Here is a 144,179-nt window from a genome sequence, read left to right as displayed (position 1 = left end):
AGGAAACAAACAGCACATTGTCGAAAATTTTCCGTAAATTCCGGTACCTTATGATTCCTTTTTGGATTGGTTTTCTTCACAAGAATGTTTGGTTCTGGTATTTTGCTCCCAGTTGTGATGTTGCACATGAAAATTTTAAAAAATAATTAGTACATGTTAAAATTTTTCATACAATGCCGTAAATAATGTTGTGTAATTTACACAACTGGTTTCATGGCCTTTTCAGTGTCATGTCACCAGGTTGCCAGTTGTGCAGTTTTTTAGTAGTAAGACCTAAATAAGGAAGTTAAATTTTTTTGTAACTGGAAGTCAATTATTTTGTTTTGCAATTAATGGCCAAATTCTGTAACTTCATATCTTCTCTCCTTTGAGTCCATATTCAGTTGAACTGTTAGGTGCTTCTTCCTCCGACGCCGCAAAACTTCTCATTCTTGACCGTGTAGGTAATGTAATTTTCATTCATCGGATTTCTTCCTCATATACAGGCAGCAGGTGTGACGTGACATTTTCGTGGTGTGCGGAAGAAATTAAAAAGGCCTCATATTTTTTCACTGAGAGAAATTATTATTCAGACACCGTGAAAGCTACTACACGAATCTCATATCTAAACACGCCCTATCTCCACGAGAACTCAAGACATAAGGTGATAAAAAATGGAATGAGGTCTGTATCACTTGATCTCGCCTTCCGACGTAGCAAAATACATCTTTTGCGAGCGCTTACAGCGGTTATCCTTAGCTTTTCCTATGTAGCAATACATGTAGACACGGCGAAACCAGCATACACTTCAGTTTCGTTGTTCTGTTGGTTTCTGAGTCGTATCTGAAATAAAAGTTTTGGCAGCTGCACGTCGCACGAGTTGTGATGGAGTTAAAGCTTGTTCCGTGGAATCGCTGCATAAGAAAAAAATAAGAAATGTGTTTCGATTCGTGACTGGATGAAGGAAAGATGTCAGCTCAGTTATTCAGCATCCTTGCTGAAATAATTTATAATGGAAGACCAAGAAGTTCTTTTAATTATCTTAGAATGTCGCCATAACTGTTCACGTATCTTGTAAATAGAGTTAATTATGTGATAAGGAATAAAGATACTCTAATGCGCGAGGCACTGTTGCCAGAATTGAAATTACCTATCACATTGCGTGCATTACAATCGAGAACACTTGGCATGCTATAAGATGCCGTTTTAGTCGGCGATGACGCTTTTTCATTAACACCAACAATTATTAACAGCAGTAATTATTCGAAGCAGGCCGCATAAAGAAGAGAATGGTTTGCAAACTACACTCTTAAAGATAGGTCTTATAAGCTCCCTGCATCTTGGAGAGTATATGGGTTAATTGATGATTATGTTACAATCCTGTTGCTGTAGTTGAACGTGTATATCGAGACTTCGTTCATTGTTAAGTGCAATGATGTGGTACTAACTGATGGAGACGCATGAAGAACTGGTAAAATTTAATTTATTTCCTTTATCACACTGCACAAACATAAACACACTATTATTCTAACTGTGTGCCACTACTATTAAACAGAGATAAATCCTTCGCTACGCAACCGCCTTTGGCTCACGCAGCCTACAACTTCCACAGCCTCTCAACAACTGCCTCTGCTTGCGACTCTCTGCACCACTGGGCATTGTCGCCCTCCAAAGAACAACCACTTACAATACTACACACCAGTACCCTCACAGTCTGTACAGTGGCAACATTTCAAAATTCAAACATGCGTGAATGGGGGAGCACTGCTGCGACGTTTTAAATAGATGAATATTGAATAATCGATGCAGTAATCGATGCAGCTTCTTTGCCTTGTGTAGCCTGAACTCCTGTCAACAATATTCCTTAAAAAAAAAAAAAAAAGTCAGCCAACTCGAACGATGGGATTTTGGTCTTCTAGAAGAGAGCATTTCCACAGCTAGAATTATATTTGCTTGTATTTTTCTTAATTCAGTTGAATATGTGCTCCTAATTCAATAAAGTTTGCCCTGCTACTCAGATATTGTCAAACTATGTTCTGATCGCACGTGTCGGTCTCAGGAGCAATATGTTACTTATTTTTGTAATCAACATCACTGAAATCCCACAAACACACCTAGGCAAAGCATAGAGATCCACTTCATATTTCAGTTTGTCTACACTTTACGAACACACATAACCTAAAAAATCATGCAGTTAGTGTCGTCAAAGTGTTTAGTTTCAACGACGAGTTGCGCAAACGCGCGGTGCGCATGTGCAGTGGCCGGTAGCGCAGTTTCCTGAAACTTAATGTCGTCGTGTAAACTAGGCTTTAGTTTCCGAAGCGTTGAAATCGAGACTGCGATGTCCCTTTGTAAGCCAGTCGTATCTCATGCCACGTGATCACGCCAGCCGATGGCAGAAAATATTCAGGGCATAGGACACGTGTTCTAGTCACCCAACAGCAACATCACTGTTACATAGTGCGAACACACAGAGAGGTAAAGTTAATGGTTTACATTAATATACATACTATAGCTACAAGAAAAGCTAAGCTTTCACATACAATATTGGTTTGGAAGACTAATAAGCTTCAAGAGAAGCTAAGCTTTTACATGTAATATTGATTTTTTTGTGTGGTATACTTTGCGATACATCACACAAATGTCGTCGTGTAAACTAGGCTTTAGTTTCCGAAGCGTTGAAATCGAGACTGCGATGTCCCTTTGTAAGCCAGTCGTATCTCATGCCACGTGATCACGCCAGCCGATGGCAGCAAATATTCAGGGCATAGGACACGTGTTCTAGTTACCCAACAGCAAGATCACTGTTACATAGTGCGAACACACAGAGAGGTAAAGTTAATGGTTTACATTAATATACATACTATAGCTACAAGAAAAGCTAAGCTTTCACATACAATATTGGTTTGGAAGACTAATAAGCTTCAAGAGAAGCTAAGCTTTTACATGTAATATTGATTTTTTTGTGTGGTATACTTTACGATACATCACACAAATGTGACAGTAAATTTAAAATAATGACATAAATGACTGGTCTTCTGGGCTCGAAATTCTTGTAAGTGGCTGGTTGTCAAAGTGTTCAGTTTTAAACGCTCATCCAACTTTCTCACACGTAACATAATTCATCTTGCGTAAAAAGAAATTTACTTTGAAAGTAATGCTTTTCGAATCACTGTTCGCAAAACTATCCCGAGACTGTTAGAAATAGGTTCGATTTAGCAGTTGCCAGAGAGCGCCAGAAAGCCGGCATTATTGCGCTTGCACAGCTGCAGTGGTGTGGGAAGCTCGCATGTTCGTATGTATAAAGTACTAAGAGAAATGAAACAGTACATCAGGGGATACTCCAAGAGCATTGGAATTTCGTAAACCATACTAAAATGCATTATTCGGTTTGAAGCGCACATTGCTTTTTTCCAGATTCACAATGAAGTAGGTCCCATTTGACATTAAGCTTTTCAGTGTGGTTTTTGGGATGTAAATTTTCTTGGAGTGCCAGTACTGTACTATCTCGTATTTGGTTCTTTATTATGTCATAATGCCATACATGGCTGAAGATGAAAACGCGCACTTGAAATTCAGTGAACAGTTGGAATTAGCCAATAAGGTGGAATGCAACACTTCGTTTCAAATAAATTGACTGCCTCAGCAGAAAGATTAATAAAACCAAATCTTTTTAGCAAACTGACAAAAATAACTTCATTGTTCTACAAGGCAATTAATGCTTGACTGCTAATAACTTAGAAATAAAATAAAATCAGAAAACTGAAACTAATAAAATATTTTGCCTGCTGTAATTATGAGAAGAATTTTAATTCACTTGATAGCTCCCGGCCACAGAAATCTGTTTTGTTTTCATTCGATGTGGGAGATGTAAACAAAGAGGAAACAGTGAAATCACTTAACGCAAACACGGGTCACGAGAAGGCAAACCCCCAACCCACTACAACCCAGACAACTTGGCACATGGGCGAATCTGGCAGCTAGGGTGTGTGAGAAAAATTCTCTCTTAAGCATCTGGCTGCCTGCTGCTACTGCCGATAAAGCTAACGGCCACACTTCAAGAGGCGGGAAGCAGGAGAAGGTATTGCTCATATGGGAGGCAACTGTGCATGCGCACGAGTCCACGGCAACTGGTCAAATGAACCTCATGTAAACAGATTAAAGCTGTGTGGCGGGCCGAGACTCGAAATCGGAACCTTTGCCTTTTGCAGGCAAGTACTCTACCACTGAGCTACCCAAGCATGTCTCATGCCCCGTCCTCACAGCTTTACTTCCGCCAGTACCTTGTCTCCTACTTTCCAAACTTCACAGAAGCTCTCCTACGAACCTGCAGAACTAGCACTCCTGGAAGAAAGGATATTGCGGAGACATGGCTTAGCCACAGCGTGGGGGATGTTTCCAGAATGAGATTTGCACTCTGCAGCGGAGTGTGCACTGATATGAAACTTCCTGGCAGATTAAAACTGTGTGCCGGACTGAGACTCGAACTCGGGACCTTTGCCTTTTGCTGGCAAGTGCTCTATCATCTGAGCTACTAAAGGACGACTCATGCCCCATACTCACAGCTTTACTTCCGCCAGTACCTCATCTTCTACTTTCCAAACTTCACAGAAGCTCTCCTGTCTCCGCAATATCCTTTCTTTCAGGAGTGCTAGTTCTGCAAGGTTCGCAGGAGAGCTTCTGTGAAGTTTGGAAGGTAGGAGACGAGGTACTGGCGGAATTAAAGCTGTGAGGACGGGGTGTGAGTCGTTCTTGGGTAGCTCAGTTGGTAGAGCACTTGCCAGTGAAAGGCAATGCTCCCGAGTTCGAGTCTTGGTCCGGCACACAGTTTTAATCTGCCAGAAGTTTTATATCAGCGCACACTCCACTGTACAGTGAAAGTTTCATTCTGGTTACAGGTTTGTTTGACCCATGGGAAAGCGGTACAATGATGCTGAAGAAACTGAACTGACAGTACTCGAATCACACAGCATCTGAATGAGTACGCCGTATTTCGTAATTTTCAACAGATTGTCAACTTTAAAATTGAACCGTCCACACCACAGTATCATTCCTTCATCAATTGAGATGATTTAACTTTGATTAAACGTTTCTTTAAATTTTTTGAAAAATAATCAATTACGAATTGCACTTTGAAAAGCCAGTTGGCATCATCCAGTTTATTGTTGTTGTTGGAAAAATGTAAAAACGATAATATTAGTCTGAATCGGTTATGGGACATCGTTTTGCGAAATATCGGTATGTGTATCAACGGATTCGATGACCAATAATCATCGATCCTGGCTTTTTTTTTTTACAGTTGCCATAAGGGCAGCAAGCCCAAACAATTTTCTAAGTTTGGGTTCCGTAAAGTCGACAAATTTGGCATGTTTTTTAAACCCAGTTTCCTTCTACTGCTATTTTGACTGTAGTAGTTGTTGGTCTCGTTGCTAATATATTCAAATCGATCGTTCCCAATATATAACTCTACGATATCCTTGACGCTCTGTGTATCTTTCGGACAAGACGTCCGCACATTCATCGTAAATCATCGTATCATCTCTTTCGTCAGTCATGATGAAAGGGCACAAAACAAAAATCTTGATGACGTGTGTAACTTATTGTTACCTGAACAAAACACCAACAGAATGCAAAAGATAAGTGCTGTCGCCGGCCACTGCGCGATACTATGCTCATGACACCACTGCTGTGTCGCTGGCCACTGAGCGATACTATCTATGTACACGACACCACTGTGTTGTCGCCTGCTGTTGATCGCTATTTCGCGAACGACGCCACTGCGGTGTCGCCGGACAGCAGAGTGTCAATATCAGTATTCTTGAAATCAAAACAGTTTCTGACAAATGCGCCAACTCCTCCTTACTCCGTGTTTCCTCTACAGAAGTAAGAAGCTACCTTGAATCCTGCAACATTTAACATCTCTAAAAGTTCTTTATAGTTACCACATCAGGGATGTGGTGATTCAGACACCACCACATTTGATGCACCTAATGAAAATAAGTTTTGCGCATATCATTAAGCAACCAAACTGCTAAACCATTGCTTTTTTGCTCATTTTAGCTGTTAATGGGGGAAAAATCATTAATGTTAATGTGAATCACTTGACAGGTTGTTAGTTAACAATTTACAGGAAAGAATTTTGGGAATGGAATATGGTGATCAAATTAGTAATATGTAAACATCAGATTTTAATTTTTATTTATTGTTTTGCTTCATTCTATAAATATTGACATGTCATATATTGGCATATGTAATTAGCTTCCCCAACCTCTGCCTCATGCCAGAATAGTTACCATGTGCTTTTTTTTGTGTGCCTTTAATCTGAAAACACACAGTAGCAACACGTTGTATCACCTGTGACTCATGCACATCTTCACAGTCAATGGTAGAGACTAGTGTATGTGCTTTGCCAAATACATTGGCTTGTTCACCAAAGAAACAACAAACAGAATAATAATCCTGTCATAAAGGTGGTTTGAGTTTAAAGTAAATCTCATTGAAGCAGAACGAAAGCATTTTTCTGTATGCTGCACCGTTTTAAACACTGCTACAGATGGGCGAAGGAAACCACCTCTGTCAATCTTCATAGTTAAGGCAGCTGGATTTGCCACAGGAGTCTTACAGTAAATGTGATCATTTGGGGACAGGTAAGGACCAGTAATAAGTTGTTTTCACTCAGCACATCTTAACATTTGCATAGTGTGTATCACAACATATCCTGATATATAATAAATAATATTCTACTGGTATTCACTGAGTAGTGTTGAATCAAGAGCCTGAACATAGTGTCTTCACTATCCCAAGTGAATTTATGACACACACACACTCTCTCTCTCTCTCTCTCTTTCTTTTCATTAAGTGTTATTTGAAGATTTATCTCAGTTACAGGTCTATGAGTAAACAGAATTTCATAGACAATTGTTCAGGTTTATCGTGAATTAAGAATATTTGTTCATTGCGTTCATGGGTTGTTTTGTAGAAATGGAGTCGAACATATATTCGGCAGAAAGGCTGATTGCAGCATACCAGGGGCAATCGTCACTGTTTAATACAGAAGATCCTTTATACCATAATAAGGAAAGGCAGTAATAATGTTTCTTTAAACTATTTTTAGGCTTTTGCATCGATAGTCGCACAGTTGTTACATTTTTGTATATTTTGTTATTATATGTCTTAAAAGTGCACTGAAATTGTAAGTGCGAGCACAAAGTGAATAATCTATTTACATAAAATAACTAACTTTTCGATCAGCATGCAAGAAAAGATAAGATGACGGAAGTGGTGAAGAAAGTAGTAGTATTTCCTGGCATCACAGTGGTAGAATGCAAAACGAAGTTTTCGTCTTTAAGATCACACTGTGGCGTACTGTAGAGGAGAATTCTTGCAATCGAAAAATGAGGTGCTGGTGCAGCTCTATAAAGGCCCGTCCACACGCAACGATCTGTCTGCGCAAATGTCTGCGTACATCACATCTGCGCAGACAGATCGTTGCGTGTGGACAGAAGATTTGCACCAACCTGAGGTGTGTACAAACCTGGAAGTTGGAGTTGGAGGTTTGAGCGAAACCTCTCAAATCTGTGGGTTCAAACCACATCTGCGCAGACAAGTTGGAGCGTGTGGACAGGAGATCGCCGCAAATCTGGCGCGAAACAGCTGTTCGCTCAGTCTAGTGTTTGTATTTGTGCGCATAGGACATTAAAATGACTGATACTCTTCAGTGTTCTCCAGAGTTTGTATGTGAATTCATTGAAATATATAGAAACCACCCATGTTTGTGGAAGATTAAAAGTGAAGAATATAGTGACCCAAGACAAAAAGACAGCAGCATACAATGCTATAATTGAAAAATTGCGGGCAGTTGACGCCTCGGCAAACAGAGAAACGGTAATAAAAAAAAATAATATTCGTTGTGAACTGACGAAATTATTTGCAGATGGATGTCGAAACTTATAATTATCTCTTAAAGCTTGTAACCCCTCATATTATGAGAAAAAAATACTTGTATGAGAAGGGCAATTTCTCCTCATAAACGGCTGGCGTAACATTAAGATTCCTAGCAACAGGAAGGAGCTACAAGGATTTGGAATTTTCAACTGCAATATCGAAACAAGCGTTGAGTAAAATAATACCCAACACGTGTGAAGCTATTTACGCTGTCCTGAAGGATGGGGTCATGAAGGCAAGTCAAGTAAATTAAGTCTGTCAGCGAACTGTTTACCAAAAAGAGTTATCCAAAGTTCAGAAATCTAGAAGATCTGGTGTAGGAGTAGATCAAGTATACAAGCCAACGTTATGGTATTTTGATCTGCTTGGCTTTCTTAGTGATCAAGAAACGCCAAGACCAAGCAGGAGTACAATTGAAGATGAAATTGGAGTGTCAATGTGCCAGGAAATGGAACACGAGGTAATATAAAACAAAACAGGTTCGCCCTGCAACTCTCACAGTAAATGCACGTGAGAAAACTGCTTTCGCTTTAGCAGCCACTGTCTACACCATTTTGACCGCCTTATCTGTTTCCTGCGGTTGGTCTGAATGTTTTTGCAACACAAGTTGCGAACACAGAACACAACAGAACTTCCTCCATTTCTATATTTCAAAATAACTGAATTAAGTTTTTGACGTTTACGGGGAGCGTAGTCGCTTGCCACTGATATTTCTTTTCTACACCGACAGATGGCGGGCGAGTAGTAGATTGGGGTTTGTGTCGTGTGAACACACCACATTTGCAGCGATCTTTTGCATGTACAGACATCTGCGCCAATGTCTGCACAGACAATCGTTGTGTGTGGACCGGGCTTAAGCCAAATGTCTGGTGGTTTCCACTTCACCATTTTTTTAAAAGATCACATCGTTCGAGGTCACACCTCAACAAACACACCTGACAGTTGTTAGTATATATATAGATTTTATTTCTTACATTATCGCTCTTATATTAGCAAAATATGGCTAATATTTATACAACTAAATATGACTAATATTTATTACCAGTATGTTGATATATCCTGGTGTACTTACTGTTTATTAGTTTTCAAACCTAATATGTTTGGACTAGATATGTGCAATTTAGTGTTGCCGTGTTTACTTGTATTTGCTTATGGGCTTGAATTGACCAGGGTTCATTGGACTGGCTTGGGGAATAATTATATTATTTAAACTGACACACATTTTTCAACACATGTTTGCTGTGCAGTTGTATTTCCTGTGTGGAGTGAATACTTTTCTCATTTATTTATAATATACCTTCTGCAAGATGTCAATGAGGGGAAGATTTTTCAGGTTATTGATGTTTCATATGGCAGGTCTCATACAATACCCGCTCGATTGTAATCTTTATAAAATAACCACTTCAGATTTCTTCCACTGTAAAGTATTAGTCAGTAACCAATTTAACAAATGTAATTCTTTTAGATTTACAACTTTTTCAATTTTAATTTTTGAAAGTAAACAAATCTTAAGTTGAGAGGAAGCTTAAGAGATGAAGAGTTTATGAACTTTTACAAAAATTTAGCATATGTTTTCATCTTTTGGTACATTAATGAAGCATTCTTGTCAGTGAAAAATTGCCTAATCATTTAAAATAAAATCTGTCACTGACAGGCAACGAGAGGAGCAGATATATGATTGCTGTGCTGAAATTGGGCAGAATACAATTAGCTCATTTCATTCATCCTATTTGTGGAATACAAAACATTCCTTTTCTCTAAAACTACTCCAATTTTAAAATTATTTACTCAGTCCTTACATATGCAATGAATATTTGTAGCTTGTAGTAAATACTGTATACCAACTCAACATGAATAAATTAAAATTTGTTGTTATGCTTTACTGGATTAGTTATGAGGTTAAATGGTAACTGCACTAAATAGTGTATGCTGTTGCTAAGAATTGTCAGTTATTGGCAGCACAAATTATATGGACAACTTAGTACCACTTGAACATATGTGCACCTCAAATGTAACTGCAATTGAATATGCTGTGAAATTGATTTTCCAGGTTACTACCTCATATTGCTGTGACACTTTAGTGTGTGAGGTTGTAGACCACCTCAACCACAATTCAGTTGAAATTAACACCAAGCATAACTTTCAGGAAGATTTTTGTTGATCTGAAGTGCAGTTACAGCTATAAACATTATAATTTCAGATAGAATCCCAGTCAACAATTGCATTTCATGACAGTACCTGTTGCACAGATACATGATGAAAGACCCCCAAGATATCATAAAGTTAAAATTTATTAGAAACAAAAAATGAAACCCCAATCGACCACAAGCATTGGCAAAGACGTTAATTATGAATGCACTGTAAGGCTCAGACAAATGAAAAAACCATCATTCATTTTTTGTTTTGTTTATAATTTTGTTCCTCACTCTTGTATGTAGAAGTTCTGTTAAGCAGTGCCTTTCAGAGAATGATGAGCTAGAAGTGTTTTGTATCATACAAGTTTCAAAATAAGTAAAAAATTGGGACCAGTATCAAATGAAGTGAAACCAAGTGACGAGGATTTTCTTAATTATGACACACACTGGTGTACTTGGATTCTGCTGCCTGCATCTACAATTTGAATGTAAGAGTAGTAATCTCAAAGCCTAAAAATTCATATACACACAGAACATATCTAATAATGCTATTGTATTCTCTCTTTTTAAATGTTTCTCATATGCATACATTATTTATTTATTTATTTTACAACACAACTGTCGACCTGTGTGCCAGGACTTCAGGGCACCGGTTGTGAGTAGGGTTTGTTAACTATTGTTATACGAGGTTTGACTGAAAAGTAATGCCTCCACCTTCGTAACTCTTCAACAGTTGGCAGCATTGGTATGCAGCAGATACTGGATTGTTCCGTAGCCTCTTCTCTATAGCTCCGGTTGGTGGGAAGCCTTAGCATTGAACAATTGTGTTGTTACAGTGTAAAGTATGGAACCCTGCGCAGACGGTTGGTCAATGTAATTTAAGCAATGTGCAGTCACTGAATTCTTGACAGCAGAAGGTGTCACCCCATAGGAGATTCATCAGAGAATGAAAGCAGTTTATGGTGATTGTGTTGATGTGAGTACTGTGCGTCGTTGGGAGAGTAAGTTTGAAGATGTTGAGGGGCGAATATCTGACCTGCGTGACAAACAGAAGGTTGGCCCCCTGTGACAGCAACCACCGAGTTTCACAAGTAAAATGTTGGCGAATTGATTCAGGGCGATTGTCGTAACGCTGAGAGAGAAATTACAATCACAATCGGCATTTCACAAGAACATGTGGGTCACATTATTGTTTTGCTTGGCTATCGGAAGATCTCTGCACGATGGGTACCCTGGATGCTGACTCCTGAAATGAAAGCGCAGAGATTTGAAATTTGAATATCCTCCATATAGTCCAGATTTACCATTTTCCGACTTCCATATGTTCCCAATTATGAAAGACCATCTGTGGGGACATCATTATGCTTCTGATGAAGACATTGAGAGAACTATGAGATGGTGGTTGCGGAAACAGAGTGTCGACTTCTCCCGTGACGGCTTCATAAAACTTGCTCATCGTTGGCAGAAACATCCAATTTGCTGGTGATTATGTGGAAAAGTGAATATTGGTAATTAAAAGATCACATTGTAAGGGCTACCCAACTAATGAAGGCAGAGGCTTACTTCTCATTCAAACCTCGTAGTAAGAAATTTCTATGATATTGTTATTAGTCATAAAAACTAACTATCGGTATTTTCTGTTTACACGAATCAGAACGGGGAGCAAGTAAAGCAAAAATTGAGGAAAAATTTTGGAAAGTAATAAGAATTGGACGCAGATTATGTAAAATTTTTCATAGTAAGCTATTTTGTTCAGCGTAGCAAAGGTAGGACGGCTATGCAAGTTCTTGCATGGTTGCACTTGGTAGCGCCTCATTTGATGTAGATTCCCTTCCTTGAATTTTATTTGCGAAAAAATTACAGGAATTTTGCAGTGTAATATACATTGAGAATAAAACATAAAAAATTGCAATACAATGGTTTGCACATCATAACAGACATAAAACAGGCCTTGACATCGGGTAAATTACAATCGTCAAGTGTAATAATTAGCATATGAAACTTTAAACATTTTTGTGAAATTTTATTTTTTGCATATTCATATAACATGGCTGAAAAATATATGCCCACTGTTGACAGCGATAGCGAAAACGCAATCGGCCTAGATGGCGTAGAATTGCGTGATCGAACAATTGAAGTTCGGGCGCCATGCCCATGCATGCCTACTGCAGAAGTTTTAAATAGTTCAGAGATGAGTGTCGCAAGTGTGGCAAATGAGAGCGACGCTCTACAGCAGAATAACCTTGACGACACAATGTTTACAATTAACGAGACAATGTCACGCATCTCCCACAGCGACATGCCGCTCATGAATGAAACACTGGAAGGCGATTCCAATTGAATTTTGACATGTTAGGAACACCGCTTGGTCACATCACAAACATCAATTTGGAAAGTACAGCTGACAGCAACCACACTAGTACAACTGATGTACTGCTATGGCAGTAATTATCTAACATAAACACGAAATTAGATAGTATCAATACAAATTTCAGTTATATGAAGCGAGATATGGTAACACAGCAACAAAACACTGTTACACAAGATCTAAATACAATGAAACAAGAACAAAAACAAGTATTCAAGGATTTGCGAGACACCATCTCACAGAACTTCTTTGACATAGCCAAAAATTTTCGCACTGAAATCGACGAAATATTGAATGATATGAAAAAGCAAGTAAAGCATGAAGAAAATACGATCCGCAATCTTTTAGAAGAAAATAGCTTACCGGATCTCGAAATATGCACGTAAATAATACACAGGCTACAGTGAATAAACCGCAAAACCTATCGGTATTTATCCACAAATAGTCGCGAGTCCCACAGCAGCTACCAGTGACACTTGTATGGTGCAAAATGTAAACATACCCACAACTCGCAACACCTGAAAAAGTACCAACCAAAATACAGGTACTACAATGACAACACAAATACAACCGAAAATGCCTCATGCCATTTTTGCAGACGAAGGTTTGCTGAAACGTCGACAGTCTCCTACATTCACTACCGAAGGTAAACGAATGAGTCCAGTAGTATTTATCAGTGCTTTTTATGTATTTCCACGCAACTGGACGGAAGCACAGGAAACAGATTTGTCGTGGGATATACATAAGGTGACGTTATTTTATGAGCAACTCAAGTGGCCGAACGTCGCAGCACTTACATCGATTTTGAACGAGCTTTCCTCGACAAATACTGGCCTGAGGCATCGCAAGGAAGACTCAGACGCGAGGTTTTCAATCCCACTCCATTGAATGGCAAATACGGTACTCTACGTGGATACTTTGAAAAATACCTAAACAAGACACGCTACTGGACGAACCCAATATCACAGGTAGACGTGATTTTGAAAAGTCGTTTACCATCGCACATTAGAGGCAAATTAGTCACAATGCCAGAGGACGACACTGAGTATTTTCTGTCAGTCCTTGATTCTATCGACTTAATCTATGAGGAAAGACTTTTAGCCAATAGAGCAACAGAGAATCAGCACAACAACAAATAAATGTTATGTAAATCCTTCGACCATAGATATCTATGGTCGAAGTGTAAATCCGTCAATAAAACGTCATCCCAACACACAACAAAGATGGTACGCACAACAACAAAGTTACATGCCCGGAGGTAAGGAGTACGGTAACCACACCATGCATCTAAGTGAAATTACGCCAGATAATCAATTACGTCACACTACGCCGTCGGAAAACACCAACCGGTCGTAGTTAAACCCCAGGTAATTGACCTCTCTGGGAGTGGGGGCGAAGCAAAACTGCAAACCTCTTTTACAATATTTGACAAACAAAGTGACATCAAGGATGATTTGTATCAACATGAATCGGATGCAGTAGATAAAATCCGAGAAGAACAAATACAAGCAATCATTGCGGTGAAAATATTTAATATTGACACACAGTTAATTTTAGATACAGGATCAAGTACCAACCTAATGTCAAATGCATTTTTCTGTTAATTGAAGAAGAGAGGCAATGTCAATATTTCCTGTCCAAAACTGCAAGGTGTACATGTAGTAAGTCTAAATTGGTTGAACATAAGGCATTTATTCCATTACAAATTTAACATATTACAGTGAAGTGCAATTTTCTTATAATTGACAAATTTAAAGTTAATTCTGTTATTGCCATGGACACATTTAGAACACACAAAGCACATATTGACATAGGTAATGGTAAATGCCACTTGCATGTAAAGGATCAGATTTTTTTCTATTGATTTAGTCAAAACACCTGATGAAAGTAACAAAAGCAAACCAGAGTTAAATGTAATAGTACAATATTCATTTTCAGCTGTATAATTCCCAAACAAGTTTGATACTTAACAAGAAGCAAACACAGAGGTTAGTTACAAAATGGTAGAGCAGAAACTAAGTGAATCGCAGATACTAAATGATACGCAATGACAAGAACTTGCAAACTTGATATTTATATATGCAAATGTTTTCAGTAGGGTGCCAGGAGTAATCAAAGACTATGAATATAGATTTGAAGTTCATCCAGATGAAACATTTTATGTAATGTTATATGCCAGTCCATGGGCAACACAAGATGCAGTAAGGGAAGATATCAATCATATGATTAAATGGGGAATTATACAACCTTCATTTTCACCCTATTGTAGTCCCATAATACCAGTAAGCAAACGAAACGGTTCTGTAAGATTAGTTATCGACGCTAGAGGTATCAATAAGATTATAGTGCCAGTATGCATAAGACCAGACAATTTAGATGAACAGCTTCTAAAGGTTTACAATAGAAAAAATTTAGAAATTCTATCTATTGTCTGTAAACAAACATGGCTTTCACAAACGAATGAGTACAGAGTCAGCCATCACACAATCCATTGAAAATATTGTAACAGGGCTAGATAGGAACAACAGTACAATAGGAATATACTTGGACTTATCAAAGGCATTTGATACTGTCCAACATGATATCCTGCTGGACAAATTAGAATATGTCGGTATACGAGGAGTGGCAAAAAAGTGGTTTCAGTCATATCTCCATAATAGGAAACAGGACGTAGAGATTGCAACAACAAACAGTAAAAACCAAAGTATTGTTTACAGATTGGATATTCAGACTTTGCCAATTGGGGTACCGCAGGGGACTGTTCCAGGACCTCTCCTATTTCTTCTTTAGGTAAATGATATCAAGATTCCAGTAAATGGTAATCACATAACCCTGTTTGCGGATGACACAAACATTGTAGTAACTGACAAACCGGGTATTGCCAACATCTGCAACCAGAGCTATAGAATATCTGCAAAATTGGTTTGAAATGAACAAATTAACCATAAATATCTCTAAAACTAATTTTATCCATTACAGGGAAACAAAGTCACACCCTGATCTGGATCTCAGAATACAAAATAAAGAAATTGTGGGAGTTACTATCAAAAAATTCTTAGGTGTACATATAGACGAAAATTTAGACTGGAAATACCACATCCTGTATCTCCCTCGTAAGTTAAGCTCTGCTTGCTTTTGCATTATGTGTTATTAGCATTGTATGTAGAAGGGAATGTAGCAGAACTGTTTACTTTGCTTATATAGGACTACATTCTGCTATTACCTATGGCCTCACCTTCTGGGGTCATAGTAAGAAAAATCTCAAAACCATCTTCACTCTACAAAAACGAGCTGTTAGAATAATTACCAACAGTTCAAGGCTAACTCCTTCAAAGCAATTATTTCAGCAGCTAAATATTCTGCCCCTACCGTGCCTCTATATACAAAAAAGCGTAATTAATGTAAAAAGAAATATTGACAATTTCCAATCCAACTCTGATCTACATACTTACAACACAAGAAAGTGCAATGACATTCATATTAAAAGAGTTAACAAGGCTTTGGTGGTGAAACAAACATGCAAGGAAGTAGATTGTATAACAAACTACCTGTAAAGATAAAAGAAATGAAAAAATTGTCTTAATTTAAAGAAGCAGTATTCAAATTTTTAATGGCCAACTGCTATTATAGTGTAAACGAATACCTGGAATAACTTCATACAAAACAATTAGATTTAAATAGGAATTTTTATCTTACTGTTGCTATGATCTGAATAAATAATATGTACAAAAGTGTTAGAATTATTGTGTGTTATATCTAAATATCAACTGTGTATTCCATGTAAAGAGTCTTCCTCATACATTAATGTAATTAATCAAAGTCGTACATGCTATTTTACTGCGGTCTGATGTTGTGTATTTTAGTATGCACATTTGTATTGTGTAGAGTATTGTTCACCCTCTATATATATATATATATATATATATATATATATATATATATATATATACACAAAGATGATGTGACTTACCAAACGAAAGCGTGTGTGTATATATATATATATATATATATATATATATATATATATATATATATATATATATATATACACACACAAAGATGATGTGACTTACCAAACGAAAGCGCTGGCACGTCGATAGACACACAAACATACACACAAAATTCAAGCTTTCGCAACGAACTGTTGCCTCATCAGCAAAGAGGGAAGGAGAGGGAAAGACGAAAGGATGTGGGTTTTAAGGGAGAGGGTAAGGGGTCATTCCAATCCTGGGAGCGGAAAGACTTACCTTAGGGGGAAAAAAGGACGGGTATACACTCGCGCGCACACACACACATATCCATCCACACATATACAGACACAAGCAGACATCTCACAAGCGGAAATATTTGAAGACAAAGAGTTTGGGCAGAGATGTCAGTCAAGGCAGAAGTGAAGAGGCAAAGATGATGTTGAATGACAGGTGAGGTATGAGTGGCGGCAACTTGAAATTAGTGGAGATTGAGGCCTGGTGGGTAACGGGAAGAGAGGATATATTGAAGAGCAAGTTCCCATCTCCGGAGTTCGGATAGGTTGGTGTTGGTGGGAAGTATCCAGATAACCCGGACGGTGTAACACTGTGCCAAGATGTGCTGGCCGTGCACCAAGGCATGTTTAGCCACAGGGTGATCCTCATTACCAACAAACACTGTCTGCCTGTGTCCATTCATGCGAATGGACAGTTTGTTGCTGGTCATTCCCACATAGAATGCATCACAGTGTAGGCAGGTCAGTTGGTAAATCACGTGGGTGCTTTCACATGTGGCTCTGCCTTTGATCGTGTACACCTTCCAGGTTACAGGACTGGAGTAGGTGGTGGTGGGAGGGTGCATGGGACAGGTTTTACACCGGGGGCGGTTACAAGGATAGGAGCCAGAGGGTAGGGAAGGTGGTTAGGTGGTTTGGGGATTTCATAGGGATGAACTAACAGGTTACGAAGGTTAGGTGGACGGCGGAAAGACACTCTTGGTGGAGTGGGGAGGATTTCATGAAGGATGGATCTCATTTCAGGGCAGGATTTGAGGAAGTTGTATCCCTGCTGGAGAGCCACATTCAGAGTCTGATCCAGTCCCGGAAAGTATCCTGTCACAAGTGGGGCACTTTTGTGGTTCTTCTATGGGAGGTTCTGGGTTCGAGGGGATGGGGAAGTGGCTCTGGTTATTTGCTTCTTGCTTCTGTACCAGTTCAGGAGGGTAGTTGCAGGATGCAAAAGCTGTTTTCAGGTTGTTGGTGTAATGGTTCAGGGATTCCGGACTGGAGCAGATTCGTTTGCCACCAAGACCTAGGCTGTAGGGAAGGGATCGTTTGATGTGGAATGGGTGGCAGCTGTCATAATGGAGGTACTGTTGCTTGTTGGTGGGTTTGATGTGGACGGACGTGTGAAGCTGGCCATTGGACAGGTGGAGGTCAACGTCAAGGAAAGTGGCATGGGATTTGGAGTAGGACCAGGTGAATCTGATGGAACCAAAGGAGTTGAGGTTGGAGAGGAAATTCTGGAGTTCTTCTTCACTGTGAGTCCAGATAATGAAGATGTCATCAATAAATCTGTACCAAACTTTGGGTTGGCAGGCCTGGGTAACCAAGAAGGCTTCCTCTAAGCGACCCATGAATAGGTTGGCATACGAGGGGGCCATCCTGGTACCCATGGCTGTTCCCTTTAGTTGTTGGTATGTCTGGCCTTCAAAAATGAAGAATTTGTGGGTCAGGATGAAGCTGGCTAAGGTGATGAAATCCTCCCCACTCCACCAAGAGTGTCTTTCCGCCGTCCACCTAACCTTCGTAACCTGTTAGTTCATCCCTATGAAATCCCCAAACCACCTTCCCTACCCTCTGGCTCCTATCCTTGTAACCGCCCCTGGTGTAAAACCTGTCCCATGCACCCTCCCACCACCACCTACTCCAGTCCTGTAACCCGGAAGGTGTACACGATCAAAGGCAGAGCCACATTTGGAAGCACCCACGTGATTTACCAACTGACCTGCCTACACTGTGATGCATTCTATGTGGGAATGACCAGCAACAAACTGTCCATTCGCATGAATGGACACAGGCAGACAGTGTTTGTTGGTAATGAGGATCACCCTGTGGCTAAACATGCCTTGGTGCACGGCCAGCACATCTTGGCACAGTGTTACACCGTCCGGGTTATCTGGATACTTCCCACCAACACCAACCTATCCGAACTCCGGAGATGGGAACTTGCTCTTCAATATATCCTCTCTTCCCGTTACCCACCAGGCCTCAATCTCCGCTAATTTCAAGTTGCCGCCACTCATACCTCACCTGTCATTCAACATCATCTTTGCCTCTTCACTTCTGCCTTGACTGACATCTCTGCCCAAACTCTTTGTCTTCAAATATTTCCGCTTGTGAGATGTCTGCTTGTGTCTGTATATGTGTGGATGGATATGTGTGTGTGTGCGCGAGTGTATACCCGTCCTTTTTTCCCCCTAAGGTAAGTCTTTCCGCTCCCGGGATTGGAATGACTCCTTACCCTCTCCCTTAAAACCCACATCCTTTCGCCTTTCCCTCTCCTTCCCTCTTTCCTGATGAGGCAACAGTTTGTTGTTGCGAAAGCTTGAATTTTGTGTGTATGTTTGTGTGTCTATCGACGTGCCAGCGCTTTCCTTTGGTAAGTCACATCATCTTTGTTTTTAGATATATTTTTCCCACGTATATATATATATATATATATATATATATATATATATATATATATATATATATATATATATATATATATATATATATATATATATATATATATATATACGAAATCCATGCAATGTACATTGTCTTGTTGTGGTCTTCAGTCCTGAGACTGGTTTGATGCAGCTCTCCATGCTCCTCTATCCTGTGCAAGCTTCTTCATCTCCCAGTACCTACTGCAACCTACATCCTTCTGAATCTGCTTAGTGTATTCATCTCTTGGTCTCCCTCTATGATTTTTACCCTCCACGCTGCCCTCCAATGCTAAATTTGTGATCCCTTGATGCCTCAGGACATGTCCTACCAACCGATCCCTTCTTCTAGTCAAGTTGTGCCACAAACTTCTCTTCTCCCCAATCCTATTCAGTACCTCCTCATTAGTTACGTGATCTACCCACCTTATCTTCAGCATTCTTCTGTAGCACCACATTTTGAAAGCTTCTATTCTCTTCTTGTCCAAACTGGTTATCGTCCATTTTTCACTTCCATACATGGCTACACTCCATACAAATACTTTCAGAAACAACTTCCTGACACTTAAATCTATACTCGATGTTAACAAATTTCTCTTCTTCAGAAACGCTTTCCTTGCCATTGCCAGTCTACATTTTATATCCTCTCTACTTCGACCATCATCAGTTATTTTACTCCCTAAATAGCAAAACTCCTTTACTACTTTAAGTGTCTCATTTCCTAATCTAATTCCCTCAGCATCACCCGATTTAATTTGACTACATTCCATTATCCTCGTTTTGCTTTTGTTGATGTTCATATTATATCCTCCTTTCAAGACACTGTCCATTCCGTTCAACTGCTCTTCCAAGTCCATTGCTGTCTCTCATAGAATTACGTCATCGGCAAACCTCAAAGTTTTTATTTCTTCTCCATGAATTTTAATACCTACTCCGAACTTTTCTTTTGTATTCTTTTCTGCTTGCTCAATATACAGATTGAATAGCATCGGAGAGGGGCTACAACCCTGTCTCACTCCCTTCCCAACCACTGCTTCCCTTTCATGCCCCTCGACTCTTACAACTGCCATTTGTTTTCTGTACAAATTGTAAATAGCCTTTCGCTCCTTGTATTTTACCTCTGCCACCTTCATAATTTGAAAGAGATTATTCCAGTTAACATTGTCAAAAGCTTTCTCTAAGTCTACAAATGCTAGAAATGTAGGTTTGCCTTTTCTTAATCTAGCTTCTAAGATAAGTCGTAAGGTTAGTATTGCCTCACATGTTCCAACATTTCTACGGAATCCAAACTGATCTTCCCCGAGGTCCGCTTCTACCAGTTTTTCCATTCGTCTGTAAAGAATTCGCGTTAGTATTTTGCAACTGTGACTTATTAAACTGATAGTTCGGTAATTTTCACATCTGTCAACACCTGCTTTCTTTGGGATTGGAATTATTATATTCTTCTTGAAGTCTGAGGGTATTTCGCCTGTCTCATACATCTTGCTCACCAGATGGTAGAGTTTTGTCATGACTGGCTCTCCCAAGGCCATCAGTAGTTCTAATGGAATTTTGTCTACTCCCGGGGCCTTGTTTCGACTCAGGTCTTTCAGTGCTCTGTCAAACTCTTCACGCAGTATCTTATCTCCCATTTCATCTTCATCTACATCCTCTTCCATTTCCATAATACTGTCCTCAAGTACATCGCCTTTGTATAAACCCTCTATATACTCCTTCCACCTTTCTGCCTTCCCTTCTTTGCTTAGAACTGGGTTGCCATCTGAGCTCTTGATATTCATACAAGTGGTTCCCTTCTCTCGAAAGGTCTCTTTAATTTTCCTGTAGGCAGTATCTATCTTGCCCCTAGTGAGACAGGCCTCTACATCCTTACATTTGTCCTCTAGCCATCCCTGCTTAGCCATTTTGCACTTCCTGTCGATCTCATTTTTGAGACGTTTGTATTCCTTTTTGCCTGCTTCATTTACTGCATTTTTATATTTTCTCCTTTCATCAATTAAATTCAAACTTTTCTTCTGTTACCCAAGGATTTCTATTAGCCCTCGTCTTTTTACCTACTTGATCTTCTGCTGCCTTCACTACTTCATCCCTCAGAGCTACCCATTCTTCTTCTACTGTACTTCTTTCCCCCATTCCTGTCAATTGTTCCCTTATGCTCTCCCTGAAACTCTCTACAACTTCTGGTTCTTTCAGTTTATCCAGGTCCCATCTCCTTAAATTCTCACCTTTTTGCAGTTTCTTCAGTTTCAATCTGCAGTTCATAACCAATAGATTGTGGTCAGAATCCACATCTGCCCCTGGAAATGTCTTACAATTTAAAACCTGGTTCCTAAATCTCTGTCTTACCATTATATAATCTATCTGATACCTTTTAGTATCTCCAGGTTTCTTCCAGGTATACTACCTTCTTTTATGATTCTTGAACCAAGTGTTAACTATGATTAAGTTATGCTCTGTGCAAAATTCTACAAGGCGGCTTCCTCTTTCATTTCTTCCCCCCAATCCATATTCACCTACTATGTTTCCTTCTCTCCCTTTTCCTACTGACGAATTCCAGTCACCCATGACTATTAAATTTTCGTCTCCCTTCACTACCTGAATAATTTCTTTTATCTCGTCATACATTTCATCAATTTCTTCATCATCTGCAGAGCTAGTTGGCATATAAACTTGTAATACTGTAGTAGGCATGGGCTTTGTGTCTATCTTGGCCACAATAATGCGTTCACTATGCTGTTTGTAGTAGCTAACCCGCACTCCTATTTTTTATTCATTATTAAACCTACTCCTGCATTACCCCTATTTGATTTTGTATTTATAACCCTGTAATCACCTGACCAAAAGTCTTGTTCCTCCTGCCACCAAACTTCACTAATTCCCACTATATCTAACTTTAACCTGTTTTGTAAGCAAATGAAAATTATACAACAGCAAGATCACAGATGGAGGAACGTCATGCAAAACCTGCATGCATGGAGGATGAAGGTGGAAAGATAAGTAAATGGTATCAGGAGTACAAGGGCGTTTTGTTTAATAGGAAACATGATAAATCTGATCAATGGTGTGTGTGTATTCCTGAAGATTATGTCGATGAATTTATAAGACACACACATGAAGTATGGGGACATTATGGAGTAGGCAAATGTACTGAAAAAATTGCAACACTGCTATTTTCCAAATTTGAGAAGGCGAGTACTACAGGTATTACGAAAATGTGCAATATGTCAAGAGTCAAAACAGTCCAATATGTCAAAATAAACTGAGTGACTCCCAATACTTTCAAAAAAACCTCTAGATATACTATCCCTGGACGTAGCTGGTCCATATCCAAGAAGTAAATGAGGAGTAAGATACATAGTAGCACTGTATAATATTTTCTCGAAACATATCAAAATGTATGCCATTAAAAATGCAACAGCCACAATTATCAGAAAAAGAATTAAGGGAGACTATTTGAGAAGACTAGGTGAACCAAAGATACTACTCACTGATAATGCTTCATATTTCATTGGGCAAAAGTGGAAACAATTTATGACCTCACAGGGCATAAAGCACATATTAGTAAGCTTTTTTCACCCAGAAGCAAGCCCAGTAGAACGGGTTTTTAGAGAATTTAACTGGTTTATTAGGACATACACCCCTCACAAACACTCCCGATGAGTAGAATACGTAACTCCTTTCATGCAAGTTGTCAATAACCTTCCACATTCTTCAACAGGTTTCACACCTGATGAATTGATGTTCCCGACAAAACAAACGATTGAGTGGGAGTCGCCCATACCAAAGGTACCCACTCCAGAAATGACACTACAGAACAAAATCAAACAAGCCATGGTTACACTAGAAAACAGGGCTGAGTATAGAAAGAAATTTTATAATAAGAAACTGAAAGGTGTTACACAATTTTTTGAAGGGTGAGTCCTCTTATGGACGCACCCTAAATCGATAAAATTTGGCAAACTGATTAAGAAGTGGCAATTATTCTATTCAGGACCATATGTAATTTTCAAAATACCATACCCTGGGATGTACATATTAGTCTATGAGAAAACAGGGAGACAAGGGTCTCCTTGCCCTGTTAAAGCCATGCAGCCACTTACCCTTGGTGCCGGCCGTACAAGGGTCTCCACCCTCAGAAAGATATAAAAACTTTTATAGAATGATGAAGCTAGGTAGCATTTTTTCTTTCTATCACAAAGATAATTGTATGTAATGTACATAACTCTACATGTAATTTTTCTTCTGGTGTGTATTTTAAGGTAATGTAATGTGTGTAGTCATAAGTATTTCTTTTGATCAGTGTATGTAAGTGGCATAAAATTTAACAGCAATGAGAAGTAATACATCACTTAATGTGATGCGAAGGTATAAACAAAATTAGCTTATGGCTCATTTATCTGTGTTCAACACTATGTGCTGACGTCAGTAGTAGGAGAGGAGCAATTGACCTGTGCACATGCGCTACAGACTGGCAGAAGGCGCAACCAAATAAGAATGCAATATGTACATGTACTTAACTTAAATGCAAAGTAAATGGAAATACTACACAAATACATCTACTGCCTAAGAACTAAGGGACCTATTGATATATGTACACAGAGATTTAATTAAATACTAAGTTATATACAACATATTTACAAGCAAAAGGATGCATTATGAAAAATTATACGAGACGTGTAAGCTAAGGAGTAACGACAAAATACTGTAAGAAATGTCAAATAATTTTCTTTGCAGAGTAAATGATCATAATGGGTAACAGAATAAACGAATGTCTCTGAATTAAGAGAAAGTATGGAAATATTTGCTGATTGATGTAATGGCCAAATGTATCAGTGGCCACCAAGCTACGTAATGCAATTAGTTTTAAGTTAGTGTTAAGTTTTTTTGTTTCAGCGACCAGTGTATCATCACGGCGCAGAAGAAGAGAATTACGTCAAGAGTAGCAGGAACCAAATGAAGAAATGGGCTGCACCTCGAGTAAACAATTTAGTTATAAAGATATTTATACAGAGGTCATAAGGCAATGAAAAATAAAATAGGCATCTTCACAGTATATCTCCATGACATTTATCAGTACCTATTTGCTGCAGAGTACACAAATATTTAAGCTTGTGATATTACAAAAGCCAATTAATTTTTAGCATGTCACATGAAAGCTTGAATAATGACATTTCCAGGTTTTTGAGAAAGATAAGTCTATGATAGTTAAAACGTCCTATTTCACACTAAGCTACACGTGAATTGAAGTAAATGGCACTAGCACATGAAGAAACAACATGATAATATGTGAATGATTAGTCAATACACATTATTTCCATGAAACAAGTTCCTTGGCAACTAGTTCATGACTGTACGAGTAACATTTCTTCAAAAATCCTTGAACCAGTAGATGAGTATTTTCTTTCTTCCATTCCAACCAAAGGAGGCAGCGCCAAGCGTAGTTGGGCCAGCAATGCCTAATGTTTTAGTCCTCTTTCTGATGTTTTTCTCCCTCCTCTACCCATGGAAGAAATGAGCTCCCACAAGTGATAAAAGCCTATCTATAAAAGGAAACATAAATGTATCATACGCTTGTATTGTAACATGATAATATGTATGTAATTAATTTTTATATGCGATGAGAATGAAGATAAGTTAAAGCTAACAAACAAACTGCAGGAACAGAACCCGGTTAATGAAAATTTTATGACATTTTAAAACTTAAGAAAGCTATGTTCATAGTATAAGTGATGGCTGGAATGTCAGTCATAAGTATAAACTATCATGTTATGTATATTGTTGTAACTCAATGCTTGTTTGAATTTTAATTGGAAACCAAACTCCATATGAAGAAATTAACTTTAAAGACAAGCAATCTATACTACGTTTTGGATGGTTATATGTGTCTTTCAACAAGTGGATGGTCAAGTGGTGTGACATGAACATGTGCGTGCAACGAAATAATTTTTGAGTATCGTGGTTCACAACGCTTGACACATTAACGAGTGAACTATACTTGTTCGAGCCGATAAATACCTCATCGACGAGGTATGATGGTAGAGCACTTGCCCGCAAAAGGCGAAGGTCCCGAGTTCGAGTCTCGGCCGGGCACACAGTTTTAATCTGCCAGGAAGTTTCATATCAGTGCACACTCCGCTGCAGAGTGAAAATCTCATTCTGAACATTACTGTTAGCACACTAAATTCAAATACATACCGAACTATCATGTTATGTATACAATCTTTTAATTTCTTGTAGAACCCTAACATACATAGGATAAACTGACATATCCATTCAATTAAATAAAAGAGAAGTCAACCAACAAAGGGTATCGACCCCTATCGGCAAATGTAAACATGTACAAGCAATAAACACTATATGTCTCCATACCATGTCAATGTACAGTGTGGGGACAGTTGTGTGGGTACATGATGAAAGACCCCCAGGATATCGTAAAGTTAAAACTTATTAAAAACAAAAAATGAAATACCGATCAACCATAAGCATCTGCAAAGACGTTAATTATGAATATGCAGTAAGGCTCAGATAAATGAAAAAAACATCATTCATTTTTTTTACACTACTTTATTTTGTTTCTCACTCTCTTGCATGTAAAAGTTCTGTTAAGAAGTGCTGTTCGGAGGATGATGGGCTACGAATGTTTTGTATCATACATGTTTTGAAATAAGAAAAAAATTTGATACCGATATTAAATATTTTTGATTGAAGTAAACAGAAACCAAGTAAGGAGGATTTTCTTAATTATGATGTGCACTGGTGTACTTTGAGTCCGCTGCCTATATCTACAATTGAAATGTAGGAGAAGAAGTCCAATAGCCTAAAAATTCGTACAAGTACAGAACATTTCTAATAACTCAATTGTATTATCCCTTTTGAATGTATCTCATATGAATTTTTTTTTTTTTTTTTTTACAACACACTGTGAAAATTATTCACTCTACAATTACTCTATAAGTTGTTGCCCATTCATACTGCTCCTGCCCTGGTGTTAAAATGTAGTAGATTTAAATGCGATGTCTTACTTTCAAGAATCCCTATCACTTCAGACACAAGTGACCATAGTGAAAGACAGCCCTCACCGATTTTATGTCAAGTATAGCTTGCCTATTTTTACAATGACCAGACTAAACAAACACACAAACGAAAAAGCATGACTATTTCTAACTAAGCTCCAGTGAAAGTTTCTTTTTTTTTATTTTAGTCACTTACACCAATACAGTAATAGTAATACCATTTGTACATAAACTGCCCAACAGAGTAAATGATGTGTTAGTAATTTAATTTCTATACTTTTATTTGCAGGGCGGCCCTGTTGTGGTTGATTTTCCTTGTGGAGCTGGCCAAAATGCTAGTTCTGAACACACTACTCAACACAAGGGGGGGGGGGGGGCGGAGTGAATACCAGAGTTGAAATAGCTGCCGAAGAAACTGTTGCAAAATTTATCGCTAGTGGATTAAAAAAAATAGAATGCAAACCAATTATTCACTTAAGCACAAAAAATAAAATCCTTAAAGCATTAATGGGAGGGCAGACGATATGTCTGCTTGTGTCTGTATATGTGTGGATGGATAGGTGTGTGTGCGAGTGTATACCTGTCCTTTTTTCCCCCTAAGGTAAGTCTTTCCGCTCCCGGGATTGGAATGACTCCTTACCCTCTCCCTTAAAACCCACATCCTTTCATCTTTCCCTCTCCTTCCCCCTTTCCTGACGAAGCAACCGGGGGTTGCGAAAGCTCGAAATTTTGCGTGTGTGTTTGTGTGTTTTTTATTGTGCCTATCTACCAGCACTTTCCCGTTTGGTAAGTCATGGAATCTCTGTTTTTAATACATTACATAGAAAGTTACACAAAAAGCATTAAAAGTATATTATTAATGGAAAGGGAACATACTGAACAGGGACAGTACAGAACTGTAGTAAAACTAACTGGAAGCCAGTGACATGAAATTTATGTATAAACCGTAAAACAGAATGAAAATTTTTCCCTTTCCATGAGTGCCATGCAAGTTTTTAATTTAATTTAGGGGGATACATATGGCAACGCGGAATAACATGCCAAAGTCACGCGTTAAAAGAACGTACACATGTGCCACTCCTATTAAAAAGCAGCTCACTATTGAACAAAATGGAAGGTAGCAAAACCTCACAATCCACACTGTCAAGAACTACTATGCCAATTAATAGCTAGCAGCAATAGCACTAAAGGGACACATTAAAAGTAGGGGCAATTCAAAACCTGCTAACTAAAAGCCGATTATTCAATGAGGCTTATACGAGAAGACCTCAGACAATTTTGTAATCATGAAAGACAGGCAAATTTTAATTTAGTGAGTACACAAATAATGACACTATAATGCACTGTGGTCACAGGATAAAAATTGATAGTATACAAACATCTAGTAAAAGAGGACATATTACAGCTATGTAAAATAAACTGGGTGGACCATGCAGTTCTCACTATAGGAGATGGGTATATGCTGTATAGTGGCTAAGCCTAATTAAGGGCCACCAAAGCAATGGCGAAAACACTGGTGCAGTTAAAAAGTATACATGCGTAACATACAATAATCAGAAACCAGAAGGAGAAGGAAAGGAGGCTGGATGCTGCTTCAAAACAGAAAAGTTATTAGCAGGAATGCGTGCTTAAGCAAAGTTTGCTCATTCAAAATTCACAGCAGATCATAGTTAATGCTGTGGATAATTTCTATTTCTTCTAAAATATTTAAAATAGGGCCCTTACGTTGAATATGTAGAATGTTGCGATTCATGTTTATATCTGAAGTGGAATGATTACGACCCTTCAGGTGGTTAGTGAGGGCAAATTTAGAATGCTAAGGTCCTGATACTCTCTGAACCATATGCTAAAGGAGCGGGCAGTTTGGCCTATGTAGATGGAAGGACACACACTACACTGGTTGTGATAGATGCCCGACTGTGTGTAGCGATTGTCTTCTCTGGTTTCATGCTGCTTCAATAGATGTCTGACCTTATGGGAGGTATAAAAGGTGGGTATAATCTGCTCTTTTCTAAGCCACTTGCTGGTTCTATTGATAAAACACCTATGTATGTAATCCTGCAAATTTTTTTTTTTAGAGTTATCATTACTAGTAGATTTTAGGATAGTCTGGTACCAATTGTAAGAAAAAAGTGAGCTTTACTGTCATGTAATGTAATTTTCAATTCCAAAAATGGGAGTGTAAAGCCAGAGTGGTATTCCGTTGTACACTGAATCATGTTGAAAAAGTTGCATCTGGGCATCACTCCCATTACACAAAAGTATGGTGTCATCGATTATCTTTTGTGACATACTACTCTTTGAAGGTATTGTGGGTGGGTTGAAAAAAACTGATGTTCAATGTGATTAATGTTAGCTGTTACACTGGCAATGGGGGTCCAATGTCTAAACCATCAGTTTGTCCGTATAAGGTGTCTCTGAAGGCAAAGTAGTTATGGTCTAGAACAATTCTGAGTGAACGAAGGAATTCATTAATATTTTGTGAATCTAGACAAGAGTACAGTTATATCAGGCAAAGGTCCCGAGTTCGAGTCTTGGTCGGGCACACAGTTTTAATCTGCCAGGAAGTTTCAGTACAGTTATATGTTGGATTCAATAATAGGAATCATTTCTTTAATGGGGATATTCATATACATGCCTACGAAGTCCAGACTTGCTAGATTTGTATCACTGGTTACAGTCACATGTTTGAGGTATGTAATTAACTCCTCCCTATTCTTAATGGCATGCTTATTAGGGAAACTTTACAATTCCTTAGCCCATAAGTAATCTAGGGCATTAGTAGAATTGATAATTGGCCTTAAAGAAGTCTGTGACTTATGGAGCTTCATCACACCCCTGAAAGTGGGCGTTCTCGGATTCATCAATAATCAAAGTGTTTTTAAGAAACTGCTTAAATAAAGCATCTATTCTTTGAGAGCCACCTTAATTTCTGCCATGAACTTAGCTGTGGGGGTTAAATGTGGGTTTAAATGAGTATGTTTTAAATTTTCAGTATAACTCCTGATGACAGACATGTTAAGAGGCTGAAACCGGTCATGTTTTAATTACTGAAAAATAAAAAGAACCTTAAACTGAAGTAGTATTTTCAATCTCTGCTATAATGCTCAGTTGCAGATGTTCCTCCAGCAGTATTGTTTGAAATATAAACATGTAAAAACTAAGTGCCTCTGTTATGTATATGACTGGTTGGCATTGCAGGCACTTGATGCTGTAACAAAATTATATTAGTGAGCAGACATGGACCGGGGATCACCCTAACGAAGACATGGGCTGCAAATGGGGAAATCCATTGAGATAAGTGACTCTGACAAAGGGCAGATTATTAGAGCCTGTGAGTGAGTAACACACAAACAGCAAAGCTCGTCGAATGTTCATGTTCTACTGTTGTGCTCATATAGAGAAAGAGATAGAAGAACAGAGAAACTACCATTAGGTGCTAAATGGCTGGATGTCCGAGACTCTTCACAGAACGTGGGGTTCAGAGGTTTGTCTGCTCTGTGAAGTGGGATAGATGGTGATCTGTGGCATCTCTGCCAAAACAGCAGAATGCTGGTGCATGCACAAGTGTTTCAGAGCACACAGTTCATCGTACATTGTTGAACATGGAGCTCCACTGCAGGTCACCCCAACATGTTCACATGTTAACCCAATGACATTGTCAATTAAGATTGCAGTGGGCATGGGAGCATCAGGATTCAACCACTGATCAATGGAAACATGTCAGCTCTTCAAATGAATCACAGTTTTGTTCACTAGGTCGATTGTCATCTCCACAAATACCATCATCAAGGTGAATGATGGCTCGAAACGTGCAGCGCACCACGGACGCAGTCTGGTGGGAGCAGTATTATGCTGTGGAAGACATTATTCTGTGCTTGTGTGGGATCTGGGGTGGTGGTGGTTAGTGTTTAACGTCCCGTCGACAACGAGGTCATTAGAGACGGAGCGCAAGCTCGGGTTAGGGAAGGATTGGGAAGGAAATCGGCCGCGCCCTTTCAAAGGAACCATCCTGGCATTTGCCTGAAACGATTTAGGGAAATCACGGAAAAACTAAATCAGTATGGCCGGAGACGGGACTGAACCGTCGTCCTCCCGAATGCGAGTCCAGTGTGCTAACCACTGCGCCACCTCACTTGGTTTGTGTGGGATCTGTGGTAGTAATTGAAGATGCACTGACAGCTGCAAAGCTGCAAACCAACTGCATTCCTTCATGCTTTGTGTCTTCCCTGACAGTGATGCCATCTTTCAGCGGTATAACTTTTCATGTCTCTGAGCCGGCGGCCTGTTATTTACATGAATTAAATGACCTGTGCATAGACATCTAATGCCACAAACCTACCAACAAACTATCATCCCTGATATGCAGAATCGCTGCATTCTGTTCCAAAGCTGGACAAACAAGCTATTAAGCAGGTGGTCATTATGTTTTGTCTCATCATTGAATGTTACATGGATGTATATTAATAGTACCTGAAATTTACCCGAGTTAGATAGTTATCTTTATTTTATATTTGTTTTATGGCAGTACACAATATATGGATGTATTTACAAGTGAATGTTGTTCACCCTGAATAGTTTCTTGTGGAGGGTTTCATACTCTGCCCATGTTATGATACAGGTAGTTTCCTATATTCGGTTTTTTGACATGTCTTGGACATTCATTTTAGGTGTATAACATAAGTATGCCCATCTACAGTTTGCACCTCAGCATTTTATACTTTGACATGACATACACAGGGTGTTAGAAAAAGATACAGCCAAACTTTCAAGAAACATTCCTCACACACAAAGAAAGAAAATATGTTATGTGGACATGTGTCCGGAAACGCTTACTTTCCATGTTAGAGCTCATTTTATTACTTCTCTTCAAATCACATTAATCATGGAAAGGAAACACACAGCAACAGAACGTACCAGCGTTACTTCAAACACTTTGTTACAGGAAATGTTCAAAATGTCCTCCGTTAGCGAGGATACATGCATCCACCCTCCATCGCATGGAATCCCTGATGCGCTGATGCAGCCCTGGAGAATGGCGTATTGTATCACAGCCGTCCACAATACGAGCACGAGGAGTCTCTACATTTGGTACCGGGATTGCGTAGACAAGAGCTTTCAAATTCCCCCATAAATGAAAGTCAAGAGGGTTGACGTCAGGAGAGCGTGGAGGCCATGGAATTGGTCCGCCTCTACCAATCCATCGGTCACCGAATCTGTTGTTGAGAAGCATACGAACACTGACTGAAATGTGCAGGAGCTCCATCATGCATGAACCACATGTTGTGTCGTAGTTGTAAAGGCACATGTTCTAGCAGCACAGGTAGAGTATCCCGTATGAAATCATGATAACGTGCTCCATTGAGCGTAGGTGGAAGAACATGGGCCCCAATCAAGACATCAACAATGCCTGCCCAAACGTTCACAGAAAACCTGTGTTGACGTGATTGCACAATTGCGTGCGGATTCTCGTCAGCCCACACAAGTTGACTGAAAATTTACTATTTGATCACGTTGGAATGAAGCCTCATCCGTAAAGAGAACATTTGCACATTGACACATTGCTGGATGAACCATTCGCAGAAGTGTACCCGTGGAGGCCAATCACCTTCTAATAGTGCCTGCACACGCTGTACATGGTACGGAAACAACTGGTTCTCCCGTAGCACTCTCCATACAGTGACGGTCAACGTTACCATGTACAGCAGCAACTTCTCTGACGCTGACATTAGGGTTATCGTCAACTGCACGAAGAATTGCCTCGTGCATTGCAGGTGTCCTCGTCGTTCTAAGTCTTCCCCAGTCGTGAGTCATAGGCTGGAATGTTCCGTGCTCCCTAAGACGCCGATCAATTGCTTCGAACGTCTTCCTGTCGGGACATCATCATTCTGGAAATCTGTCTAGATACAAAATTTCCGTGCCACGGCTATTGCCCCGTGATAATCCATACATCAAATGGGCATCTGCCAACTCTGCATTTGTAAACATTGCACTGACTGCAAAACCACGTTCGTGATGAACACTAACCTGTTGATGCTACGTACTGATGTGCTTGATGCTAGTACTGTAGAGCATTGAGTCGCATGTCAACACAACCACCGAAGTCAACATTACCTTCCTTCAATTGGGCCAACTGGCGGTGAATCGAGGAAGTACAGTACATACAGATGAAACTAAAATGAGCTCTAACATGGGAATTAAGCGTTTCCGGACACAAGTCCACATAACATCTTTTCTGTATTTGTGTGTGAGGAATGTTTCCTGAAAGTTTGGCTGTACCTTTTTGTAACACCCTGTATATGTGTATTTATATTGTCATTTTGACAGTGTACTTACACAAAAACTTAAATTTTGTTGAGGCCGTCCTGCAAGGGCTACTTTCTCACAGATGCATAGATGTTGTTCATCCTGAACATTACCTTGGGTTCTGTATATTCTGTGTATCATATGACATAGGTGGTTTTCTACATTTGGTCTCTTGACATGTTCTTGGACATTCATTTCATACACATGACATAAATATGCCTATATTCAGTTTTCAGCTTAGCATTCTATAACTTTAATGTGACATAGACATATTTATAATGTCGTTCTGCTAGCTTTAAGATATTAGCTAAGATATTGTTGATGCTGTCCTTGTGCAAGGACTACTTGTGCACAGATGCATATTTCTCTGGTTTACTTATTTATGAAGTTAAATTCACAGCTTCAGTACCTCGAACATGTCATTCATGCAGAAGGGGTTAAGCAAGACCCAAGACTAATACAAGCAATTGAGAATTTTGCAGTTCCTATTAATGTTAAAAAGTTGCAATCTTTTCTTGGTCTTGCTAACTATTACCATAATTTCATGAAGAATTATGCCATGGTCACTAAAGCACAGACAAATTTATTGAAGTAAGGTTCTGTCTTCATGTGGACAGAAGAGTGTGAGGTAGCTACAAGACAAATTAAGGATGTTTTGACAAGTCTGCCTTTGCTGATTTATCCAGATTTTGAGAAGCCCTCTATTCTTTCAACGATAATTTTGGATTGTGCTACTGGAGCTGTCCTTAGTCATAAGTATAATGGTAAGGAAACAACCAAAGATTATGCTTCTGTGCAAATGAACTGAACAGGAGTTGTTAGCCCTTGTTTCTGAATAAACTATTTCAAATGCTACTTGTACAGATGAAAATTTACTAAGGTCACTGATCACACTGCCCTTGTGTGGACATTGGACATAAAGGTCCCAGCAGTTGCTTAACTCGCTTGGCATTGAAACTTTCAGAATATGACTATGATGTAAGCCAAAAGCCAGGTCGTTTAAATCAGAATGTTGATGCACTAAGCCAGAAAGTCAAGTTTATTCCACAGATGATGTTTTGATAGAAAAACTTAAAGAAGCACTGAAAAGAGATGTAGAATGTCACTGGTATGCTTTCCATTCTTTGTCACAGAGGACGGTATCTTATACTGCAAGACCCCACTGGGTAACAGAGTAATAATACTTAAAGAGCCCCAAGAGCTTATCACGGTGCAATCTAATGACAGTTTTCAGGTGTACCATAATGGGCAACATGGCGCAAATAGTAAGGTAGCTTCTCATTTCAGGTGGAAAGGTAAACAGACCAACATTCGGAAATATATACAGAATGGTCTGCCTTGTGCTCAGAGGGCACCACCACCAAGGACCAAAATCCCTTTACATACCCTCCCAGAAGTCACTAGACCATTCCAAAATGTTGCCTTTGATATTGTGGCCCGTTTCCACAAAACACACAGGATAAAAATATATCCTGTCCATCGTCCTCCTCTTCTCCTGGTATCTAATTCTGGTACCTCTTGCTGACATGACTGCAGAAACTGTCACATGTGCTTTTGTTGGTCATTTAGTTCTCCCATATGGAAGTCTGGATGTTATTTTGACTGATCAAGGAGCTGATTTTATTTCTGCCTTGTTCATACAAATATGCAAATTCCTACAGATCAAAAAATGGCACACTACACCTTTTCATTCCAAAGCTAAAGGTTGTCTCAAACATGTCCACAAGACAATGGTTCAAATGCTTTCCTGTTAAGCAAATACATCGCATTACAATTCGGACTGATATTTTGCGTATTTAGCTTCAGTATACAGTAGTCGTATACATGAATCAACTGGGTATGCACCCTATGAGGCAGTTTATGGAAGACCTATGAACTCTGTTTGAACTCGTCAAGTTACCACATGGCATTGATGTTGCTGAAGTGAAACAACTGTCCCGCTGAGGGCATCTGGAAACAGGTTAAACCAAGCAAGTCCAAACATACTCAGTTGCAACACAGCAAAAAAGGAACTACGCCTCCCCAGTACAAATCCGGAGTTCTTGTTTTGCTCCAAAATTCTGTGGTTAAGAAAGGGAAACCTAAGAAATTCACACTTCAGTATTAGGGCCTCTGTCCTATTATATGGGTAACTTCTTCTGCGAATGCAGCAATCCAACTGTCTGAGCGCACTGTGATGTAAATTTTTTTGATTGGTTAAAGCCGTACAATGTTCCAGCTGTGCCACCCCCTAAGGCACTGTGAAGTCGTCCTGCAAGTAGTTCACAGCAAAGTGAGGACACTGAAGAATGTGAGAGAAAAAAAGAGAAGTTTTTGCTAGCATTCCAGAGGTATACTTTAAGAAACAAGCATTCTTATGCCCTGAGATCAAGGGACTCATTTTGTTTGGTGTATAGAGTAGATATTTACCTTGTCAGATTTGTGGTGGTGTTGAAAGCGACTTATCTCTAAGCATGAAGAGTAAGGGTTCTGAGATTGTTACTTTGTTTTTGTGATTCAGTTAAACATTTTGAATGTGGCATTTTGTATATGCAGAAGGAGAGTGTTGGGAAGATAGAGTTGTTTTCAATTGAAGTTAACTGCTGCTTCATTCTGTGATTGTGCTCAGTAGGAAGCAGCTGCCCTATAGTAAGTGCACAGTGCCATAAAACAAACGATAGTGATACGTGTTAGTAACCAAAGCAGTGGTAATGAGTAATGTAAATGGGGAATAGAGATAACTGTTTAAGCAATGGACAGTCAAACAGCAAGGGTTATCAGAGTTTCATTATACTGATAGAGTTCAGTCGAGGAAAAGATGTGAAGGTTTTACCAGAATTACACTAACAGGACTTGAAGGAAACCAGTAAAAATACACTGGATTGGAATAAGGAGCACACTAATGCACTGTGCTGAGTACTGAGCAATTTATGTTGCACTCAGTAAAATTTTGTGCTTAGGGAAAGACAGGTTTTCAAAGACCTACTTGCACTACTACAGATCAAGTTTATCTGTTGACTGATTATAGCGTGACACAAAGAATAACTCTGAAACTCTGCAGTACTGATTATTGTACAACCTTAAGAAAAGGTCACTGTTTGAACCTGTAATAAAGTGCCTCTCAAGAGCTTACTGAAGATGAACTCTACATAAGGACATGCATAGTCTGTTAAAGTTTCACTTAAGTACTCACCTATACATGAAAACTGTGTGTTGACCACTACCAAAGGCTTTACTGGAGTTTGTTCCTCTCTTGCAGTGGTTAGAAACATGCAAGAGACTGATTTTAATTGTGTGGTAAGCTATTGAAGTGTTCATTGTTCACAAAATTATTGTAGCAAGACAGAAATCTTCATGTCTTTCATCCATAAACTGATGTACATATAGCCATCTTACAACAGAGTTGATAACTTGCTTTCAGAAAGTGCATTATAAAGTTAAGGGAAAACTCTACTGAGCAATACCAGATTGCTGGGGAGGTGGAATTGCACTATTAGGACTGCCCATTTCATTTTCGCCCAACACAAATGAACAGGCACTCATGTTTGTAACAATTAGAAAGGGACAGAACAGCTATCCAAAAAATGACCATTGAGACTAAATCAAATAAAACAACTGCACTCATATGAGCCAGTTAGGAAACAGATTATGAAACACCAATTGAAAAGAAACAAGCAACTTATGACCTGTTTATAAGTAATGAACAGTGCATAATGAACAATTTAGTATTGGCCAGCTCTTTACACAGCCAGTAAGTGGCACTTTTTGACATACTAGCTACCTGCTTTTGTGAATTAAAGAAATCGACTAAGGTAAGTTCTGAAACTTCCTGACAGATTGAAACTGTGTGCCTGACCAAGGCTCACATTGGGACCTTTGCCTTTCATGGCAAGTGCTCTTCATCAAGGTAAGTTCTGTCTTCAATGGTGCTGAGGAGTACAGCATTTAGTGGAAATATGATTGGTGCAATGCCTTGCACAGTGATATACCCTGTAAAACCTTTTGATGTCACCCAAAATGAACCAAGAGCAGAGCTACAAAATGAAAATTCTACCATGTTAGTAAAGTGACATTGTGCTGTTATGTTGTACTGAATGACAACTTGTAACATGTTGGTCTGGCTCAGCTGACCGCCACCATTACTCGAACGTATGCCCGCCATTTGGGAATCCCAACCAGAGTATGCCAGATAGTGCACACCATTGTCTGGTCCATCACCTTCCCAAATCACACGTGTACTCAGTGAAGAAATCTTTGCATAATACTATCAGTTCAACTGATTGATTTTTTTGGTATTGACCCAATTGGGGAAGGCTGTTCTAGATTCTACAATGAAGATCAATGAGTGTATAACAGGTTATAAGAATTAAAACTGTGTGCCCGACCGAGACTCGAACTCGGGACCTTTGCCTTTCGCGGGCAAGTGCTCTACCAACTGAGCTACCGAAGCACGACTCACGCCCGGCACTCACAGCTTTACTTCTGCCAGTACCTCGTCTCCTACCTTCCACTCTCCGCTGCAGAGTGAAAATCTCATTCTGGAGGTTATAAGAACTTTCAAAAATAGCATTGGTGTCTTCCTAGATATTTGCCTATGTTAACATAATGTTCAGTGCTACTACCTGCCCACTAAATAAATCTCTCTACCTTCTGTTTCTAGATTATTCAGTGCTGACTGTGGCTATAGTGTTGTACTGTTCCTAGAAATTTACTTGATGGTAATAGGCATTGCTTACTTGGGTGCACAATGGCATAATGGTACAACTGAGTTTCATTCATTCTCTTGACTCCAGATTTTATTTCAACCTGGTAATGAACCACTATGAGGAACTCTAATAAAAACACAAACATCCCGAGTAATGAACATCTTTTCAAAATGTGGATTATCCCCTTGGTTTGTTCATGGAATACAAATTGATTTCAGCCAAACTTCTGGCTACATAGCAACCTTGACAACTTTGTCAACACTTTTTTGACCATAAGCAGTCAGCAACGCTGCAAGCTTGGAATACTTTGCCTATCATCCATAGCAGGACTAATTAGTGGAGGCTTGTATGTTTACAAGATTATGCTAGGATATGCATTTCTGTGTACAGCCTGTTACGCAGGAAGAAGAGTGAACTCTTTGACCTTGCATTGAGATGCTGACACTATACGAATTTCATAGATAAAATTTGTGACTGTATCTAAAATCTGTCAGTATTTGCACTTTGTACTAACTCCGAAATCAAACTTACAATTGAATATCACCCTGTAATTCTCATCTGATTTGTTGTTTAAGAGAAGAATATGCCACACCACAGACAGGTATGTTGTTTACCCACCGTTCTCCTGTTAAACACCCAAGACTGTGGTTGACACACTTCTGATAGGAAGACATAAAAATGAATCCAGATAGCAGCTTTGTAAACACTGAATATCCGGAATGATCCCTGTACACTTTACTGATATCACACATGTCGTTAATCACTGCTTTCTGGAGTTTTATGGAAGCTTGATTGGGCTCTTATATGCACAATCGTGACTGTGAATTCGATAATCAACTTTCAAGTATTACCATCAGCCAGTATAATTTCTGATATCCCAAGACAGTGTAGCATTTTCTGACATTTATGCATTAATATATATTTTTCTCATAGTAGAGCAGCACAGCCTCACCGGTTAGCAAGGCGCAACACCTAGCGTCGCACTTGCCAGAGCATCGATTGGACATGCAGTATGCCACAGCTGCACACTGCTTATTGCTGTGTCGTCACACCCTTCATTCAGAAATTCATGCTACTCGAAACTGTGTGTGCAACATATTGAATGATCATTGCAGAACTCCTTACTGACAAGCCTACCCTCAAGCAGCATCGACCATTCCTCTCCTAGATTACTGGAAAAGTTCTGCAACTTTATAGCAGTTGCATGAAATCCACACACCAGATAGTTCAGACCATGCTTTGATGCTTCAGTCATCCTTGGTTGACCTCCCTGTAGAAAGCATTTATTTTTATCCACACGCAGCTAGGGACCATGTAGTTGCAGGGATGAAACTTGCCATATGCCTCTGCTGTTGTATCCTTTGATCAAAGCAAGCCTGCCCTAGGACCTGGTACACCATGCTGTATAAGCCCCACATTAAACTACTGAATGTTAGCAGAGCCTGAAAACTAAATGACCGTGAAGCAACTATGAGAAATTTTAGTATATGCAAGAGTAGTGAAAGAACACACTGTATCCCATATTACTGCTGGACAAATTATGCAACGGTAGGGAACACTTTGCAACCAACAACTACGTGCTAGCAGCCAAACCTATGGTGCAACAATACCCCACTACATGGAACACATCCTTTCTTTGCTTACACTCAAACCTCTAGATGTCAGACAGTCAGATTGGTACCAAATGTTTATCGACAGAGTATAACAGAAACTCCAATGCAGTTTGTGCTATGTGCTATCATCCCAGAGAACGTGTGTAAACAGTAAGTAATAGGTAACACATGACCTACGGAGCAAAGGAAAAGCAGAACAGTGAGTGTATGTCATGTGGAGCTCTGGTGCCCTTCTGCCAGCCAATCGGAGGGCCAGGAACGGTCACAAGAGAGAGACAAAGCAAGTGGGTGAGAGAGAACCTGTGCCACAGGATCCCTCTCTTGCCTACCAGCTCTCCTCCCAACCAGATGCATTCTCTAGCTCTTCTCTTAGCACACCGTGCCCTCAGTCTGGTTGTGGCAGCCTCCTGACATCACAGAATACATCACTTGTATCCCTTAACGATAAGGTCTGGAGACAATAAATCCCAATTGTCACTGTCCAATTTGGTCACCGTCTTCATTTTAAGAAACCTCCTGACAAACCTGGATGCTCACATCCTGTCTCCGTACTAAATCAACTGTACCTGCACAGCACATTGAAATACTTCTAAGTCCCGAATAACACAAGTCCAAGTGGTCTCTGGTCACACAAACCTAACCAAAACCAACCTCACTGACCAAGAGAAGATGTTGACACAGTGCGAAGTAGGGCTTGCAGCAGTGCGGTGGTGCTGCATTGTGGAATTAGTGGTGGCATTTAGGCACAGTGCCCTCGACCACAGCAGCCTGGCGGAGACAATGGTGACAGGATACTGCAGCATTGATGCCATGTGGCATGGAGAAGCAGCAACATTGAGACACTGTGGTTCAGAGTCTGCAAAGCAAATGCAAGTGTGGTATGGTGTAGGGACACTGTGGCGGAGGAATTGGTTGGTACTCAGGTACTGCAGTATGAGACTGCTACACAGAAGCACCGTGGAGACTGCGGCACAGAAGTGCTATGGCACTAAGATTGTGGCACAGAGAAGCTGAGGTGTGGAAATGCCATAGTCCTCAGACTTCTGCATGAATATGCTGTGGAGATAGCAGCACAGATGCACTGGGTTGGGATGACTATGGCAGAGAGATGCTATGGCACTGAAATACTGTGGCACTGAGATACGGTGGCGCTGAGTTGCCACAGGGCTGACACACATGGTGTGTGCACACAGTGGCATGGATACACTGCAGCATGGAGACACTGCGGCATGGAGATGCAGTAGCATCGCATAGACTGGTGCCTGCTGTCACACCAAAATTTGCTCCTACATATGACAATTGCACTGCTGCTGCTACTGCAGTATGTAAACCTCAGAGCACACACACAAATTGTGTTGCTAAGGCCTGGTAACATTTATAGGGATGCCCAATCCCAAAGTAAATCTTAGAATAAATTTTAAATACAATCCTATCCTTTGGATGAGGCAACCCAAAAGCTGCTTCACTGATAGCATTTTTTATCCTGGATGAGACCAAACAATTGCAACCTGAGTGAGGCTTGGTAACAATAACAAGAACTAAATCACCAGTCACCATAAATTCATGAATAAAATCTTCTCAATTTTCAAGCTGCATCAATTCCAATGAAATTCTTGAGCTTTCGATGGCTAGCTCCAACTTCATCGTCAGGATTAAAACTACTGACTGCTGAAACTGCTACTATTTCTCACTTATATACCTACGATCACGGCCACTGGCACCGATCAGAGAGGGCCAAAACGACGCATACCCTATGTGTATGGTGTCCCTTGCGAGAGCAGCAGCATCTACATAGGCCAGACAATCCGCACAGTTGCGGAGCGTTGTACTGAGCACAAGAGACTTATTAAGCAAAGTCAGCCATAGCTGAGCATTGCCTCGAAAACAGACACAAAATACAGTTTGAGAACACAAGAGTCTTGGTTCATGTGTCAACATACTGAGACTCAGTTATAAAAGAGGTGGCTGAGATCAGAATGAACTGCAACAATTTCAACAGAGACCAGGGCTATACACGAAGTAGTGCGTGGGGGCGGGCTCTGGATGTTGAAAGGAAGCAACAGCGGATGCTTAGCACTTGTAGAGAGGCAGAAGCGGCAGTTTCAAATGTGGTGCCGGCCCCTCGCATCACTTGACGTCATCTGTCCTGTGATGGACTGGAGCTTTATGAGCTGGTGAGCTGGCCAACTCGCCTTCCATGTACAAGTCGTTTCGGCCCTCGCTGATTGATACCATTGGCCATAATCGTAGGTATGTAAATGGAAATAGTGCCAGTTTTACTCCTGACGACAATGGTGGAGCTAGCCATCAAAAGCTTGACAATTTTATTGGAATGGGTGCGGCTTGAAAACCAAGATGATTTTATCCAGTTAAGCCGCAGCAAAAGACTCCGAGGACACAAGCATCAATTCACCAGTTGGCAAGCACACAATCTTAGATGGGAATATGGCACATCTGATCAAAAGGGGTTCTGTCATGCATTGCAGCTTTAAGCCCTGATAGAAGTATAGATCACTTAATTTAGTGGTGATAAAATAGTGGAATAGTTAAACAAATCAATAACTGGATTGTTGGTAAAAAAAAAAAAAAACATAGAATACAATTCTGTAGGATAATAACATGGGGTAAAAACAAAGGATTACACTTTGATTATTCAAATCACACCCACGTTTATTATAAAGGTGGTCTCCATTGGGTTGTCACTGAACACAATATAGATATAAGAAACCACAATGATTAATTTTGCAGTGCAAGCAGAGCATTCATAGGCAGTACCCAAAGTGAACTAAAGGCATGAAATTGGGCATCAAATCACTAAAACTGCAAGAAATTATCAAAGATCAGCTCATGTATACAAGTCTCTATAAAGTAATAAATTGACTGCAGTTAAAATATACAATCACTGTTAGCCCAACTATGAGTATGCCCACTAGCACTCAAGAGTTCCAAAATATTTCCATGTCCCAAACTGGTGCACATTGCATGATTTATAAGTCTTGAATGACAATTCCAAAAAGTCTTGAACAACATTAAAGCCCAAACAGCTCTCTGGCTGCACTAACCTTACCAAGACTGACTAAGAGATGAGGATCAAAAGACTCTGAAACCTGCTCTGCATGCATGTTTAAAACTTGGTCATGCAACCCGCTGTCTTACTGAATTCAGCATCTTACAACTTGACCACTACTAGTCAAATTATCTGTATTATAAGGTTTATACATTTTAAATATATACGACACATACTTTAGTCATGGCTGTCAATCAACAGGTTTTATAGAGATAACTAGTCGATAGCTACACAAATTTTTATTAAATTAACTTCTTGACTAGTTTCGGCAAGCTAATTTGCCATCCTCAGAAGACCATATAATTAAGCTTACGTCAGAAAGCTATCACCAAGCAAACTCTGGACAATAGAGTCCTTCATTAAAATTTTTATTTAGTGCTATCAAGCAGTTAAAAGGTAATGTAAAACATTAAAAAAACACGAAACATCATGATGATTAGCATCAAAAGACTGTGTGCCAGACTTGAAGATATAAATGCTGCAATCACAAAGAGTGGTAACATGGGTGAAAAACCTGGGGCTTAATCTAAATGTAAAAACATCACAAGTAATCTTAGTACACTGTCAGAAATTAGTAAGTTCAGAGTTCTGCAAACAATTTGTGACAGTGCAGTGGTATTAGTTTCAACTACAGGAAAATGTTGCACTCACCTTTCGGTGACCTCCTTCTTCTTCTGCAGCCTATGTCTGTCCTGTTAGAAAACGAAAAATGTTCCTCAGTTAGAGAAGCTGTAGAGAAACTATCTGCTATAAACACATCTACAAGATGCATCAAATGTTTTCCAGTTTCTAGTTTCACTAGCTGTTAAATGAGAGAAGTCACAGTACAAAAATTTTGATATGTTATTACTTCATGGATACAAATTAACTAGAGGAAAAATGACCCTGATTATCCATTATTAAAGCTGTCAGTGGTCCAGACAGGAGTTCAATATGCAGCAACAAAAATTTACACACACACACACACACACACACACACACACACACACACACACACACACACACTCTTTTAGTTGCATGAGTAGGACCAAAAAAATAATGTGTTCATTGATGTTGACACTATTTATACTGGAGTGTAATGTTGCAGTTGGTTGTGTGGTTATACTCCATGCACGATCTGTCACTCTAATACATTTGTGTTTGCTTTACCTCTTAAATAATTTCCAGTCGCTGTTTTTAAAGTTGATTGTTTCTGTGGTCCTGCTATGCAGTGCCATGAAGCTATGCTGTTGACTCCTTCACCTTGTTGTGATGTGCGGGCGCTAAAAAGAGATCTTCGATCAATGTAAGCTACTAAAGGATGAATGCACTTCATCAACTTCTCTGTGTTTACAACAAAATCTTAACCTTGATTACTATTTTTGGTGAACAGATACTTTGTAATAAATGGTTCTCAGTGAGTCATAACAAGTGTGTGAAATGCTCGTAGATAGATCGCTGAATCAGAAGTGACAGTTCTCAAACCTAATATTCAACTGTTCTGTCATTTTCATTTTTGACAGTCTTCTTTTCTCCGAGATTTCCAAGGCACTGCCAAGCTGCAGCACGAGAGCAGGTGAAGACATGCAATTACCATTGCACCTTGCTGATGTCCAGAACTTGCAGCTTTTGCACCCCATCTGTACGTGTGTATGTTACACCAAAGCACAAAAAGTGGACTGTTTCACATTTAAAATTACGTAAATTATGCTTTCTGTTACTGTGAACATATTTCATCAGCCTACGAGTGTAAAGGTGGAATATGTTATTCCGAAGATTCCCATGTTACATCACAGATCCCTCCACTGAGGCACAAGATATAGTCTAACCCAATTTTTTAATCACTTATAACTTTGCATGGCCAAATTATTCTTTAAATAATAATATGTTTCTGTTTATATCCATTTCCATTATTTCCAGTGTTTAGATTCACTTAAGACAGAATCCAATCTTATCTTTGAAAGTGAATCTCCATCATGTATTTCAGTTTGGTAAGGCAAAGTATAGAGAAAACATTGAGCATACTTCATTCCATTATTTGTGAAGATCCAACTGATCATTCTTTTCTATTGAGAAGAAAATGAGCAATAGGTAAACTGTTTAATTGGGACTATATTATGTCTACTCCAATGTAAACAATTTACTTTGAACTCAAAAGTTTTTCCAAATTGATTGAGACAGAAAAATGCCAAAATTTTAATTTACAACACTCTCTACACCTTCAAATCTGTTTTTGTAGTAAATCAAAAATGTGTGTCTGTGTGTCCATGTAAGTCTATTAGTATCTATTTTGGAAAACACTTCAACAGTGTAACTAACCATCACTGTACAGCTTCCTATCTCTGTAACAGCTGAGCTAACACCTTATTCTATGGGCAGTTACTGTGTAAATACATTTTCATCTCTTTGATGCTAGTGTCCCTCTACTCACTCCTTTATATACAGAAATGGTTCAGGTCATTCCTTCTATGGATTCACCTGATGCACGCATACACCATCTCTTCCATGGGTCCACCTGCCCTTTACTCTCCAACACCTAGCTACACCCCACCTTAAACCTTTAACAGCATGGCACAGCCTTTAACCCTTATCTTTACACCTGCAAAAGATAGTTTCCCCATAATCTACCAACTCTACCCAATTTCTCGAACCTATGTTTCCTAACTCCTTTTATAATTTCTACCTATACTTCTTGGAATGTTATACACTACCTTCCAACAAAAAACCATCCATTAATTGCTTTTCCTCCAAGATTTATTCATTACTACTTGATTATATGATTTATTTTCCTTCATTATCACAGCAGTCGCAGTCTGCCCACACTAAAAATCCTGCACAAGAGCAGTTTCAGGAGAACGTACTCTAATCTACGCTTCTTTATACAAATTTTTGCACTCTATATTAAAAGCCTCTCCTCAAGTTCTGTTGGAAGCAATTCTAAATTGGCTCTTAAATACTACTTACTTGTCTCCATAATTGTAATATAAGACACATCTACTTACGTCATGCATGTCTCAATACAAGCCACATTAAGGTGAAACCACAAATAGCTCACTAAGCCAGTTATGGTTTCTTAGATCATACCCATGATCCTTGAGTAAATGCGGTACGGTTGCCAAAAAGGGGGGTAATGTTATGGTTGACTGTGTTGTTACATGCCATGCACAGCCCGTCATCCTGATGCATGTATGTGTGTGTGCGTGCGTGCGTGCTTTACTTCAAAGTAATTTCGGGTCGCTGCTGTTGAAGTTGATTGCTCTCTTGGTCCTACTGTATAGTGTCCTGAAGCCATGCAGCCTGACTTCTTCACTCTGTTGTGATATGTGGGTGCCAAAACGAGAGCTTCGATCTATGCCAGTTACTAAATGATAAATGTACTTCTGCGATAACTGCTCTGTACTGACAAAAAAAACTCTTAACCTTGATTGAAATTTGTGGTAAACAGATCTTTCCTAATGGATAATTCTAAGTATATATAAAAACAAAGATGATGTAACGTACCACACGAAAGAGTTGGTATGTTGATAGACAGACACACACACACACACACACACACACACACACACAAAATTCAAGCTTTCACAACCAACGGTTGCTTCATCAGGAAAGAGGGAAGGAGAGGGAAAGCCGAAAGGATGTGGGTTTTAAGGGAGAGGGTAAGGAGTCATTCCAATCCTGGGAGCAGAAAGACTTACCTTAGGGGGAAAAAGGGACAGGTATACACTCGCACACACACATATCTATCCGCACATATACTGACACAAGCAGACATATGTAAAGGCAAAGAGTTTGGGCAGTGATGTCAGTCGAGGCGGAAGTACAGAGGCAAAGATGTTGTTGAATGACACATGAGGTATGAGCAGCGGCAACTTGAAATTAGCGGAGGCTGAAGCCTGGTAGGTAACGGGGAGAGGGGATATATTGAAGGGCAAGTTCCCATCTCCGGAGATCTGACAGGTTGGTGTTAGTGGGAAGTATCCAGATAACCCGGATGGTGTAACACTGTGCCAAAATGTGCTGGCCGTGCACCAAGGCATGTTTAGCCACAGGGTGATCCTCATTGCCAACAAACACTGCCTGCCTGTGTCCCACCACTACCTACTCCAGTCCTATAACCCGGAAGGTGTACATGATCAAAGGCAGAGCCACATGTGAAAGCACCCACTTGATTTACCAGCTGACCTGCCTACACTGTGAAGCTTTCTATGTGGGAACGACCAGCAACAAACTGTCCATTCGCATGAATGGACACAGGCAGACAGTGTTTGTTGGTAATGAGGAACACCCTGCGGCTAAACATGCCTTGGTGCCCGGCCAGCTCATCTTGGCACAGTGTTACACCGTCCGGGTTATCTGGATACTTCCCACTAACAACAACCTATCAGAACTCCGGAGATGGGAACTTGCCCTTCAATATATCCTCTCTTCCTGATACCCACCAGGCCTCAACCTCCACTAATTTCAAGTTGCCGCCGCTCATACCTCACCAGTCATTCAACAACATCTTTGCCTCTGTACTTCCGCCTCAACTGACATCTCTGCCCAAACTCTTTGCCTTTACATACGTCTGCTTGTGTCTGTATATGTCCAGATATGTGTGTGTGTGTGTGTGTGTGTGTGTGTGTGTGTGTGTGTGTGTGTGTGGGCGCGCGCGCATACCCGTCCTTTTTTTCCCCCCTTAGGTAAGTCTGGGATTGGAATGACTCCTTACCTTCTCCCTTAAAACTCACATCCTTTCGTCTTTCCCTCTCCTTCCCTCTTTCCTGATGAAGCAACCGTGGGTTGCGAAAGCTTGAATTTTGTGTGTGTGTTTGTTTGTGTGTCAATCAACATACCAATGCTTTCGTTTGGTAAGTTACATCATCTTTGTTTTTAGATATAATTTTCCCACGTGGAATGTTTCCCTAATCAGAGGTGACAGTTCTTAAATCGGATCTTCAACTGTTCTGTCATTAGCATTCCTGCCAGCCTCCTCCAGTGAGAGACTTCCACGGCACTGCCAAGCCATGACGCTGAAGTATAAGCGTGCCTCCAGAGCAAGTGGATATGCTCAGTCACCGTCACGCCTTGCCAATGTCCGGAACTGGTAGCTTTCACATCCCATCAGTATATATAAACCAAAGTGTGCACAGTGGCATGTTTCACACTTAAAACTAGCTAACTACATTTTCAGTTATCACAAACTTTTTCATTGGCCTAAGAGGGTAAAGGTGGATATATTATTCTCATTTAGCACCATAATACATGTCGTCTAAACTGACTCATTCCACATCATTTTGATAAATGCACAGATCTGTGCAACATGTAATTAACTAACTGCCAAATCCAGTCTGATCTGAAATAGCAATTTCGACATTCATACTAATCACAGTCAAGCTCAATAGCCAGTTTATGGTATTCACCTATCCTGTTACCTGAAGAATTACAAATAGATTATGTATGAAATAGAATATTCATTCAATGTCCCACAAATTAGTCACTTTGAAGAATCAGTTCTTGGTCTCTTCTCTCTGGTACTTTATGCCACTCAACGATCATTTTATAGTCATAATTCTACAAAATTAAAACGTATTTTCAAAGTTACATGTAAATGTGTTCGATCATCATGATGTCTAAGCCCCAAATGGCTTCTAGACTCCACAAAGCAATCCCCTATTCCATAAAATGTGTGCAAATGCCCTCACTTCTGTATGGCTAAGATTCATCATAGCCAACCAGCTATCAGTTCTATTCCTTGCTATCCCAAACAACATTAATATCTTTAAAAGTAATTCATTAAAAAAAAAAAAAAATCCCCACTTTACATAATAATTACTGAAGCACATTTCTCGTTTTCCCAATATCATAAACTGGTGAATTATACATTACACATTTCCACTGATCTATATGGCTCACTCACGTTCGATACAAATTCCCACAATATCATACATTTAGTTAACAGAAATGTAAATATTCACATACCACATTCATCTCTTCGTTCAATATAATAATCAAACACATGAAATAAGCAATAATTAACAGAAAACAAACCCATCATCAGATAAAATTTATTAAAAAAAATTGTTTTGACTGCTTAATATTTCACTGCCTGCATAATCGTGACACCTCTTGGCTGGAGCTGAACGATGAGCACTGTGTGCGCGCGCGCGTGTGTGTGTGTGTGTGTGTGTGTGTGTGTGTGTGTGTGTGTGTGTGTGTGTGTGTGTGTGTGTGTGTGTGTGTGTGTTTTATCTATACTATAATATTTTGTTATTTACAACTGTAGTACCTGTATTACATGCTTACTGTAATACAGAGTGAGTCAGAGGAAAGGTACATGTTTTTTGACAGGTGATTGTATTAGTGATTCTGAACAAAAAAAACTTCATATACATATATGCCCTATTCCGAATGATTTCTGAGACAGAACACATTTAAATTCACTTTTGTACATTTTTCTTAAATCACTTGAAAGCCGCACCCTCTGGCAAAAACAATTTGTAGACCAAAAACTACATTATATATCCTACAAAAAATGTCCTATTCATTTTTTTCTGTAGAACTAATAGTTTGCACAAAGAGAGCACGAGAATACTGAAAATCTTGTGCAATATGCATGCACTGTAGCTTAGGTAGTCTTGAAGTAGTTTCCTGACTTGATAGACCACAAGTGCCCTGTATCAAGTTCAACAACTTCGCCTACGCTACTGTGGTCTGTTGTAGACAATGAGAGAGTTTGAAAATACAGAAAGTAAATAAAAATATACATCAAATGTGCTCTATCTCAAAGCATTCAGAATAAGGCAAATGTGCCTATAAAGTTTTTTGTACAGAATCACTATCACCCAAATAACATGTGCCTTTCCTCCTTACACATCCTGTATATGTAATGTAAAATATATAGAATGCCTGGTTATATTTAAGAATCTTGCCAGGTTAACTTAATGCACTATGACTGAACAAAGAATGGCAACCTGTGGTTATGTGAGCACGTATATGAGAAGAATGCTGTTTCTTTCTGTCACTAGGCCACATAAATAAAAAGGAGAATATACTTTGTTTTCGTAATTTCAGAGAACATTCATAAGTTCACATGAATAAAGCTAATCGTAGAATATAATTCATTTGAGAATGCTTTCAGCTTGAGTAAAAGGGTGGGTGAAGGTGCCCAACATGAAGAGCATTCTCCGATTTCATAAGAATAAAACTAGAGAAGTGTCTCACAAGCAGAGAACATTCTCCATGTTTTGAAGTAAGCTCTGTAACATACATTCAACTGAGTAATGGCTGTTGAATTCAAGTGTTGCAGAGGCTTCTTCTTCTTCTTATTCTTCTTCTTCTTCTTATTATTATTATTATTAAAGTAAAAATGGCACAATTTATGTTGCTCAGAAGGCGAAAAAAAGATATACATAGACCGAAGAAATACTGAAGAAGGAAGTTATAGATGTTTATACAGATTTAGAAAAAAATTTGGTTTACAAATCATTTCTTTCCCAAAAATCATGAAACAATAAAAGACAACACCCTTTCAAATGAAGCCAAATTGAAAACATTTTTTAGTTACTTAGCAGACCAATGTTTTCAGACTGGTGTAGGAGAAGACCTAGGTTACACCAGACAAGTGTGTCGTGTTACTCAAAAAGCACCTCTGTGGATCTGATTTCCCAGAAACATAGGAAAACTAAAAACAGTTAAGTGGCAATCAAGGTATCAGTTTCACAGGCGGTGGGGATCCTCGATTGCATGCACATACCAGTTGTGAAACATTCAGTATTTGGAGATGAATATATTAACCAAAAGAGCTTTCCTAATATCAATGAGCAGACAACATGTGATTATATTGACATATTTACTAATATCAACACTTATTGACCTAGGTCTGTACATGATGCTAGGATATGGAAAAAGTCTGATGTATGTCAATACTAAAACAGAAGTGTGTAATGCTTTATTTTTAGGAGTTATGGCTACAGCATTGCACCTTGGTTAATGACACGATTCCAGAAACCACAAACACCTGATGAGCGGGCATACAATAGACATTTACATGGTAGAATCAAGCCATTTGGGAAATAGTGGATGAGATGATAATTCCATCAAGTGACTACAGTGAGAACGACACTTCAAGCATATTTCATAGTGACAAGCAATGTCACGGGAGTTTTTCCATTGTCAACACAGAAATTAAGCACAGGCAGATTTAGCTGTATGTTTAGAGTGCGTAGTTTACAAATTAGTGGTAGCTACATAATAAAATTATATTGCTGTTAAGTTTTGAAATTTTAATAACAAGGCAGAAGGATGGAAGGAAGGAAGGATGATTAGTGTTTAACCTCCTGTCAAGTGCCAAGTCATTAGAGATTGAAAACAGCCTAAAATCAGGAAAAAATAGAGAATGAAATCGGACATACCATTTTCAAAGGAACTATCCTGCTTTTGTCCTACACTATTTAGGGATATCACAGAAAACCTAAATCTGGATGGCCAGATGGGGATTTGAACCACTGACCTCCAAATGTAAGTCCTGTGTGCTAACCATTGTGCCACCTCGCTTGTTCAATACGAAGGCCGTACCAGTAACTTATCCCGAATTAAGTTCATCTCTCAGGAATTCAGTCCTTATCACACAAAATAAATACTGCTGCAATAATGAGATACTGTTTTTTGTATTGCTTTTGTTCTTTCTGCCAATACCAATTCACCTATTATGATACATTTTCTCACAGAATAATCTTATTTCTTGTTATTTAGAAACATAATGACCAGAAAAAATTATTATCTGATTCATAACAAACATAGTAATCTGTTTCTCTTGACACAACCACATGGGCGTCCATTTAGTATCTGAAGATTGAGCGGACCATTGTGCATCTTTTTTAACTGAGATTATCTCATGTTAGGAAAGTCTGACAGAGCTCCCGTCTGGAGTAGAGGAAAAATGTGATGCAGTCTTAAGATTCTGTTCACATAATATGTTCACCTAACTTCAGTAATAAGAAAGTATCCCATATATAAAAAATTCAGTAACATCATCAGGAAATGCATTTTTCGTAAACTGTTCACATGTTGTCTTAGTAATTTGTTGCCGCACATAAAACTAAAACCAAAACATAGTACAACTCTTCCAGAACACTTTGATGCCAGTTCCATATTTGCACACAGAATTGTTTGACCGTTTGTGTGAGTTGAATAAATGTAAGATTACGCATGTGGTTGGTGCCAGATGTGGCAAAATAATACACACCGAGAACCTTCTCGAAGAGGAGGAAGTAGTGAGATAGAAGTCCCTGACCAGAGAACATGCTTTGCATTTTTTATTCAGACGACATTGAGATCTTTTATCAGAGTGTGTCCAATGTTACTTATAATCCATCTTGATTGCAAAAATGTTTATTCACATGATCAGTTTCGGTTCCTCAAGAACCGTCTTCAGATCTGCAATTTCAGTTTCAGAGTAACCCGTCCACACGCAGCAACTTTCAACTGCTGCTTCTCTGTTTTTGCAGTGTGTGTGTGTGTGTGTGTGTGTGTGTGTGTGTGTGTGTGTGTGTGTGTGGAAGGGGGGGGGGGGAGGGGGGACACACACGCATCACCTCCTTCAACTCCCCCCATCACCTCATCCCCCTCTCCATGTCCATTTCCTCCACCTCCTTTGTTCTGTTACCCCCCTCTCTCTCTCTGACCTTGAGTCTTGTTAGTAGTTAATGCAAATTTAACCTTCAGTGGGAACTGAAGTTGCTTAAAATAGATGGTTAAATTTTGTTAGGACCATGGATATAAGGGGCATGAGAGAGACCTCTCCATCTGCTGGATCTGTGACATCAGTAGCTTTGATGACAGCATTTCACACAGTTTTCATCTGCGAATGGCTAATATTACAAAACTTTGTATTATTCTGATTCTGTAGTAGTATTGTAATCATAAGTCAATAAATCATACACACACATTTCCTGTTTTCTTTAAGACCAAAGCAAGGAAGAAAACAAAACAGCATGCTATTGTGATTACAATTTTTATTGGAAATTATATATAACAAGAAACAATATATGTGTGTGAGAAAAATTTCTCCAATGGTTTACCATGACTTGCTACTGTAGTTACAACTGACTGCAAGAAAGAAAATGAAACACATTTTCACAGCGTACCACAGAATTTTCATTCTCACAGTCAGTTTTAATGGAAACCCTGTACATTCTTGTTTAAAAAAAATATGTATCTTATGCCGGTTGTGACGTAGCAAGCTGGGATAATTTTAATTCCCCTCTTGTTTTGCAATCTGCCTCCTTAAATTCGTTTTGTTACTCTTGACTATTTATCGTTAGCATACGTGAACATAATCTACATTTTCATAAAAGAGAAAGATGGCCCTTAGTTTTAAAGAACATAACACCAGATCTGATTTTGTGCTTAGTTTTATGCGAGTCATAGATTTTCTAATTTATTTTGACTATCCGTAGTTAGTATCTTTTGTTATAGGGTGAAATCAGTAATTGTTTCGTAGCTTAAATTCTATTGTTGACATATAAAAACTATAAATTCTGTAATAATTGTAAACATTTGGAAGATGAAATGATAGTATTCTTAAACTATTTATTTGGTTCTAGTCTGAAACATGTTAGCAAAAACAGCCCTTCATTAATTCAAAAGTAATTAACAGTTTTGTCAAAAGTATTGTTTGCGTAACTATATTTGTTAGTTTCATGATTTAAACAAATAATTTGGTCGAAACCTTGTAGTAGAAGAAACTTAAAAAGAACCAATTTTTCGATGTATTCAGTTAATTTAATGAGTTAAGTTTTAATTGTAATTTCTGTAAATTCAACTGCGAACAATGCATAGTTTCAGTACCGATTATTGTGATGATATATAACGGCCCGATTTTTGGTTATGAGACAGTCAGTCTACGGCCCAGTTTCTGATGAGTAACCTGTGCTGGTTAGAATAACAACAAAGCTTCAAATTAACTGTGGAATAATTGTTAAACAATTAGGCCATGTGTAAAAACAGTGACAGTGTTTGCTGCATGTTGTTGTTGTTGTTGTTGTCGTCTTCAGCCCTGAGACTGGTTTGATGCAGCTCTCCATGCTACTCTATCCTGTGCAAGCTGCTTCATCTCCCAGTACCAAATGCAAACTACATCCTTCTGAATCTGCTCAGTGCATTCATCTCTTGGTCTCCCTCTACGATTTTTACCCTCCATGCTGCCCTCCAATGCTAAATTTGTGATCCCTTGATGCCTCAGAACATGTCCCACAAACCGGTCCCTTCTTCTAGTCAAGTTGTGCCACAAACTTCTCTTCACCCCAATTCTATTCAATACCTCCTCATTAGTTATGTGATCTACCCATCTAATCTTCAGCATTCTTCTGTAACACCACATTTCGAAAGCTTCTATTCTCTTCTTGTCCAAACTATTTCTCTTCCATGTTTCACTGCCGTACATGGCTACACTTCATACAAATACTTTCAGAAACGACTTCCTGACACTTAAATCTATACTCGATGTTAACAAATTTCTCTTCTTCAGAAACGCTTTCCTTCCCATTGCCAGTCTACATTTTATATCCTCTCTACTTCGACCATCGTCAGTTATTTTGCTCCCCAAATAGCAAAACTCCTTTACTACTTTAAGTGTCTCATTTCCTAATCTAATTCCCTCAGCATAACCCGACTTAATTCGGCTACATTCCATTATCCTCGTTTTGCTTTTGTTGATGTTCATCTTATATCCTCCTTTCAAGACACTGTCCATTCCGTTCAACTGCTCTTCCAAGTCCTTTGCTGTCTCTGACAAAATTAGAATGTCATCAGCGAGCCTCAAAGTTTTTATTTCTTCTCCATGGATTTTAATACCTACTCGGAACTTTTCTTTTGTATTCTTTTCTGCTTGCTCAATATACAGATTGAATAGCATCGGAGAGGGGCTACAACCCTGTCTCACTCCCTTCCCAACCACTGCTTCCCTTTCATGCCCCTCGACTCTTACAACTGCCATTTGTTTTCTGTACAAATTGTAAATAGCTTTTCGCTCCCTGTATTTTACCCCTGCCACCTTACGAATTTGAAAGAGAGTATGCCAGTAAACATTGTCAAAAGCTTTCTCTAAGTCTTCAAATGCTAGAAACGTAGGTTTGCCTTTCCTTAATCTTTCTTCTAAGATAAGGCTGTAAGGTCAGTATTGCCTCACGTGTTCCAACATTTCTACGGAATCCAAACTGATCTTCCCCAAGGTCGGCTTCTACCAATTTTTTGATTCGTCCATAAAGAATTCATGTTAGTATTTTGCAGCTGTGACTTATTAAAGTGATAGTTCAGTAATTTTCACATCTGTCAACACCTGCTTCCTTTGGGATTGGAATAATTATATTCTTCTTGAAGTCTGAGGGGACTTCGCCTGTCTCATACATATTGCTCACCAGATGGTAGAGTTTTGTCAGGACTGGCACTCCCAAGGCTGCCATATGTTCTAATGGAATGTTTTCTACTCCCGGGGCCTTGTTTCGACTTAGGTCTTTCAGTGCTCTATCAAACTCTTCACGCAGTATCATATCTCCCATTTCATCTTCATGTACATCCTCTTCCATTTCTATAACATTGCCCTCCAGTACATCGCCCTTGTATAGACCCTCTATATACTCCTTCCACCTTTCTGCTTTCCCTTCTTTGCTTAGAACTGGGTTTCCATCAACGCTCTTTATATTCATACAAGTCGTTCTCTTTTCTCCAAAGGTCTCTCTGATTTTCCTGTAGGCAGTATCTATCTTACATTTGTCCTCTAGCCATCCTTGCTTAGCCATTTTGCACTTTGTCGATCTCATTTTTGAGACGTTTGTATTCCTTTTTGCCTGCTTTCATTTACTGCATTTTTGTATTTTCTCCTTTCATCAATTAAATTCAGTATTTCTTCTGTCACTCAAGGATTTCTATTGGCCCTCGTCTTTTTACCTACTTGATCCTCTGCTGCCTTCACTACTTCATCCCTCAAAGCTACCCATTCTTCTTCTACTGTATTTCTTTCCCCCATTCCTGTCAATTGTTCCCTTATGCTCTCCCTGAAACTCTGTACAACCTCTGGTTCTTTCAGTTTATCCAGGTCCCATCTCATTAAATTCCCACCTTTTTGCAGTTTCTTCAGTTTTAATCTACAGGTCATAACCAATAGATTGTGGTCAGAGTCCACATCTGCCCCTGGAAATGTCTTACAATTTAAAACCTGGTTCCTAAATCTCTGTCTTACCATTATATAATCTATCTGATACCTTTTAGTATCTCCAGGGTTCTTCCATGTATACAACCTTCTTTCATGATTCTTAAACAAAGTGTTAGCTATGATTAAGTTAGGCTCTGTGCAAAATTCTACCAGGCGGCTTCCTCTTTCATTTCTTAGCCCTAATCCATATTCACCTACTATGTTTCCTTCTCTCCCTTTTCCTACACTCGGAATTCCAGTCACCCATGACTATTAAATTTTCGTCTCCCTTCACTATCTGAATAATTTCTTTTATTTCATCATACATTTCTTCAATCTCTTCGTCATCTGCAGAGCTAGTTGGCATATAAACTTGTACTACTGTAGTAGGTGTGGGCTTTGTATCTATCTTGGCCACAATAATGCGTTCACTATGCTGTTTGTAGTAGCTTACCCGCATTCCTATGTTCCTATTCATTATTAAACCTACTCCTGCATTACCCCTATTTGATTTTGTATTTATAACCCTGTATTCACCTGACCACAGTCTTGTTCCTCCTGCCACCGAACTTCACTAATTCCCACTATATCCAATTTTAACCTATCCATTTCCCATTTTAAATTTTCTAACCTACCTGCCTGATTAAGCGATCTGACATTCCACGGATTTTACTTCCGGAATATTTTACCCAAGAGAACGCCATCATCATTTGTCCATACAGTAAAGCTGCATGCCCTCGGGAAAAATTATGGCCATAGTTTCCCCCTTGCTTTAAGTAACAGTATAGAAGATTTTTTTGAATGTGTACGTTGAATATCTTTTTAGCTTTTAACATAAAATGCTTCTCAATTTTTGTTTGTAAATGCATTTAATCCACAGGTCTTAATATAATTTTACATCAGAATCTCTCACTCCATACAGCTTTTTATCACAAACAGACTTTGGTACGAGCAATATTCACCATAAAACTATATATTTGTAGCCTGTCTACGCAGATGGCCAACTCCATTGTTTTACAATATTAGATAATGACAGATTCCAAGAGCAAATAGTGCAGGGCATCCAATTGTGATATTCTGTAGAGACAAAAACAGCCAGAAGCATGTTAAATTCACATTTAAACATTTGCCTTAGTTACAAAATCAGCAAGCCATAAATTACGTTGGTGACAAAAATGGCCATCTCCACAAAGGCTTTACTCTGTCACACGATCTTGCAAGTTCACAACATTTATTAGAGTCGTACTGATAAGCAGTATGGTCTGCATCTATTATTGCTTAATACTAAAGAGTTTATTAACTAACAAGTATTATTAACACTGTGTTGAACTATACCAACAGAAATAAGGGAAGGAGTTGTGAAAGAATCACCTACATGTGAATGAAGGAAGAAAATTTCATATCGATCAAACTGAGAAAGAGTAAAACAAAAGACACTGAAGTTAATATTAAATGTAACCATGTACAAACAATTACCACTAAAGTTTATATTGTTTTAATGCCACTGTTTATTTTCAGGTATGGACCAAATGGATTACCTGAAGGAAAGAAAAATTGCAGCTTGTTGAAGATACAAGATATAAATAGGTTTCACATGTGTTTTATGACATTAAACACAAAACCAGGCAAGGTGCCTTCCTTCATAAGTATTGTTCAACAGTTCTACCAAAAAGAAAGAGACTTGGAGATGGAACAGGATCCACTAAAAGTGTAAAATGAAGCTGTGGCAGGAAACAGAATATAAGTATGTACGCGGATAGTTATTGGATTTCAGTTATTACAAAACATGGAGTTGAAGGGGTTCTTACACGATTTAAGAAAGACGGAGCTCTAACTCCTGTTGAAACAAGAAGTGGTTAGAGGAAGGCTGGCATTTATCAAAAGAAAATCAGTTCAGTAATACATTTTGTCAAACAGATTAAAGAGACAGAATTACACTACAGTAGAGGAAGAACTATTCATATGTATCTTGAATCAAGCTTCTCTATATCTAAAACATGGCGTATTTATCAAGTAGCAGTTTTTGGTGACTTAAAGATTCCATTGTTTTGACACTTATCTGTAATTCTATACAATGTAAGCTCTAAGTGTCCATCAACGAATGTATGCTCAACTTGTCTGCACTTTTCAGAAAAATAAAACCTGAAAGAGAATGAAGAGGCCTTGAACAAACTGAAAACAGAATTATCTATATTCAAAACACTTGCTTCAGGACTTTCTTTTTTTGTCATGAAAGAAGGAGATAATTTAGCTGTAGTGTCATATGAGTAGCAAAAAAAATGTGTTATTACCAAAGCTTCCAGATCAAAGCACATACTATTCAAAGCAGCTATACAGCTATAATATGACAGTTGTTTCTGGATGTTCTAATGGACTTAGAGATCTACGTAAACAGAATGTATCAATTTATTCTTGGACAGAACATAAAATGAAGAAGTTTTCAAAGAAAATAGCCTCTGCAGAATTTTCTATTATTTAATTATAGATTTTTGCTATTGTATTATAGACAATTTTTCAACAATACTAGTTATGTTAAAGTAACTCAAACAGTTTTTACCTCTCCTGAAACTTTTGCTAAATGGAATCTTTGTAACCAGGCTACAGATATTTAACATTCTGTGGGAGATTACTGTAGACATTGTTCCTTCGATTTGCATCTCTACTTTATTTCAGCCGGGAGAGGCTCTCCATTCAAGGCAGCTAAAATATTTCGAGCAGTGAGCATTGCCATTTCTGTCCTTGCTTGTGTTGTTGCACTACCAATGTGAGGAATCACAACTGTAAAGAACAAGACAAAATACAATGTGCTATACATCTCAGTTTATTGGTCCAGTACAATTATCTAAGGAAAAAATATTTCACATAATATATTAAAACTGTTCAAAACAAAAATAATCTACACTTGATGATTAAAATTCTGCTGATTTTTGTACCACGTCATTGTATTAAATACCTTATAAACTATTAACCCACCATTTTGATCATATTACAACAGCCTTCCCCAGGGAAACACAGGGTTTGCAGGAGGTAAAATGCCCCTATTTATTGCAGACAGTCAGTGTCAATATGTCATATTGGTGAAACTTTATTGACCCTAGTATATAATAGGCTAGTCATGATGAAACAGAGAAGATAGGAAAGAAGCAATTCGTAGACCATTTGGTTTATCAATGACTGGCAACAGTCTACAAATAATTGCTTGGCTTCTGTTGGGTATGTTTTCTTCCTTGTGGATGCATCCACGACTCTTTCACAAAATAAGAGGGGCGATCAAAATTATTAAGCAACCTGATAACATTACTAGAGAGAATGGCAAAGTTCCAGTGTGCTGTCTGCTGGGCTATCTAGCCCGAGCGGCCATGAGCAGTCACAGGGCAGAAGCATTACCACGCACAGACGCAACAGCCTAAACAAACAGCTATAGAGAAAATGTCAGTACTTATCTGCACACACCAGGAAGGAAACATCCCCACCAAAAGCCAAGCACTGATTCACGGGCTGTTGCCAACTGTCGACAAGCTGGACAGCCGACAAATAGCATCCTTCCTATGTTTTCCTTTCGTAATGAGTCATAATTGTAGGGCCAATAAAGTTTCAAAATATGACATACTGACACCAACTGTCTACAATAATTAGGGGCACCCCACCTCCTTAAGAACCAATCTTGCCCTCAGGATGGCTGCTGTAACATAGTCAAAACTTCAGTCTTATAGTTTATATTTAAACATATTTTATAAAATGACATGGTACAACACCCAGAAGAATTTTAATCATGACACCAGCCATGCAAGACAATGTAGTAATAACCTTCACTTGTTCATCAACTGTGTTGTAACCATTAGACTAGCAATTGGATTACAATAACATAACGCTCAAGAATAACTGATAAACACTGAGAAGTGCTGTTAATTCACATGAGATAGTTCCACAAACGTTCTGAGAAAATAGAATATATACTTTCATAGCTTTTCAATGTATTCCCCTTTATGTTGTGTATACTGGCATATACTTTTAAAGCACTCAGTGGAGACCTCTGTGGAAAATTTATGAGCATTTCAAAGGGAGACACAGATGCTTATGGGTAATCCACACTCAAATGTAACAATATTATGAAAAGGATAATTGCTACTCACCATATAGTGGAGATGCTGTGTTGCAGATAGGCACAACAAAAACACTTTCAGGAAGTGAACTTTTGGACAACAAGGCCTTTGTTGAAAACACATACACAAAAACAACTCACCCGCCCACATAAACACAAATGACACACACATGACCACAGTCTGGCTGCTGAGGTCAGACTGAGCAGCAGCATGTGGGAGAGGTACCCGGGGGGGGGGGGGGGGGGGGCGGTGTAAGGAGGATAAGGAGGAGACTGGGGTGGGGAGGGGGAGAGAGAGAGCATGGTAGAGGTGGGGGATGGTAAAGTGCCACTTGTGGGAGCATAAAGGGATGAGGTGGAGAGATGGTAGGGCACCTAGGTGTAGCCGGGAGATCAGATGAAGGGTGGGGTTACAGAGGGTGGGGTTAAAGAGGGTGGGGTTAAAGAGGGTGGGGTTAAAGAGGGTGGGGTTAAAGAGGGTGGGGTTAAAGAGGGTGGGGTTAAAGAGGGTGGGGTTAAAGAGGGTGGGGTTAAAGAGGGTGGGGTTAAAGAGGGTGGGGTTAAAGAGGGTGGGGTTAAAGAGGGCACAGGAAAAGGACAGAAGTAAAAAGACTGAGGCACACTGCTGGAACAGAGGGCTGTGTAGTGCTGAAATGGGAACAGATAAAGGGCTAGATGGGACAGGACAGATACATTGCAGGGAGAGTTCCCACCCGCGCAGTTCATAAAAGCTGGTGTTGGTGGAAAGAATCCAGATGGCATAGGCTGTTAAGCAGTCATTGAAATGAAGAACGCTGTGTTGCATGGATTGCTCAGCAATGTGGTGGTTCAGCTGTTTCTTGGCCACAGTTTGTCAGTGGCCATTCATGCACACAGGCAGCTTGTCTGATATCACGCCCACTCAAAATGCCGCTCAGTGCTTGCAGCTTAGCTAGCCCTGCCTCTGATGTTATAGGTGATGCTTGAGACTGGACTGGACTGGACTGGACTAAGTGGTGGTGGGAGGATATATGGGACAGGTCTAGCATCTAGATCTGTTACAGGGATATGAGCCATGAGGTAAAGGGTTGGGAACAGGGGCTGTGAAGGGATGGACAAGGATATTGTGTGGATTTGGGGGGCAGGAGAATACTGTAGGAGGGGTGAGAAGGGTAGTGGGTAGGACATTCTTCATTCCAGGGCATGATGAGTGGCAGTCAAAATCCTGTTGCTCCAGTAATAGGTGGTAATGAGCCATGAGGGGAATGCTCATCTGTGGTAGGAGGCTGGGACTTTGGGAGGTGGTGGGTGACTGGAGAATAAGGTACGCAACATCTGTTTTTGTACAAGGTTTGGAGGGTAATTACGGTGTGTGTAAGCCTCAATGACACACTCGGTACATTTTGAAAGGGACCGCTCATCACTATAGATGCGACGGCCAACGGTAGCTAGGCTGTATGGAAGAGACTTCTTTGTAGGGAACGGGTGGTGGCTGCCAAAGTGGAAGTTTGCTGGTGGTTGGTAGGTTTGATGTGGACAGAGATACTGATGTAGCCATTTTTGAAGGAAAGGTCAACCTCGAGGAAGGTGGCTTGTTGGGTTGAGTAGGACCAGGTGAAGCCAATGGGGGAAAAGATGTTGAGGCTCTGGAGGATTGTGGATAGGGTGTCCTTACCCTCAATCAAGATCACAATGGTGTCATCAATGAATTTCAACCAGTGGAGGGGTTTGGGATTCTGAGTGTTTAGGAAGGATTCCTGTAGATCACCCATGAGCAGGTTGGCATAGGATGGTACCATGCAGATGCCAATAGCCATATCCTGGATTTCTTTGAAAGAAATGCTTCCAAAGGAGAAATAATTGTGGGAGAAGATATAGTTGGTATGGCAACTACGAAGGAGGCTGTTGGTTTGAAATCTGTTGGGCACTGGGAAATGAAGTGTTCAATAGCGGTAAGGCCATGGACTTTATGGATCCTGGTGTAAAAGGAGGTGGCATCAATTGTGACGAGCAGGGTACCATGTGGTAATGGGACAGGAACAGTGGATAGGTGATGGAGAAAATAGTTGGTATCTTTTGTATAGGAGGGTAGATTGCAGTTAATGGCTGAAGGTGTTTGTCTCCGAGAGCAGAGATTCCCCTCAGTGGGGGCACAGTAACCGGCCACAATGGGCAACTTTTGGATGCATGTAGAAGGTGGGCATGCACAGAGTAGTATGGGTGAGGAAAGAGATGGAGTCCGGTAAGAGGTACTAGGATGGGCCACGTTTGATGAGAGACTGGAGACCCTGCTGGACTTCTGGAATGGGGTCCCTGTGGCAGGGTTTGTAGGTGGATGAATCTGACAGCTGGCAGATTCCTTCTGCCAGGTACTCCTTGTGGTTCAAAACAACAGTGGTGGAGCCTTTATCAGTACATAGGATTATGAAGTTGGGATCAGCTTTTAGATGGTGGACTGCGGTTTTTTCTGCAGATGTAATGTTAGTTTGCATGTTGATGGACTTGGGGAATGATGGTGAGGCAAGGTTCAACATTAAAGACATTCTGGAAAGTTTACAGGGGGTGATTTGGTGGGCACTGGGGTTGGTTCACAGTTGGATGGAGTAGTGAACTGAGACAGGGGTGTTCAACATTCCTCTTTGGTTGAGTGTGATTAGTTGGGTTGGTGATGAAAAAGTGTTTCCATAGGGCCCGGGAGAAGGAGATAAAGTCTTTAACAAGTCCTGCATGATTGAATTTGGGAGTGGAGCAAAAGGTGAGGCCTTTGGAAAGGACTGGTATTTCTGTAGGGCTAAGGCTTCTGGAGGAGTGTGTTTCGGGTCTGTTTAGGTTCTGAATTCTGTATGGTGGTGGTAGGAAGTTTTTGAGGCTGATGTGGTAGGTCTGTGAGGCAGGGTTTGTCAGCTATGAGGGGACGTGGGGAGGTTTGGATGTTGTTGTTTAGGTGGTGGATAGTGGCAGTCCAAGGCGGGAGTAGGAAGTGAACAGGGTGGAGAGTTTTCTGAGGTGGCATTGGGCAAGTGCTCTAGTTCCTGGAGGGCAAGAGTTTCAATACGTGATACGGGTTCCAGGAATTTGGGACTGAAAGGCAGGAAAATTTTGAGGATGGAGAGAAGGTATTGTAAGGAGGTGTGGGCTTGATTGATATAGCTTTCAGGACTACGATGGTGAGGGTTAAGGATTGGCAGAATCTGAACAGATGGAGTTCACTGTGAAAAGAAGGGTGGCAGCTGGAGACGGGTAACTTGATGGTAAGAGGCACTAACAGTAATTGGGACTGGGTTGTGGCTAGGGATAAGGGAACTCTTCTATACTGATGCAGATGGCAAGAGCAAGGATCCATGGTGATGGATAAAAACGCGTAAAATTTCGTAAATAACTCTGAATTATATCCAAAAAATTCACAAAAATACACGCAAACACATAGCGAAAAAAAATCAGGAAAAGAATGAAGTCAGGGGAAACAAGATGAAATCGGAAGGAGAAGGCCGATTGTGAAAGGCAAAAAACAAATGAAATGGTGTTAGGACACAAATGAGATCAAAGAAAAAATAATAAAAAATAAATAATAAAATTGTAATGTGGGTTGCAGGTCTGTGGGCAGGTAAGTGTGAAGAAGGGGAATGTCAGATGCAACTGATTCAATGAAGTTAGTAGGTGCGAACTGGAATCAATAGGAGAAGAAGTGAGGAGTGGGGAGGGGTTGATAAGATGATATACAAGTTTGTGTAGCACAAGAAAGATAAGGGAAAGAACACGCGAAAACACGTGAGAATGAGGCAGGAAGAGTGGATGAATTTGAAGGTATTGGATTAATGATATTGGCAGGAGTAATGTGGGACATGATATGCTGCACCGACAATCGGTGCGGTCTTGTAATGATCTGTTGTGCATGGCCAAGAGAGTTGATATAGTGTGACTCAAAAGTAGATCATCCAGTGTGGTTTGTAAGGTGACAAGAGGAACACAGGAAACAAGAGAAAGGACAATCACTGAGTATAGTAATGCATCAGAAAATAGTAACAAAAAAACTGTGTTACAGGGTGGAAGAAAAGCCTTCGGGGGGGGGGGGGGGGGGGGAAATTATGGAAAATCCAGGAAGGAACGTAACAGTATTATGAAAAGGATAGTTGTTACTCACCATATAGCGAAGATGCTGAGTCGCAGATAGGCACAACAAAAAGACTGTTGAAATGTTAGCTTTCAGCCAGCAAGGCTGTTGTCCAAAACAGATAACACACACACACACACACACACACACACACACACACACACACACACACAGGCGCACATGCGAGACCATTCTCTGGCTACTGAGGCTAGACTGTGAGCAGCAGCCCATGATGGGAGAGGCAACCGGATGGTGGGAATAAGGAGGCTGGGATGGGTAGGGGGTGGGATAGCAGGGAAGGGGTGGGGGACAGTAAAGTGCTGCTTGTGGGAGCGTACAGGGATGAGGGGGAAAGAGGGTAGGGCAGACACGTGCAATTGGGGGGGGGGGGGGGAGGAGTGGGGTTGGATGGATGGAGAGGGTGGGGTAATGGAAAAGAGAGAAGTAAAAAGACTAAAGGAGCTTGGTCAAACAGAGGGCTGTGTTGTGCTGGAATGGGAACAGGGAAGTTTGGTTGGTTGATTTGGGGGGGGGGGGGGGGGGGAGACCAAACAGCAAGGTCATTGGTCCCATTGGATTAGGAAAGGAAGTCAAACTGTCCCCTTTCAAAGGAACCAACCTGGCATTAGAACAGGTAAGGGGCTAGATGGGTAAGGAAAATGACTAACAAAGGTTGAGGCCAGGAGGGTCACGGGAATGGATGATACATTGCAGGCAGAGTTCCCACCTGCACAATTCAGAATTCTAATGGTGGTGGGAAGGATCTGGCGGGCACTTTCTGTGAAGCAGTCATTGAAATGAGGAATGATATGATGGGTGGATTGCTCAGAAACAGGGTGGTCCAGCTGTTTCTTGGCCACAGTTTGTCGGTGGCCATTCATGTGGAGAGACAGCTTGATGGTTGTCGTGACCATGTAGAATGCAGCACAGTGGCTGCAGCTTAGCTTGTAGATCACGACTGGTTTCACAGGTAGCCCCGCCTCTGACGGGATAGGTGATGCTTGTGACCGGACTGGAGTAGTTGGTGGTGGTGGTGGGAGAATGTATAGGACAGGTCTTGCATCTAGGTCTCTTACAGGGATATGAGCCATGAGACAAGGGATTGGGAACAGAGGATGTGTAGGAATGGACAAGGATTTTGTTTAGGTTCAGTGGGCGGCAGAATACCACTGTGGGAGGGGTGGGCAGGATAGTGGGTAGGACATTCCTCATTTCAAAGCGCTCCTCTGTGGCCGGATGGTGAGACTTTGGGGGGTGGTGGGTGCCTGCCACGCATCCTTCCACATTGACTGCCATCTGTTCAGATTCCACCAATCCTAATCCTCACCAACATGGTCCTGCAAAACCATATCAATCAGTCCCAAATCTCCTCGCATTACTTGCTCTCCATCCACAATATTCTCTTGCTATGGAGTTGCAAGTTCCTGGATCCCACATTACACACTGAAACTCTTGAACTAGAGCAACATGCAGACCACCACCTCAAAAAAACTCTCCACTCTGTTCATTCCTACTCCCACCTTGGAATGCCACTACTACCACCTGTAGAACAATCTCCAAGCAACTCCCCCCTCCCGCATGTCCCCACATGGCCGACAAATCCTGTCTTGCAGACCCACCCTCGAAAACTTCCTCCCATCACCAAATAGAATCCAGATCCGAAACATAGTCATGAACATTTCCTCCAAAAGCCTTAGCCCCACAAAAGTATCAGTCCTTTCCAAGGGCCTCACCTTTTGCTACACTCCCAAATTCAATTATGCAGGATTTGCTAAATACCTTCTCTCCTTCTCCCAGTCCTACAGTCAAAACATTTTTCTGCCACCAACCCTACCAACCAAAGTCCAATGCTGGACCCTGCCTGACTCAGTTCACTTCCCCATTCAACTGTGATCCAACCTCACTGCCCCAGATCATTCCTTGTTAAGTTTCTAGAATTTGTTAACCTTGAACCTTGCTTCACCACCATTCCCCAAATCCATCAACATGCAAACTAAACTTACATCCACAGAAATAACCGCAATCCACCATCTAAAAATTGATCCTGGCCATATAATCCTACCTACTGACAAAAGCTCCACTACTGTTGTTTTGAACCGTACGGATTACCTGGCAGAAGGACCCCGCCACTTCATCCAGCTACAAAACCTGCCACAGTTCACCCATTCCAGAAACCCAGCAAGATCCCCAGGCTCTCCTCAAATCCTTAGGTTCATCCCAGATCGGATTTTATCCCAGAACCTCTTCCCGGACTTAATTTCTCTCCTCACCCCTACCAATCCCTGTATGTCTATCTTCTATATGCTTCCTGAAGTATATAAACCCAACCACCTAGGATGGCCCATTGTGGCCGGTTACTGTGCTCCCACTGACAATCTCTGCTCTCAGAGACCAACACCTTCAGCCATTACATGCAACCTACCCTCCTGTAGAAAAGATACCAACTATTTCCTCTACTAACTCTCCATAGTTCCTGTTTCTGTATCACGTGGTGCCCTGCTCATCACTACTGATGCCATCTCCCTTTATGCTAAGGTCCCTAAAGCCCATGGCCTTACAGCTATTGAACACTACATTTCCCAATGCCTGACGGATTCCAAACCAATAAGGTCCTTCCTAGTTGCCAAGACCAACTATATCCTCACCCACAGTCACTTCTCCTTTGAAGGCATTACCTACAAACAAATCCAGGGTACAGCTATTGGCACCCACTTGTCACCACCCTATGCCAACCTATTCATGGGCAATGTACAGGAATACTTCATAAATACACAGAATCCCAAACCCCTCACCTGGTTCAATTCATTGATGCCATCTTTGTGATCTGGGTTGAGGGTGAGGACACCCTATCCACATTCCACCAGAACCTCAATACCCTCTCCCCCATCCGCTACACCAGGTCCTATTCAACCCAACAGGCCACCTTCCTTTAGGTTCGCCTCCCCTTCAAAGAAGGCTACATTAGTACCCCTGCCCATATCAAACCTACCAACCACCACTAATACCTCCACTTTGAGAGCTGCCATCTATTCCATACCGAGAAGTCCCTGCCACACAACCTAGCCACCTGTGGCTGTCGCATCTGTAGTGATAAGTGGTCCTTATCGAAATATACCAAAGGTCTCACTGAGGCTTTCACAGACTGCAATTACCCTCCAGAAACCATGTACCAAAACAGATCTTCTGTACCTTATCTCTCCATTCCCAAAATCCCACTGTCTGGCCACATATGAGCATTCCCCTCATGACTTAGCACCACCCAGTACGGAAGCAACTGAATCACATTCTCTGCCAGGATTCTGACTATCTCTCATTGTGCCCTGAAATGAGGAAGGTCCTACCCACTATCCTGCCCACCCCTCCCACAGTGGTATTCTGCCACCCACTGAACCTATACAATATTCTTGTCAATTCCCACACAACCCCTGCTCCCAACCCTTTGCCCCATGGCTCGTATCCCTGTAATAGACCTAGATGCAGGAACTGTCTCATACATTCTCCCACCATCAGCTACTCCAGTCTGGTCACAAGCATCACCTATCAAATCAAAGGTAGTCATGTAATATACAAGCTAAACTGCAGCCACTGTGCAGCACCCTACATGGGCACGACAAATCACAAGCTGTCTGTCCACATGAATGGCCACCAACAAACTATGGCCAAGAAACAGCTGGACCACCACATTGCAGAGCAATCCATGCAACAAAGCACACTTCATTTCAATGACTGCTTCACAGCCTATGCCATCTGGATCTTTCCCACCAACACAAGCTTTTGTAATTGTGCAAGTGGGACCTCTCCCAGCAATGTATCCTACACTCCTGCAACCCTCCTGGCCTCAACCTTCGTTAGTCATTGTCCTTACCCATCTAGCCCCTTCCCTGTTCTCATTTCAGCACTCTATTCCAGCAACACGCCTCAAGTCCTTTTTACTTCTCTTCTGTTCCATTACCCCTCCCCCACTCCTCCCACCGTTTTAACTGCTGAACTGCACATAGCTTCCCTACCCTTTCTCCAGCTCGTCAATGTATGCTCCCACAAGCAACACTTTACCATCCCCCACCCCTACCCTGCTATCCCTCCCCCTCCCTGCCCCAGCCTCCTCCTTACCTCCACCACCCAGTTGCCTCTTCCATCACGTGCTGCTACTCGCAGTCTTACCTCAGCAGACAGACTGTGGTCACGTGTGTGGGAGTTGCGTATGCTTAAGTGTGTGTGTGTGTGTGTGTGTTTTCTCTATTTTCAATGAAGGCCTTGTTGTCCAAAAGCTCACTTTCTGGTAGGCTTTTCGTTGTGCCTATTTGTGACTGTATCTCCGCTATATAGGCTCTAATGGAGAGTCATAATACATAATGGTAGTTCTTTTGACTTCTGGAAGGAGTATGAAATTACAATGAGATAACTAGATACCATAATGTGAATGCATAAGTGTCTGCCTTTGAGATAACTTGCTAAATGCTGTGTGAGAGCCACTCTGTGAGTGGACACCTTGAGGTGGCAAAGTAAATTTTTAGAATATTGTGAGTAAGTTACATAGAGTAAGTTTCCTGATCATGCTATTGCAACAGGGGGGGGGGGGGGGGGGGAGACTTGAGCTTGTCAGCCATGGAATGGGAGAGCCCCGTGATCAAAATTGGTGCCAGAGACAGGGATTTGTACGAGATTGCTTGAATGTATTTTCCGAAAATTACTTTGAGCAGATAGTTGGAGAACTCTTACATGAAATCATCACCTTAAACCTCCTATGAACTAATGGACACCAATGTTTTGAAGCAACTAATACAGATGAGGCCAGAGGTGATCATAAAACTGTGATAACATCAGTGACCACGGGTGTTTCAAGAAGTGTCACAAAAAGTAGGAAAGTAATTTTGTTTAGCAAGAGTGACAGGATATAAATTGCAGAGTACCCGAATAGTTAACAATTCTCAACTCAAAGGACAAATATGTTAAACACAAATGGACAAAATGCAAAAGCTTTAGACAATGTGCCTTGGAAAAGTATGTGCCAAGCAAGTTCGTGAGGTATGGAAAAGACCCACCGCGATTCGTGTTAGAAGGCTGCTATGGAATCACCAAAAATTCAAACAAAGTCAAAGCCTAGTTGACCATTGTGCTGAATGAAGCCAAAATTAACATAAGGAGTGCTATATGAGAAGCATTCAATGAATTAAAATGTAAAATTTTGACAATCAATCTGACAAATAATACTAAGTTTGGTTTTATGTTACGTCAGTAAGTGTATCAACATTATATGGCTAGGAAACTGAAGTTAACAGAGACATGACCCAAATGCTGAATTCAGTTTTCTGAGATTGTTTCCCCACAGAAGACCATAATATGGTTCTTTGTTTTAATTACTGCACAAATGCCAAAACAGTAAATATTTAGGTAAGTGACTCCAGATTTAAAATCAAATAATACTGTTAAACAGTGGAAAGACAAATAGACCAGATGAGGCACCACTGAGGTTCTACAGAGATTTTGAGAAAATAACTTGCTCACCTGCTAGCAGCAGTTTACTGCAACTTGCTAAAGCAAAAAAGGATACCTAGCAATTGGAAAATGGTAAGCACATGCTCATTTTCAAGAATGGCTGTCAGATAGATGCACATAATTATATGTCTATATAATTGGCATTACATTGTTGTAGGATTATATAGTAATGTGAAGCCCTGGTCGAATGTAAATCACGTAAGGAGTGAAGGTAACACTTCATTGGATAGCAGAGGCATTAAATTATTGAAAAACACATAAAGAGAGACAGAAAACTAACAACTGCAGTTGGTTTTTAGTTCCTGGAGATAACAATGGCCACATGAAAGTTACGAATGTGTAAATGTATTTGTGTTTTGTTTTATCTATATCCGGTGAAGGCTGATTGCTGATAGTATCAGCACTCTTTTTTCTTAATGTTCCCCTGTAGCTCAGTGCAAACTCTGTGTAGTAAGTGGCAATCTGTCATTTTCATATTGTTGTTACTCTGTCTCGGATTTTCAATTGTTTTATTCAGACTGAAAACAATCACAGAAGAGCTCACTAAGAAACAAATAGAATTATTAAAAGTCTGGCTGCGATATGAAGGGATCTCTGGAAGGAAGTTAAATATTTATCAGAGCAGAAAAAGTTAAGCAAATAGGGACAATCCATTCACAACTATTCAGTTTGAGAGTTTAACTGACATTCCTTTCTTCACATTGTATATCACCTTTCAGTCCGTGCTTTCTCATCCAACATTAAAAGTGTCAGCGTCGTGGTCTTCTGTTTGAAAGCTGATTTGGTGTAGCTCTCTGCACTAGTCTACCCTGTGCAAGCCTCTTCATTCCTGCACAACTGCAGCAACCTATATCCACTTCACCCTGCACTCTAAAGAGGAGATTTGGACTTCCTCTGCAGTTTTTGTCCCCTACACTTCCCTCCATTACCAAATTAACTATTCCTTGATGTCCCAATAATTATCCTATTCATCTATCCTTTCTTCAATCAAACTGTACCATGCAGCTCTTATCTCTAGTTCGACGCAGTACCTCTCTATAATTTGCTGCCATTTAATCTTCAGCATTCTTTTGCAATGCTACATTCAAAAGCTAATATTCTCTTCTTGCCTGTACTGTTTATCATCCACTCCATTTCCATGTAAGGATATGGGTCAGAAAAAATTTCCATATTCAATGTTAACTAATTCTTCGTTCTTGAAAACAAATGTTCTTGCTATTTCAATCTGTATGTTATGAATGGGTATCAAAACACTTTGAGGCCAGCTGTGTTTTCTTGTCACCTTTTAGTTCTGTTTACTTGTCACCTTGTACAGCAACATAACACTCACAGCATTTCTGCTACTGCTAAAACCTGTCCTCAAAGTCTTCTTTTGGAAATGGGTCAGGCACCTTCTGGAATTTGTGCTGGGTCTCTCCATTGTTGGCAAAACAGTGACCTTTGAATTGGATCTTCAGCTTCAGGAAGAGAGCGAAGTCTGCAGAAGCCAAATTTGGAAAGCAGGATGGGTGCCAAAGTTGCGATAAACTTATTTCTGGTGAGAAACTCAAGTATGAAGAGAGCGCAGTGACAAGGTGCATTGTCAACATGGAGCAGCCAGTTTTTCGCGTTCCACAGATCCAATTTTTTTCACCATATGTCCTCCCTGACGCCTTAAAACCTGGCAGTAGAACTCACTCTTTGAGAATAATTTGTGATGCGCAATGCCATGAATGTATAAAAGCACGATGAGCATGCACTTGGTAACACTGCGGACCTGCCTCACGTTTTTTGGTCATGTAGATAATGGGCTCTTTCATTGTGAAGTCTGCTGCTTTGTTTCCAGGATTATACCAATACACCCACATTTTCTCACCGGTAATGATCTTCAACATGAAAAACAGCTCATCTGTCATATGCTAACAGTTCTTGGGCGACTGGTACAGTGTTTCTTTTGCTCCTGGGTCAGCAGTCTGGGGGCAAACATTGCAGAACATGCCACATGTTGAAATCACAAGTAAGGAATACCTGCACTGGTCCGTACAACACATCAACAATGGCAACAATGTTGTGAATCATTCTCCAATGATCTTCATGTACAAGTTGCCAAATGGTTTTGACATTTTCAGGCAATTTCTTGTGGAAGGTCATCCTGATCTCTAGTTGTCTTTCAGTGATGATGATCTGTTCTTGAAGCACATGCCATTCAAAGCACTTCACATGACCCGTTACAACACAGCTGCACACTTCCAAAAACATGTCAAGTGCCTCTGTGGTGGATTTATCCAGTTTCACTAAAATTTTCATATTTACTTGTTGTTTTGACTTGCTGTCCACACTGAAATCACAGATGTGATAACAAACACGGTCAGAATGGCCCCAGCTGCCATTTTGCAGTGACTAGCCTACTGTATTTTAGCAATGTAGGATTAACATTCTGGATAACTCTCACATCGAAGGATGCAATGAAACGAATTCACAACATCTGGACGTTGCAGCCTTCTCGAACAATGGCCAAGTACCCCATGTGTGTATACTGACCAGTCTAAATATAAGTACTCTGTTGGCTGTACCGACTTAGACATTAAAAATAAAAACAGTGAATCATGTCGTCGAAACAGGCATCAATTTACGTGGCCAAACTCCTAGCCATTGAATCACCGCTACAGCATTGCCATTCTGTTTTTCCTGAATTTATCCCCCCTGTCTAATTTTGGTACTCTGTTTTTTCTTTCCCCGGAGTCCCTAATAATCCATAATGCAGGTATTAATTTTGCCACAGATAAATCAGTTTTTTGGTCACTTCTCAATAAGAATAAAATAATATAAAAGCACATTGCACTAATCACACATACTACAATGCAGTTACGAATGGGACTCATAAATTAGATATATATGTGGAAAGCACAGATCTAAAAATTTATCATCATTTCATGGTTCCTCAAAAAAGAAAAAGAGTAACTGAAATCTTTTTTTTCCAGTTAGTGGAACTGGAATGGAAAGAAATATTGATACATGTTCCCACGAGATTGCTTTCTTTGACTATAGCTATAAAACAGAATTATTGTGGACTGGGATGGCATCAAGAGCTACTTCAAAGGTACTGATGAGTTGCCGAATTTTTTGAGGCCAGTTTTTCTGAATGAAAATCTTGAGCAAGACAATATGCCTCCATTCTATGAGCAATGTTGGAAATTTGTTGGATACAGTTAACAGAAAATTAGAAGGTTGTGATTTGAGTGTCTTGGAGACATTTAAGCAAATGCATCTTCTAACTAATAACCTTACACAGAGGCAGAAGGATGGTTTTCATGGCTGTAAGGCAAAACAGCTACTGGGTGGCTTATCTCTTCAAAGTTTCGGCAGATTTCAATGCCTTTTACTGTAATTTACTTAAGTATCTGAAAAAAAAAAAGATATGGTATTACTGCTAATAATCAATATGCATGCTTAGTAGGTTTTTCCTTGGAGAATGAAATTGAATTTAAAGATTTCTAAACTGAGTGGAAATTCTTAACCTGAGAGATAACATTTGTATTGACAGCTTGCATATTGAATTCCCTGAATTCAAGACTAACTTTATTTGAAAGTGTGAACAAGGACAGTAGTGATGTGTCAATGTGGTTGAGTTTCTTTTCAGCTGTACCAGAACAGAGTGCCAAGTATTTATAAGACAGTGGGATACTTCTTCAGTATACGAGGATGTAATGCTTTTGTGGAAAAAGTGTTCCACATTAATGAATAACAAATGGAATGAGACAAGAAAAACATGTAGTACAGAGCCAACTGATACAGAGCTCCAAATTATGGTGAATTTTAATATATCATGTAAAGAATTTTTTGAACATGTAAACAAGATCTTACATTACTGAAAGATGGGAAAACACCTACAAAATATCAGTAAAAGTTAGATGAATTTGTATAAATCTTTTTCATATTCGTAAATAAATCTCATTATTATCACAGGTTGAAATTCAATCACATATATCACAAACAACACCTTTATAGTCTGCAACTTGTACCATTGCCATATTGTAAGTGTGAGGAAGGACACTCATTTGGCTGCCCTTGACACAGAAGGGAATTTGATTGGCTGATAATGGAGCTGGCTTACAAGCATCAAGCACTTCCATCTTATGTGTTAATCCACTTGTTTCCAATGAATTTAGACATTTATAAATCGCTAGTGCAATTGGTCTTAAAAGTTTGAATTGAATGGTAAAGGTTAAGTTAAAATGAACAGTTAAGATTGCAATAATATTTGTTTATTAACCAGTTTCGGCTTATGTAAAAACCATTTTCAGGATTTTTGGCCTCCTATGGTTGGTGTTGTCAGCTCCTCGGTTTTCTCTTGATACCACAATAGTGAGAATGTATAATCTTTGTCGTGCGAGAAAACTAGAAGCCGCCAGCACCAGCCACAGGGGGCCAAAAATTCTGAAGATGAAGGTTACATAAGCCAAAACCAGTTAATAAACAAATATTATTGAGATCTCAACTGCTCATTTTAACTTAAGTATAGCATCAGGTCACTGCTCTCCATGGACTATATTGTCTAAATTTATGTAACTGTTAAGTTTGAAATCAAACAACGGAAATGCCAGGTAGAGATATCAAAAGTGTAGGAAAAGATAGATTGCTACTTACTGTACAGAAGACATGTTAAATTGCAGGCAGTCACAACTAAAAGACACTTACATGAAGCTTTTGGCCACAGCCTTTGTCAGCAAAAGAGAAACACACACACCTTTCACACACACAAGCAAGCACACATGACTGCCAATTCCGGCAGCTTGGGGCGGCTGCGTTCTGGCCCGAACTGCCAGAGTTGACAGTCGTGTACACGAGAGGTGTGCTTACTTGTGTGTATGAAAGGTGTGCGTTTCTCTTTTGTTGACAAAGGCTGTAACTGAAAGCTTTATGTAATTGTCGTAACTGTCCTCCCCCTCCTGCCCCCCCCCCCCCCATTTAGTTAGGGGCTTTTATGCAACAACTATACTAGTTTTACACAACAAAATGAAATAAATTCTGACATTGCCCACAACTGAGCAATGAAATGAATTCAATTGTAACAAGTCAAAATTTGTGCCTGACTGGGACTCGAACCTGGATTTCCCATTTGTCATTTTACATGAGCAGTTGCCTTTACCACCGCTTCAGCTATCCGAGCATGCTTTCTATCTGACCCAAATTCCCATCTTGTCTCATATACCCACCTGCAGGGTACCACCCGTCATATATAAGTATACCAATTTTGCCCATTACGACTCTGAAGAGAATGATTTAAAGAAATATTAAACCTATAATTCTTCAAAGCACACATATACTTATAAATATACAGGAGTGACAACTTTGCCTAAAATAATCATGTGTGTCAGCCTCCTGTCCTAAAGCTGAAGAAGATTTGGGTGAACCATCACCAACAATGGAGCCTCATGGCATTCATACATCCTTGTCTTCACAACTGAAGCGTGACCTGTAGTAGAGTGAGGTGAGGACTGTGTCTTACCTGGTCAAAAGGTATGCTGTATGGAAAACACACTATCAACACGAGAAAGGCTACCAGCAAGTCTTCTGTCACTGTCCCGTTGTTCTCTTGCACAAGCTATGCTCTGGTGCTGTGCACATAAGAAGAGGGGTAGTGGGGTGACATACAGTGAGCTAGGGCCAATGTACCATATGTCTTACAACATATGATCCAAACAAAATGCTCACAACAGCTATGGATGCATCAGGCTACGCTACAGGTGCCTTTCTGTCGCACCACTGTCGTGGTTTTGAACAACCGTGTCGCTTCAAAGACTCTGACTGTGGTAAAAAAAACACACAGTTGGATCATGAAAATGGCTCTCTTGGTTATATTTTCAGTGAAGAAATTTCATGACTGCATTTATGGATGTAAATTTATGCTCCTCATGGACAACAAACTTTTAGTGGCTGTCTTTGGATCAGACAATACTGTTCTTCCATGGACAGGTCAAAGTTTGCAGTGCTAGGTGCTACTTCGACAAAATGTGACTACGAAATTGTATTCAGGTCCACAGCACAACACGTGAATGCATATTTGCTTTCACATGTCCCAACAGAGCAAAAGAAAAAAATTTGACTCATCAACTGATATTAGTTTTTTCAATAGATACCAGCAGTCAAGACACCAAGGAAAATTTCCCAGTAAACTCAAATTTAATTGCTGAACTTGTCCCTGAGGATCCTATTTTATCTAAGATAAAACACTATAGTCAGAGTGGCCTAATGATAAGAAGTTACTTAATCAGCCAGAGATTAAATCTTACTGGAATACAAGGCATCCACTTCCAGTGAACAAAGGTGCCATTCTGGTACATGAGCAGCTATTCCTGTGCTACTTTATCCAAGGTCCAGATGCTACATCAATGCCACAGGGAATTGTTAATAGAAAAATATTGACAAAAACATTGAAATAATGCTAGCTAAATGATAGTTACGTTAAAAATACCAGTCAGCTCTGCCATGTCAATATTTTCTGTGGCCACAGGCACCAGAACCCTGGTCATGTCTGCATACTGATTTTACCAGACCTTTTCTCAGGAACTATTGACTCATCCTCATTCTACAAATTTCCATTTCTGATACAGGTATCATAGAAATCTTCAGGCTTTGTCTAAGATCCTCTCTACTGAAGGACTGCCAAAATCTATTGCCTCTGACAAACACAATTTTCTTCTCAAGAATTTGAACTATTTTGTGAAACCAACAGCATTGCACATTTCAGAACTACACAGTTTCATCCTGACACCAATGGACTCAGTGAAAGATATAAATGAATTTTGAAGTCACTCATGCCAAAGCACATTCAACTGCGCAATAAAGACAATGCTTTATTGATTTTCCACTCTCAGTACAGAGGCGCTCCACACGATGCACAGTCTCCAACTTAGAAACTACACAGGAGACTGCATCAAACATCGTCAATTTTAAAACTATTCGTGCATTGACAAGCTGATCTTCAAAAACAGTTGTAAAGAAATTTTTTTTAAACTGAAAGATCTGGTGCCCATTTCAATGTAGAAGTACGAAAAAGACATGGGTACCAGGCAGAGTCACACAGCAGGCTGGCAACATGATGTTTAAAATAAATGGTATAGAGTTGTAACATACCATAAGAATCAAATCAGGCTGCTCTGTGCTCACATGCATGTTGGCAGAACTCCTAGGCTGGTTTCTTTTACAGAATCAGAAGACCTGTATGCAACCACTGTCTGAGGGACATTCCGAAGCAGCCAGCAGCTGTCCCCACCAGTGCCTCCAGCAGCAGGGTCCAGCTTCAGCCAGCCAGCGAGCAGCTGATAGAAGTGTACACGGCACCTCATAACTTAGAGCAACATCTGGACCTCAAAATGGCAAATGCTTAACCAGCTGTCCCCTTCACTGGTGTTTCACGGGTTTCCCATGGTGCTGTAGGTGAATACATGCCAACAAGCATGGAAGCAGGACCCTAATGAAGCCAGTTGGGTTCATCAGCTTACACCCCCCCCCCCCACCACCTCACAAGACAGATGTTGTGTATGTGGGTAAAGGGGGTAAACAACAACATGAGATACCACACCCACGTAGGCACAACCACTAACCTGGCACCTCTCAGTTCCAAGCAGCAGCCTCCAGGTGGTGCTTGTTAATGGGATCCATTTTATGTTTCCACACCATGTCTGCCAGAGAGCTATATTCTCCTGCCAATAGTGTTGCCAGCCATCAAAGTCAGTGCTGTCAGCAAGGCCTACTTTGCTTCTGTCTAGCACTGACACAGATGGAAATACATCAGCTGACAGGAAGAACAGACAACGCTCCACAGACACCCTCTCCGTTCAGTGACTGCTTCTCAGCAGCTCCTACTGTGCCAGCATTTCCTGTATTGTGCTATGGAGCACAGTTTTGTGGGTTCCGATCAGAAGAAGACAGATCCAACTTAGCAGTTGCTAATTACAGAGAACTAGGACAGACAAAGAGCGTCTGCATGTGCAATAACTTACGGGAATGCAGCTGGGTGTTGTCGTTGACCAACTGCCAATATTTTGACAGGAGCACATCCTGCCTCAGTTTTCAAAAGAAACTCTATATAAACACTAATGTGTACAGTGTGTCGCCCGGTGGCATTCCCCAAAGTTATTTGAACAATGCATATACCGGGATAAACTAAGATCTCACAAGTGTCTGAATTATTACTTATAGTCACAGTAACAATATTGCTTACTGCCAAAAGACAGCAAAGTTATTTCAATTTCATTGTAATACATTTAGGATATCAAGTGAAATGCATCCACCTGTTATTAAAGTTAAGTAAAGTTTTGTACCATAATTGTAAACAAATATTATTGGTTATTTCTTATTGTGTTGCCACATCTCTGATCTAGTGATGCCCCATCAAGCAAGTGTCTAATAGTAGCACTAGCATGCAAACTACCACCTGCTCTGCTGGAACACAGTAGGAATTAAGCTTTCTGCTACCGTGGATGTTTGGGCTGAAGTAATAGTAACATTCAGTTACAACCCAACACTACACACCAGGACCAGTTGCAGACATTATCATGATTTTGTTGATACTTATACTTGTGAGTTAGTACCTTGTTTTCAAGGTTAAACCAAAGATCAATGGACATTTCTGAATGTAAAGCCCCTGGTGGACCACGAGACTCAGTGGGCCATAGACACGGGTTCATAGGTAGATGCCTTGTTTCTTGACTTCCGCAAGGCGTTCGATACAGTTCCCCACAGTCATTTGATGAACAAAGGAAGAGCATATGGACTATCAGACCAATTGTGTGACTGGATTGAAGAGTTCCTAGATAACAGAACACAGCATGTCATTCTCAATGGAGAGAAGTCTTCGGAAGTAAGAGTGATTTCAGGTGTGCCGCAGGGGAGTGTCATGGGACCGTTGCTGTTCACAATATACATAAATGACCTTGTGGATGACATCGGAAGTTCACTGGCGCTTTTTGCGGTTGATGCTGTGGTGTATCTAGAGGTTGTAACAATGGAAAATTGTACTGAAATGTAGGAGGATCTGCAGCGAATTGACGCATGGTGCAGGGAATGGCAATTGAATCTCAATGTAGACAAGTGTAATGTGCTGCGAATACATAGAAAGATAGTTCCTTATCATTTAGCAACAAAATAGCAGGTCAGCAATTGGAAGCAGTTAATTCCATAAATTATCTGGGAGTACGCATTAGGAGTGATTTAAAATGGAATGGTCATATAAAGTTGATCTTCGGTAAAGCAGATGCCAGACTGAGATTCATTGGAAGAATCCTAGGGAAAAGCAATCCGAAAACAAAGGAAGTAGGTTACAGTACGCTTGTTCGCCCACTGCTTGAATGCTGCTCAGCAGTGTGGGATCCGTACCAGATAGGGTTGATGGAAGAGATAGAGAAGATCCAATGGAGAGCAGCGCGCTTCGTTACAGGATCATTTAGTAATCACGAAAGCGTTACGGAGATGATAGATAAACTCCAGTGGAAGACTCTGCAGGAGAGACACTCAGTAGCTCGGTACAAGCTTTTGTTGAAGTTTCGAGAACATACCTTCACTGAGGAGTCAAGCAGTATATTGCTCCCTCCTAGGTATATCTCGTGAAGAGACCATGAGGATAAAATCAGAGAGATTAGAGCCCACAGAGAAGCATACCGACAATCCTCCTTTCCACGAACAATACGAGACTGGAATAGAAGGGAGAACCGATAGAGGTACTCAGGGTACCCTCCGCCACACACCATCAGGCGGCTTGCGGAGTATGGATGTAGATGTAGAGATCATGAAAAAGCAACCCATACATGACTGAGATGTGTCCAGACGTTAACGGCAAAGTGGGCTGGAGCACCATCATGTAGCAGTTACATAACCCACGTGTATCTTGCGACGTCAACGGCTTTGTTTGCTGCGGCGGATGTTCCTCTTGACTTTATGGAGACGTTATTTGGCGTAATTTTGCGTTGCAAACACTGTTTGTTAAACCAAATGTGTTGTGTTGATTTAGCTTTTTGTCTCAGTAATCTACTATAAAAGACGGATAATTGTGCTGTTGTGGCACATTTTGTCATATTAACAGAATCTTCTGTCAGTTCTTGGTAGAACAACATTATAATAATAAATGAAAAGCACCAGTTTGCTTTTGTTCTACAATATTGTAGTTACATAACCCTTCAAATCATGAATGGCACTTCTTCCAGCAGGGAAGGCAAACTCAGCTGCAAGAAACAACAATATTTCCAGCCTGTTAGGTGACGTGGAAGGAACTTTGGTCCCAAAATAAGGTCGCCAATTATCACAGCCCACACATTCTAGCTGCACTAATGCTGATGATTTGCTGTCACTATACTGTTCTGTATACTGTCCCACAGATGACTGTTATGGAAGCTGAGATACCACTGTGCATGAAGGTGGCCTAATCTATGAATAGGATGGATGACATAAATCCCAGGATCACAGTTGCCTGGTGAAGAAACCGGTAACAAAACTGCTCCCAATGTGGGCAGTCTGTCACTAATAAGCCCTGTACATGCTGTAACTGATAAGGGTAGTAACAATCATCATGGAGATTGTTACACACGGTTATCTGGTTTACCTTTTACTGGCGGGCCAACTGCCAGGTACTGACATGGCAGTTGCCTTCCACAGTATTAATCAATTTTTCTTCCAAGTCTGGTGTTCAACGATTTCGGGTATGTCCTTCATGACTTCCTGCTTCCCGAAACGATCCTGTCTTAGGCAAATAGTGAAACACTGTTGCAAACATTGAATGCTGTAGTTGTTGCCGGCAGGCTAGAATTAGATCAGATTAGATTAGGTCTCCTGATACAACCTTGTTGCCCGCCGCCTGTTGCCTTTCTGTAAGTAAATGCCATGTCTTCAAGCTCTTTATTTTCATACAGAACCACTGTATAGAATGCTGCATTACATTCAGAAGAGGGTGCTATGGCATGAAATATGAGAAACAGTACCACCCTCTAGGAGGAAATTATGCACGCTGTAACTGTGGCTATACGGTACAGTGCATATTACACCACAGTCTCTATAATAAAGTATGGTTGAGTAAATCGTTTCCAGCATGGAAATCCCGCATTTCTGGAAATATGTTCATTAGAACTTTCTTGTTCCATATCCACTCATCAATCAATCCCTAGAGTTTGTACACTGTGGAAAAAAAATCACCCCTTATATGTAAAAAACATGTGTGAAATGTGATAAATCTGTGTGAAACATATTTGATGTGTGTATTCAGGGTGTACAAGCGGACAAGAAGAAAAATTCCCGGATTTCCCGGTTAAAAACACACTTTTCCCCCCACGTGAAAATAGACTTCTTCCAAAGTGAAAATGCACTTTTTCCATGATAAGTGACAGTGTACTTTCCATTGGAGCTGTGAAAATAAAAATCCTCTGAATGGTAAAGGTTTTATTTTCCAATGTTTCCCAGAGCTTTAGAAAATGAAACACGGCAAAGGGGGGTTGGGGGTTGGGGGTGGGGGGGGGGGAGAAAAGAACACGTTTGGGATAGATCTTTGAGTTGTAGCAACATGTGTGCTTCATATTTTCGTATTACGATACACTGCATGTTTTCGGATTACGAAAGTGTGAATTCAAATTCCATTAAACACAGCATTTTAGTTTTCCAAAGCACTGAAACAGAGATTGCAAAGTGCTTTTGTAAGCCAATCATAGCTCATGTCATGTGATCTTGCCAGCACAACACATGATGTAGTCAGCCAACAGCAACATCACTGTTAAGCAGTGTGCATACACAACTAGGAAAAGTTAATGGTTTAAATTAACGTACACAGTGCAGCTACAAGAAAAGTTAAGCTTTCACATATAATATTGATCTTTAAGATTAATAAGCTACAAGAAAAGCTGAGCTTTCACATTTAATATTGGTCTTTTTAGTGTGTGTTACACTTTAACATACATCACACAAATGTGCCAATAAATTTTTAAACAATGACAATGTCTGGTCTTCTGGGCTTGACATTATTCTAAGTATCTGGTACTCTAAGTGTTACTTTAAAATGACAGCCAAATTTCTGTGATTTAAGATGTTCATTGCACATTCTCACACGTAACATAGTTCACCTTGCGTAAAAGGAAATTTCCTTTGAAAATGAAGCTTTTCAAAAAAAGCATTTACAATATTTTTCCACGACCTCTTAGACATGGGTTCATTTCAGCAGCTGCCAGAGAGCACCAGAAAACAGGCGTTACTGCGTATTGGCAGCTATGACGACGTAGGAAGCTCATACATTTGTACACATCTAGCATTAAGAGATCTTACATGACGTCATAAAAGAAATAGGACATCAGAAGATACCCCATTAACATACATCCAAGACAGCTCTAGATCAAATTTTTGCAAATAGAAATAAACTTAACCCAACTCTAGAAGTATACAATGCAGGATTCAGTGACCACCAAGCTGTCATTCTAAAGGTCGATGTTAGCAAAGATACCTCAAACCCAGCCCCACCTAAAACTTTACGAAGGTTTTTCACCCAAGAGAACTTGAACAAGCTAAATGCCCTCCTTAGTAAAGAAAAGTGGACAGAGATGTACACAGTCAAAGATGTCAACACGAAATTCAACATATTTCTTGACAAAATGATCCACCACTTTGAAGAGGCCTTTCCGCAAAAACCAGTAAGAATAAATAATAATAGAAACAAGAGTTGGATTACACCAGCTATAAAAATCTCTTGCAAACATAAAAGAATACTCCACATGTTATGTAAACAAAGTAGTGACTCCCCCCAACTAACAGAATACTATAAAAACTACACATGTATCCTAAGAAGAGTGATAAGACAAGCAAAAAGGATGCAGAATGATGAGTACATTGACAAATCGAGCAATAAAGTAATAGCAATGTGGAATATCATAAAAAGGGAAAGAGGGGAAATGAAAGCTTCACATACGAACATAGAAATCAAACTCCACAATGAATATATACCTAATCCCGAAGTAGTGGTGAACTCATTCAACAATTTCTTTACAAGCATAGCTGAAAAACTGGTCCAAAATAATCCTAACACAAATTACCAACCAGCAAACAAAAAATATCACACATGTGCAGAGTCAATTTTCATCACCAAAGTCACTGAAAATGATGTTGCAAAAGCCCTCAGAGAGTTAAAAAATTCATATTCAGCTGGAATTGATGGTATCCCAGCAGTTGTAATCAAAAATTGTGAACACACAATTGCTGAACCATTAACTCACCTCTGTGACTGTTCTTTCCAGGCAGGTATCTTCCCTGAAGCTCTGAAACTTTCTAAAGTAATTCCTGTCTTCAAAAAAGGTGATAATAAAGATATGAATAACTACAGGCCTATCTCAATCTCATCCTGCTTTTCTAAAGTTTTTGAAAAAATAATGTCCAAAAAAATGATGGACTTCATTGAAAAAAAAGGTTTACTAAGTTTAGCTCAACATGGGTTCAGAAGCAACAAATCTACAGAAACTGCAGTATATGATTGCATAAATACGCTTTTAGAACTGTTAGATAGAAAACAACCCACAACAGGCATATTTCTGGATCTGTCAAAGGCTTTTGACACTGTTGACCACAAAATATTACTGGAAAAATTAGAACACTACGGTATCAGAGGAATTGCAAACAACTGGATTGCTACATTCCTAACCAATCGGACGCAGAGAGTCAGCATGAAATATACTAATAGACAAAGCAACTCAATAACCGAAATACTATCAAGTAATAAAACTTTAAAGCAAGGTGTTCCACAGGGCTCAGTATTGGGACCCCTACTTTTCCTCCTGTATATTAATGACTTGAGCCTGAATGTTGATGCACACAAAACAATAATTTTTGCTGATGACACAACTGTACTCCTCAAAGGGGAGAATACAGAGGCGGTGCAAAAAGCTGTGAACGTGGCTACTGATCAACTCAGCAATTGGGCAAAAATCAACAGATTAACCATCAACACCAAAAAGACAGCTTCCATGAATTTCCACACAACACAAAATGCAAATTACTCTCAGCCATCTGTCACTATAAATAACCAGTCAATAGATACCAACACTGTTTTCAAATTCCTAGGTCTGTGGGTTCAAGATAACTTGAAATGGAATACACATACAGGAAAGGTAAATGCCAGGATCTGTACTGGCTGTTATGCATTGAGTGTGCTGAAAACATGTACTAGCCTGAAAACATTAACCAGTGCATACTACGCTTATATACAAGCCCACCTAAAATATGGTGTAATATTCTGGGGAAATGCTCCAACTGCTCTGAGCACATTCAGAATCCAGAAGAGAGCATTAAGGATTATTAATGGGAGCAAACCCAGAGACTCCTGCAAACCCATCTTCAGAAAGTTAGAAATCCTAACACTGCCTTGCCTCTACATTCTTGAGACTCTAAAATTCTTCAGAAAACATATAGTGCCAACTGACCCCAGAGTCGTAAAAAATAATCAAATACATGAACACAACACCAGGAAAAACGCAAACCTGCATGTTATACGAACAAATACTCAACTGTGTCAAAAGGGAGTTTTCCACATGGGCCTCCAACTGTTCGACAATCTTCCCACTAATATTAAGTCCATTGAAGATAACATAGAATTTAGCAAAGCCGTGAAGTCATATTTGTTGTGTCACTGTTTTTACTCTGTAAATGAATACTTAGACAAGTAATCTTGCTGTTTGTGCTAAATTGAAAACATTGAGCAATATAATACATTAGAATACTATAGGCTTACATTAATACATGTTAACAATGTTAAATGACATTTTCCGACATCTGCAACACACTGTGTACCAACAGATCACATGGAATAAATAAATAAAAATAAAAAAAAATAAATAAACTATACTAAAATGCATAATTTGGCTTAAAAGGACACATTCATACATACAGATTTACAAGGAAGTAGGCCCTAACCTGATATTAAGCTTTCCAGTGCACTTTTCGAGATGCAACTTTTCTTAGAGTACCAGTACTGTATTGTTTCATGTTTGGTTCTTTATTATGGCATAATACCATATGTGCAAGAAGATGAAAATGTGCAGTTGAAAGTCAGTGAACAGTTGAAGCTAGTCAATAGTGTGGAATGAAACATTTCATTTCTGCATCTGCAGAAAAGATCAATAAAATCCACATTTGTTTAACAAACCGACAAAAATAACTTCATTGTTGTTGACTGCCAAAAATGTGGAAATAAAATAAAACCAGAACACTGAAACTAAAACATATTTTAGCCTTCTGTAATTACGTGAATGTATTTTAACTCGCTTGATAGCTCCCAGGCACAGAAATCCATTTTGTTTTCATTTGATGTGTGAAGTGTAAATGAAGAGGAAGCAGCAAAATCATTAAACACAAACACAAACACTAGTCACTATCCCTCTCCCCACTACAGCCCAGACTCTTCTGCGCATGCGCAAATCTGGCAGCTTGGGTGCACCCGAAAACTTTTCCTGGGTAGCATGACTGCTTCTTGCTACCGCTGCAGCCACACTTCAAGTGGCCAGAAGCAGAAGGTATTGCTCACACACAACTCAACTGCGCACGTGCCCGCTGGCAACTGCTCAAAACGAACGTCATGCTCACTGGAAGCAGTTTACTGTTAATGAAGTATTCCAAACTCTTCATCCTAAAGCCTTTGACACATTTTGCTTTTGGCAGGTGCTTGTGTGTGCATTGTGTTTTGTTGTTGTAAATGGCGCATTTACTTTGCAACTTAAACTTTATTTTGGTTTTATTCTCTCGTTTACATTTTATTGCTGCAGTATTATTCTGCAGTAGTGGGATACAGTAAAATTCCTTATTAGACTATCAGTTCTTACAAGTCAAAATTACAAAAATTTAACTGAGACTCAAACAACAAAAAATTCCCAGGATTCTAAAAAACTCCCAGGTAAAAGAATTCCCAGGTTTTTCCCAGAGCATGTACACCCTGGTATGTGAACAAAGCCACGCATATAAACAATTTCAGTTGAATTTGGTACACATATCAGTTCAAGCTGGAAACAAATATTGTAGGGGTAAGAACCACTGTCCCCTATTGGGGTGAGTGTGATAATACGGAGAGAGAAGGGAGGACAAGGAGAAGAACAGTGAGAGAATGGAGGAGATAGGCACAGATAGGAGGAGGAGGAGATGAACAGAGAAAGGAAAGAGGCAGAGATGGACAGAGAAAGGAAGGAGGAGAAGACAGACAGAGGTAAAGGGAGGAAGAGAGGGGCTGAGAGATGGGGGAGGAGGGTATGATCAGACAGAGAGGAAACAGGAAATGGACATAGAAAGGGAAGAGGAGGAGATGGACAGTGAGAATAGGAAGAGGGCACGGACAGAGAAAGGAGAAAGAGATGGACTACTAGAAGATTGCAATAAATACATACCCAGGCAACACTGGGTTTCTCAGCTAGTATGTTATAAAACTTTGGAGGTAATTTGGCTACATTTCTGCAAAACATAGTTAATGGTCCCAAATTTTTGTCAGTTTCTTGCTCTTGTGCAAGTTTACTGAAGCAGTCATGGTAGAAAGCAGAAATTGGAAGCCAATTTCCCAAGAAGTGTCTTACTAAATTGGTAACATACCACAATTCCTCAGACTCAGCAAAGGATGGTCTGGAGACAATGGCTCTGGGGTAGTAACATCAAGACCGGCAGCCCAGATTTGTTTGGTCTCCAGTGCTTTGATAAGTGCATCTTGCTTCACCACACCTGCAACAGTATAACATTCAAATTACAAGTGTATATAAAAAGTAAAGCAAAACAACATTAAAACAAAGATCCAGACATCATACTGTGATAACCGTAGAAAATCACAATCTCCTTCATTCCTTGGCAGCAATTTTTTTTTCCATTGACCTCCTACACTACTCTCAAATATCAACAACGAACAGAGATGTTTTTGTGTATTCGTTACGCACTGAACATGTTTCATTTTCCAAATATTGGATCATTAGCCTATAAAATATTACTACGATTAATAGTGCATAGAGATGCAGGGTGTATTATGACTGTCAGTTTAACTTTTGTTTCAAATGGTGTTGTAGGCATTACAAAACATCTGATGAAAGTAACAAAAAATGACTATAACGGTACATGCAAATGAAAGAAAGTATGTTCTACAACTATTACATGGAACTTGCATTTGTTTCAGTATTAGATAATGATAAACAAATAGTATACGTAAAATGGTTAAAGCAGATGAAATATTAAGCAAAAATCCAAACTGAAAGTAACAAAATTATCTATTTTCAATATTAACAGTCTGCTTAGGCAATGCATATGACTGAACTTTTATCTCCAAACATATTATTGCCTATGTACTAACAACACATGCACAATGAGGGACCACATTTTTCAACAGTTTTTGGTTAGGCAATTGGCTCTGAGCACTATGGAACTGAACATCTGAGGTCATCAGTCCCCTAGAACTTAGAACTACTTAAACCTAATTAACCTAAGGACATCACACACACCTAAGCCCGAGGCAGGATTCGAACCTGCGACCGTAGTGGTCGCGTGGTTCCAGACTGAATCGCCTAGAATGGCTTGGCCATAGCGGCCGGTGAGTTCTTGGTTATATTTCAAGTTCATATAATATGCTTTTCTTGACATTTTCCCACTGATACAGAAATATAGTAACGTTACAATATAACTGGTGCACAAGTCGCCCACAAGCAAGTAATACTAGCTCCATTAATTGATCTGTAATAACTTCATTGTGCATTGGGCACTTATTAAGTATAACACACTTAAAATACAAACAAATATTTGAGCACTACAATATTAAATCATGACCATTTTGTTGTGTCTATTCTGTGTACATGCTCTCTGTCTTATACTGGAGGAGGAGAAGATAAGTGTACAAAAACACAACATCAAGAATGATGAACAACATTTGAAAGAATCTATTGAGTGTGTTTTCTCTCAAAATCAACTGTGATGAAAGTCATAAATGCACCACTGAACACCATACATTAAAATAATACCACAAGTCAAATACTGGAACATCATACGTGATAGTGTGGACAAATAAGTTCAAAAAGATCTTAAACTGAACAAACATTGAGGATTGACAATCACTCACTTGCATATGAGTAATGGATGGTTTAAAGACACACTTAAAAGATGAGAAACTCTCACTAAATTTTGAGTTTTTCCTCTTCTTATGGAAGTGTGTTCATGTAACAAGGATACTGGTGGGGCAAGGCTAAGTGTACTACATGACACCAGCCAAAGTGTCATTTCGCCAATTCTGCCAGTAACATGCACTTCGGGAAGTGGGTTGAGCATTTAAAATTCATTTTTATATTTGTGCTTGCATAGTAACCACAATTTTGCCACTGTAGTGCTGATTATGAATGACCTAAATGTAACAATGAATATTACTTTAAAAAGGTAGAGTGACAACACTTTGTGTATCAGTTTTGGAGAGAAGAGTCAGAAAACGAAACAGCATCCTCAGGTGGAGCAGAAATTCCTGTTGCAAGGAGAACTATTGGAGTACTTGGAGTGGGGCAGAGACAGTGTAAACCAGCAATGCTGGTAAGTGCTGTCTTCCTCTATTGTGCATAAAACACGATGCACCCAGTGTGTTATGCGTGCACATGCGCGCGCACACACACACACACACACACACATTTGACGAAAGTGCATGAAGAGATTAGGAAGTATTGAATACGTGATTGCTGTGATCACGAAATGACTTATTATAGAATTACACATTAGATTAATTAAATTAAAAGTTAACAATTTCATAGTTAGAGAAGTTTAACTTTATCACATCTACATCAATAGCAATAATAGCATGCCTGTACCCACAAGATAATGTGTGTTATGATGAGAAACTACATAGCAACAACCTAGTTCAATAGGCCGCAAAGGAATTAAAAACATTAATTGCCAGTGGTCATTGATTTAAAATAATGGGTCAAGCTAAAAATTTATGTTGGGCTGGGATTTGAACCCAGGTCTCCAGCTTACCAGTCAATTGCACTGACCACTATGCCATCCAGACACAGTGGTCAGCACAACTACACAGACTACCCTGGCATGCCTCCCATTGGACCAAAGTTGAAAATATGAGACGGGCCAGGATTTGAACCTGGGTCTCCTGCTTACTTGGTAGATGCACTGAGCACTATGCCATCCAGACACAGTGCTCACCACAAACACAGAGATTACCCTGACATTCCTCCTGTCAGATCCAGATCCGCAACTTAAACCACACACTTCTGATGGAGTGCCCCTGCTCAGTAGTGTCATTACTCGCAACATCTTGGCGATCCCCGGAAGAGTTCAAGCTCGGTGTGCATCTGCACTGAAGGGTAGTCTGTACATTTGTGGTGACTACTGTGCCTGGATGGCGCTGCAGTCAGAGCATCTGCATAATAAGCGGGAGAGCCAGTAAGCAGGAGACCCAGGTTTGAATCCAGGTCAGATACAAATTTTTAACTTATCCCATTAATATACATCAGTGCTCACTGGCAGCTATGTCTTAATTCCTTTGTGACTTGAGTCACAGTGACTACAGATTCAAAATAGTGCCTGTTCTTTTGGACATGTCTGAATGAACAGCCACCACATATGTATACTGGTTCAACAAAGCTAATATTTAATTTTCACCAAACCTTAATATATTTACACAATTAATAGTTTTGTTTAACTTCAATGTTCAGAAGACTATTAGTTGAACAAAATTATGTCCATTTACGTCAATTGTATACTGGGTGTGAACTAAACTAACCTACATTTCTGTAGCAAAAAATGGTTCAAAAGGCTCTGAGCACTATGGGACTTAACTTCTGAGGTCATCAGTCCCCTAGAACGTAGAACTACTTAAACCTAACTAACCTAAGGACATCACACACATCCATGCCCGAGGCAGGATTCAAACCTGCAACTGTGGCGGCAGCGCGGTTCCAGACTGTAGCGCCTAGAACCGTTCCATTTTGTAGCATTAAATGTTTTCATCTACTATACAAACTTGATTAATCAAAATTTTAGATCAAACAAATTGGCTTACAAATAATGTGAACATAATATTTCACCAATAATTTTCATTTTCTCTTGTAAACAAATGTCTCATTAAGCAAAGTCTTAAACTTACATGTCACTTTTAAATTACATAGTTTGATTGTTCCTAAATAATTCTCATTTAATAACTACTTTATCAAGAAGTCAAATTTGGAAATTCCTCAATTGTCATCTTTCAGTGAACAATGGTTTTTAACCAAATACCTTAAGTAAAGCTTTGCTATCAAAATGGACAAATGATTAAACTGCCACAAAATGATTATAATGGCAATCAGAGTGAGGAAACCAGTTTGTTTGTGTGGCCATCCTCCGCAGCAAGCTTATAAATACTTGTTTTGCAAATCAAACTGCCTTTTCCTGCTGCTAGTTACTTTATTTATCCCATAAGTGTTTCGCCTTCTCCTGTTCTAAGGCATTATCAGTGGCATCTATAACGATACAGTTTTGTTAGTGACAGAATATCAAACAGTTCACTCTGTGATTTTTTGTAAAAAAAAAAAAAAAAAAAAAAAAAAAAAAAAAAAAAAAAAAAAAAAGTAATTACTTACGATTTGCTGATCTGCGTTTCCTCACATTTGGTCTGGAGGTCGCACTCCCACTTTTATCACTGTAATATATTCACATCTTCGCGTTCTCGCCATCCACACACTGTTCACCACGTTTCTCACTGGTGAACAGCATGTGGATGGCGAGAGCACGAAGATATGAATATATGGTAGTGATAAAAGTGGTAGTGCTACCTCCAGACCAGATGTGAAAAAAAGCACATCAGCAAATTGTAAGTAATTACTTTTTTTACAAAAAACGCGAAGTGAACTGTTTGATAATCTATGACTGACAAAACTGTATCGTTATAGATCCCACTGATGATGCCTCAGAACAGGAGAAGGCAAAACGCGTATGGGATAAATAAAGTAACTAGCAGCAAGAAAAGGCAGTTTGATTTGCAAAACAAGAGTGAGGAAAGTCAGCATCGTTTCATGTAGGCTATTGTAATGCAACTCACATGAGAAATGGTGCTGGCCAGTTCTGGAGATTCAGTGATAGTCAATATACCACAACACAATACTAAAGATAGAGTAGCTTATCTTGAAACTCTGTGCTGACTTAGCAGTTGTGCAAGAAGATTTAACATAACTGCAAGTACCAGTTTGCAGTAGTAATGTTAGGGCTAGACCAGTACACTGGATTACAGTCAAAGATTCCAAATCCAAAGTTTCATGAGATGCTGCAAGTTTAGTAGCTTTAGTTGAGCTACCTCCAATAGCTTTAATGTTTATGGGACTGTGTACAAAAGCATCCAGACAACCCAAAAAGTTCTGAAGTAGTCCTACAGTAAAGGGGCTTAAGATTGCAAGCTAATAAGGGAAGCATATATGCAAGGGTCACCAGTTTTGCACATTTCTAGTACATACTTAGTTGTAGCAAATGCTGCTCTGGTATGATGTGCTTGTCGAGCTTTTAAATTAAATGAGGATCAAAGTTTTGTGAGTGTGTTGAATTCCATATGAAAGTGCTAACTGTTGTTCAGCAACATTGGTACAACCAGCTACGGCAGCAGTCAAAAATTATACCTGTACTGTATTTGAATTTTGTGTCTCCTTTTTCTTTCGTCTTTCTTGCCCTATTTTCCACCAAAAACTTGTGTCACTACTACGAATCACTTCTTAGGGAAAGAACAATAACACACTCTTAAAACTTTGGAACTCTATTTATCAAAGACGCCTGAGAAGTGCATCACACTAGAGTGGCATTTCCTACATCCAAGGGTGTACTACAATATGCGAAAAATGAACAACTCAGTGATACATTAGGTGTATGTTCCCCTTTTACATCAGCCATTAAAAAAAAAAATAAATAAATAAAAAAAAATAAAAATAAAAAAAAAACCAGTTTGGACAAAGCCATGGTATTAAAGAACACACATTTTTTTATCTTCCAGCAAAATATAATCAATAAAAATTAAGAAATTCTAACATTCATGCAGGAAAATGAAATGGAACATGGGCTGTCAGCTGGTATATTGTGCGTGCCAGAACATGGCTTGAAAATCACTGAAATGGTCAGATTGTCTTGACTGGTACATGCCAGTATCATACTACTACAGAACCACTAAGAAGATAAAAAGAAGTGGCTCTACATGAAAAAAACAAAAACAAAACATGAAGTCCCAGGCCTACAGTTTGATGTGTTAAACAACAGTGAATCAGGAAACATGCAAACTTGTCCTACTAACAGTTCAGAGGCCCATAGGTGGAAATACCTCAAACTTCATAAAGCAGCTAGATCCACTCTTAATAAGGTTAGGCTACGTTAACTGGAGGATGACTGTTTATGCAGACTTGCGACTAAGCCTGAAATGTGCTTTCCGAAAAAACTGACCAGAATCCATTTATGTGGATTACTAAATCTAGGTCCTGGATTACGTCAAGCATTACGGTTTCCTGTAGGACACTAGAAAGGGTCAGTTCTCAAATTATAATATTTTGGGGTAACTCAACATTTAGACAAAAAGTATTCACTGCTCAAAAGAAAGTGGTTAGAATAATGTGTGGGGTTCATAGTCGCACATCTTGTAGGCATCATTTTAAAAGATTGGGAATTCTTACAACAGCCTCACAGTACATTTACTCACTAATGAAATTTGTTCTCGACAACATGGATCATTTTAAAAACAACAGTGACATTCATGATTATAATACTAGAAAAAAGAAAGACTTACACTATCCTTTACTCAACCTATCTTTTGCACAGAAAGGGGTAAAATATGGTGCTATAAAAATTTTCGACAAATTACCAGATGAAATAAAATGTCTGACAGACAGCAGTAATAGCTTCAAAAATAACCTGAAATCATATCTCCTTGATAACTCCTCCTATACCATAGATGAATTCTTGAATAGGAATAAATACATCTATAAATATAGTATATGCATTTTGTGCCATTTAAGGGAATGGGGTAAATAACAGAAATATTAATCTTTAACTCTGTATTGTATATATATTAAAAAGTCTAGTTTCATATGTGCATTTCTTGTGCACTTGACACATTCTACATCATAATGGCTACCGTACTGTGTGACTGATCAATGGAACACGCAACCAACTAACTAACTAAATGACCACAGTTTATAGAATATGTACAAACTTACAAGAAATAACATTATGCAACATGTTAAGCTGCTGTATAATTTATTTTTAATTGAACAACTGGTTTCAGTCAGAGACCATTTCCCAGCACCTGTTGTACAACGTTATACATACATGACAAATATTTAATACCTACAAATTTTTGTTAATATCATGTGCTACACAAATATATCATAAAACAAATGTCAAAATATATTATTTATAAATAAATAATATAAAATCAACACCAAGACAAGACAGTACACAAACAGGAAAATCTATGACGTCAAAATGTGAAAAACTGTGGTCAGTGAAGAACTTCACAAGAAACAAACTTAATGCTTTCTTAAAGAACAAGTATGTACTGCATACTTAATTTTGCACAGACATTTAGTGGGTGTGTTTTTCAATGGGTGTTTGATTTGACTAATGATTTCATTAATGAGGAAACTTCAAAAATGAGATGGCAAGAAACTAGCTGCTCTTTCTTACAATTGTATTTAGAACAAAATTCATGAACAAATCATATCTGAACATAAATTTTATGACAAAGTAAACAACCTGACACATAACACATTAAGGATGGGGAGACAGATTTGTTACATAAGGTTTAAAACAATTTTTAGATAAAATTTAATTTTTCTACCACTCCATTTTTAGTAGCTCAAATTTAAAACTGCAATCGATATAGCAAACATTAATGTTGCTGACCATAACATTATGACAGGTTACATTGCAAATATCATAAACAAATTAATAACCAAAAGTTAGACAAAAATAGTGCAACTGATAGGATAGAATTTGCTAATGAAGCCACAAATAAATTAATGGCTCACAATGTTATAGTAGTTGAAACTGACAAAGGTTATTCAACTGTCACTGTGTATAAATCTGGCAACACAGAAAACATGTTAACATTTTTTTCAAGATAAACAAAGTTAGTGTCAATATACCACCAGTTGTAAACTACAGAGGAAGCCCTGATCATCTGTTGACCAGAAATTATATATAGTAAAACTTGATCAAAGTGGAATATTTATAATTTGAAAATCTGCCCGAACTGTACGAGTAACTCAGTCCTGATGCACTCAGTACACTTTAATATGCTAATTTTTTGTATAAAGAGAAACATACATAATGCAGAAACAGAATGCAAATTTTAAGACTTACCGGTAATTAATAATTTGTTGTATAATGAGGAAAAGTGCTTATACAGTACTACTGTATTACAGTACACATTAGTTATTTACGACTTCACGAGGATGCTACTTTTAACACAAAGACTATACAGCCTTTACAATGCTGTTAAGTGGCGCAAAACCAAGAAACAAGGTTTGGCACAACGTGGGGCTCCGGGTATGGACACCAAACTGCACCACTCTGGGCAACAACGAACAAGTGACATGCAGTGTCAGTACATCAAAGGAAATGGTTCATTCGCCATCACTCAAAATATACTGATCCCAGAATCTTTTTTGATAGTCACTTTAAAATGATCAAATTAGTAACGAGTTCCTTCCATTTCTGCTTCCACGACGTGTACATTGTAAGAACAAACAATGGAAAATCCAGGATAGATTTTCATAATTTTGTTAATTGTACGAAAACACACGACAGGTGAACCTTAATTCCACAGGGCTAAGGTGGACTTAATGAGACATTTGTTTACAAGAGAAAATTATTGGTGAAATATTATGTTCACATTATTTGTAAGCCAGATCAGCAAATCGTAAGTAATTACTTTTTTTACAAAAAAATCACGAAGTGAACTGTTTGATATTCTGTCACTAACAAAACTGTATCGTTATAGATGCCACTGATAATGCCTTAGAACAGGAGAAGGCGAAACACTTATGGGATAAATAAAGTAACTAGCAGCAGGAAAAGGCAGTTTGATTTGCAAAACAAGTATTTATAAGCTTGCTGCGGAGGATGGCCACACAAACAAACTGGTTTCCTCACTCTGATTGCCATTATAATCCTTTTGTGGCAGTTTAATCATTTGTCCATTTTGATAGCAAAGCTTTACTTAAGGTATTTGGTTAAAAACCATTGTTCACTGAAAGATGACAATTGAGGAATTTCCAAATTTGACTTCTTGATAAAGTAGTTATTAAATGAGAATTATTTAGGAACAATCAAACTATGTAATTTAAAAGTGACATGTAAGTTTAAGACTTTGCTTAATGAGACATTTGTTTACAAGAGAAAATGAAAATTATTGGTGAAATATTATGTTCACATTATTTGTAAACCAATTTGTTTGATCTAAAATTTTGATTAATCAAGTTTGTATAGTAGATGAAAACATTTAATGCTACAAAATGGAACGGTTCTAGGCGCTACAGTCTGGAACCGCGCTGCCGCCACAGTTGCAGGTTTGAATCCTGCCTCGGGCATGGATGTGTGTGATGTCCTTAGGTTAGTTAGGTTTAAGTAGTTCTACGTTCTAGGGGACTGATGACCTCAGAAGTTAAGTCCCATAGTGCTCAGAGCCTTTTGAACCATTTTTTGCTACAGAAATGTAGGTTAGTTTAGTTCACACCCAGTATACAATTGACGTAAATGGACATAATTTTGTTCAACTAATAGTCTTCTGAACATTGAAGTTAAACAAAACTATTAATTGTGTAAATATATTATTGCTATTTTGTACACAATAGTATTCTTTCTTTTAGTGCATTGAAAACTGAAGAACAGCACATTATGCTATTTTCTACACTAACAAACATGGTGGCAGTCATTCTGTGAAATTATGTCGGTGGTGAATCCCACTGTTGGCCATGCTACAACAATGATTATTCCAGTCAGCTCCAAGACTCAGTCAGTTCCCATGAATACACCATTGAAAATCTGATTGTTGTCAAAACAGCTCATGCCAGCACTCGACTCCCATGAACATATCCCTTGAAATCGAACTGTTGCCAAATGGGCATGTGGCAATTTTAAATTCTTATTCATTATAATGGTGGATTTTAATATCAGACATGGCTGATCATTGTCTGCAACTGCATAATAATTTTATTTGGCGGCGATGGAGTTCATATAGCCAACCGTTACGGGCGGTAAAAGTTTATTCTTTGCTGGTTCCAAATACACATTTCCATCAGAAATATACTGGAGTAATTATAATTTGTGCGCAAAAAGTTGGCTGGTCACCGCAGGGGCAAAGCTGGATGCAGGGGCAGATAAACTTGTCATTTCTGGGTGAGGGGACACGATAGGGCTTTCCTTGTTTGTTTCCCAGTGCTGACAATTCATGGACATTTGTGACTCTCACAGATTAGCTGCTGTGGTATAAATTTCAATGAAAGTAAAATTGGTAAGTGAATGGGCATTATAATGCTGGTCATCTTTAAATGTTGTATATATTTGTAACAAGGAACATGAAAGTAAATGAAGGCTGTTGTAATACATCACAAATGGTTCAAATGGCTCTGAGCACTATGGGACTTAACATCACATCACAATGAGTAGAAGAAAAATAACATTCAAAACATTTTTGATCACTCCTCATTCTGCATAAAGCATTTAAATGTAAGTACAATTACTGCTACTAATCGATTAACCAACTGTTCACACAGACAACACGCCACTTGCTCCTGGCATTTATAGTGTCATAACTTGGGGGTGCTGAGGGTGGCACCAATAAAACACTGAACAGTCGACATGATATGTTCCAAATGGCACCAACTTTTATTACTATAGTTAGTTATTGGAGGCTCATAGCATACTAATTTATGTAGATTACCAAATAATAATAACATGCCGTCCCACAATGTCAGTATTAGCACTGGAGGAAAATTTTTTTGACAACTGCTTTGATTCACTTGTGCAGACACTGTGTGCATTCCCAAAAGATGTAAATTTCAAAAATACCATACGTAAACTACAAAATTCATCATACCACAGGACATTTGTAACTATGCTGGTTCAGTCCACAAACCTGAAGATTTGGTTTCTTGATGGGATCTAGGGCATGATGCTAAGGGAACATGTGTTTAAGCTTACCACCACGACTTGTATTGATAAAGACTGCAGAAGGTTTCATGACTGCAAAAGCTTTCTCATCAAACATTTCATGAGTATCTGTAGTTAGGGCACATGTGACAACCACAAAGTCACTTTCAGCCAGAAGATTTGTTAGCTCCGGGCAGAATTTTGCACCAATATTGTCAGGATCTCCATGGTCAGACCGGCCCCAGTAGAGTGTGCGACCGACACCAAACGGCACTAAACGTCGAGCAGTAGCACGCCCAATACGCCCATATCCAACCATGCCTATGGTAGAACCCTTTAGTGCTGGTCCACACATCCACAATGGTGACCAAGGTCCCCACTGGCCCCTGTTAACAAGAGCCAAATGGTATTTCAGTGTATGATCCCTTCCTGTGAACATACAACATTGAAATAATGCCAATATTTAAAAAAGGATATCAGATGTCAATATAATAAAAAAACAGACAATAAATTTTGAGACTCTGTAACTATTTCCCTTTTTTAAGGGTCTACAGATCAGTCTAACTCTGATCACCACAGTGTTCTGGTATTCCCTGCTTACTTCGCAGACACATTCCCATTCAGCATTCACTAGTGTTTCCAAAATTGTTACAAATGCTTCACATTTTGGAAAAGCTTCCAATGTTTCAAATGAATGTTATAAGTAGTCTAACAAACTTACATGTATATCTAAAAACAAAGATGATGTGACTTACCAAACGAAAGCGCTGGCAGGTTGATAGACACACAAACAAACACAAACATAAACAAACATAAACACAAAATTCAAGCTTTCGCAACCAACGGTTGCTTCATCAGGAAAGAGGGAAGGAGAGGGAAAGACGAAAGGATGTGGGTTTTAAGGGAGAGGGTAAGGAGTCATTCCAATCCCGGGAGCGGGAAGACTTACCTTAGGGGGAAAGAGGACAGGTATACACTCGCGAGCGCGCGCGCGCGCGACCCCCCCCCCCCCCCACACACACACACAAGCAGACATTTGTAAAGGCAAAGAGTTTGGGCAGAGATGTCAGTCGAGGCGGAAGTACAGAGGCAAAGATGTTGTTGAACGACAGGCGAGGTATGAGCGGCAGCAACTTGAAATTAGCGGAGGTTGAGGCCTGGTGGGTATCAGGAAGAGAGGATATATTGAAGGGCAAGTTCCCATCTCCGGAGTTCTGACAGGTTGGTGTTAGTGGGAAATATCCAGATAACCCAGACGGTGTAACACTGTCCCAAGATGTGCTGGCCGTGCACCAAGGCATGTTTAGCCACAGGGTGGAGATGGGAACTTGCCCTTCAGTATATCCTCTCTTCTCGTTACCCACCAGGCCTCAACCGCCGCTAATTTCAAGTTGCCGCCGCTCATACCTCACCTGTCATCCAACAACATCTTTGCCTCTGTACTTCCACCTCGACTGACATCTCTGCCCAAACTCTTTGCCTTTACAAATGTCTGCTTGTGTCTGTGTATGTGCGGATGGATATGTGTGCGCGCGCGCGCATGAGAGTGTATACCTGTCCTTTTTCCCCCTAAGGTAAGTCTTTCCGCTCCCGGGATTTGAATGACTCCTTACCCTCTCCCTTAAAACCCACCTCCTTTCATCTTTCCCTCTCCTTCCCTCTTTCCTGATGAAGCAACCGTTGGTTGCAAAAGCTTGAATTTTGTGTGTATGTTTGTGTTTGTTTGTATGTCTATCGACCTGCCAGCACTTTCATTTGGTAAGTCACATCATCTTTGTTTTTAGTTTTTTTTTCCCACGTTGAATGTTTCCCTCTATTATAAACTTACATGTATGTATGAAAAAATAAGTCAAGAACCGATTTTACTTCCCCCCAACAGGTTAATAATTGAAGTGTAATTCACATTTTTGCTTTTATACAGTTTGACTGCAAGAAATGCACTATGCATGTCATAGGGGTGGATGAGCTATACTGCCTCCTTTCCCCTCCCCCTCTTGCCATTTTTCCACAACAACACAATTCAGTGAAGTCATTAACAGAGGACATATTTTGTTCCCATGTAATATATTATAAAATTACTGACTGAAGTGTGCATCTTAAGTTCAGTATAATGTTTGTGACGGTCTGGGTGACACTCAATATGTAATTAAAAAATAGTGTGAAGCCTGGTGCCAATTCCTAGTGTGTCCTTATTCGGGTACAACACGAAGTGGGCTGGTAACAATATCCTAATTCTGGACAAGACAGGGTACATCATCATTAACAACAATACACCACTGGGGAAAGGAAATATATGGAACTTGTGCTTAAAATTCCAGGGTGCACCCACTGATTGGCTCTTGAACTGGAAATACATACTGTACATCTTCTCAAAAGCTTCAGTTTGGCAACATTTGCTGCACTTATAACTGCTGATTTTGGTGCTGAAAGCATCAGAAAATTAGCTTATCACGCATACTTCCATTGTTTGATGTCATATGGTATAATTTTCTTGGGGAGTTCTACACAGACACAAGGTATTCATTGCACAGAAACAGAGTTGAAGAGGTCATATCTGGTGTCCATCCTCAAAATTCTGATAGGCAACTGTTTGAAAAATTAAGCTTACTAACAAAAGCCTCACAATACATTTACCCTCTTATGAAGGTTGTTGTGAAAATCAGGCATTATTTGAAAATAATATTACTGATTTGTGCCAAAGCCTTTATCAATATCTGCCCCTCTAGCATAACATATTTGGCCCGTTACCTGGTAACTGTGGTTCGGGCGTATCACTAGGGGGCAGTGACAGTGCTTTGCGAGGATAAAGGAGTCTGGTTGAGGGTCCACTGCATTACTGTGACTTGTGGGTGACATTTTACTGACTGCTCTGTGTAACACCTGAGTGATTGGCTTCAGCAGTGCAGCCCAATTGGAGTACTGAAGCAAAAGTGTAGACCATTAACAGGCCGGCTACTCTGTCGGAAGTGGCCGTTTGCTTCCTGCTTAGTAAGCAGAAGGTCATGGGTTGGAGTCCAAGTCCTTGAATTCGCTGTCTTGCCTAGTGGTCAGGAGGCTTGTGGTGGTCTTAATTTCATACTGGAACCATGTGGAAACTATGGTGGGCACCTGCTTTACAGCCATCATGTGACGCGGAGTTGAATTTTGGAAAATATCTGTGCTCTGCCACAAGGTTCCAACATCCCCGTTACTGAGACAACTGCGCTGTAATATGGTGTGGTCTCGAACTGTGTGGGCACAGTGCTAATATTTTGTTCTTTTAATAAGCAAGTGTGTTACTGCTTGCTAAATTTTTATAAAGTTCTGTCACACGTATGGCAGAGGTTTACCTTGTCAGTACACATGCAGTAGGCTGGCGAGCCGGACACTATTTATTTGTGTTTACATTGTATATAAAGTTACACGAGGACAATGGCACTGACAGAAGTACTGCACACATTTATTATTACTTCGGTGTTGACTGGTATTTATATTTTGATTCTCGTGACCTCTCACAGTGGTGGCCGTTTGGTGACTGCTCCTTGGTGTATTAATAATTTTTTGTTTTGTTGACTGAAGAATTAATATTTTATATGTTTTGTGTATTTTTAATTCTGGTTTGATTCTGTGTGCTCCTTGAAGTAGTATTTTAAGGCTTAAAGACTTCTGATGTGTACAGGCAGCCTCTTACTGTCTATGGGCCTTGACATTGTAAATAATCTGAAATCTTAAAAGATAGCCCAATGGAAGACCTTGTTTCCTGAAGGTTTCTATTCAAGAGCTGCTTGCTATGTTTTGGTGACTCATTTGAAATTTAGTTGGGCACCTAAGGCAGATAGTTAAATTATGATGTTCTTTGTTTAGATAATTTAAGTTGACGCTGTCACGGCTGGTTGCCAAATGCTTTTTGTTTAAATTTTTCTTATCTTGGTTGCCAACTAAGGTGAGCTACTAACTGTAATTGTTTTAAAATTGTATTCAAATACACTGGTTGTTGTGAAGGTACTTAGTTATTTACTGTGTTTCTTTATTCTATTGGCTTTTACAGCAGCTAATAGTTACAATTGTTTTTCATGTTTTATTGCTTGTGCCCTCATTATTCCGAGTGTTTACGAGAGTGCAAAAGTGAATAAGGTGTAAACTGCCTTTCTAAAGCGTCCTCCTGGAACACTAAGACAGCTAAAGCTGCTTGTTGTTTTTGATGTTTTAAACCAATTGAAACAGTGTCAATTTATTTGATCCAGCACCTTACTACTCACCCACCAAGCTCACTACTATTTCACTCCCACCAAGCGCTCTACTATTCACTCCCACCAAGCTCTCTACTATTTCACTCCCCGTAGAGTGTGGTTATGCTACAGTGGCAACAATTGTTTTGCCTAAGTATACTGCTTGTATCAATATTATGGAAAGGAAACTTGCTACTAACCATATAGCAGAGATGCTGAGTTACAGATAGGCACAACAAAAGGACTGTCACACATTAGGTTTTGGCCAACAAGGCCTTCATCAAAAAGGCCTTTCAATGAAGGCCGTGCTGGCTGAAAGCTTACTTGTGACAGTCCTTTCGTTGTGCCTATCTGCAACTCAGCATCTCCATTATCTGGTGAGTAGCAACTTTGCTTTTCATAGTATTGTTACATTCCACCCTGGATTTTCCATTGTTTGATTTATGCTGCATGTATTTTTGATTTCACATTGTTCTAAAGGTGAAGTAGGCCATGGGCTGGGGAAGTGTGCTGGGGATTTCATACCCAAACAAAAACCAGCTTCAATACCAGCTCACAACATGGGACTTGCCAGTGGAGGGAAGGGAGCATGGTTGAGTTAAGGGGCTCCGGAAAGGCTCAAAATCATGAAAAGTTCAATTTTTACTTTTTTGCGTTTTCTGAATCTGCAGACTATTACCTTTTAATAGATATATAATTTATTCAATTCCGAAGACTACAACTATTTTTAAATTTTTTTTGAAATGTGTTCTACATGGGCGTGACCCACTGTGGCGCTGTTAAACTGCTGTCAATGGTGTTATTATTAACGTCCGTGTTCATCAGGTACATTTTAGTGATGTGAGATAAAGTATGTGTTGTGGCTAACCTGTGGTGGTTCAATATATATCGCTGGTGTGATTGTCGATTGTTTTATGGTTATTTACTCTGTCGTTATCTCGAAAATATTCGCAATTAATTCTGTTTCTTGAGTCTCTGTTTTGTTGAAGTATAATAATGAGTAAAAGTAAAGTTATTGGAAATCCTCTGAAGGCTTTTAAGAAAAGGAGAAATGTTGGAAAGCCAAAGGTATCTGTTATTACTGTAAACAATAAAGACGATGAAAATCCCCAACATAGCTTGTGTCCCAAAGAAGAAGACAGTTGGTGTAAATATAACAAAGGATTGCTAACTGGTGAAGTGTACACTCATAAGCATAGTCTGCCTCATGCAATAATGGAGATGATAAAACCTATTTTCAGAGACTTAGCAGCACCTGAACTGTTGAAAAAGTGTATTCACGGAAAAACTCAAAACCCCAATGAAAGTGTAAATAGTGTTATATGGTCGACAATCCCCAAGACTGTATTTGTTGGAATAGAAACACTTCACTTTGGTGTGTATGATGCTGTTGCGACTTTCAATGATGGCAACATTGTAAGGTGCAAGGTATTTAGAAATGTGGGAATGAAGATAGGTTCTAACATGGTACGAGCGATGCTTGCTTTAGACAAGGAACGCCTTCGGGCTGCAGACAGGGCTGTAAAGAGTCTAGAAATACAAGCATGAGTAAACAGGAGGAGGAACAAGAGGAAGCTGGAGGAGGAGTTTGCAGAGGATGAAGATAATCCATCCTATGGACCTGGAATGCACTAAAAAGTTAATCCAATCTTTGTCGCTCGATTCCCAAAACTTTTATTTTCTCATACTAATTACATGTTTTCTAAGGATCTTCCAGACATATTTGTTTCAAACTTTCAGTAAATGTTACACAGTACCTTCTGCATAATTTAACACAGCCTTTTTCCAAAAAACTGTATATTTTTGAATATATAAATAAAAAATTGCAAAAAAATGTTGTTAATTTTCATTACAATTGAGAAAAAAAATCATCTTTAATAACTGAACTAAAATTTTGTAAAATCCCTGTGTTAAGTTGTAGCCCATATTTCAATAAATAATCTGTAAAAAGTTCAACTTCCTACCTCAAATACTTTGCGAGGAAAGATGTAATCTATAAGCGTTATTTTAACATTGCAAGTATAGGGCGTTCCGGAGCCCCTTAAGTCTACTACTGCATGGTGCACTGAACCGCTGCCTGAACACAGGTATTTAGGATCCAAGCACATCTGTATCATTTAAGTAAGCACATTGTGTATAGTGAATGCTTATGCCAAGTAGACTCGCTGCATTGAAAAACAGCAGGGAAAAATTAGTGAGTTACGGCCTTACACTAGTTTGCTGAGTTGGGAAGATAGTGCAGGGGGAGGGGGTGGGGTGGGGTGGGGATGAAGGTTCCCTTCACAGGCAGGCTACTTATGAGCATGGGAGTGAGGGATCGGTAGGAACTATGAAGGAAGGTGGACATTATTTAATAAACTGCCTAACCAGCTTTGGTTAATAGTGCATTGAATTGATAAACTGAAAATAGTCATGAGTGATTATATTGTAGAGCTATCATGGTTGATAGCTTGTTTGCAGAATCAAGATGAGGCTTTGCAAGTTGCTGACTCCATCATCTTTTGAATTATCTATCCCTTAACTTTGGGAAAATTAAGCATAATTATTACAGACGCTTTTTACAAAGGGGAGTAGTCGTCAAGTGGGTTTTGCAGAAGCTTGCTAGAGGGAAATTTGTCGAGTACTATTTAGAATGTGCTGGCCAGCTGATATTTTTACTGACGTCCAAGGCCACAGGGAGCCACTTGTGATATATTGAGGAAATTAGGGTCGCGACGTCGGCCTTTTACTTTCGTATACCGGAAGTAGAGGCAGTCAATAATGTTGTGGATGGTATGCCTCCATAGGATCAGCCTCATACCCTTTTGGCTAATAAACCTGAAATGTTGCTGACTTTACAAACTGGTGGCAATAATCCAAAATGTGCATTTTAGTGATGAAAAGTGTGATGGTAGTCAGTATAAGTCAGAGCTGCTTGTAAGTGGGAATGCCCCACTGCTCAAGTGCATTGAAGCTGAGGGCAACTGATAATATCACATGTTGTTGATGCAGTCAGTCAGTCAGGTGCAAATGTCTCCAGTGTCATGGGACTGGGTGAAGTGGAGCTGACGCCATGAAGATGGCAGCCCATGGTACGAGCATATGGGGACTGCTTAAGGCCTGTAGTGGAGTGAAAGCAGTTTCTATATCTAGTTAACCTTTTTTTTGTGCTACTTTGAATAACGATTCCATTTCAAATTTGCTGGACTCATGTAGTAATATATCCCTGCCTTATTACCTGTGGTGTAACAGGCTCCTTCAAATCTGTAAATTACCTCCTCTGAAAATGATACACATGCAGTGTTGGACCATTAATGTGGAGCTGTTGCCTGTCTTAGAGAAAAATGTTTATTGATATAAGGTTTTTTTTTTTTTTTTTTTTTTTTTTTTTTTTTTTTTTTTTTTAAGATTATGTTAGTATGAAATTCATGTTCAGACATCAGGGTGGTAAGAAATATGAGTTAATGAAATCACAACTACCCTCAAAGAGTGTGTAATGTTAAAGAGAGTCTATCTTTGATGCGGCTCATTTGTGCAAAGAGCAGGCTCAGGTGTTAATGGAAGTATAAGAGGAGTTTCCTGATGTGCTTACCAATCCTGCTGAGAGCAAGTACTCAGTTTATGAGTTGAAGGCATTGGATGTCCTATTCGGGCTGGAAAAATTTAAATCTTACTTTGAGCATGAACCATTTTGACTGGAAACAGATAACCAGGCTGTACCTGTGTTTTGGCTAGGCCCCAGATGACTGGAAGGGTTACTAAATGGGCAATAAGGATTTTGGCTTTTCAATTCGAAGTGAGGCACATCAACGGTGCGGATAACTGAGCAGCTGATGCCCTCACCCCCATGTTCTACCACGAACCTGAAGTTGCAGAACACCCACACGGTACTGAAGAGCAGGAGTGTATTTCCGCAGTCCTAGAGGAGATTCCAGGACTATTCAGAAACCTGAGAGAAAAACAGGATGCAGATGTCCAGTTAAGGGCCATTAAACAACAAATAAGGTACAGTAAGGAGGTGCCATGGTACTCACTCAACAAGGGCATGCTCTATTATGGCACGCACTGTGATAGAAATGCAAGATATGTCTCCTATGGTTCTTTTGTTGATTGTCTGTCCCCCCCCCCCCCCCCCCCCCCCATTTTTGGATACATCCACCATTCATTATGTGGGGGATATCTAGTGGTTTATAAAAGTCACGAAGCTTAAGGAGCATTTAATCTGGCCAACCTCAAATAGTGATGTAAGGAAGCTAGTCAGGCAATGTCAAGAGTGTAAGATAGGCTAAGGCTGACCACAGTACCTATATGGGTGAGCTTAATTCCAGTAGGGCAGGGCATCCAATGGACAAAATTTTTATCTATTATCTGGGACCTCTACCTCACACCAAGCAGGGTATGTACTGGTTGTGGTTGACACCTTTACACATTTTGTCTGGCTGCACTCAAGTAACTCCAACAGCACCAGGGTTACAGCTATTTTTGGTATTTTAACCAGATAGATAAAAAAATCTACTCACCAAGTGGTGGCAGAACACACACATAAAAGATGGTTGTAATTGGCAAGCTTTCAGAGCCAAAGGCTCTTTCTTCAGACAGAAAGGTAGAAGGGGGAAGGAAGAAGGGTGAAGGAAAAGGACTGGAGACGCCTAGGAAAGGGGTAGATTGTGAAAAGCCACCCAGAACCACAAGTCGGAGAAACTTAACGCATGGGATGAGAAGGAAAGACTGATTGTTGGGGACAGCATCTGACAAGATTTGGAAACCTGAGAGCTTAAAGGTGGAAGACAGGGTAATATGCAGACAGAGATTACTGCTTAAACATCATGAATGAGTTAATAATAGTGAAAAGCCAAGTGCATTGTACGTAACAGAGGTCGGAGGGGGGGTGAAAAATAGATGGGTAAGACAACAAAAGATGTAGAAAAATAAAACTGAGTGAAGCAAAGAGTAATTACAGTGAAGAAATGCTGAGGCAGAAGAAATTAATATAAATTAAGGGCAGGTGGGTGGTGAGAACCAAGGACATGTTGTGGCACTGGTTCCCACCTGCAGAGTTCTGAGAAACTGGTGTCTGGGGTAAGAATGCAGAACAATTAAAATCGCTCAAAAGAGGAAAGGCCGCTGGACCTGATGGGATACCAGTTCGATTTTACACAGAGTACGCGAAGGAACTTGCCCCCCCTTCTTGCAGCAGTGTACCGTAGGTCTCTAGAAGAGCGTAGCATTCCAAAGGATTGGAAAAGGGCACAGGTCATCCCCGTTTTCAAGAAGGGACGTCAAACAGATGTGCAGAACTATAGACCTATATCTCTAACGTCGATCAGTTGTAGAATTTTGGAACACGTATTGTGTTTGAGTATAATGACTTTTCTGGAGACTAGAAATCTACTCTGTAGGAATCAGCATGGGTTTCGAAAAAGACGGTCATGTGAAACCCAGCTCGCGCTATTCGTCCACGAGACTCAGAGGGCCATAGACACCGGTTCACAGGTAGATGCCGTGTTTCTTGACTTTCGCAAGGCGTTCGATACAGTTCCCCACAGTCATTTGATGAACAAAGGAAGAGCATATGGACTATCAGACCAATTGTGTGATTGGATTGAGGAGTTCCTAGATAACAGAACGCATGTCATTCTCAATGGAGAGAAGTCTTCCGAAGTAAGAGTGATTTCAGGTGTGCCGCAGGGGAGTGTCATAGGACCGTTGCTATTCACAATATGCATAAATGACTTGGTGGATGACATTGGAAGTTCACTGAGGCTTTTTGCAGATGATGCTGTGGTGTATCGAGAGGTTGTAACAATGGAAAATTGTACTGAAATGCAGGAGGATCTGCAGCGAATTGACGCATGGTGCAGGGAATGGCAATTGAATCTCAATGTAGACAAGTGTAATGTGCTGCGAATACACAGAAAGATAGATCCCTTATCGTTTAGCTACAAAATAGCGGGTCAGCAACTGGAAGCAGTTAATTCCATAAATTATCTGGGAGTACGCATTAGGAGTGATTTAAAATGGAATGATCATATAAAATTGATCGTCGGTGAAGCAGATGCCAGACAGATTCATTGGAAGAATCCTAAGGAAATGCAATCCGAAAACAAAGGAAGTACTTTACAGTACGCTTGTTCGCCCACTGCTTGAATACTGCTCAGCGGTGTGGGATCCGTACCAGATAGGGTTGATAGAAGAGAGAGAGAAGATTCGTTACAGGATCATTTAGTAATCGCGAAAGCGTTACGGAGATTACAGATAAACTCCAGTGGAAGACTCTGCAGGAGAGACGCTCAGTAGCTCGGTACGGGCTTTTGTTAAAGTTTCGAGAACATACCTTCACCGAAGAGTCAAGCAGTATATTGCTCCCTCCTACGTATATCTCGCGAAGAGACCATGAGGATAAAATTAGAGAGATTAGAGCCCACACAGATGCATACCGACAATCCTTCTTTCCACAAACAATACGAGACTGGAATAGAAGGGAGAACTGATAGAGGTACTCAGGGTACACTCCGCCACACACCGTCAGGTGGCTTGCGGAGTATGGATGTAGATGTAGAATCCACATGTCAAGTGTGGTGAAACAGGCGCCAATGTCACGTCTGTCATTTTGTAGAGCATGCTCTGCAACAGGATATTGTGAGTTACCAGTACACACTCTCTACCTATGCCCATTCATCCTAATTGATAATTTGGTAGTAGTCATGCTGATGTAGAAGGCTGAACAGTGTTTACATAACAGCTGGTACATGACGTGTATCATTTCACAGGTGGCTCTGCCTTTGATAGTATATGTTTTGTTAGTTACAGGGCTGCTATAGGTGGTGGTAGGAGGATGCATAGGGCAAGTCTTGCAGCAGGGATGATCATGGGGATAACAGCCATAGGGTAGGGAGATTGGTGCAGGAGCATAGGGTCTGACAAGAATATTGTGGAGATTGGGAGGGTGATGGAAAAATGTTCTACGTGTGGTGGGCAAAAATTTAGACAGAAAGGATCTATTTCGAGGTGTGATTTTAGGAAGTCATGGCCCTGTTGAAACAGCTGATTAACACATTCCAGACCGGGATAATACTGAGTCACCAGTGGTGTGTTCCTTTTTGGAGGGATCAGCAGTACCAGGATTGGATGTGATGGCCCAGGAAATCTGGTTTCTAGCTAGGCTGGTGGGGTAATGACATGCAGTGAAGGCTGAGGTGAAAATGCTGGTGTATTACTGTAAAGAGTCTGCATCCTTGTGCTTTGGATGCCAAGGCTATATGGAAGGGAATGTTTGACACGGAAAAGATGGCAACTGTCAAAATGTAAGTACTGTTGTTTGTTTGTGGGTTTAATGTGGATGGAAGTGTGTAGCTGTCCTTCAGTGAGGACGAACTTAACATCAAGGAAAGTGTCACGAGATTCGGAACAGGACCATAAGAAATTTAATTGGGAGAAGGTATTCATAGACTGCAGGAATTTTAACAGGTCAGCCTCCCCATGAGTGCATATGGTACATGTATCCTTTTCCTTCACCCCTCTTCCTTCCCCTTCAACCCTTCTGCCTGAAGGAGGAGCCACTGACTCCGAAAGCACACCAATTACAACATCTTACGTGTGTGTTCTGGCGCCACCTGGTGAGCAGATTTTTTACCTATGCAATCAAATTATTTTGTTAATAATTGATTGGTTTCATTGTTATATTTTCAGTATTTGGAGCATCTAAGGTGTTGGTGAGCAAAAATACTCTAGGCTTCTCGAGAATTTAGGAAACACTGCTTCAACAGAGGTACATCTCACATGACTACCAGTCCCTATTATCCACAACCAGGATTTCTGAAAAAAGTTAACCAAAACCTGAAATCTGCCAGAATCATCTTCCACACCCAGTCTCAGGCCAAGTGAAATCAATCAGTTGGCTTAAAATTGTGCGTAATACCACTGTGGATGAAACTCGCAGAATCACTCCTGCCAAGTTATTCGCATTTCCTGTTAATTCAGCTATATCTAACATGTGGTCAAATCAATGACCTCCTCTCTGGGGAACAGCAATCTGAAGGGTATTAGGAAAAATTGGGAGGTGACCAGGAATAAAATTTGTCTTGCACACTGGAGGGAGGCATCCCGGTACAACATGGCCAGGTGCCTGGTCTTGTTGCAGATTGTTGATGTCGTTCTTGTGAAAAATGTCTGGTACCAGCATACAGGTAGTAAGAAGGTGACTGCCAAAATGTTGCCTCATTTTGTGGGGCAGTACAATGCAGTCAAGATGATCTCCCAAGTTAGCTTCCTGGTCCACCACCACGCCCCCATGAAACAGATTATAGCAGGCTTAAATCAGCTTAAAGCTATGTCTGGTAACCAGCTTTGAGATGTGCAAGAGCTGTTATCAATACCTGTTGCTGTGTCATAATGTCTTTGGCCCATTGCCTGGTAACTGCTGCTCAGGTATCTCGTTAGGGGACAGCAAAGTAGTGCTTCATAAGGATAAAGGCTCACACATGAGCTATGGCAACAGGGCTGGTTGAGAATCCACTGAGGTACTGCGACTTGTGGGCGACATGTTGCTGATGGCACCACGTAATGTCTGAAGGACTGGCTTTGGCATCTGAGTCCACTTGGAGCATTGAGGCAACATGTAAATTGTTAAGAGGGCAGCCACACTGAAGTCGCTGCTTGCTTGCTGCTTGGACACAGTGACTAGGAATGGAAGATTAGAAAATCCCTGTGTTCTGCCATAAGGTTCTGCCATCCTGGTTACTGAGACACAATGTGCTGCTGTATTGTGCGGTTCTGACCTATATGGGCGAACTGGTAATGCTCTGTTCTTTAATAAGCAATTGTGTTACTTCTTAGTTCTGTCTCACATTTGTCGGTGGGTTGCCTTGGCAGTATACTTACAATAAGCTGGCTAGCGGATATTGTCAATATGTAAGCTATTTTATTTGTATGTCAGGCCAGTGGCACTGACAGAGGTAGCTGGCTTTCAACTTGTTCCATGATACTTCGGCATTAACTGGTGTTTGTATTTTGATTCTTGTGACCTCTCACACTTGTGGCTGTTTGATGCTTTCTTCTTAGCATATTCTTTATTTTTTATTTTACTGTCTGAAGACTAAATTTTAAATTCAGGTTGAATTTTGTGTAGCAAAAGCTTAAAGACTTTTTGAGTGTTCAGGCAGCCTCTTACTGTTTATGGAATCTGTGTACGGAATCTAAAAATGTTAAAATACAGCCCAATGCAGGGCGTTATTTTCTAAAGGCTTTATTCAAGAGCGGCTTGCTAAGTTTTGGTAGCTCATTTGAAACGCTGTTGGCCACCTGAGACAGATATTTAAATTCTGATGTTCATTTAGGTAATTTAATATGACTGTCACGGCTGTTTGCCATATGCTACTTTTTTTATTTTATAAATTTTGCTTACCTTGGTTGCTAACTAAGGTGAGCTACTAACTGTTACTGTTTTAAAATCGTATTTAAACACATTAGTTGCTGTGAAGGTTTTTAGTTAATTACTGTGTTTTTATTCTATTGTGTTTTAAGCCTACCGTGATAGTTACAACAGGTATTCATATTTTATTCCTTGTGCACTCACTGTTCTGAGTGTTTACCAGAGCAGAAAAGTTGACAGGGTGTAAACTGCTTTTCTAAGGTGTGTGAATGGATCATTAAAGAGCACTAAAACTTCTTTTTGTTTATATGTTCGATCTTATTGTTAAATTAAAGTAACTGAAACTGTTTCAATTTATTTGATATAGCACTTTATCACACACCAACCTAGCTCCCTACCATTTAAAACAGCATCAATAAATATAATATCAGAAACACAAATAGCCGCCCCTATCACAACTTAACCTTATTCTTGTACAGAAAGGAGCACAGTACACAGCCATGAAAAATGTTTACCAACCCCCTCCACAATTAAAAGTGCTGGCAGATAATGAGAGTATTAGAAAATCAAATATTTTTTGCTTGACAACTCCATCTACTGCATATATGAATTTCTGAGAAGATACGATGTACGTGGTTGGATTACATTTACTAAATTTTATTGTAGATTAAGATTAAAACAAAACAAAAATCAGTTACGTAAATTACGATTATGTAGCCATGTGTATTTTCACAGAGCAAATATATCGTATTTGTGAACATTTCAACAGGTTCCACATCATGAATATGATCCACGGGCCATGCAAAAGAAATAAATTGAGTAATGAATCGCTGCCAACTGTGTATGGACTGGTCTACTACAAAGGAAGACAAAGAAACAGGATGATAATTTAGCAATAACTGGAGAACCAAGGACTTTTATGGATGATCAGTTGCAGCTTACTGTGATGCTTTCAGCAAGATGGAATGAGTGAGACTATTAGACACGATGTCAATAATAGAGTATGTGGAAGCAGAATCAGTTAATAGAAAAATACAATTTAATGGCAGTTGCTTTTTTGCTTGCACCAAAATATTTAGAGTTCAGTTCCAAACTTACTTCAGTATTTCATTGTGGCTCTCAAAGAGTCGTCTGGAAGTTGCAAGTAGTAAGGCAACAGTAAGATCAGCCACTGCATCAGTGAGAACATCTGGAGTATACCCAATTTTGATGCCACGCTTCTTGACTTCATGTACATCAATATGATCGTACCCTACAGACATTGTACCAATAACTTTTAAGTCTGGCCCTGTAAATAAAGAAGCATTGCAATTAATAGAGAACACAAGTTTATTTTTTAATTTTGAATAGAATATTCTATGGTTAAACAACTGTGATTAAACCCTCCTACTAGATAAAACTGTGAAGACTAATGCAACTTTCTTGGCAGGACAGCACTGCTACAATAAAATAACTTAATTTTCCAGAAAAATTTGCTGCTTAATATTAATATTTTCCCGAATTCGCTATCCTTTCAACATTTTCCTGTTCACGGATATCTGTCATACTCTATTGCTAAAAACATTACAAATTAAAACATAACACCTGCATTGAAGAGGTTCCATGTTTTCCCAATTCAGCAGCAGATTCTGCTGCTATAGCTGGAGTCACAAACGTGGGGTCGAGTTTAGGTTTGTTCTGTGCACCTATGTCTCATGACGTTCCCTAACAGCCAATGAGCATTCAGTAGTGTTCTGAGCGCTTTACTGTGAATGTTATGTGCAATACCAGTATTATACTCGATCGCAGCGAGTTATTTAATGAATTTTTATTCCATTTGTTGCGAGTTGTCATGGCTGATGGCGTTGCTAGCATAAAATCCTACACCAGCAAGTGAAAGACATAATTTGCGAGATACACATTTTCATTAGGCGCAAAACACGTGTATGCGCATACCCCAATTTTTGTTTGGAACCAGCAACAATGCAATCCCCCTCATAGTCTTAACCTGTGTGAACCCCCATCATTCATGGACTGGACTATAGACGCATCACATGTAATGGAGGAGGCTTGCAAGTATCTATATCTACATCTATACTCTGCATACCACTCTGAATTGTGTAGAGAACAGTAAGAATAATAGTTGGTGATCATCCTCGGTCATAATGTAGGTACCTCTTCAAGGAGTTAGGCATTCTAACTGTATTGCACGACACATATTACCACTAACGAAATTCATGACAAATAATCCATCACAATTTGAGAAGAATGGAGATGCCCGTACCCTTGACACTAGAGGGAAAAAAAACCTTTATTACTCATTATTAAACCTGTCATTGGCCTAGGCAACAACAATTTTTGATCATTTGCCCAATAATATAAAATTATCAAAAGGCAGCAAAGCAAGTTTTAAATGTAACCCAAAGTCATTCTTCTTCTTTTCCATGGACCAGTTTCCATCTGAAAACTGGTAGGGGGAGTAAAAAAGGAAGTTCCTTGGTACATACCACTGTAACAGTTAACAGGACTTTTTCGCATGCCATTTGTGTGAAATTAATGATTGCTTAAGCACCTCTGCACATGCTGTAATTAGTCTAAACTTGCAATCTTGCTTCGCAACTCCTATGGAAACAATATAGAGCAGATTATAGTATATTCCTACAGTCATCACTTAAAACTGGTTCCAGAAACTACCTAAATAGGATTTCACAGGATAATTTGCACCATTCTTCAAGTTTGTACCAATTCAGTTCTTTCAGGATCTTCATGACACACTACCATGCATCAAATAAACCAATTTGTGGTGCTTTTCTTTGTATCCATTCAATATCCTGTTAGTCCTATTTGGTACGGGTCCCATACATTTGAGCAATATTCTATGATGGGCCACAACAAATGTTCTGTATGCCATCTTCTTTGCAGACTGACTGCATTTCCCAAGTATTCTACCAATAAACTGCAGCCTGCCATCTCCTTTATCCACAAATGAGCCTATGTGATCATTCCATTTCACAACCCTACAAATTTTTACACTCAAATATTCACACACATTGACAGATTCCACCAGTGACACATTAATATTGTCGTCATAGGATACCATATTTTTTCATTTTTTGAAGTGCACTGTTTTACATTTCGGAACACCTAAAGCTAATTGCCAATCTTTGCACCACTCTGAAATCTTATCAAGATATGACTGAATATTTGTGCAGCTTTTCTCACAGAGTACTTCATTACAGATAACTGTTTCATTTTTGAAACATTTGAGGTTACTATTAACATTGTTTGCAACATGAACAGCAAAGGTCCCAACACATTTCCCTGGGGCACACCTGAAGTTGCTTCTACATCTGTCAATGACTGCATCTAAGATGAGATGCTGTGTTCTCCCCACCAAGAATTCCTCAATCGAGTCATAAATCTCGATTGATAACCCATATGAATGTACATTTGATTATAAGTGTTTGTGTGGCACTGAGTCAAATGCCTTTTGGAAGTCAAGAAACACTGCATCTATCTGACTCCCTTGATCCATTGCTTTCAGAATGTTATGTGAGAAAAGCCCAAGTTGGTTTTCAAATGATCAATGTTTCCAGAAGCTGTGCTGGTTGGCATGGAGGAGGTCATTCTGTTAAAGATACTTCATGACATTTGAGTTCCGAATATGTTCTAAGATTCTGTAACAAATATACGTCAAGGATATTCGACAGTAGATTTTTGTAGATGAATGGGACCTGTTATTTCTACAACCACTGACACAGTTTCTTGTTCAAAGGATCTCTGTTACATCATGGTCAGAGAAGGTACTAATACAGCCACAAATCTGGTACAGAATCTGAGAGTGATTCCATCAGGCATTAAAGCTTCGTTCAATTTAAACCACTCCAGCTGTTTCTCAAGGCCACTGTCACTAATATGTATTTCACTCATCTTTGGTGTGGTACACGAATTTAACTGGGGCATTGTTTCTGGGTTTTTCTTTGTGAAGGAACACTTTAAAACTGAGTTAAGTATTTCTGCTTTCACTTTGCTACCCTCAATTCCATGAGTGTCTGGACACTAACACTTGTACTACTAACAGTCCTTACATACAACCAGAATTTCTTCATTTTAGACTTATTATGTAGTAATCTCTGTTTGTTTAGAAGCTTCCTTACAGCGGCAGTATAGCATGGAAAGTCCTTTCCATCATGAACTGTTCTGCTTGGTACATATCTATCCAGTGCTTGGTCAACTATTATTTAAAACTTTAGACACAGTTTCCCTATACGCTCCCATCTGAGCTAAGAGTTTCAAGTTCATCACTGCTGCCTCTTTATCTAGTTTACTGAACATATAAATCACCTTATTTGTTTTAGTTGCCCTCTGCACTTTGGTAAACATTGTTGCTAGAACTACCTCATGGTTACTGATACTAGTTTCAATGTAAACATCCTTAAAGGTGTCAGGTCTATTTGTTGCCATTAGATCCAATATATTTACAGCATGAGAGGGATTCTGAACTATCTGTTCCAGGTGGTTTTCAGAGATGGTCTTCAATAATGATTCGCAGGATGTCTTGTCACACCCACCACTAACAAAACTGTAAGTAACCTAACTGATTATTGTATGATTAAAGTCTTCTCTGATGATTACAAAATGATAGGGGAACTTCTACTTATATATCTACACTCTACAAACTACCGTGAAGTGCATGGCAGAGGGTACATCCCATTGTACCAGTTATTAGGATTTCATTTATACACTCCTGGAAATTGAAATAAGAACACCGTGAATTCATTGTCCCAGGAAGGGGAAACTTTATTGACACATTCCTGGGGTCAGATACATCACATGATCACACTGACAGAACCACAGGCACATAGACACAGGCAACAGCATGCACAATGTCGGCACTAGTACAGTGTATATCCACCTTTCGCAGCAATGCAGGCTGCTATTCTCCCATGGAGACGATCGTAGAGATGCTGGATGTAGTCCTGTGGAACGGCTTGCCATGCCATTTCCACCTGGCGCCTCAGTTGGACCAGCGTTCGTGCTGGACGTGCAGACCGCGTGAGACGACGCTTCATCCAGTCCCAAACATGCTCAATGGGGGACAGATCCGGAGATCTTGCTGGCCAGGGTAGTTGACTTACACCTTCTAGAGCACGTTGGGTGGCACGGGATACATGCGGATGTGCATTGTCCTGTTGGAACAGCAAGTTCCCTTGCCGGTCTAGGAATGGTAGAACGATGGGTTCGATGACGGTTTGGATGTACCGTGCACTATTCAGTGTCCCCTCGACGATCACCAGTGGTGTATGGCCAGTGTAGAAGATCGCTCCCCACACCAAGATGCCGGGTGTTGGCCCTGTGTGCCTCGGTCGTATGCAGTCCTGATTGTGGCGCTCACCTGCACGGCGCCAAACACGCATACGACCATCATTGGCACCAAGGCAGAAGCGACTCTCATCGCTGAAGACGACACGTCTCCATTCGTCCCTCCATTCACGCCTGTCGCGACACCACTGGAGGCGGGCTGCACGATGTTGGGGCGTGAGCGGAAGACGGCCTAACGGTGTGCGGGACGTAGCCCAGCTTCATGGAGACGGTTGCGAATGGTCCTCGCCGATACCCCAGGAGCAACAGTGTCCCTAATTTGCTGGGAAGTGGCGGTGCAGTCCCCTACGGCACTGCGTAGGATCCTACGGTCTTGGCGTGCATCCGTGCGTCGCTGCGGTCCGGTCCCAGGTCGACGGGCACGTGCACCTTCCGCCGACCACTGGCGACAACATCGATGTACTGTGGAGACCTCACGCCCCACGTATTGAGCAATTCGGCGGTACGTCCACCCGGCCTCCCGCATACCCACTATACGCCCTCGCTCAAAGTCCGTCAACTGCACATACGGTTCACGTCCACGCTGTCGCGGCATGCTACCAGTGTTAAAGACTGCGATGGAGCTCCGTATGCCACGGCAAACTGGCTGACACTGACGGCGGCGGTGCACAAATGCTGCGCAGCTAGCGCCATTAGACGGCCAACACCGCGGTTCCTGGTGTGTCCGCTGTGCCGTGCGTGTGATCATTGCTTGTACAGCCCTCTCGCAGTGTCCGGAGCAAGTATGGTGGGTCTGACACACCGGTGTCAATGTGTTCTTTTTTCCATTTCCAGGAGTGTATATGGAACGCGGGAAGAATGATGGGTCTAATGCTTCTGAGCGTGCCGTAATTATTCTAATCTTATCCTAGTGACCCCTTTGTGAGCGATACATAGGAGGCTGTAGTACAGCCCTAGAACAATCATTTAAGGCTAGTTCGTGAAACTTTGTTAATAGACTTTCTTGGGATTGTTTACACTTGTCTTCAAGAGTGTGCCAGTTCCATTCCTTCAGTACCTCTGTGAACACTATCCCATGGGTTAAACAAACCTGTGACCATTTGTGCTGCCTTCTCTGTATAAATTCAATATCCACTGTTAGTCCCATATGGCACGGGTCCCACACACTTGAGCAGTATTCTAGAAACGGCTACACGAGCAATTTGTAAGCAATCTCTTTTGTCAACTAATTGCATTCCCCAGTATTCTACCAATAAACCGAAGTCTACCGCCTGCTTTATCCAGGACTGTACGTATGTAATCATTCAGTTCCTATCCCTACAAAGTGTTACACCCAGGTATTTGTATGAGCTGGCCGATTTCAATAGTTACTCATTGATATTATAGTCAAAGGATACTACTTTTTTTCATTTTGTGAAGTGAAAAATTTTATGTTTCTGAACATTTACAGAAATTTGCCAATCTCTGCACCACATTGAAATCTTTTCCACATCTGGCTGACAGCTTCTCTCATATAGTACTTCATTATAGATAACTACATCATCTGCAAAAAGCCTGATTTTACTATTAATATTGTCTGAAACGTCATTAACTTACAAAATGAACAGCATCAGTCCCAACGCACTTCCCTGGGGCACACCAAAAGTTTCTTTTACATGTGATGATGACACCCATCCAAAATAAGCTGTGTCCTCCCTACCAAAAAGTCCTCAGTCCAGTCACAAATTTCACTTGGTACCCCAGATGATTATACTTTTGACAATAACCACAGGTGCAGTTCTGAGTCAAATACTTTTCAGAAGTCAAGAAACACGGCATCTACCAGGTTGCCTTGATCCGAAGCTTTCAGTATGTCATTTGAGAAAATTGAGAGTTGGTTTTCATAAGATCAATGTTTTCGAAATCCGTGCTAGTTGGCAATGGGGAGGTCATTCTGTTGAAGATACCTCATTATGTTTGAGCTCAGAATATTTTCTAAGATCCTACAACAAATCGATGTCAAGGATACTGACAGTAGTTTTGGGATCACTTCTACTAATTCTCTCGTAGACAGATGTGACCTGTACCTTTTCCAAAAAAATGGGCACTTTTTTTTGTTCGAGGGATCTATGCTAGATTATAGTGACAAGAGGGGCTAACTCAGCTGCAAATTCAGCATAGAATCTAACAGGGATTCCATTGGGGCCTGGAGCTCTGTTCAATTTTAATAATTTCGACTGTTTATCAACACCACTGACACTAATACTTATTTCATTCATATCTTCAGTAGTATGAGGATCAAAGTGAGGCAATTCTTTTGGGTTTTCCTTTGTAAAGGATCATTTGAAAATGGAGTTAAGCAGTTCAGCTTTTGCTTTGCTAGCCTCCATTTCAGTTACTGTCTCATTTGCTAGGGATTGGACATTAACTTTGGTGCCACTAACAGCCTTAACAAATGACCATAATTTCTTTGATTTCTGCGAAATATTACTTGACAATACTCTGGTACGGTAGTCATTTAAGGCATCACGCACTGCTCTCTTGACGTTGAAATGCGTTTCATTCAGCATCTATCTATAGTCTTACACTTTGTTTTACACCTATTATGCAGTAATTCTGTTTTTTTAGAAGTTTCTTTACAGTGACCTGTATAACATGGAGGTTCCCTCCCATGATGAACTGTTCTACTGGGTACATATCTATCCAGTGCATTGCCAACTATTCTTTTAATCTTGAACCAGTGCTGAAAGTTTCAAGTTCCTCATTGATATGAGATATGACACATATTTAATCTAATTTACTTAACATATATGTCTTTCTGCTTGTTTTAGTTGACGTTTGTACTTTGGTAATCACTGTAGTCACATCTGTGTCATGGTCACTGATATCAGTTTTGATGCGGACATTCTCAAAGAAATTGGGTATGTTGTTGCTATTAGATTGAATGTATTTCCATCATGAGTGAGGGTCTAACTACCTGTTCTAGGTGTTTTCTGGGAAGTCATTTAGTAAAGTTTCCAGGATGTCTTATCATGCCCACCATTAACAAAACTGTAATTTTTGCAATTAATTGTTGGATGATTAAAGTCTCCACCAATGATTACAGTATGCTCAGGGAATGTTTTGTGCAAGTGAACTGAATTTTTCTCTAAAGTTTTCAGTTACATCTGGCAATGAATCTGGTGAGGGACAAAAGGATCCAATTATCATTTTATGCCCACCTCTGGTAGTGACTCTTGTCCAAAAAGTGTCACATGCAGCTTCAAATCCTGCCTTGCTGGATTTGAGTTTCTTGTCTACTGCAACAAATACACCACCTCCATTTCCCATTTGCTTATCCTTTTGAGATACACTTAAATTTTACCCAAAAACCTCACTGCTATCAATTTCATGTTTCAACAGCTTTCTGTACCTAATAAGCACTTCAAACTTGGGCATTTTGTTGCAAATGCTTTGGCAGTTTACCATTAGGGTTTTAATACTCTCACCTGTGGGAGGCGTTTCTTTTGATCTTACACTGATACTTCTGGGTGTCCTACAACTATTGTTATTTGGATCTAAATCTAAATAACCATTGTGTGCACCCCCATATACACAGTCAGCTACCTGAATAGCAGACACTGATGTGTAGTGCACACCTAACCTTCCATACCAATAAACTTAGATTTTATCTGAAGTTTTCGTTCACCTCAGTGGCGAGACTGATAGTGAATAGAAAGATGCAATTAAATTTTACATGTATTGTTGACACTGAATCTTGTCCAAACAATCCCACATGTAGCTTCAATTCACATCTCAATGGATTTTAGCTTCTTGTCTACTGCAACAAATACACCATCTCCATTTTCTATTAGCATATCCTTTTGATCAACACTTAAATTTTCTCCCAAAATCCCGCTGCTGTCAATTTCAGGTTTTAAATTGCATTCTGTACCTAGTATTATGTGAGCTTAATTGATTTTTATGACTACTTCGAACCCTGGCATTTTGCTGCGAAGTCTTTGGCAGTTCACCACTATGATTTTCTTACCCTCACCTATGAGGGCATTTCTTTGGCTCTTACACTGATATTCCTTGGTCTCATACAGCTACCAACATATGGGCTGGATGGAGAGTCATTTAATCTAATAAAACCACTGTGTGGAACCTCACACAGCTATGTGGGTGGCAGCCTCTGATGCGAAACACACAGCTGATCCATTTAGAGGAACCAAACAGTCCTCAACCACATGGCCCAAGTCTAGGAACTCATGGTCTAGCTTACCGCAGAATGTTCACAGTCTCTGGTTCAATCCTCCCACTTCGGAACTGGGGGGGCCATAATCTGCTCTGGGGATAATACTGCAGAGAGTAAGCTTTGCTGAAACTCCATCAGCAAGACCACGGTTGCTAACCTTCCCTGCAAGTCACTAGAATCATCCAAATATGACCCCAAGACCCAGTCAGCAAGTGTTGTTAATCCCAACATGCGCCACAATCTGCAGCTGGTTGCACCTTGTTCTATCAATGGCTGTCAGAATAGCCTCTTAATGTTTCAATGGTAGACAGTACCTCGAACTTGTTAGTTAGGTGGATGGGTGTAATATCTTGAGTTCTCTCTAGTACCTGATTCCCCCGTATGGATGGCTAGCCCTACAACTGACACGCCACTCACAGTAAGCGTGTCAAGCAGTAATAGATCCCGTACTTCCTGGAGACAAGACAGGATCCACAGGGGAGGATAGTACTTCAAGTACCTATGGCGTCTCTGCAACATAACTCTCAGCAGCCCTCCCAGCACATCCATTCACAAAAGATTCGAATCAGTTGACAGTGGTCACATTGATTTTCAGCTGCATACGCACAACAACTAAGTCATCCTGTGGCCATGCACAGCATCCACAGAGGGACTGCACTGTGGCTGGTGCTGTATTTTACAAAATAGTAGACAAACAGCTTATACTAAGTCTGTTGATTCTCTTTAATTTTCTGGGTTTGATATGTTGCAAGTATTACCAGCAGCCTTCTAGAATTACCAGCCAAGACAGGACACCTATTACAACAGAAAATCTTTGTATAAAATGTAATGTCACATTATGAAATGTGCATTATCTAATCATCATCAAATCTGGGTAATTAGTTAATTATAGAAATAGAGGCTAATAATATATAATTTCATGTACCACTGCTAACAAAGATAATGTAATTCTCATGGAGAATCACAATGCAGTTTTAAAGAAACTATGTTTCAGATAACAACTGAGAACAAATCTACTTTCTATATTCCAAATATCACCTGTAGGGATATTCCATGTAAAGTAGGACACACAATATTTAAAGTTTAAAATTTGGTACTTTTTATATATTTTTTGAAAAGGCTGGACGTTTTACTGTATGGCAACAATGGTTTGTGGCCCACTATTGCTTACCCTTCATAATTTGTAGTCATTTTTATAACGCCATATGCTTTTCATGTGATGAGAGTGTGAATTGTTGGAGACTTTGGACCTTCATTTCAACTAACTGGCAGGTAAGAATTAGCATACCATTATTTATATTACTGTTACATACCCTAATGTATTGCATAGAGTATAAAACTGAAGTAGGTAAATTATAGGTTGGGGTAAATAACATAATACAACAGCATGAACTTTCATGCAACATGAGTCACTTTCGCATAATTAAGTTTTTATACCAAGAGAGAAGTTAGGGAAAACTTTATCTTGTTCAGTAACTTACTTCTTAGTGTGAATGTGTAACTAATATCACTACTAAAAATCTCCTAATTTCAATCAATATTGTAAAAACAGAAAATTAAATGTGTAAGGTGAGTCACGAAATCTGAGTCACAGTTGTATTATTTTAAGATCAGAAGAAGAGGATGCCCTTAGTAGCTGCAGTAAGACAGTAGGAGAAGGGAAAAGTTACAGAGTAAAGGAAAATATGAAAAATTTAAGAAGAAGCATCTGGAAGAAGCTTGAAAAAGCCAGCAGAAACGAAAGTTTCTACAGTTGAGTCAACATAAGCAAGGACTATTATTAGAAGAAAGACAAGCTAAAAATGGGGAGAGTTTGAAAAACATAGGCAACATAAGATGCAAGATCAGCAACCTAGTAAAGCAATTTGGTCACCATATAAGTCACACAGTGCTCTGGATAAAGCCATGGCTCGGGCACTGCAATTGCTTAGATTAACAGGGTACTGTCAACTATACCTGAAAATGTGAAGGTAGTTTCAATCTTGTCAGATGGACCTGCCTCACAATTTAAAAACAAATATATTAGTGCTGCTGTACCTCAATTTCAATCATTTCATAATGTAGAAATCTACTGGAACTTATTTGCTACATCCCATGGTAAAGGAGCTGTAGATGGAATTGGTGCAGTTGCGGAACAGCTAGTGGGACATGCATTAAAAAAGCGAAAATTCATAGTAACTGATGCATCAACTTTCGCTCAGGTAGCTGCAAGTACAACAACTACGCAGGTTTTTCATGTGTCTATTGATGAAATTCAAGGAATCAATGGGAAGCTTAATCTGATGCAAATATTTTCTTCAGCACCATCAGAAGGCCCTACAAAACATTAAATGCATTCACTGCTTTCACTACAAGAAAGGAGTACTACAAACATATCTGCTGTCTCCAATGAATTTTGCTGCTGCAGATCATCATAGTGAAGAAACTATGGGAAGTGTGAAAACTGGAACCTGGTACAAAGTAGAATATGACAGTAAATTTAATGCTGGAGAAGTGTGTGCAGTTTTTGGAAATTCTTACTTAATCACTGCAAGGCAGTGTGCTGGTCACTATTTGAAATGGCCTGTAAAATGTGATGAAATTATAAAGAAAATTAATCCACTTGATGTTGTCAATGCAAGAGGATATTTTCCATTTCTCTGACTTAATTGAATTTACAATTCATTTTCCCAGATGTCATGCTCTTATAATTTTTCATAGTGTTTGAAAAGTGAAATGTTAATGTTAAGTTTATCTTGTTTGGCACATAATGCCATATTTTCATTTCTCTGCTTGCAGCTAAAAAGTTTTTCCAACAAGAAGTAGGAAATAACAAGAGTCATGTATGTAACATTGAGTTGCGTGCCTGTTTCAATATATTACAATATTTCACATGTTATAAATATTTTAAAAAATCTATAACTGTCATTTTAATGTCAACCTAATATGCATTTTCTGTGATAAAAACCAGATCCATACTCCTAATAGTCTGACAACACTTTTGAGCTAAAATGCATATTGTGAATAGGATGTCCCAAATTTGCAACATGAGTCATGGCAAATTACATTCTTGTTCTTTAATTTTAATGCTCTTCCCTGCTTAAATAACACTTCAAGATCTTTGCCTGAATAACACAATTTATAATGATGATTTACAAAAGAAAATATGGTTTTATAAAAGATTAGTCAACATAATAAAACACTGATTTCAAAATTTAACACGAGTCACCATGGAATCTCCCTGTAAGTTGAAGGAAGAGCCAGTAATAAATGCATACATGCAGTAATTTTCCACCTGTGCTGTAGACTACTGCAGCAAGAAAAGGGGACAACTAATAACACACAAGGTTTTAGCTACAGAGAGTTGTCATATGTACTGATCCCTGCAATCTAACACTAATTACTATGCAAAATACTACACAATATTAATTTTAGCATGTTTGTTATGTTTAAAACTAAAACTGGATATAAAAAAAGAAAACAGTACAAATAAACAATAAAGTCACACAACAGTTTACGAGTTTTAATATTTGGAGCAGCTGACTGGGTGAACAGCAAAACAAACAGAAGAATAAAAAAGAGCTTGAGTGTTTTTGGCACACTGAACATGGTTTTCAAATCGAAGCTACCAGTGTGGCAGAAAACCAAATGTTTACAAACAGTTTGTAGATCCTACTTCCACTTTTGATTTTATGGCAGTGGGACACAGACCATTAATGCAAAACTTGTTTAGAACCTTAAGGTTCTTCATTGAGGAGTTTGGAGATGTGTATTGGAAATTAGTACAACATATGTGGGGGGGGGGGAGAGTGAGATTGCAATGGAAGACATGACAAAGACTAATGAAACTGGAGTGGTATATGAAAAGACTGATATGAGAATCTAATGGAAGTTGGGTAGTATATGAAATTAGAAGACAAGCAAAAGCAACATGGGAGCATACAGTTGAAGATAATAAAGCATGAGAAAGTCTAGAAGGAAGCTGTGGTTGGCAAACTGTTGTTTATGATTATTAAAAGCTAAATATTTGGTTGTGAACCAGTTGCTGTTCTTTGCTACACTACTTTATTAAATATTACCACATGTGATGTAATTGTTTTGGTGGGTAATAAATATATTTTCAGTACTGCAATCATTGCAATTGATGCACACACTTGAAAAGAATTCTACAACTGCACAATAATGGTAAATTTATAAAAAAGACATACTTTGTCAATAATTTAGTTTTCAAAACAGGAAGTGAATAATGATGCCACTACAAACAATATTCTGTAATTGTGAATCTCCATGTGTGTTAAGTGGAATACCACAGGCATCTACTCTCACAGTACCTGTATGTCAATTCCTATGTTCTCCAATACGTGCAGTACAACTGAAGTATCCATTGCTAAATGAAGCACCAAATGCACAATAGGCGTGGTGTAAATTGGTAATAAGAGCTGTAAGTTGTTCTGGGTGAGATTCCTCAGTGTCATAGAAATCAATAGGAAACAGTTTTTACATAATTGCTCAGTCTCTGTTATATTACAGGGCCAATTTGCAACAATTCGGTACACTCTACCGATCACATATGCTATGATTTTAGACTAATGTGGAAACGTTTTACATGTTAAGAAAGCAATACGTAAGATGGAGTTTTGTGTTTATCCATTAAATAATTTTTAACGTCTAAACTTAAAACAATAAATGTCTTACCTGCGCTATCCAACACTTCCTTGTCAATTTTATCCGTCAACAAACAAAATAGTGCATCCTTTCCTTTGATTTGCGTCATGAGTTCTGCTCTTTTCACAGGGCATTCTTGTTGCCAAACAGTGACATCACAACTGAAAGCAAATTGAACTTTTTCACACATGAAGCACGTAGACGGTTATCTGGTGGAATTAAAATTTGTTGATCCAATGGTAAGAGTATTTATTTCGATTTACCTTTCCTGCAACAACTGAATTGCAGACTGTGGCACGTTCGGACGAGTGACGTAAACTTTAAACCGTCCCATTCCTGTCGCCTGTGAGATAAAATGACTCTGCTGTAGTGACTTGTACTTTCTGAATATAATTTTACCGCAGCTGGACCATTGTTTCCAAAGGTTTTGATAAATCATGAAGAAACGTTCTTCTCTTTATTTCTGTATTCTCCTTGTCAAGCAGCTACACGTTATGGTTATCTATAAAAGCAAGCACAACTCAAGGACATGACTTTCAAAGGACATGTAAACAGAACAGTTTGGAAAGGTTATGTATTTTTTCCTACAACTTCTCTCACAGTCATATTAGCCCTCGCTTTAAGTTTTGGCACAATCAGGTCGAATTAAAGCAAAGCTACGGACCTTCGGTCCCTTCGACAAAATAGCTACGTCCGTTATTTTATATTTATTAAATCTGAAAGCCCGTAATCAATTACTTTAGTCGCTGTGAGTTTCGAATTTCGAAGTAGTGGAAGTATATTCTTCCCCATCTTGCGTATTTTACCAGTGTTAGTTTGCTTTGCCCGAAGAAATAATTGTGATCACTGCTGCGCTCTTGCGGCAACAGGTCAAACTTTTTCCAAGTGAAAGATGTTTTTTGGGATGGTAGTCAGTGCTATCTATACTTACAGACCCTCAACGACTGTTGTAAAAGGAGGAGGATACAATTTGTGCAACAAGTGAATGGAAAGGAAAGTTTCAATCAATGAGTTGGATGAGAGAGATTTCATCTGTGCGAGGATACGTAGTGCAGTTGCTCGAAACGTTTCAATAGTTTAGATTTTTATAGTGATAAGGTAGTAACTACATCGAAAAACAGTTGTCTCTCCCTCCAAATAAGTCACGCCTTTCAGTTTGTTTTCAAGAGACTTGAAGTATATCGTTGATTGGTAAGTTTCCTCAGTGTTTATGAAGCGTAAATAGAATTGCTTGAATATATATACTTCGTGTTTCATTATTAGTAGGTTAAATATAAAGAGGTGATGCATGCTAACTTTAGAGAAGTATCCTCTTCTGTCGTTATTTTATGTCAGAGTGAAAAATCTTCTTTGGTGTTTTCGTACCTGTTTTGACTTCGTTCATTAGTGAAATTATAAGATGTACTTGGGACTGACGAAAACAGATGTTAAATGGAAGTGTCAGACTTTAATATAATGTCTTGAAGTATACAACTTTTGCAAGCATTTGATCAGTGAATCTGTGACAGTCTAAATGGTAGTACCTCTTGTTTTCACGTAATAAGTTGTTTTTGTTAGGCGCGCTTGTGACAGGCAACGGCAGTTAGAAGTTACATTCGCTTAATTTTACGTAATTATACCCATCTTCAGCTAGTCAATGATTAATATGAATTAACAGTAGCTTATTTCATTCTCAGTTAAGAGCGTAATACAGAGAGAAGTTCGTGACCAGAACTCCTTAAACACAATTTTAGTGGCTTGTTTCGATATCGAAGCGTTTACACTGCTTAGCACTCTACATGTAAATAGTACGCATCAGATGAGATTGTAACTCTGGCGTTCCGAGTGTTTTTAGTGTGCGGTAAACAGCAGATGCTACTGTCAATGCGACCCGTGGTAGCTGCAGCACGTGTTGGCTATAGGTGTTGATAAAGAAAACGGTATATCCGTTGTGGATTTATGGTTGGTAGGGAATATCTGTAAAAAAATGCATACCGCAGTGGGAAAAAAATGAAAGATCTACTCAGTTGTAGTCATTGTTGTCCGTATCAAATGTAACTTTCGTAAAAATGATGTAATATTAATCAAACGAACGCAATAGATCGGAGAACATATTCGGCGAAAAATAATTTTGAAAAGTTCTTTGTAAGCCAAACTTTGTTACTTGTATCTTGAGTATCGGCGTGACAAGAACAAAGAACCATCGTAATTTTAGTGGACTAGTAGATAAAAAATTCTGGTGGCAATCTTCCCAATAGTTACGTGCAGAAATTGGCTGCGCTTGGCCTTGAATCTAGTGCCAAATGACACCACATGAGAGGTACTCTCTCGAGAGACTGCGGAACACCAGCACCAAGCAAAGCAACATTTCAGGAAATTTACGTTATATACGTAAAGATGCAATTGATTGTGTATTCTTCTAGGATTCATGCAGAAATATGTAAAAAGTGTTCGAAATTAATCGGACAAAACACTATCGGCTGTTTCATCATTGTTCCATCACACTTCACGTTAAGAATTTCAGTCTCTTTACTTACCTGTGTTTCGAAGATCGATTTGGACAGCTGCTCAAGTACGGTCAGGCAGTTTTAATTTTAAACAGCTGCTTTTATTGCGTAGCTGATGAATCGAGAACAATATAATTGTTCTAAGTATAACAAAGCAAGTCGCAGAAAACGTGTGCTTCAAACCACTGCTTCTCGAAGAAGTTCGTGCGCTTTGAAGAAACCAAGCGCCCATTCAAGATGACATGCTGGAGGACTGCCTTGTAAGAAATCAGTCTTGTTGGAGTATGTATAAGAAGACTTGTGACATATCAGTCTGGGCGAAGGCTACTGTCTCCATAAATTAACAGTAGTCTCAGGAATAACATGCTGAACTAAGCTGAATTCACATTGAACTGATTTGATCAATCTGTTTACTCGGCCGTAAGGTCTGTGAGAGAGACTTGCTTATGGATAATGCGAAAAAGGGTTAGAAAAAGCCAAAACTATCGATCCAGGTAGCTGCTGATGAAACGAATTCACAATTGGCAGGAATACCCCGGAATATGCACTGACCTTCCTGATTTTCCTTGGCCTATGAAACCATTCCAAACGAATTTTGTGGAAATTAACTAAACTGCGATCGAATTCTTTGTCATCTCTGTTAGAACATTCGGTATTCCGTTATTGTTAATGACAGATGTCTTCAGTCTGTTGAACCATAACGAAACTGAAGATACTGCCACTCTTGTACTTCAAGCGTTTCAAAAGAAGCAGGTTTTCCCCATTTTAAGGGGAAAGAGTGGAGATGGCTCGCTGGACTAAAGCCTACAAAATACAGTTTCGTGATCTTGATAGTTCATTCACTTGTGGAATTCACTGTGGGTGTATACTGAGTGCTTCACAGTACTTGCCAGATAAGCGCCCCCTGCGGCGAACTCACGGCGCGTTTTGCCATCGCAATGGAATCGACAGCGTCCGCCGTAAGGATGATTGAGTGGTTCTCAGTTGTCACAGAGTTAACAATGAAACCAAAGACCTCTTCAGTTCAGCTTAGTATAGCATGTTAGTGTGACCAGAGAAAGAAGATAAAGTATTCTTTACATTTAAAAATGAACAAGAAGTTTTTTCTGTTTGTATTCACGGGCGAAAACTGTAGGTGACTGCGAACTAAGTAGTCATAAGCAGAATCTGACTCATACTAGGGGAGCAACAGAGTAGTGATTTCCGAAATATGTGTGACTCTTGATAAATGGGTTGAAACAATGTCACTTTTAAATTAATTCTGGGAAAAATGCAACTGGAGCAAAGTACTCATCACTGGACAAACTCCGCACGCCTCACAGAAGTGACTGAAGTGTAGGCGTCCCTAAAAACGAACCCAGTGTCTGTCTTCCTACAGTAGAAAAGAAAATGACGATGGGTGCTGTCCATATTACGGCTAGGTCTCCCTAAGCAATGTAAAGGTAACCTAAATTCTCCGTGAGTAGCGGAATCAAAGGACCGCATAATAACTACCCATTCGTATAGGGCTGATAAAATGGCTTGTTTCAGCAAATGATCACAAATTATTACGGTCCAGACTTTTATGGGAAACGTTTGTGGTGATCCTGAGGGTTGTCGTTCTGTTGTTGTTGTTGTCGTCTTCGACTCGTTCCACATCATTACGAAATATCGTATTCATGATCCATGGAACTAGTATTAATCTAATCTAATCTGTCCTGAGACTGGTTTCATGCAGCTCTCCACGCTACTCTGTCCTGTGCAAGCTTCTTCATCTCCCAGTACGTACTGCAGCCTACATCCCTCTGAATCTGCTTAGTGTATTCATCTCTTTGTCTCCCTCTACGATTTTTACCCTCCACGCTGCCCTCCAATACCAAATTTGTGATCCCTAGATGCCTCAGAACATGTCCTACCAACCGATCCCTTCTTCTGGTCAAGTTGTGCCACAAACTCCTCTTCTCCCCAATCCTATTCAGTACCTCCTCATTAGTTATGTGATCTACCCATCTAATCTTCAGCATTCTTCTATAGCACCACATTTCGAAAGCTTCTATTATCTTCTTGTCCAAACTATTTACCGTCCATGTTTCACTTCCATACATGGCTACACTCCATACAAATACTTTCAGAAACGACTTCCTGACACTTAAATCTATACTCGATGTTAACAAATTTCTCTTCTTCAGAAACGATTTCCTTGCCATTGCCAGTCTACATTTTATATCCTCTCTACTTCGACCATCATCACTTATTTTGCACCCCAAACAGCAAAACTCATTTACTACTTTAAGCTTCTGATTTCCTGATCTAATTCCCTCAGCATCTCCCGATTTAATTCGACTACATTCCATTATCCTCGTTTTACTTTTGTTGATGTTCATCTTATATCCTCCTTTCAGGACGCTGTCCATTCCGTTCAGCTGCTCTTCCAGGCCCTTTGCTGTCTCTGACAGAATTACAATGTCATCGGCGAACCTCAAAGTTTTTATTTCTTCTCCATGGATTTTAATTCCTACTCCAAATTTTTCTTTTGCATCGTTTACTGCTTGCTCAGTATACAGATTGAATAACATCGAGGAAAGGCTACAACCCTGTCTCACTCCCTTCCCAACCACTGCTTCCCTTTCATGCCTCTCGAATCTGATAACTGCCATCTGGTTTCTGTAGAAATAGTAAATAGCCTTTCGCTGCCTTTATTTTACCCCTGCCACCTTCAGAATTTGAAAGAGAGTATTCCAGTTAACATTGTCAAAAGCTTTCTCTAAGTCTACAAATGCTACAAACGTAGGTTTGCTTTTTCTTAATCTAGCTTCTAAAATAAGTCGTAAGGTCAGTATTGCCTCACGTGTTCCCATATTTCTACGGAATCCAAACTGATCTTCCCCAAGGGCGGCTTCTACCAGTTTTTCCATTCGTCTGTAAAGAATTCGTGTTAGTATTTTGCAGCCGTGACTTATTAAACTGATAGTTCGGTAATTTGTCAACGCCTGTTTTCTTTGGGATTGGAATTATTATATTCTTCTTGAAGTCTGAGGGTATCTCCCAAGGCTGTCAATAGTTCTGATGGAATGTTGTCTACTCCCGGGGCCTTGTTTCGACTTAGGTCTTTCAGTGCTCTATCAAACTCTTCACGCAGTATCATATCTCCCATTTCATCTTCATCTACATCCTCTTCCATTTATATAACATTGCCCTCCAGTACATCGCCCTTGTATAGACCCTCTATATACTCCTTCCACCTTTCTGCTTTCCCTTCTTTGCTTAGAACTGGGTTCCCATCTGAGCTCTTGATATTATACAAGTCGTTCTCTTTTCTCCAAAGGTCTCTTTAATTTTCCTGTAGGCAGTATCTATCTTACCCCTAGTGAGATAAGCCTCTACAACCTTACATTTGTCCTCTAGCCGTGCCTGCTTAGCCATTTTGCATTTCCTATCGATCTCATTTTTGATACGTTTGTATTACTTTTTGCCTGCTTCATTTACTGCATTTTTATATTTTCTCCTTTTGTCAATTAAATTCAATATTTCTTCTGTCACCCAAGGATTTCTACTAGTCCTCGTCTTTTTACCTACTTGATCCTCTGCTGCCTTCACTACTTCATCCCTCAGAGCTACCCATTCTTCTTCCACTGTATTTCTTTTCCCCATTCTTGTCAATTGTTCCCTTATGCTCTCCCTGAAACTCTGTACAACCTAACTAACAGGGGATACTGAACGTGTTCAGAGGAGAAATGGTTCAAATGGCTCTGAGCACTATGGGACTTAACATCTGTGGTCATCAGTCCCCTAGAACTCAGAACTACTTAAACCTAACTAACCTAAGGACATCACACACATCCATGCCCGAGGCAGGCTTCGAACCTGCGACCGTAGCAGTCGCGCGGTTCCGGACTGAGCGCCTAGAACCGTTAGACCACCGCGGCCGGCGTTCAGAGGAGAACAGCACGAATGGTTACAGGTTTGTTTGACCCGTGGGGAAAGTGGTACAATGATGCTGAAGAAACTGAACTGACAGACTCTTGAAGATAGGCGTAAACTATCCCGAGAAGGTCGACTAACAAAGTTTCAAGAATGGGCATTAAATGATGACTCTAGGAATGTCGTCCTGTTAGATTTCGCTTATTTGGTAGTTGAGACACATCCCTAATGAAATAGGCTCATCGCTAAAGAATAAATGAATAAAAAATATTTTATATGGGACGGTTAGATCGGTGATCTTTCCTTGCAGATCGTTATGGACAAAGAGAACACAAAATGCGAAGTCATCGAACCCCAGTCTCCAAACGTTCTAGAGGTGCTGTGCGTACAGTTATGTTCTGCCAACACATGGCAGACTGATCTCTGACGTGTTCAAACGTTCGCTTAGTTTCTCTTCCTGTCCGGAATCTACGCACTGCTAGTTATGTGCGCCGCGCGAGCCAAATTAAGCGACATATTACACTACTGATTAGAAAAGGAAACATTTATCGGCGGACCCTTAAAATTTGCAGGCTCATTTACAGTAATATATAAAAAAAAACCTAGAGGCAAGGTTAAAAGAGTCACTAAAATACCACTGATAAATGCCCTGTTACAGTCTAACAGCATTCAAAGAGTCAAAGATCCATTATTCCATTCATTTTTTTTATAGCCGAAGTGGATAACTTCCGCTGATAACAGTTAGTATACCGCCTTCCACTGGTTCCTCTCAATTTACGTAGAAATCTTCACAAAGACAAAACAGAGTAACAGTATAAAGAAACAAAGGTCGAGAGTCACACCAAAACATTTCAGATACTCAAAACAAGCGTCCAGAAGTCTGTCTTTTCTGCCAACACCTCCTCCAGCTAGCTAATAGCTCCATCATTTAAAACAAGGCCTCTGTTTAGTGGTTACTCAATAAGCTGCAACACTCGAACGCAAAAACTCAACTCGCACTTCTCTCACATGACATACTGAAAGCTTTAGATCAAGGCTGTCAGATAGAAGCAGCATTTCTTGATTTGCGAAAAGCATTTGAGTCAGTACCACACTTACGCTTATTGCCAAAGGTTCAATCATATGTGGTATGAAGTGAAATATGTGACTGGAATTAGGACATTTTGCTAGGGAGGACACAGCATGTTATCTTTGATGGAGAGTCATCGTCAGATGTAGAAGTAACTTCGAGTGTGCCCTAAGGAAATGTGTTGGGACCCTTGCTGTCCATTTTGGATATTAATGACCTTGCAGATAATATTAATAGTAAAATCAGGCTTTTTGCAGATGATGCAGTTACGCATAATGAAGTACAGTCTGAAAGAAGCTGCATAAATATTCAGTCAGATCTTGATAAGATTTCAAATTGGTACAAAGATTGGCAACTTGATTTAAATGTTCAGAAATGTAAAATTTTGCACTTCACAAAACGAAAAATGTAATATCCTACGACTACAATATCAATGACTCACTGTTCGACCAACCTATACTACTAATACCTGGGTGTAACGCTTTGTGGGGATATGAAATGGAATGATCACATAGGTTCCGTTGTGTGTAAAGCAGGTGGTAGAGCTTCGCTTTAGCGGTAGAATACAAGGAAAGTGCAATGAGTCTACAAAAGAGATTGCTTCCAAATGATTTATACGACCCATTCCAGAATATTGCACAAGTGTGTGGGGCCCATACCAAATACGACTAACAGGGGATATTGAACGTGTTCAGAGGAGAACAGCACGAATGGTTACAGGTTTGTTTGACCCGTGGGGAAAGTGGTACAATGATGCTGAAGAAACTGAACTGACAGACTCTTGAAGATATGCGTAAACTATCCCGAGAAGGTCGACTAACAAAGTTTCAAGAATGGGCTTTAAATGATGACTCTAGGAATGTACTACAACCCCCTACATATCGCTCACATAGGGATCTTGAGAACAAGATTAGAATAATTACAGCACGCACAGAGACGGTCATATAATCATTCTTCCCGCGCTTCACTCGCGAATGGAACGAGAAGAAACCCTAATAACTGCCATATGGGACGTACCCTCTGTCACGCAGAGTATGGGCATAGATGCAGAAACGGGAAAACTGATAAGAACATCAGACCCGATCCCAGGGACGCAGTAGTAGATTCTTGTACGTTTTCAATACCGACAGGATAACTTTATCAATATCATTGTGGCTTACTAACACAACTTCACAACTACGAAACATTTTACATCAACGCGTCTGGCAAACATTTAGGACTACCGGCAGACTCGCCAGTATGTGAATGACTTGCGGGTGCGGAACTGGTGCCCGGTAACGCCCCAGATGTGTTTCATCGGGTTCAGAGCAGGCGAATTTGGCGGCCAAGGCATCAGTTTGAGTTCATTATCATGCTCCCCAAACCAATGAAACACACTTTTGACCTTGTGATCGTCAGTTTTCTGCTGCCCAAATAGCAAAAGTCGTCCACTACCTTGAATATCGTATCATTCGCTTCAGTTTGACTCAATTGTGATTACCTTCTTTTTATTGTTGTTGAGGTCTCGCGATAGCGTACACCTAGAACAATATAAAATTCCTGCCCAATCAAAATCCTAATCGAATAATAACAAGTATCCAGAATGAGATTTTCACTCTGCAGCGGAGTGTGCGCTGATATGAAACTTCCTGGCAGACTAAAACTGTGCGACGGACCGAGACTCGAACTCGGGACCCTTGCCTTTCGCAGGCAAGTGCTCTACCATCTGAGCTACCCAAGCACGACTTACGACCCGTCCTCGCAGCTTCAATTCTGCCAGTACCTCGTCTCCTACCTTCCATCGTGCTTGGATAGCTCAGATGGTAGAGCACTTGCCCGCGAAAGGCAAAGGTCCCGAGTTCGAGTCTCGGCCCGGCACACAGTTTTAATCTGCCAGTAAGTTTCAATTACAAGTTTGTTGGAGTTCTTCTGAAGGCAGAACAGTGGTTTGTGGCGCTTGTTATAAGACGAGGAAGAGGTGGGCAGGAGGCAGTGGGAATGGGTGGAGTAATAGGCTCTAGGAGGTGGTGCTGAGCTGTGAAATTATTCCACAAGGATAGTATATATTGTATCTGATCAAATGTATCTGGACAGCCCTATGTAGTGCAGACTAGACCACACCACTAAAAGTAACGAGAGGTGGGCCCGTTAGTGTAAAAGGAGGCGGTGAATATTGTGTTGTTAGTAGAGAAGCAGTAACAGCAGAATAAGTCAATAAGAAGAGCTAGAGCTCAGTGACTTCGAACGGGGAGCAGGTACTGGCTGTCGCCTGAATGACAAATCCATCAGGGACCTTCCAACCCTTCTAATGCTGCTCACGTCGGCTGATGGTGGTGAAGTGGAAACATGAAGGAACGACCACAGCTAAATCAAGACCAGGCAGGCCTGATATACTGACTGACGCACCCTAATCTGGCGAGAGGTCGGAATACATAACGCACCCAGGAATATTTTCTAACGTGATTGTTTTGATGGCTCACGTGTTGAGGTGTTGGGAGCCGTGATGTTACATAAGCGTACTGACCTCCGAAACTTTAAACGCGTTACAAAATGGTTCAAATGGCTCTGAGCAATATGCGACTTAACATCTGAGGTCATCAGTCCCCTAGACTTAGAACTACACTACTGGCCATTAAAATTGCTACACCAAGAAGAAATGCAGATGATAAGCGGGTATTCATTGGACAAATATATTATACTAGAACTGACTTGTGATTACATTTTCACGCAATTTGGTTGCATAGATCCTGAGAAATAAGTACCCAGAACAACCACTTCTGGCCATAATAACGGCCTTGATACGCCTGGGCATTGAGTCAAACAGAGCTTGGATGGCGTGTACAGGTGCAGCTGCCCTTGCAGCTTCAACACGATACCACAGTTTATCAAGAGTAGTGACTGGCGTATTGTGACGAGCCAGTTGCTCGGCCACCGTTGACCAGAAGTTTTCAATTGATGAGGGATCTGGAGACTATGCTGGCCAGGGCAGCAGTATAACATTTTCTGTAACCAGAAAGCCCCGTACAGGACCTGCAACATTCGGTCGTGCTTTATCCTGCTGAAATGTAGGCTTTCGGAGGGATCGAATGAAGGGTAGAACCACGGGTCGTAACACATCTGAAATGTAACGTCCACTGTTCAGAGTGCCGTCAATGCGTACAAGAACTGACCGACAAGTGTAACCAATGGCACCCCATACCATCACTCCGGGTGATACGCCATTATGGCGATGACGAATACACGCTTCTAACGTGCGTTCACCACGATGTCGCCAAACACGGATGCGACCATCATGATGCTGTAAACAGAACATAGATTCATCCGAAAATAATGACGCTTTGCCATTCGTGTACCCAGGTTCGTCGTTAAGTACATCATCGCAGGCGCTTCTGTCTGTGATGCAGCGTCAAGGGTAACCGCAGCCATGGTCTCCGAGCTGATAGTCCATGCTGCTGCAAACGTCGTCGAATTGTTCGTGCAGATGGTTGTTGTCTTGCAAACGTCCCCATCTGTTGACTCAGGGATCGAGACGAGGCTGCACGATCCGTTACAGCCATGCGGATAAGATGCCTGTCATCTCGACTGCTAGTGATGCGAGGCCGTTGGGATCCAGCACGGCGTTCCGTATTACCCTTCTGAACCCACCGATTCCATATTCTGCTAGCAGTCATTGGATCTCGACCAACGCGAGCAGCAATGTCGCGATACGATAAACCGCAATCGCGATAGGCTACAGTCCGACCTTTATCAAAGTCGGAAACGTGATGTTACGCATTTCTTCTGCTTACACGAGGCATCACAACAACGTTTCACATGCTGTTTGTGTATGAGAAATCGGTTGGAAACTTTCTCATGTCAGCACGTTCTAGGCGTTGCCACCGGCGCCATCCTTGTGTGAATGCTCTGAAAAGCTAATCATTTGCATATTACAGCATCTTCCTGTCGGTTAAATTTTGTGTCTGTAGCACGTCATTTTCGTGATGTATCAATTTTAATGGCCAGTAGTGTACTTAAACCTAACTAATCTCAGGACATCACACACATCCATGCCCGAGGCAGGATTCGAACCTGCGACCGTAGCAGCAGCGCGATTCCGGACTGAAGCGCCTAGAACCGCTCGGCCACAGCGGCCGGCAACGCGTTACACTGACACCTTTATTGTAACACTGTACTCTGTCACGAGCGTCTTTTCAGGGATGCATTCTGCCTGACTTTATTTTTATGGATGACAATGCGTGACCGCGTCGAACAGCACAGGTGGAGGACATTTGCCGGATGGAGTGGCCTGCCCATTCCCACTACTTAAAACGCGTCGAGGACGTGTGGGATGCGGTGGTAAGGCGTACTGCAGTACCTCCACACGAACCAACGACTATCCAGCAGTTGTCAAACGCGCTGCTGGAAATGGAATGCACTACCACAATAACTCCTTACTGACCTTGTGGCCAGCATGAGAGCACGTTGCAGAACACGCATTGCCCTCTGTGGTGTCCACACATCCTATAAAGAGCCATGTCTCGCCTTTTGTAATGCCCAAGGGACGATCGTGAATCGTGGTGACTAACATAATTATTGGCTTCTAACAAAAGTGTCATTTCTGTTCGTGTCATTGTGTGTTCTTTTTTCAGTTACTTTCTGTACTATACTGTAGCAAAAAAATGGTTCAAATGGCTCTGAGCACTATGGGACTCAACTTCTGAGGTCATTAGTCCCCTAGAACTTAGAACTAGTTGAACCTAACTAACCTAAGGACATCACACACATCCATGCCCGAGGCAGGATTCGAACCTGCGACCGTAGCAGTCGCGTGGTTCCGGACTGAAGCGCCTAGAACCGCTCGGCCACCGCGGCCGGCTATACTGTAGCAGTTTTTCTGTTTATGGTCCAAGTTTCATCGAGCTACTCGTATGTTATTTGGCAGTGACACATCACGCGAAAGTTGCTTTCGCCCTTACGTTTTCCACATCGGTGTATTTACTTGTTTCAGGACATATTTTAGGTGACCTGTCATAGCTGCCTAACCTGTATCCTAAAGTGTGCCGAAAGCATGGCAATGTTGGGATGCAGTTTGCAGTGTTGTTGGCGCAGTTTTCTGGTGCAGCCACCACGTAGTCAACTGCCCTCAGAGCTCATTATTCCCCTCCAAAATGTAAAGAAAGAAGGCCCATTCTTGAAAGGCCGTTGAATCAGAGCAAACATGTTGTGTGAGTGAAACGTTTCAAAAAATGGCTGTTTGTATACAGGGTGGTCCATTGATAGTGACCGGGCCAAATATCTCACGAAATAAGCGTCAAACGAAGAAAACTACAAAGAACTCGTCTAGCTTGAAGGGGGAAACCAGGTGGCGCTATGGTTGGCCTGCTAGATGGTGCTGCCATAGGTCAATCGGATATCAACTGCGTTTCTTTAAATAGGAACCCCCCATTTCTTATTTCATATTCGTGTAGTACGTAAAGAAATATGACTTTTAGTTGGACTACTTTTTTCGCTTTGTGATAGTTGGCGCTGTAATAGTCGCAAACATATGGCTCACAATTTTGGACGAACAGTTGGTAACAGGTAGGTTTTTTAAATTATAATACAGAACGTATGTACGTTTGAATATTTTATTTCGGTTGTTCCAATGTGGTACATGTACCTGTGTGAACTTATCATTTCTGAGAACGCATACTGTTACAGCGTGATTACCTGTAAATACCACATTAATGCAATAAATGCTCAAAATGATGTCCGTCATCCTCAGTGCATTTGGCAATACGTGTAACGACATTCCTCTCAACAGCGAGTAGTTCGCCTTCCGTAATGTTCGCACATGCATTGACAATGCGCTGACGCATGTTGTTAGGCGTTGTCGGTGGATCACGAAAGCAAATGTCCCTCGACTTTCCTCACAAAAAGAAATCCCGGGACGTCAGATCCGGTGAACGTGCGGGCCACGTTACCGCTGTTGGTGAATGACGCTTCGTCGCTAAATAGAACGCGTGCAAAAAATCTGTCATCGTCCCGTAATTTCTCTTGTGCCCAGTGGCAGAACTGTACACCTGTCATGAAATATGCTATTCAATACCGCTTCAACCGCAGGGGAGCTATGTGCCGAACGTCCATCATGTTGGAAGTACATCGCCATTCTGTCATGCAGTGAAACATCTTATAGCAACATCGGTAGAACATTACGTAGAAAATCAGCATACATTGCACCATTTAGATTGCCATCGATAAAATGAGGGCCAATTATCCTTCCTCCCATAATGCCGCACCATACATTAACCCGCCAAGGTCGCTGATGTTCCACTTGTCGCAGCCATCGTGGATTTTCCGTTGCCCAACAGTGCATATTATGCCGATTTACGTTACCGCTGTTGGTGAATGACGCTTCGTCGCTAAATGAACGCGTGCAAAAAATCTGTCATCGTCCCGTAATTTCTCTTGTGCCCAGTGGCAGAACTGTACACGACGCTCAAAGTCGTCGCCATGCAACTCCTGGTGCATAGAAATATGGTACGGGTGCATTCGATGTTGATGTAGCATTCTCATCACCGACGTTTTTGAGATTCCCGATTCTCGCGCATTTTCTCTGCTACCGATGTGTGGATTAGCCGCGACAGCAGCTAAACACCTACTTGGGCATCATCATTTGTTGCAGGTCGTGGTTGACGTTTCACATGTGACTGAACACTTTGTTTCCTTAAATAACGTAACTATCCGGCGAACGGTCCGGACACTTGGATGATGTCGTCCAGGATACCGAGCAGCATACATAGCACACGCCCGTTGAGCATTTTGATCACAATAGCCATACATCAACACGATATCTACCTTTTCCGCAATTGGCAAACTGTCCATTTTAACACGGGTAATATATCACGAAGCAAACACCGTCCGCACTGGCGGAATGCTACGTGATACTACGTACTTATACGTTTGCGACTATTACAGCCCCATCTACCACAAAGCGAAGAAAATGGTCCAACTAAAAGATTCATATTTCTTTACGTACTACACGAATATGTAATAAAAAATGGGGGTTCTTATTTTTTAAAAAACGCAGTTGATATCCGTTTGACCTATGGCAGCGCCATCTAGTGCGCTAACCATAGCGCCATTGGTTTCGTTCTTTGTAGTTTTTTATTTGATGCTTATTTCGTGAGATATTTGGCCCCGTCACTATCAATGGACCACCCTGTATGCAATAAGACAGGTATGTTCATGTTGGCAAACTGGGGCAAATCAAAGACATCTCAATGAAAGAATTGTACACAGCACCCCATGAAATCGGTTACATAAATGGAATTGTGATAGGTAGCCGGGAAATTATGCCGTGATTAGCTACGACTCTGGAAATATTTGCAGATTCGGTGTACATTAGATATTCGTATCCAGTGAAAACATTCACACAGTACGTTTGAAATGGTGATACAACACTTCATGGCACATGAAGAACTATGTTGCCGCCGGCCCTGGTGGCCGAACGGTTCTAGGCGCTTCAGTCTGGAACCGCGCGACCGGTACGGTCGCAGGTTCGAATCCTTCCTCGGGCATGGATGTGTGTGATGTCCTTAGGTTAGTTAGGTTTAAGTAGTTCTAAGTTCTAGGGGACTGATGACCTGAGATGTTAAGTCCCATAGTGCTCAGTGCCATTTTTGAACAATGTTGCCTAAAAGGAAATGATAGCCTCTGCGAGATCTGTTGTTCCATCGAGTTTATTGTAGAGATTTTAGCTCACCCAATATTTCATTTACAAATTCACACCAAAGCAGTTTGGATATTATTATTTTATTTTATTTAACCCTATCTGATTAGGCCATCAGACCCTCTCTTATATCGGACCAAATTTTCGCACATACATCGTAGTTACCTAGGAAATAACAATTGTAATATGACAACTCGTATTAGAATGATTTGAGTTTCTGTAGGTGCGGTGTGAGTTAATTAAGCTGACTGAACTAATAAAGTTAATACTGGCAGTACTTGTACTGCTGCAGCTGCTGCCACTAATATTGATTATAGTGATAATAATAAAGACAATAATGACAGTGTCAGATATGAAAATAATTTATAGGTGTGCAAAATAATTTTTTCTATATAGGGAGTTCTGTGGAACGGAAATTTAGTGGGAGTGGAAAATGAGGAAGACCTTGTTGGAAAGAAGGATGTACAGGGACAGTGGTAAACCTTATTGTTGCTTTAGTAAATACGTCATTAACTGTCTTCTGAATGTGGTGATTTTATTCAGTTCTCTAGTATAATGCTGGAGGTTATTCCAAAGTCAGGTTCCTGCTATTGAGAAGAACTTCGAAAAAGTGACTGAATGATGGAACGGGACAGAAAGGATTTTGCTCTGTTGGGAACGGGTGTTTCTGCCGTGTTGTTCAGACACGAGTGTTAAGAGCGGGGAGAGATACGAGGGACAGTGTTCACTGATAAGACAGTAAGGGAAAAAAATGGCTCTGAGCACTATGGGACTTAACATCTGAGGTTATTAGTCCCCTAGAACTTAGAACTAGTTAAACCTAACTAACCTAAGGACATCACACACATCCATGCCCAAGGCAGGATTCGAACCTGCGACCGTAGCGGTCTCGCGGTTCCAGACTGCAGCGCCTAGAACCGCTCGACCACTTTGGCCGGCGACAGTAAGGGAGACAGGGGGTATGGAAATCTGTGCACTTGCCTGCACGCAGGCAGGATAGTTGTGCATATGATGGTGAAAAGTAATCAAAGAGTGAAACATCATAAATATAATTAATACAGACATTCATAACCAGTTCCAGGCACCGTAAGCTTTCTTGAGAAAGACCTTGCAGAACAACATCGCTCTAATGAATGGTTGGAAGTATAAGTGTTTGTGCAAGTTTCTTTTTCAGGTCAAGAGGGAAGAGATTTTTAAATTTTTGTGGGGCCTGAAGAGATTCTGATGCCGTTTTTGCTCACTGCAGTTACGTGCCCGATTCAGTTTAGATTTTCATGTATTACTCGTGGGCTCTGCTGGAGATGGTAGTGATTCCCGATATTTCGGGCCTTGAGCCTAGAATGACCAAGCGGTACCGCTTGGGTTTGAGATGGGTTGAACCCATTTTGATAGTACACACAGGTCGGTACTAAGATTCTTGACAGCTGTCTTCAGGTTTTTAAACGCACTTATACTCACTCCTTACCAAAGACGATAGCTTTCGGCTTTCTGATCGCTGATATTTATCGGTTTCACTATTGTAGGTGTTAGCAAACAGAGCTGGACAACATCTTGTCAGTGAAACTACCTATATGGTAATAGTCACCGGATACCGCACGGAACTTGTTCTATATTTCATCAAAGTATGTATCGAAAGTTACGCTGTGTTGGCTCTCTGGGATATCTAAAACTGTAGTGGATAACATCTGAGATACCTTTCGCATCCCGGTTTACTGTAAGTAACGGGTAAGCGATGTTATGCGAGAATACTACTAATAGGTAAAGTGTATCGTCTGACAGCACCATTGCTCTCAGCAAAAACAAATGTAACACACGACGCCATAATATGCGGAAAGGCCCGCTAATGTTTGACGATGCAATTGCTGAACAATATCTGCGAACAGCTAGGACCATTAAATATCTGTGAGTATACGTACGGAGTAATTTAAAGTTGAACGATCACATAAAACTAATAGAAGAAAAGTCAGATGCCAGACAGATTCATTGGAAGAAAACGCTGCAGGTGTAGTTAGCTAACAAACCCTGTTTGATCAGTAGCATAATATTGCTACGCCATGAAGGACACTTATCAGATGGGATTGACAGAAAAAAAATAAAGAAGAGTGGCGCCTTTTGTTACGGATTCATCTAATAAGCACGACGGACTCACGGAAAAAGGAATATTTAGAGGAGGGTGTCCAACACGGGGATCGCATGCGGCCCAAAGTAAGTAACAATGCGGCCGAAGAAGTGAGCATCTGTCACACGATGGGGAAAAAAAATCCCCAAAATTCCGTTAATGTGAAGTAGATTTATGATAAATCGAATATTTTCAATTTGAACACCCGCCACAGTTGCTATTCTCTCATTGGTCCTTCCTCTTTTATCTCGGCAGCCTAAAAATGCTCGTCTTCTTCCAGTGTGGCTCAGTCAAGTGAAAAGTCTGGACGTACCTGATTTAGAGTTTTGTCCTCCTGTCGACGATAAGTTCAGATTAGGAAACGAAGAGGGAAGTAAATCGGCCGTAACATCTGGGCATTTGCCTTAACGATTTAGGGAAATCACGGGAAACTTAATTCTGGATGGCCGGCAGGAGATTTGCACCGTCGTCCTCCCGAATGCGAGTCCAGTGGTCTAACCACTGCGCTACCTCGCTCGTCAATAGTCGTGGTGAGGCTCATCGAAGTCCAGTGGCGTTGTAAATCATGGTCTGGTTTACTATCAGAATTCCTAGAATAGTCAACTAATATATTGCTTCCTCCCATGCAGGGAGAAAGACGGTGACGACAGAATCAGAGATCGTTCACACGGAGGCTTACCGACAAAATTTCTTCCTGCGCACCATTTGCGACTGGAACAGGAAGTGGGGCGTGAGGCAGTGTACCCTCCACCAAACACCGTAGGGTGGCGTGCATAGTGTAGATGTAGACCCAAAGAAGGTTACGGTTTAATGTGAAGTGGACATGATAATTTCAAGAGACGGGACACAAACCCTGGAAGTCAAGGGGAAGGAAATCGCCAATATACTGACTAGTAAAAGTGTGTGTGTGTAATGTCTGCCAACGCACCATTTTTCTAAAAGGAATTAATAATTAACACACAGGAAGGTGATCCTGAGATTGTTGTTCTTATAATAGGTATATCATTGTTTTCAGATCTTTGTCTGCAATGAAAAGATGTCAGTTGTTTCAGTTTAAACACATCGTGTAAGGTAGTAAGTAATTTAGTAAATGATAACTGCCGGCCGCTGTGGCCGAGCGGTTCTAGGCCCTTCAGTCCGGAACCGCGCGTCTGCTACGGTCGCAGGTTCGAATCCTGCCTCTGGCATGGATGTGTGTGATGTCCTAAGGTTAGTTAGGTTTAGGTAGTTCTAAGTTCTGGGAGACTGATGACATCAGATTAAGTCCCATAGTGCTCAGAGCCATTCGAACCAAATGATAACTCTAGCCCAAATGTGGGAATAAAAAAAATTATCAATCACTGTAATTTTTTTCCTGCAGATAGCACAAGTAATCTGTTTATTTTCATTGATTGCAAACTCTGCATGTAAACGCATTGTTTATGAATAAACATAAATTAGGGTCTCAAGATGGATAACAAAATGGTTCAAATGGCTCTGAGCACTATGGGACTCAACATCTGTGGTCATAAGTCCCCTAGAACTTAGAACTACTTAAACCTAACTAACCTAAGGACATCACACACATCCATGCCCGAGGCAGGATTCGAACCTGCGACCGTAGCAGTCGCGCGGTTCCTGACTGAGCGCCTAGAACCGCTAGACCACCGCGGCCGGCGATGGATAACACATCAAATCCATCATCTCATAACTAGTTTTCCAACATGAAGCTAACAAAATGTTAACCATACCAGAAAAAGGCGGTAGAATTCCTAGTCTGCCCACTCCTGTAGATATTCTCGGTAATGGAATTTTCTGTGGCGTTATTGAAAAGGAAGTGCAGAAACGATTCATTCCTGTAAAGCACTTTCTTTACACATTTTACAGAAAGATGTATCCTATTCTGCAGGTTTTGAGTTTATTAAAATTAGCTGATTGGTTGGATAGAGCTAAACAGTAACATTTGTTTCGGGAAGGAAAATGTATTTACAGTTGCTATAAGATGCGGCGACGAAATAGGGCTAACTTCTTGGACAAAACCGTAAGGAAGGATAACTTCTTGGACAAAACCATAAGCCAACAGTTAATAGAGCATGAGCTAGCAAAAAGCCTGAAGATCGTGTATCCAATTTGTCTTAATAAGGCACAAGACTGGTCTGTTCTCCATCAGATGTGGTGTAATATAACGCACTTTTTTTGTCATTCCAGACGGTAGCGTCGGCAACACGGCAAGCGCCGTTTCCAGCTTTGTATATATATATATATATATATATATATATATATATATATATATATGTGTGTGTGTGTGAAATCTTATGGGACTTAACTGCTAAGGTCATCAGTCCCTAAGCTTACGCACTACTTAACCTAAATTATCCTAAGGACAAACACACACACACACACACACACACACACACACACACACACCCGATGGAGGACGCGAAACTCCGCCGGAACCAGCCACACAGTCCATGACTGCAGCGCCCTAGACCGCTCGGCTAATACCGCGCGGCTTTGTCTAGATATAGGACATGGAGTTTAAATAGAACATTTTTTGTGTTAGTTTTACGTAGGTTGTAACAGGTAGATTTCGACATAATGATTGAAAAATGGAAAAAGTGTAGATTCCGTCACGCCTCAGAAATGGTTCGAATTTTATGAATATCTGGATTCTAACGATACATAGCTGAATAGCGGATACAAATGATGTAGTTGAGAGTCGTTACAAAATTTGTTTACCAAAGGGCAAGTGTTGGGGCCATTGATATTTTCTCTATATAAAGAGTGATTCCAAAAGTTTTACACCAATTGAATGAACTAACAGAGGAGTCAAAATACAACTACTCTGGAATAGGAACTTGTGCTGTTGGAAGTACTCATAACCCTGAGCCAATGAAAGCTTTGGAATTTCAGGACAAACGAGAACAATCAATGCACACAAACCTTAAGTTCAGCTGAGATAATGTACTGTTTATTCAACAATATTGTACGTTACAGAATGTGCCATGGCTACCGTGACATTCAGTACAAGGTAACATTCTCGTTCACTCTACCAAGTGCACCAGGCTCAGACCCTGCAAGTATGTGGCGAGAAATGTTTTTTCGTCGGGAACTGGTGTAATGCACACGAGACATTTTGATATTTCACCACAAAAAAAACGGTACCCCAACTTACGGCGCGTGTGCATTGATTGTCCTTGTCATTTGACTTTCAAAAGCTTTTAGTGACTGAGGAATACTTCCTAGACCACAAGTTTCCATTCCATAGTTCAGGGCTTCACAACATACGTGCTCGCGGAGCAAGCTGTGAGCAGCAAGGCGCGAGCACGGAGCAGCGCGAGCACGCTACCCCCACTACCGGACCAGAGCGGAGAGCGGGGAAAGTCACGTGGGGCACACAACAGCTGCCGCCAGTCAATGTAAATCCGCGGCCACCTGCAGGGATATCACTCACGAATTACTACTGCGACAAATGAAACAAATAAAGGAGAATGTACACATGCCA

General features: G+C 40.2%; 1 protein-coding gene across 5 annotated transcripts; it reads right to left on the bottom strand.

The window, feature by feature from the left end:
• Positions 1-24,218: 24,218 nt before the first annotated feature.
• On the bottom strand, positions 24,219-124,288 carry LOC126235903 (glyoxylate reductase/hydroxypyruvate reductase). Of its 5 annotated transcripts, XR_007544837.1 has the most exons (9): positions 123,716-124,012; positions 123,483-123,613; positions 110,390-110,579; positions 95,786-96,120; positions 85,196-85,321; positions 57,493-57,713; positions 42,935-43,047; positions 42,437-42,477; positions 24,219-24,641 (listed from the first exon to the last, which is right to left on the bottom strand). XR_007544837.1 is itself a non-coding variant. In XM_049944849.1 (6 exons), the coding sequence occupies exons 1-6, from the start codon at positions 123,889-123,891 to the stop codon at positions 57,595-57,597; spliced, it is 1,077 nt and encodes a 358-aa protein (XP_049800806.1). In that variant the 5' UTR covers positions 123,892-124,012; the 3' UTR covers positions 57,208-57,594. The 5 variants fall into 5 exon arrangements, 1 of the variants encoding a protein (XP_049800806.1); XR_007544836.1 differs by lacking the exon at positions 42,935-43,047 and having other exon boundaries at positions 24,225-24,641; XR_007544835.1 differs by lacking the exons at positions 24,219-24,641; positions 42,437-42,477; positions 42,935-43,047 and adding exons at positions 55,775-57,077; positions 124,191-124,288 and having other exon boundaries at positions 123,716-123,954.
• Positions 124,289-144,179: the final 19,891 nt, after the last annotated feature.

Source organism: Schistocerca nitens, chromosome 2 (assembly GCF_023898315.1).
Source record: "Schistocerca nitens isolate TAMUIC-IGC-003100 chromosome 2, iqSchNite1.1, whole genome shotgun sequence".
In the NCBI taxonomy this organism is placed as follows: Eukaryota; Metazoa; Arthropoda; class Insecta; order Orthoptera; family Acrididae; genus Schistocerca; species Schistocerca nitens.
The sequence above is the reverse complement of the archived record's forward strand: the minus strand, read 5'-3'. Positions and strand labels throughout refer to the sequence as shown.

Excerpts from the sequence above, each read along its gene's own strand:
- LOC126235903 (XM_049944849.1), bottom strand. The coding sequence starts at position 123,891 with ATGATTTATCAAAACCTTTGGAAACAATGGTCCAGCTGCGGTAAAATT. Across the intron at positions 123,614-123,715 it reads ATTCAGTTGTTGCAGGAAAG|TTGTGATGTCACTGTTTGGC; the intron begins GTAAATCGAAAT and ends ATTTGCTTTCAG. Across the intron at positions 96,121-110,389 it reads AGCCACAATGAAATACTGAA|GGGCCAGTGGGGACCTTGGT; the intron begins GTAAGTTTGGAA and ends TCTTGTTAACAG.